At 37.3% G+C, this 108401-nt stretch overlaps 14 protein-coding genes and 1 long non-coding RNA gene across 28 annotated transcripts; 5 read left to right on the plus strand and 10 right to left on the minus strand.

The window, feature by feature from the left end:
* The first annotated feature begins 15496 nt into the window (after positions 1-15496).
* Positions 15497-21250, plus strand: LOC110607021. Of its 8 annotated transcripts, XR_006349453.1 has the most exons (10): positions 15497-15843; positions 15939-16006; positions 16101-16248; positions 17145-17288; positions 17606-17683; positions 18430-18603; positions 19291-19425; positions 19530-19641; positions 19772-21039; positions 21110-21250. It is a non-coding gene; the product is annotated as an uncharacterized LOC110607021 (long non-coding RNA). The 8 variants fall into 8 exon arrangements; XR_006349450.1 differs by having other exon boundaries at positions 15939-16248; XR_006349449.1 differs by having other exon boundaries at positions 15498-16006.
* On the minus strand, positions 20849-25185 carry LOC110607020 (cytokinin dehydrogenase 5). Its single transcript, XM_021746064.2, has 5 exons — positions 24075-25185; positions 23535-23662; positions 22714-22992; positions 21850-22112; positions 20849-21218 (listed from the first exon to the last, which is right to left on the minus strand). The coding sequence occupies exons 1-5, from the start codon at positions 24679-24681 to the stop codon at positions 20849-20851; spliced, it is 1647 nt and encodes a 548-aa protein (XP_021601756.2). The 5' UTR covers positions 24682-25185.
* A 14085-nt stretch (positions 25186-39270) lies between these two features.
* On the minus strand, positions 39271-42887 carry LOC110606892 (pentatricopeptide repeat-containing protein At1g19720). Of its 3 annotated transcripts, none has more exons than XM_021745884.2 (2): positions 42496-42887; positions 39271-42423 (listed from the first exon to the last, which is right to left on the minus strand). In XM_021745884.2, the coding sequence occupies exons 1-2, from the start codon at positions 42718-42720 to the stop codon at positions 40051-40053; spliced, it is 2598 nt and encodes an 865-aa protein (XP_021601576.2). In that variant the 5' UTR covers positions 42721-42887; the 3' UTR covers positions 39271-40050. The 3 variants fall into 3 exon arrangements, with proteins under 3 accessions (XP_021601576.2, XP_021601574.2, XP_021601575.2); XM_021745882.2 differs by having other exon boundaries at positions 39271-39713; positions 39825-42886; XM_021745883.2 differs by having other exon boundaries at positions 39271-39690; positions 39776-42886.
* Positions 42888-43201: 314 nt separating this feature from the next.
* Positions 43202-45651, minus strand: LOC110606353 (jacalin-related lectin 3). 2 transcript variants are annotated; one of them, XM_021745121.2, is made up of 7 exons: positions 45517-45651; positions 45227-45439; positions 44783-45127; positions 44436-44663; positions 44050-44358; positions 43700-43930; positions 43202-43604 (listed from the first exon to the last, which is right to left on the minus strand). In XM_021745121.2, the coding sequence occupies exons 1-7, from the start codon at positions 45517-45519 to the stop codon at positions 43272-43274; spliced, it is 1662 nt and encodes a 553-aa protein (XP_021600813.2). In that variant the 5' UTR covers positions 45520-45651; the 3' UTR covers positions 43202-43271. The 2 variants fall into 2 exon arrangements, with proteins under 2 accessions (XP_021600813.2, XP_021600814.2); XM_021745122.2 differs by having other exon boundaries at positions 45227-45429; positions 45517-45568.
* Positions 45652-48379: 2728 nt separating this feature from the next.
* Positions 48380-54234, plus strand: LOC110606993 (beta-galactosidase 5). The gene is made up of 19 exons (XM_043953428.1): positions 48380-48852; positions 48997-49092; positions 49217-49329; positions 49524-49590; positions 49717-49809; positions 50046-50189; positions 50295-50383; positions 50481-50586; positions 50676-50763; positions 50859-50977; positions 51070-51234; positions 51371-51549; positions 52075-52184; positions 52309-52418; positions 52594-52704; positions 52784-52897; positions 52983-53185; positions 53296-53632; positions 53711-54234. Exons 1-19 carry the CDS (start codon positions 48682-48684, stop codon positions 53837-53839), a joined length of 2544 nt encoding a protein of 847 aa, XP_043809363.1. The 5' UTR covers positions 48380-48681; the 3' UTR covers positions 53840-54234.
* A 5495-nt stretch (positions 54235-59729) lies between these two features.
* LOC110605877 (thioredoxin H-type) lies at positions 59730-61490 on the minus strand. The gene is made up of 3 exons (XM_021744547.2): positions 61322-61490; positions 60313-60435; positions 59730-60189 (listed from the first exon to the last, which is right to left on the minus strand). The coding sequence occupies exons 1-3, from the start codon at positions 61406-61408 to the stop codon at positions 60043-60045; spliced, it is 357 nt and encodes a 118-aa protein (XP_021600239.1). The 5' UTR covers positions 61409-61490; the 3' UTR covers positions 59730-60042.
* Positions 61491-63632: 2142 nt separating this feature from the next.
* LOC110606980 (lon protease 2) lies at positions 63633-65406 on the plus strand. Of its 2 annotated transcripts, none has more exons than XM_021746015.2 (2): positions 63633-64644; positions 65014-65406. In XM_021746015.2, the coding sequence occupies exon 1, from the start codon at positions 63734-63736 to the stop codon at positions 64580-64582; it is 849 nt and encodes a 282-aa protein (XP_021601707.2). In that variant the 5' UTR covers positions 63633-63733; the 3' UTR covers positions 64583-64644; positions 65014-65406. The 2 variants fall into 2 exon arrangements, with proteins under 2 accessions (XP_021601707.2, XP_021601708.2); XM_021746016.2 differs by having other exon boundaries at positions 65086-65406.
* A 3896-nt stretch (positions 65407-69302) lies between these two features.
* LOC110605890 (dihydroflavonol 4-reductase) lies at positions 69303-71015 on the minus strand. The gene is made up of 6 exons (XM_021744565.2): positions 70847-71015; positions 70572-70741; positions 70293-70487; positions 70049-70208; positions 69777-69969; positions 69303-69695 (listed from the first exon to the last, which is right to left on the minus strand). Exons 1-6 carry the CDS (start codon positions 70962-70964, stop codon positions 69467-69469), a joined length of 1065 nt encoding a protein of 354 aa, XP_021600257.2. The 5' UTR covers positions 70965-71015; the 3' UTR covers positions 69303-69466.
* A 1712-nt stretch (positions 71016-72727) lies between these two features.
* On the minus strand, positions 72728-80106 carry LOC110605834 (auxilin-like protein 1). Its single transcript, XM_021744489.2, has 8 exons — positions 79384-80106; positions 74695-78703; positions 74547-74613; positions 74319-74401; positions 74165-74230; positions 73983-74072; positions 73242-73418; positions 72728-73044 (listed from the first exon to the last, which is right to left on the minus strand). Exons 1-8 carry the CDS (start codon positions 79731-79733, stop codon positions 73009-73011), a joined length of 4878 nt encoding a protein of 1625 aa, XP_021600181.2. The 5' UTR covers positions 79734-80106; the 3' UTR covers positions 72728-73008.
* A 2491-nt stretch (positions 80107-82597) lies between these two features.
* Positions 82598-85600, plus strand: LOC110606813 (proteasome subunit alpha type-1-B). The gene is made up of 2 exons (XM_021745799.2): positions 82598-83151; positions 84869-85600. The coding sequence occupies exons 1-2, from the start codon at positions 82801-82803 to the stop codon at positions 85361-85363; spliced, it is 846 nt and encodes a 281-aa protein (XP_021601491.2). The 5' UTR covers positions 82598-82800; the 3' UTR covers positions 85364-85600.
* A 1170-nt stretch (positions 85601-86770) lies between these two features.
* On the minus strand, positions 86771-90067 carry LOC110605955 (uncharacterized sugar kinase slr0537). Its single transcript, XM_021744649.2, has 8 exons — positions 89618-90067; positions 88783-89046; positions 88603-88674; positions 88429-88467; positions 88052-88159; positions 87754-87851; positions 87505-87616; positions 86771-87151 (listed from the first exon to the last, which is right to left on the minus strand). Exons 1-8 carry the CDS (start codon positions 89777-89779, stop codon positions 86903-86905), a joined length of 1104 nt encoding a protein of 367 aa, XP_021600341.2. The 5' UTR covers positions 89780-90067; the 3' UTR covers positions 86771-86902.
* Positions 90068-92844: 2777 nt separating this feature from the next.
* Positions 92845-95775, minus strand: LOC110606666 (gamma carbonic anhydrase 1, mitochondrial). The gene is made up of 5 exons (XM_021745582.2): positions 95504-95775; positions 95111-95254; positions 94244-94369; positions 93995-94146; positions 92845-93273 (listed from the first exon to the last, which is right to left on the minus strand). Exons 1-5 carry the CDS (start codon positions 95616-95618, stop codon positions 92995-92997), a joined length of 816 nt encoding a protein of 271 aa, XP_021601274.1. The 5' UTR covers positions 95619-95775; the 3' UTR covers positions 92845-92994.
* A 28-nt stretch (positions 95776-95803) lies between these two features.
* On the plus strand, positions 95804-98231 carry LOC110606667 (protein RER1B). 3 transcript variants are annotated; one of them, XM_043953007.1, is made up of 4 exons: positions 95804-96076; positions 96529-96893; positions 97511-97691; positions 97858-98231. In XM_043953007.1, the coding sequence occupies exons 2-4, from the start codon at positions 96544-96546 to the stop codon at positions 97909-97911; spliced, it is 585 nt and encodes a 194-aa protein (XP_043808942.1). In that variant the 5' UTR covers positions 95804-96076; positions 96529-96543; the 3' UTR covers positions 97912-98231. The 3 variants fall into 3 exon arrangements, with proteins under 3 accessions (XP_043808942.1, XP_043808943.1, XP_043808941.1); XM_043953008.1 differs by having other exon boundaries at positions 96532-96893; positions 97821-98231; XM_043953006.1 differs by having other exon boundaries at positions 95874-96076; positions 96532-96893.
* Positions 98232-100006: 1775 nt separating this feature from the next.
* On the minus strand, positions 100007-101986 carry LOC110606814 (phenylcoumaran benzylic ether reductase Betv6-like). The gene is made up of 5 exons (XM_043953005.1): positions 101720-101986; positions 101488-101622; positions 100783-101005; positions 100487-100690; positions 100007-100395 (listed from the first exon to the last, which is right to left on the minus strand). The coding sequence occupies exons 1-5, from the start codon at positions 101984-101986 to the stop codon at positions 100229-100231; spliced, it is 996 nt and encodes a 331-aa protein (XP_043808940.1). The 3' UTR covers positions 100007-100228.
* Positions 101987-103836: 1850 nt separating this feature from the next.
* LOC110606054 lies at positions 103837-104965 on the minus strand. The gene is made up of 4 exons (XM_021744788.2): positions 104791-104965; positions 104581-104702; positions 104341-104477; positions 103837-104242 (listed from the first exon to the last, which is right to left on the minus strand). Exons 1-4 carry the CDS (start codon positions 104840-104842, stop codon positions 104110-104112), a joined length of 444 nt encoding a protein of 147 aa, XP_021600480.1. The 5' UTR covers positions 104843-104965; the 3' UTR covers positions 103837-104109.
* Between the last annotated feature and the right edge of the window lie 3436 nt (positions 104966-108401).

The raw sequence follows: 108401 nt of genomic DNA on the forward strand, positions 1-108401 counted from the left end.
AAGAAGCACAAAAAAGCAATTAGGTGGACCTTGGAGGACATAAAAGGCACCTCAAGACCATTCGGTGGAGGCTCATCTCACCAGAATCAGAGACAGGATACAGCACATGAAGCTATTGACATACGGAGTCCACAAACAAGCAAGGTTTTCAAGGTTAATGGGTATCGTTTGAAGAGATTCTATGAAGGTTTTATTGTCCATGTTGTGGAGGAGGTTCCCTTGGATCCCCCTTCCCAAGACTGCTGAGCAAGACACTGAAGTCCAGCCAAAGACAGAAAATAGGGCGCTACTGGGAGGCAGCCCAGATGTAGTGATTTGCCCAGTGATTTGCCCACTGCTTGCCCAAATCGCCGGGCAAATCGACTGAATATACCATAGTCACAAGTGATCGGGGCAGTGATTTGCCCAATTGCCCAGATAATTTGACCAAGATCACCGGTCCAATCGCAAAATCAAGCACATCATCAGAAAAGGGCGTGAACAATACCAGCCCAGCAACTGCAAAGGAGAAGCGGTCTGGCCAAGTGATTTGCCCACTGCTTATCCAAATCACTGGTCAAATCACCCTGTCAAGAATCCAGAGGGCCAGCATTAAATGATCAGGGCAGTTCACATACCCAAATCACTTTAAGTAGTTCTTTTCTTTTACTCTTTTACTTTTTACGCTATCTACTGTTTTTATCTCTTCTTCTTCAAGATTTCTCCTCTCCGACCCACCACTCACCCACCGGCAAACTCAAGACCACAATGGTAAGAATTAAGATGAAGGCCACCGGCGGACCGTTCATGTGGAAGAAACTAGGGCTGCCGAGACCCATCCCCTCCGACAGTGATGACGAAGCGCGGGACACCCCTCCACAGCAGCCCCTGCAGATGGGACAACACAGGAAACAGGGCAAGAACCAGCAAATACACTTCCAGCAGACCCCAGCAGGATGCTCCTCAGCCACCAGAAGACGAAGCCCCCAACCAGACAGTAGAGGCTCGTCTCAGTAGGATTGAGGACCGAATGCAAAGGATGGAGCACTTGTTGGACCTGCTGGTGGACCATTTTCTGCCCCAGCACCGTGACAGATAGCGATCTGCCCAGTGATTTGCCCAGTGCTTGCCCAAGTCACTGGTCAAATCACCCACAGGCCAGGAAGTCCCTTTCCCTTTTCTCCTTCATTTCTCTATATATATATATTCAAACATTGAGGACAATATTTGGGATAGGTGTGGGGGTACTGGAGAGTATTTATTCACTGATCACACCATCTTTTGATTTCTATTTGTTTCTTATTGTTTCTTTTTGTTTCTTTTTGCATTATTCTTACCCCTTTTTGCACACACCAGAATTTTTTCACACTTTTTGCACACATTTTTTCTTGCACACACACACAGAATTTTGTCTTAGCTTTTGCTCTACTCAACATAGATAACAAGGTTAAAAGAGTTTCCTTATCTCATGACCCCATTGATTTGCCACCCCTTTAAGCCTAAATTGAATCATTCACAGTATGTTACCTTCACTTAGAAAGTTCTTTACTTGAATTGAATCCTTAAATTTGTTGTGGTCAAGGGAAATAAAAATAAAAATACATGCAAATAAAAAGCTAGTGTAACTCCCTATGAGCTGATTTGCCCAAACTATCATGACAAACCAGCACAAAGCACAAATCACAAACTTGTTCCAATGGTCTAAGATTTTTGAACTGAGCCTAATAGCCACTTGGAGAAGTAACTGACTGAGTAACCGGGGGTGTATCACCCATGTACACAATCGCGTAAAAAGGTCAGTAACTTTTTCAAGCAAATAAGTTTCGATGGTCTAGACTATGAACAGAGCTAGTAGCCACTTGAACAAGTGACTAACTGAGTAACCGGGGGTGTATCACCCATGTACACAATCGCGTAAAAAGGTTAGTGACTTTTTCAGGCAAGGATAAGAATAAGTGCTACTAAAAATAAAGGAGAAAGAGAGAAGGTGGCAAGTCACTCCTAGGGGTTACATTAAACCTAACATAAAAGAATAAGCATGATTGAATCAAAAACCTTTCCCTTGACCATGGCAGGTGAAAGGAAACAAGGAAAGGAGAGGATGACCTTAGTGCATGTACTCTATACTGTGATAGTTCAGATTAGGAGTCTAGGGGGGCTGATTAAGTGGTACTTAGGCTCAAAAGAAAAAGGGGCTTGATTGGCTAAGTTATTTGTTGCTTGAGGACAAGCAAAAAGCTAGGTGTTGGGGTATTTGATCAAGCATAAATTAGCCACATTTTTATTATCTTTTTTATTGCTTATTTACACATTTTTTAGTTTAATTTATGGTTTTTATCTTGTTTTTACAGAAAAGGAAGAAATTGGAAAATTGGAGAAAAAGTGCAGAAAATTGACAGAAAAGTGATTGGGTCAGTGATTTGCCCAGTGATCCGCCCAGATCAAGCTGAAGCAGAAACCTGGAGGCAACAGGCAGAAGTGATAAGGTCAGTGATTTGCCCAGGACACTCGAAGACACTGGCCAAATCACTTGCAGAAGACAGAGAGAACTGACTCACAGAAACGTGATCGGGTCTGTGATTTGCCCAATCACTTGAAGAAACTGGTCAAATCACCGGACAAATCACTTTCACAACAGAAACTGACAGCAGAGCGGGAATTTGGGTAGAAAACAGAAATCCGAATTTTCAGAAGTCCAAATCCAACCCAATCACTACCAACATAAAATCAAGAGCCACGAAAGAGCTTCTCATCCAAGGAATTCCAATTGCAATTAAATTCAACATCAAAAGAGGAGTCAAACACCAAATCAAAAAGGGATTTCAAAACCCTAGATAGATAGAATTCTTCAGCTATAAAAGGAGAGCCTCCAAACCAGCAAAGACACCTTCTGATCAGGAACTCAGCACCCTCTCCCTCGCCAGAAACTCTGCAACTACTCTTCTTTTCTTTCTTTTCATCTTTTTGTGTATTTAGTCCACCATGAGTGGCTAAATCCATTCTTTTCTAGTTGAAGTTGGTGAATTTCAGATTTGTGTGATGAATTGGGAGATTTAAATCTCCATTGTTAAACTTCTATTTCTTTTCAATATTTATGCAATTTGAGCTTTCCATAATTATTACTTTGCTTTTAGAATCAATAAGGGCCCATTGTTTTTAAATTGCTTAAGTAATATTATTTGAATGATTTAGGTCCGTAATTGCTTAGGTTGTTCAAATACACATTTAATCAAATTGCATGATCTAGACTTGACCACGCGGTTGGCAAGGTTAGAATTAGGTTTCTCTAAGTCTTAATGCAGTTAACAGTTGTTCGATGCTATAATGCCCCAAGGACGTTCCTTGGCAACTTGTTAACTAGTGTTTGATTAGCGAACGTTTCCTAATCAAACTAGAACTAAGGAGGAATTTGGATTGTGAGAAGCGTCTTCCACATCCAAAACTAATTTATTGAGATAAATAGGAGTATTAAAGAATCAATGATCAATTCTAAACAATCTGAAATAGAACCATACTTCAACTAGAAGCTTTTCTCTTATTGATTTACTCATCTTTAAATTATTGCTTTCTTTTGCTATTTAGTTTTAATTCATCAACTCAAACTCCCCTCTTTTAATTATTTGTTATTTACTTATCTTGGTTATTATTAGGAAGATCTTTAGTGTCAATTCCCTGTGGTTCGACCCTATTGCCACTATCTACAAATTTATTTTGTTGGTTGATAATAGGTTTATTTTTGACGGCTTCGACAACCGCCTATCAGGGTCCGTGGACCCAAGTGTGACCCATCAGTGGCAGTGTCAGTCTGTCATTTCAGTCCAGTGTTCATAGAGGGTAGATGCCTTCCAGCTGACCTTGTGGTTCTAGACTTGACAGATTTTGATGTCATTCTAGGGATGGATTGGTTATCTACATATGGTGCGACCTTGGACTGTAGAGAGAAGGTAGTTAGTCTCAGAGACTAGGATGGGTCAGAGTGTGTCTTCAGAGGAGACAGGAGGGGTACACCCAGAGGTTTGATTTCAGCCCTTCAGGCTCATCGTTTGCTTAGGAGGGGTTGTCAGGGGTTTCTAGCTCATGTGAGGGAGCTAGAGAGTCAGGTTAGGGAACCAGCCACAGTACCAGTAGTCCGAGAGTTTCTCGATGTTTTCCCAGCCGAACTTCCAGGACTACCACCTGGTAGGGAGATAGAGTTTGAAATTGAATTACTGCCTGAGACCAGACCTATCTCTATTCCTCCCTACAGGATGGCACCAGCAGAGTTAAAAGAGTTGAAAGAACAGTTGCAGGATTTGGTAGATAAGGGTTTCATCCGCCCTAGTACCTCACCTTGGGGTGCTCCAGTGCTCTTTGTCAGAAAGAAGGATGGATCCCTCAGACTTTGTATTGACTACAGACAGTTGAACAAGGTCACTACCAAGAATAGGTATCCCCTACCTAGGATTGATGATCTATTCGACCAGCTAGCTGGAGCGGGTTGTTTCTCTAAAATAGATCTGAGATCCGGGTATCATCAGTTGAGAGTTAGAGAGGCAAATGTGCCAAAGACAGCTTTCAGGACCAGATATGGGCATTATGAGTTCTTGGTGATGCCGTTCGGGTTGACTAACGCCCCTGCAGCATTCATGGATCTCATGAACAGAGTTTTCAGCGAGTATCTGGATCACTTTGTTATTGTTTTTATCGATGACATCTTAGTGTATTCCAGAGATGCAGAGGAGCATGCCCAGCATCTGAGGATAGTTCTGCAGACACTAAGAGAGCATGGTTTATATGCCAAGTTCTCTAAGTGTGAGTTTTGGTTGAGGAGCATTTCCTTCTTGGGATATGTGGTATCCGCAGAAGGGATTGAGGTAGACCCCAAGAAGATAGAGACTGTAGTTAACTGGCCCAGACCCACGACAGTGACTGAGATTAAAAGCTTTTTGGGACTGGCAGGTTACTACAGGAGGTTCGTTCAGAACTTCTCGAAGATAGCTGCTCCTATGACCAAACTGACTCAGAAGAACCAGAAGTTTATCTGGTCGGACCAGTGCGAAGAGAGCTTTGAGGAGCTCAAGAGGAGATTGACTTCAGCACCAGTGTTAGCTCTGCCTGTTAGTAACGAGGATTTCACAGTGTTCTGTGATGCATCTCGAGTGGGATTGGGTTGTGTTTTTATGCAGAGTGATAGGGTGATTGCTTATGCTTCTAGACAGTTGAAGAAGCACGAGTTAAATTACCCCACCCATGACCTGGAGATGGCAGCAGTTATCTTTGCACTCAAGATGTGGAGGCATTACCTCTATGGGGTTAAATGCGAGGTCTTCACTGATCACAAGAGTTTACAGTACATCTTGAGCCAGAGAGAGCTACATTTGAGGCAGAGAAGATGGGTAGAATTGCTCAGTGATTATGATTGTAAGATCCAGTATCATCCGGGTAAGGCGAATGTTGTGGCAGACGCCCTAAGCCGGAAGTCACTAGGCAGTTTATCCCATATAGCAGCAGAGCGGAGACCAGTAGTGATGGAGCTTTACAAGCTCATCGAGGAGGGGTTACAGCTAGAATTGTCTGGTATAGGTGCGTTGATAGCACATATGAGAGTGACACCTGTGTTTCTAGAGCAGATAGCTCAGAAACAGCACGAGGACCCAAAGTTGATGAAAATTGCCAGGACTGTTCAGTCAGGCAACAGTGCAGAGTTCAGATTTAATAGCAAAGGGATCCTTCGCTATGGGAGTCACCTTTGTGTACCAGATGTTAGCAGTCTGAAGGAAGCCATTATGAGGGAAGCTCATAATGCGAGGTATAGTGTTCACCCAGGAGCCACCAAGATGTATCAGGATCTAAAGAGGGTATATTGGTGGCCAGCCATGAAGAAAGAAGTAGCGCAGTTCGTGACAGCCTGTGAGGTTTGTCAGAGGGTGAAACTAGAACATCAGAAGCCGGCTGGAATGCTTAACCCACTGCCGATTCTAGAATGGAAATGGGAGAACATAGCGATGGATTTTGTAGTGGGCTTACCGGCAGCGTCTAACAGGATAGACTCCATATGGGTGATTGTAGACAGACTCACGAAATCTGCTCATTTCATTCCAGTTAGGAGTAACTATTCTGTGGATAAGTTGGCACAGGTATATCTGGATGAGATAGTAAGATTACATGGAGTTCCAGTGTCTATAGTGTCAGACAGAGGACCTCAGTTCACCTCCAGATTTTGGCGAAGTCTGCAGAGTGCGATGGGCACGAGATTAGATTTTAGCACTGCTTTCCACCCACAGATTGATGGGCAGTCAGAAAGGACCATCCAGACCATAGAGGATATGCTCCGAATGTGTGTGTTAGACTTCGGCGGTTCTTGGAGGCAACATCTACCTTTGGTGGAGTTTGCCTACAATGACAGCCATCATGCTAGCATAAGGATGGCTCCTTATGAAGCATTATATGGGAGGAAGTGCAGATCACCTATTTGCTGGAAAGAGGTAGGAAAGAAGGCTCTTACAGGGCCAGAGTTAGTAGAGATTACCAGTAGAGTGGTGCCTGTGATCAGAGAGAGGATTCGAACTGCTCAGAGCAGACAGAAAAGCTATGCGGACGTTCGTAGGAAACTGTTAGAATTCCAGGAGGGTAATTGGGTATTGCTCAAGGTGTCTCCAATAAAAGGAGTGGTTCGTTTTGGAAAGAAGGGTAAGTTAGCTCCACGGTACATTGGACCCTTTGAGATTGTACAGAGGATCGAAAATGTGTCGTATAAGCTGGATTTACCCACTTCTATGGAGAGAATTCACCCGGTATTTCATGTTTCTATGCTACGGTAGTTTGTGTCAGATCCGAATCAGGTTCTAAGTACGCCTGATGTGGAGGTCCTTGGAGATCTCACGTATATAGAGCAGCCAGTGCGGATTCTTGACACACAGATCAGACAGCTAAGAAATAAGGAGATTCCGATGGTGAAAGTTCTGTGGAACCACCATAATCTCGAAGAGTGCACGTGGGAGACGCGGGAGTCATGCTTCAGCAGTATCCATATCTGTTTTGAGGTTAGTTTCCTCCTTTTTATATGTTTATATGTTTATTTCAGAACATTCGAGGACGAATGTTCTTAAGGGGGGGAGAATGTAATACCCGGCGAGAGTCCGGCATCGGAATTCCTGTCGTCCGGTGGAATCCAAGATGTCGGAATTCTCTAGATGGGTAGGATTTATGTGTTTTTTTAGAATCAAGAAGTATGTTTTCAGGTTTTCAAGTTAATGGGAACTAAGTTTTTGAAAGAAAAGAACCAAGGCAGAAAAGCCAGGTTCGGCCGCTGAAGTTGAGGTTCGGCCGCCGAACATGCATGGCTTTCGGTTTCACGATAGGCTGCCGAAGGTGGTCTGGCCAGCCACCTATAAAAGGCCCTCAGTCGGTTGAAAGGATAAGCTTTGCCGTTTCTTTCACTTTCTGAGGTGAGACCCTGTCCTTCTGAAGGTTTCTTCATGTTTTCATCAAATCATGCAAAGGTTTGATTGATTTTTATGTTATTTTGAAGGTTTTGAGCTAAAACCACAAGTTGTGAAGTTTGGAGAGTTTGAAGAAGAGTTGCTTCAAAACTCCACGTTAGGATCGTTCATCTTCTTGGTTTCAAGAGGTAAGTGAAGATCCTAACCTTGTTTTTATGTTTTCTGACGGTTTTATGAGGTTTTGGGAGAGAGTTGCATGAATAGGGTTAAAGGAGAGTTTTTGATATATTTGTGAGAAAAGCTTGTTTGTGTGTTATGTGTTTGTGTTGTTGGGGTTCTTAGGTAGTTTTTGACCCCTTTGAGCATATACTTGGGTGTATGCCTGTTGAGGAATTGAGGTGTTTAAGATTGGGAGAGTTTTGGTGTGTTTTGGCGTGAGGCAGAGCAGGTTCTGCCTTTTTGATGAACCCAGCTTCGGCCGCCGAAGAAAGGTTCGGCCGCCGAATGTGCTGAGGAGGTGGCTTCGGCTGCCCAAGTTTGCCCCCGAGCTTTTGGACTTTCGGCTCTGGAGGGGAGGTTCGGCCGCCGAAGGTTAGAGACTTTCGTCTCTGGAGTGCCTTTCAGCCCCCGAAACTTGCCCCCGAAAGGGTTCGGCTGCCGAAAGTTGAGATTCGGCCGCCGAAGGTGCATGAGTTTCGTCTCTGGAGAGGACTTTCGGCCGCCGAACCTGCCGCCGAAAGTGTCCTGTCCAGCAGTCCTTTGCATGCTTTGCATGGATGTTTGAGTGAGTTTAATGGGATTCTTGGGGAAGTTAATAGAGTTGTTCTTGAGTTAGTTTGGTCCCTCATTTGAGTTTATCTGTGCCTACACAGACCAGAGGAACCAGAGAGAGCAGCAGTGAGTACTGCTTCAGAGTTTACAGAGCCTGCAGAGTCAATCCAGCTAGCCAGAGGTGAGTGGAACTAAACTTAATACTTTTACTTAAGAACTGGAATGTTTTTAGCATATGTCATGCATCATGGTTATGCAGTAGGTTGATTGCATTAGAATCCACAAATATGTTGCATTGCATAGTTATTTGTTGATGTGGGTGAATGCTGAGTGATCCAATAGTCACGGAGATAAGCCCAGGAGCCTTTGACTACGCCCTGGCAGGTATAGAAGTCCAGGAGCCTTTGACTACACCCTGGCAGGTACAGTAAAGTCCAGGAGCCTTTGACTACGCCCTGGCAATGGTAAGTAAAGGTGTTATATACACATATACATATATGAGACAGAAAATCCAGGTGCCTTTGACTACGCCCTGGTATGAGATACTGGGACTATTTGGTGACAGGTTTACCCTTGATGTGGATTGTCTGTGTTATGATGCATTCCATCGGATCATGTTTTATTGATATGTTTTACTATTCTACTCACTGGGCTATAGAGCTCATCCCACTCCCTTAACCCCAGTCTTGCAGGTTCAGTGTACAGGGGAAGTCCAGTAGAGTTCAGGAAGAGAGAAGAGCTTTGTAATAGCTTAGGGTGGACATGTAATATTAAAGAGATGTACTAGTTGTGTTTAAAGTTATGCTTGACTTAGTTATTTTGTGTTGTAAATCTTGTCGTAGGTACATGATCTGTATATGTATATATTTGACAGAGTATGTGAAAAACCAGGCTTCACAGGTATGAGTTAACCCATCTAGAGCAAGCTCTAGTCAGGGGTACAGAGTACAAGGTACAGAGTACAGAGTACTGAGTACATAGTACAGAGATAGTGCATGCACAAGTTAAGCCTTGTTTCAGAAACGAGTTTTTATTTTCACGGAAAATGTATGATCATGTATGAGATTTACAGGTACACAGAGAGTATAGCAGGCTTGCTACGAGTTCTGGCGGCCTAAGCCGACCTGAATCCTAGCACCGGTGACGGTCCATTTTGGGGTCGTTACATAAGTATTATGAAGTGTTCTCTATGAAGAAAGCCACGTTATTCTACAAATTACTTGCGCGAAAATGCTTCGAAGGTCTTGAAGGATCTATGAGGAAAATTGAGTAAGGAAGGAGGGAACATAAAGTATAAATCATTGAGTTGTCAACTTTAGGTTGTTTATGCTTTCTTATTCCTCCCCGCCTAAGGTAGTGTTGTTCACGTGAAGGGATTAAGCATGATAGAAATATTTTTGGGAGTTTTGTGTCAAATAAAGGATATGGGATGGAGGAGGAGAGCTTTAAAATCTTCTTGTGGACTCTAAGAGAAGAAACAAGAATCGAAGCTAGTATAGAATAACATATCATTGCACATTGTTTTGGATATTAGAGTTGATGCCATAAAGCAGGCACAAATACAAGATTCATGGATTGTTTACACAATTGTTAGAATCACGACTAAAACGAAAGTGGATGATATGAGGAAATAGAGATAGAATAGACAACTTTAGTGCACGGATTAATGTGAGCATGTCCTTTGACGAACTCGCTCAATCAAAGACATCGAAAGGCAAGATGGATTTCATAATTTCTTCTTTTAGTGAACCCGAGACGTCAATAGATGTGGCATCTCCCATAACTACACGAGTTATCTCTATTTCGACCAATAATTGTTCCTTGATAAAGAAGAGGTAGTCGAGAGTAGTGAAGAAGAAACTAATGGCTATCCAACATGAGATGGTGCAAGAGTAAACTCAACAAAAGTGGCATTCGATGGAGTATTGTCTATCGGAGCGTAAGTGAAAAAATAATTGTAATACCCGGCTAGACTCCAGTATCGGAATTCCTACCGTCCGGTGGAATCTCGATTGTCGAAAACCTCTAGAAGGGTAAAATCATGTTTTCATAAAATGTTTTAATGTATTTTAAGGTTTTAAGTAAGAAAGAAATTGAGTTTTGAATGAAAAAGACCATGGAGGCATTTCTAGGTTCGGCCGCCGAACGTGGGATAGTTTAGGGGGGCACGTTAGGCTTTCGAATGTGGCTCATGTTCGGCCGCCGAACATGCATGCATTTTGGAGTCACCTTCGGCTTCCGAAGGTGGCCTGGCTAGCCACCTATAAAAGGACCCATGGCCGAAAATGGGCGAGCTTTCTCCCCTATTTTCGGCCAACGGTGAGTCCATGCCCTCCCATGGTTGGTTTTGGTGATTTTCCTCAAATCTTTCAAGTTTTAACAAGTGGTTGCTTGGTTTTTGAAGTTTTTGAAGCTAAGAACAAGTTTTTGGAGCTTGGAGACCCAAGGAGCTAGATCTCTCACATCTCCGAGTTGGATCGCCTCTCCTCTCGATCTTCAAGAGGTAAGAGTAGATCCTCACCTCTTTTCATGTTTTGATCAAGTTTTATGAAAGTTTATGGGGTAGAAATGCATGTTTAAGTTAGTTGTTTGTTGTTAGGGTAAATGTTGAGTTTATGAGTAATGTATGTTGTTTGAGTTGTTTTTTATGTTTGTGTTGGGGTTTAGGATAGTTTGAGGCCCCTATATGCTTATTTGCTTGTGAATGCATGTTGTAGAATAGCTAAATGCATGTTGGAATGGTTTGGGAGGCAAATGTGCATAGAATGACTGAGTTCTGCCACTTTGGAAGAACTCAGGTTCGGCAGCCGAAGGGACTTTCGGCCACCGAACCTGCCTGTGGAGGCAAGCTTTCGGCTGCCGAACCCTGCCCCCGAAAGTGGACTTTCTGCTCTGGAAGGGAGTTTCTGCCGCCGAACATGCATGAGTTTCGGCTCTGGAACCACTTTCGGCCGCCGAAGGTGCCGCCAAAAGTGGCTGAGTTTCGGCTCTGGAGGGACTTTCGACCGCCGAACCTGCCGCCGAAAGTGCCCTGTTCAGCCTTCCTTTGCATGTTTTCTATGATTGTTTTAAGGTGTTTTAGGGGGGATTTTTGGGGGAGTTGTTTAGAGTCATGTTCATGAATGTTTGGTCCCTCATCTGAGTCCACCTGTGTAGGTTCGGACCCGAGGAACCGAGGACCCCAGCAGGGAGATAGCTGCTTCAGTGTCTTTTCAGAGCTAGCCTGAGGTGAGTAGAATAACTCTTTATGTTTCAAAGTAAATAAACCAATCTTTTGAGCATGTCCATGCATCACGAATGCCATGAGATATATTAGGTTGTTTGCATTAGAATTCACGAATATGTTACATTGCATAATACGATGATGATGTGGATGGATATTGGATGATCCTTTAGTCCTCGTATGATATGATGCGATATGATATGATATGGTATGGTATGGAAGTCCAGATCGAGACCCATTCTACGCCCCTGGCACTATGTTAAGAGAAAGACCAGGTCGAGGCCCATTCTACGCCCCTGGCATTATTGGAATGTAATGTTATGCTATGTTATGTTAAGAGAAAGACCAGGTCGAGGCCCATTCTACGCCCCTGGCACTAATGGATATGTAGAGGACTATTGGTGACAAAACCATCCTTGATGTGATTTGTATGTGATGTGATGCATTCCATGAAATCATATGTTTTAAATATAATGTTTTATTATTCTGCTCACTGGGCTCTAGTAGCTCACCCCGTTCCCATCACCCCCAAGTTTGCAGGTTCGGGATAGACCAGGAAGTCTGCAAGAGTAAAGTTATGTTTTATGTAATAGCTAGATGTGGACATGAAAATGATGTAATGTAAAGTATAGTATAGTAATGTAATGTAATGATGTTTATTGAGGTTTAGAGTTGTGCTTGACCCTAGTATGTTGTTAATCCCTTTTTCACATGATCTTTTTAATGAAAAGTTTTAATAATGTTTATGTAAACCAGGCTTAATGTATGAGATGTTGCCCCATTAGAGCATTTGATGAGGGCTCCAGTATGGGGTTTTATGTTTATGAGTTGTGCATGCACAGGTTGAGCTTGGTAAATGAAAGAATAAGTTTAAAGTTTTATGTATATGTTTGATCATGTATGGGATTTAACAGGTATACAGGATGTATGTTAGGCTTGCTACGGGTCCCGACGGCTTTATACCGATCTGGATCCTAGCGCCGGTAGCGGTCCGGTTTTCGGGTCGTTACAATAATAATAATAAGACATGTGGTAATTATGAGAAATGAGTAAAGTAGTTATCAACTATTATGATTTTCTTTTATGAATTACTTGACCCTGATGTGTAAATAGTAAGCAAGCTATTGCTTTTATAATTCTTGTTATGCTGTGTAGCGTTGTTAGTAGGGGTGAGCAGTATTCGGTTCAAACCGAAAAAACCGACCGAACCGAACCGATTTAAAATTTTGGTTCGGTTTTTTATATATTTCGGTTTGGTTCGGTTTTTAATTTTAAAAATTTCGGTGATTTCAGTTCGGTTCGATTTTGAACAGAAAAAAATTGAAAAAATCGAACCGAACCGATTAGTAATAATAATATGTTTTTTCAATAATATAGAGAAATTAAATCATATTAAAATTAAAATATTTTAATTAAATTTTAAAATACTAAAAATAAAGTGTAAAAAATAAAAAAAAAATTATTAAAATTCGAAACCGATCAAACCGAACCGAATCGAACCGAATCAGACCGGTTCGGTTCGATTCAGTTTCTGACCAAAATTGGTTCGGTTCGGTTTTTATAAACACTAAAATTTCGGTTTTCGGTTTATTCGGTTCGGTTCAGTTTTGAACCGAACCGACCGAATGCTCACCTCTAGTTGTTAGTGCAGAAGAAAAGTTTTTGAGAGACTCATATTAAATATTGTTATGGATGAGGTGGTGATAGATCAAAGGTGGTAATTGCTTCATCTCTCAAAACATATCCTTTACAAGAATATAGAGAATGAGTACCTGAATAGGAAGGGTGTATCCTAAAGAAAAAAAAAATCAAGACTAAGTTTTGCAATGGTGAAAATGAGTCAAAAGTGGAATAGATGAAAGTCCAGAGGGGATAAAAAGAAAACAACCATTACAAGAGTATCAAACAGTGTATAATAGTGCCAACCAACCATGATTGCCGAGCACATGTTCATTCTCTTTGAGGTAAGTAAATATTTTGACAAAGCAACCAAAAGAAATGTAGGGTAACATTGGCGCAAGAGTTATATCAAATGTCATTGGGAGTAATAGCATTGTGAAAGCAAATAATTCATTTATCCTACGACAAAAGGAAGAAGGAAGATAAGGGAAAAACTGACAAAAGTGAGGACTATTGAACCAGTCAGAAGAGTGCGATACTCAAGGTAGTGATGAGAGATTGAGATCCTCAATGATAATTCAGTACTAGAGAGAGAAGGGAATTTAATAAGAGGGAACCCTCTCGCATCGAATGAATATGTTATTTCTTGTGTTTTCTAATATCATTCTTTATCTTAATTTATTTATTTATTCATTTATTCCGAGATATTTTGTGTATTATTGAGTTAGGTTCCTCGTGATGTAGGACTTGTTAGGTTCCTCGTTATGTATGACTTGACAAGTTTGTGCTAACAAATATTATGAACATATAGTGTATAGCTTCCTTTAGAAGGGATTGGAAAATAATGTGTATTATTAAAAGGATGAGATTAGTCCTACCTTTGTGGTTGAACAGGAAAGAGACCTCATGGCCAAACAAAAGTTCTCACAAGTGGATCAATGTGGAGGAGGACCGAGATAGGTCAAGAAGCACATGTTGTTTGAGGCAAGTTGATGTTGTGAGTTATGATGAAAGCGGTATAATAAAGGAAGTATCTTCTAATAATTTCTTAGTGTTGAGTCATAATGATGGTATTAATTGCTTCACATATAGTCAATCTTAATAGTTGTTTTAAGTAGATTTCTGTTGCTCATAGGGTTCAACAAGAAATGCCACTTTTCAGTCGTCATGGATATTTTGTGTGTAATGTGCATCTTTTTGTAGGCATTTGGGTAAACATATTCTTAAGTAGAGAAAAAAGAGATAAGGTGTGCAAAATATCAGAGCTTACGAAGGGAAGAACCGTAAGACGTACAAAAGAGGAAGAGAGTGCTGAGTGAGTTCTTTTGAAAGTGGGGACATCGATTTGGATTCGCCGAGTTTCACTACAAGTGGAATAAGGTTGTGTTGTGTCAATGAGATGGGTAAAGGCAGTTCATGTCTTAATGGTCTAGTGTTGTTATCACACCTGTTGATTTATAGTGTGTTGTATTCTAGATGACTTGCTATATTACTTCGTATTTGAATCTAACGTGATTAGTACTAACCTTTCTTATGAGACTATTACAAGTTAATCACAATGCCGTGTGGCATGAGTTTATGCAGGTTGATTGAGGCAAAAAGTAAGGTCGATAGTTAAAGACAAGTAATGGCGAGACAGGTTAAGGAGAAAAGAACCATCGAACGAATTTAGGCAATAAGTTTATGCAGAGGAGTAAAGTAACAACTTCTCGCAACATTTAAAGTAGACTAAGGAATCAAGGGTAGAATATTTACCAATCGAAGATAGAACTTTCGTAGTTTCATCATCATTAAGAGCTAGCAGCTCACAGAGATCAATTGAGGGGAGAAATCAACAACTGAATGATTTTATACCAAGAATTAAGACTGTCCAATAATTTAATCAAGCAGGACTGAAATCAGATTACATTGCAAGCAAGCCTAAAAGCGTTGAACGCAAAGATAAGAATTCCAACAATCTCAGTCGACGAGGATGTCGATCACTTAAGTGGAGGAGTGTTAAGGTCATAAAGTTTTCAGGGATCAAAATCGTAATTTTTCAACATTGGAATTCCCAAAAAACTATATTGGAACAAATTAATAAGAAAATAAGAGTCGAGAAAATTTGTTGTAATTCATTTTCATTTATTTATTTTGGGGTGTCATGTGAGACATGTTGATATCTCCTCCTGCGATAAGCCTAGTTGTTTTTAAGACTCTACAAAAGGAGAGAGAATGACTAGTTGGCCACCAACGAGGACCGGATACCATAGACTTATAGAATTCTTGAATCAAGGCCCAATTGCCTTCTATCGTTCCTGTCTATAAAGAGTTGAGAATTATTATAATAATCCGATATAATAATCGGATGAATGATAATGTATTTTGTTATTTTAAGTGGCTTATTAGTTCTTATCTATGGAATATATGGTGAGACTTCTGGTCTATTGACTGTATTGTTTCCATATACAACCTTGACTTATTAAATTGTTTATATTCAAGTATCTAATGGTAAAGGTTGAGTTGGCTTAAAGATCAAGTGCTGCACAGTTTTATACGAGTGCTAAAAATCCTGACACTAAGCACCCTAATGCTCGGGTTCTTCCTGTTTCCTATTCCCCCATACAATCCGTATAAATGCTGCTACGGTGGTTACCTGTGATGATGATAACGCTTGCTACGCCTCTTTCATGGCGGCAACTGCCTTCCTGCTTCTCCCGGACTCAAACAGACCTTATACCCTTGAAATTAATCTCCGGTTACCCTAGAATTGCTCAGCTTTCCTTCTGTTCTAGCTCGCAAATTTCTTCCGATATTACAGATTCAATTCCCGAGCAGTCATCAAAACGTGTTAGATTATAACTTTCTCCTGATTTTGTTTTGGGCATTTAGAGGTATCTTACCTCTTCTACCATCAACCCTGTGGCGTATGGTTATTATTGCAGGATCCTCTGAAACCTGGTCTATAATTAGTGGGAACTCCAATAGGAAACCTTGAAGATATCACATTGAGGTGCTTGCTCAAACTTCATAAATAATTTTATTGCTGGTTTTGATCTTGTAATTGCGGAAATTTTTTACATCTGCTCATGTGATACTTGCGGAAGATATAAGGCATTCGGAGTGAGATTGATTGACCGTGTTAAAGAGTCTCAAAGAGAATTGACTGTGTTAAAGAGGTTGAAACGGGGTGAGATTGTAGGCCTGATCAGTGATGCAGGGATGCTGGGCATTAGTGATCCAGTTGCAGAATTTGTGAGCACATTCTATATCTTAATTACGTGCGTATTCTTAACCGTGAAAAAGTTAAGGATTGAATCTGGAATGTGTTCATCCAATCCTTTAATGTCCCGTGAGATTGGATGTAAGTCTATTGATTGTTTCCCCTCATGTTTCTAACTGAGGGCAATGGAATTGTTCCAAATGTTGATCGGAACTTTTGTTATCTTGGACACTGTATATGTTGAGAAATAGTTACTCCCTGGGAAATTGTTCATTCAAATGACTGAAATTAAGTACACTGTATGTGTTGACAAATGGTCTCTTATCAATTCTTATAGTGATTGTAGAAATTCTATGATTATTTGTTTTAACATCATAAATCCTACTTTGTAGTTAACAACCATTTGATGAATTAATAATTGTTCATCTAATTATAAAAACAACCAAGTATAAACAAAGTTGAAAAAAAAAAAAAAGAAAAATTAATGATAGAAGACACCATTCTTGTGTTTCATTTTGTGTAATTCCTAGCAGTTACGTAGTGAATCAGGATGTTCTGGTGCTATCTGTCAAAGTTTTGAATAAACTTTAGAATTTGTGTTTTAGTTTATCATGATCATGCAAGATCATGCAAGTTAGAACCTCCTTTTTAGTTACCAACACTTTGGAATCTTGCCACAGGTGAAGTTATGTGTGAATGAAAATATTACTGATATTCCTATTCCTGGACCTTCAGCTTTAATAGCTGCTCTTTCTGCCTCAGGCTTGGCCGCAGATGAGTTTACATTTGGCGATGTTTTTCCTTTTATATTCAGATTTGATGCCTGATATGCTTATGTTTGTGCATGCTTGTACATATGCATCGCATCATAGACATTGTTAATGGCATTAAGATTACCAGGGACTTGATATTTTAAATACTGCTGCAGTTGGATTTCTTTCCAAGCATGCCAGATCCAGGAGAGTCCGGCTGATAGCCTCTGCAGATGAGAAAGAACGCAAATATTCTATGTTCCTCCTCGTAAACTTTATCAATTTCTCGAAGGGACGTCATTACTCTTTGGTGACTCAAGGTGAATGTTTCTTATTTTACACATTCACTTGTGCTGACTGCAATCTCTAGAGTCTATCAATGTGCTATATAATCCAGATTCTCTAAGTTCTACATTTTAGATTTTACCTTTTAATACAAATTCTTAGAGTAGCTCTAGAATAGCATATTGGCTACTTTCTGGTGGCTATTTCACTGGTGGATAGGATTTACATTTTTAAATTGCTTGTAATTTATGGATCACTGTATCATTAGTTGGATTCAACTAGTTTTACTATAATAAAATTTTCTTTCTATCCCTTGTCTTTCTCATGTTAACTAATATAGATAACTTCTCAGGGGTGGTTGTGACAGTTCATTTGATTGGTCTTCAGACAGTGTGTCATACCACGGGAGATGATCAAAATACATGAGGAGGTGGGTTTTGTGTTTAGCTGCAATAGTGATGCTACCCAGGAGACCTGAGCTAAGTTGCTCTTCATTTTGTCTATTGTATTTGTCATGAATCAATAAATTCTAAGTTTTGAAAGAGCCATCAGCCCCCCACCCCCTCACCCACCTCCAAGAGAAAAAGAAAACCATCTGCAACTTCCTTTAGTCTGTTAGACCACTAGTAAATGTGAAGCTTGAGATAATCTACTTGATTTTAGGAATTATAATCAACTATTGAAATCAGAGTACAACTAGAATTGATAAGGACATCAGGTATGAATTCTGTCCTCCAGGCCTTCCACATCTTTTCTTTTGTTATGATAGAAGAAGAAAATCTTCATGAGATGCTTAGTAAGTTTACAACTCAGTTAATCATACCTGAACTAGTTGGGTAAGCGACAAGAATGTCACTCTTTACTGCATCTGCCTTGTCTAAAGATAATTGCTGTGACTTATGGAGGCAGGAAAAATGCCATAGCAGGCATATTTAGTGGAAGCTGAACTTGATGCCTGATTATTGCAATCAGTATGTAAATTGCCATGTTATATTGGTACTTGTATGAATTCAATAATATGGAGTAAACACTAAGCACACTTGCAATGTCTTCCAGAAATATATAGCATATCAAGTGAAACAGAATTCTTAATATCAATTTACTCTGTCAGTGGCCTACCCAAGATCCTTGTATGCCAATGGTAATATTGATAATATTTTTTTTTTTTGCAATCAGTTTTGGCGGGGTACTCTGGGAAAGGCAAAAGAAGTGTTTTCAGGTCACTAACCTAAGGGAGAGATCACACTGTTGATTAAAGGCAAGTTGAATTAGTCGGTTGAAACTCCATCAGATAGTCAGCTTGAGAATGAATTGGGAGACCTGATCTCCTGTGGGCACAGTCTTTCTATGGTACTGACTAATTAAGTTGAATCAAGTTTTTACATGTTAAAGGGAAATATAAGTTCATTTTACTTCTGCCCGACATTTCAGAAGATTAATGATTAAAAATTTGGGTTAGCTGGTCAATTTCAAATTCAATACTCTTTATGGAATATATAAGTTGAGAGGGGATGGATTTGACACCGGAATATATTAAGACCATAAGCTCTTCCAAGAAAAGGACTTATAAACCAATTGATAAACAAGGAAATATAGGAAAAAATTGAAAACAACATGCAAACCGTGTGATATAGCAAGTCATTAACCCTTCTTTGAAAGTTCTTTTTCTCCCTTTTCTGGAAATATATATGTCGTGTCATTAATGTGACAAGGAGATAGCAGCAAGACATATTTACAGTAATATAGTCCTTTAGTTTCCATTGGCATGCCCTTTTCACATGGCATGCGACCATTGAACAGAGTTCTGATACACATGTATTCTCTTAAGATTAAGCTCAAGCAAATAATGTGTGGATCCCTGCTGAACATTACTCATGCATATCAGTAAATGTGGATGGTAGTGATATTTAGCTTAAACCTGTTTATAATTGAAGTGGTGGTGCCTTACTGCCTTTATATGACCACCTTTCTGTTTTGTTTATTTGTGAGAAGTTTCTGAGGCGAATTGTGATTATGATTGCATTGATGTGCCTTTAGGCAGTCAAGTTGGTGTCTGAAAAAACATCAGTGAGGAGGAATACTATATATTCGTCAGCATTGACAAAATTGGGGAAGCAACCTGAAGTGGAAGATACTTGAAAATAACCCATATCATATTGAGTGGAGTAAAAGGTACATCACTTGGAATTTGCTGAGTTTGCTTCATTTTTCTTGATATGGTCTAAATTCTGAAGTGTACTGTCAACTTATTTACAGAGCTAATGGCAATCTTGCAGTTCTTATTGCTTTAGGTGTAATGGTAAGGGATGCAACTGTGGAGCAAATGCAAACAAGATGAGATTATCTTAGCTGAAGAGGAAGGAGATGAGAAGAGAAAACGCAGTGCAAGTAAGAGCAATAACATGAATACACTTTAGATTGACTGTGCAATATTTATGTTAACTTGCTACAGCTGTTCTGGGTTTTGCCTCATAGCTGCTTAATCGTGTTTGTTTGTTGATGGGTGAACTGGTGCCAGGTGCAGCCCCAGTTCGATTTTGTGCATTAATACTGCCCAAGTTTTAAGAATGAACTCCACTTTAGAGCATCATTATGGACAGTGATTAACCTCAAAAGGGAGAAGTTATATGGCAGTTAAAAGAGCGTTGTAGTAATAACGATTGTTGATTCCTTGAGATGGCAAAATGATATTTGAAGTGTAAGCAAATTACACGGCGATTGAAGGAGCTTGTGAGCCAATAGGGTTAAAAAACAGTGACCTCAGAATTACCGCTGGAACCGGTACATTAGAAGCTGCACCTTCAGAATCAAGACGCCTCTGAACCCTCTCCGAACCCTCTTCTCTCTGGCACTGACCTAGGGGGGGTTGGTAGGTTATCCTGCCCTTTTGAAATTTTAATCTTTAAATGAGAATAGATTAAATGAATTTCTTTTTAATAGACTATAGATTAAATGAATTTGTTTTTAATAGATTATTACATTGAATCCCTTTAGGTTTGTAGTAAAAATTTAAAAATTATTTTACATTTTAAGTATATACTTTTGGCTCCCTCTAAATATAAATGAAGTGTCAATTATTGTCTCTCCGTCCCAACTTTAGCCACTAATACACAAACGCCCCCTCCCCTCTATTTTTTTTTTTTTTGAAAACAAAGTTGCTCCTAATGCATTCTTAAAATCTAAATTATTATTTTTTGTTTCTTTATATTTAAAAATAAATCTGTTCATTTGTTTTTATCAATTTAATCATTAATAATAGACAAATATTGATGAGATATTAAAATACTGATAATGATAAAATCTACTAATAAAATAACATGTTTATTATATCAAGTGTTGAAATATCAAAATTTATGTACTTTTATATTTTTTTAAAATACATAAACTCAAAGTGTTAGACAGAAGTAGATTATCCTAAATTATTATTAATATTAGTGCTTCAAAGCATCAAGTAATTCGAATTCCTATTTTGGCATTATGTACAAGAATTTCCTAAGTCAGTATATGCGATTATGTGGTGTAATATAAGTTTCAAAAAGAAAGAAAGAAAGAAAAAAGAAAAAAAAAAAAGAAGAAAATCTGCGTGTGTCGTCGCTTATCGCCACAGGGCCACGGTACTAAAAGAAGAAGAAGAATAAGATGATGACGCAGCAACAAAGGACGGCGTGAATATACGTTGGCCAGTTGCTAAAATGCGCCGGGGATCAAATTCCATCTTGTTCTGGTAGAACTGGGACCACTTATCCCCAAAGTGGTCCATCCACTCTTCCTGAGTGGTGTAGTGAGGTAGATATTGCTTCACCTTGATTCCTGCATCATCACAGAATCTGAGAATCTGACGGTTCTGATTGTTCAGGTACTCCAATGTCTGGGTCTCCTCACCATTGTCCAAAGCCGATCTTAGAAACGCCACCAAATAAAACACTTCCTCAACGGGTGTCACTACGGAGCTCCTTTGGTCCCACCTGCACAGGATCACGAGGATCAACGAATGAGGATTTTCATTTGAAAGGTAAAATCTTCTGTAACAATTATTAAATTAAACATTTACAATTAACTTTACGTATTCTTTATATAAATTTTAATTAAATAAAAAAAGAACTCTGATGATAGAAGATTTTGATTTGATGGTTATGAAGGAAATGGGTGGTTACCCATGAGTACTAAAACTACCCAAGTAACAACAAGACTTGGATAGGCATAGCATCCCCATCAGAGAAGATCTCCCTGACACCAGAATCTTCCCATTTGTTTCATCATTACCGTCGATTTGTTGGGTTCCAGTCAACAAAAGAGAAAAGTGTTTGTCAATCCTAGCTGTCCCTTTTTTTTATTACAATAACAGGAATCCTTTTGCCAGAAAAATCTATCTCCTTTTGGTTTAAAATTTCAACGTGCGGTTATGGTAAAAACAGACAACTCATCATCCAATAACTATATAGGACATACTCCCATATATTTTTATTAATTTTTATTTAGCTAATTAATTAAAAGGTATAGTTGCATGTTTCATGTTGCATGTTGCATGTTGCATGCATTGGTAGTAGCTATAGTGTGGTATACAAATTAATTAAAAGAAAAAAAAAAAGAGCTTACTTGTCTGTGTTCATGGGGTAAATGAGAATGGGTCCACTTGTTTTATTGCCCAAAATGCCCTTGAAAACGCCCTTATCGAAATCAGCAATCCTTGATTTGGGGACAAAGAGGTTGAGCCAAGGATGTGGCACGTCCCACAACCCTTTAGCCCTTAGCTTCAACTCCGCCTTATGGACTCTGTCCAAGAAATCCACGTAAGGCAAATCCGTCGTGAACACTGATGATGGAATAAAATTCAGCTTCTTCAACAGACTCTCTACTTCCTGCATACACAATTATTTAATAATTACAATTAATTAAATTAATCTCTTTTCTTATTAGAATATGCAATCAAAGTACACAACAACCGCATAAAAAATAGCTGCTACAAGACGGTTGCTTTTGTCAGGATAAGTTTGACGCCAATCAGTTTATTTAATCAACTCTGAGAAGAGAGAGATCACTTGATTAGAGGAGAATAATTTGGTGAGTTTGGTCGGCTTAGATTTTACTTACAATTATAATTTAATTAATGCAAATATAAAATTCAAATACTTAGGATCGGATGGAAGCCATAGATTACACAAGATCTTCCATGTTTTCTTGCAAATGTATTCTAGCATTTTTATAATACCATGATTTTCCTATAAACTATTTACTCGGTCTATAATCTCAATCATGTAATCTAGGAGGCCAAGAAATTTTGTCCAAAGCCTAATTAAATTAACACTTATGTCTTTTTAATATGCCAGTAGTAGAAGCTTCTAACTCGTTCCAACACAAGTCATTTTACATTCTTCAATTTCTTATAAATTTTATTAATTAATCACCCCCATGCTATTAATTAATTACGTAAAGGGAAACAAAAAATAATTAATAAGATACCTGATCAATGGTGTCCACAGTGGATTGGTGGTAGTTCTTGGTGATTTCTAAACAGTAAAGAACACCAGTACCATTAGCACCAATTGAGCTAATCTTAACTGGGTTTCGAGGGGAAAAGAAAGAGGATCTCCAGTTGTTAATAAGACCTTCATCTACAATAACAAAGCCTTCAACGTAATCAAATTTTTGCGTAGCTGGTTTTCCGTGCAGGGAAATTAGATACTCTTGGTCTCTTGTAAAGGACGAAAAGCTGGAGTACAGTACTCTAATCCACCTTACCTACATTAACAATAACAAATAAAAACCCACCAGAAAATTCTACGTTAGAGAACAGAAACTGCAAATTGGAAGCATATATGACTTTATCTTTTTACAGTTAGTTTGGATTAGAATTTAATACTGATGAGCTCAACAATATAACTGGCTTTTTTTCAATATAGCTTTACTGATTTAGAATAGCCGTTTGAATATGTGGGTTAGAAACTTAGAAAAGCTCTAGTGGTCCTTGGAAATGGACCCACCCTGAATAATGATACTAGGCTTTTCAGTTTTGTCATTAACTATACTAGGAAATTTTTGTAAAGGTGTCATCATGTCCCACCAAACTATTCATTTAAGTGATATAAATATATGCAATGAAAACCTTATTTTTATTTTTATTTTTTTAAATCAGGATTTCTGAAGTAAACATATTAGGCATCCACTTCTGCTTAATCAATATATAGTGTGATCTAATGCTATTGTATACGCTTTCAATAGGGCATTAAATTATTTCGTCCAACTTGCTAAATTATTGTAGGAAGACAGAGAAAGAAGAGTACCCTATGGGGAGCTGGTTCAAGGGAAATTCTTGCCCTAGTGATGATGCCAAACTGACCCAAACCACCAAGAACGGCATGGAACAGCTCTGAGTTTTCTTCTTCTGAACATGTCAAGATCTCACCCTTCCCTGACATCACACAACCAGGTGCATGCATGGTTACGCTTACAAGTACACCAAAAACTTCCAATTTCAAGTACCCATCCATCTTCCCATATCAGACAAATTAAGGGTTATAATTAGTATATCCAAAAAAGCGAAAAATATATATATGCGAATATTAAATTCAATAATCATGAAAGGATTTTTGGATGGTAACTTTAAAGGAGAACAACACTCATAAACCCTGTAGCTAACACTCAAGAATCAAGACAAAAACACTCTAATCACCCAATGTCAACAGAATCCCCCACGTCTGATTGAAAATTTTAACAATTTAAAACAAAACCCACACATATTAAAATACAAAACCTGCAAGAAAAATTAACGCAGCCAAACAATTAAATAATGCTGCATGTATGGAAAGAGAAAATAATTAAACCTGTAACAACGTCGAGTTCATGAACATTGCTAATCTGTGGCCCGTGGTTAAAAGCTTGCCCACTTATCCCTGCATTTGATAAGGTACCACCCACTGAAAGGTACAAGTAATCGGTCCATGATTTTGGTGCGAGCCCATACTCTAGCGTGCTCCTCAGCACATCTATCCATAGCTCTCCTCCCCACACGTCTACATGCATATCCTTCACTGAAACATGCGGAGGAGCCGGATTATTATTCGCCGACCCCAGCTGATGATTTCCTCCAGAGCGACGGCTCATCTCAATCACTACTCCATTACTTGTCTGTGCCTGACCGTTTATGGAATGCCCATGACCCCTAGCAGACACCGTAAACCCACCAACCGAATTATAAGCGGCGCGAACAAGCAGGGCTATGTCCTCTGCAGAAGCCGGACGCAATACTGCCATCGGCTTGGCACGGTTGAGCAAGCCGAAATCAAGCGAAGCGATGTCCACGTCTGAAGGGTCAACGCTGAGTTGACCGTCGACGCCAAGCCGGAGAAGCTCAGCTGGGTCCACGGTCAACCCTACGGTTACAATCAACCGACAGATAGCAAATGTCAAAAGAAGCTTATTAATAGCCATTTTTATTTTTTTTTTCCTTGTTTTCCTCCTCCTACTTATTTAGTTTCCAAATAAGAGAAGAAAAGACGATAGCGAAGTAGAAGAAAAATGCGTCCACCGGCGGAGAGAAGGAGGAGGCGATGGCGGTGGGTACTTTGTAGTTGCAGATGTATTAAGTACAGAAGAAGAAGAGAACAAAATCTCTTGTGAGCTAACGTAAGCCAGATTGCGCTTTAAAGATTTGGCACGCCATGCACACAGATTCGATGCTACTTGATCACACTCCCTCTTGGCCTTTTCTTACGTTGCAGTTGCACAACGTACACACTTGCCTCTAAGAAGATTGGAAGCTGCAGAGTAATTATATAAAGAAATCCAAGAAAATCAAGAAACAGCACTAGAATTTTATTTTTCTTTGTTTCTTGATCTGTAAAGAAAATGATTTGTTTGTGTCTCTGAGAAATTATACAGAGTGTGTGTGTGTGTGTGTCTGACAAATGCGTTGGGTTCTTTCATGTCTAGGATACGAGATGCAAGTTCTGAATTTATAGGACAAAACGAGGGGAGAGAGAAGAACACGTGGATCTCACATGCGTGAGCAGGGTGAGGAGACACGTGAGGAAGAGGAGGGATGATGAAACGGCGAAGGCGGGGGCCATCGTGCGCTGAGAGAGAGAGAGAAAGAAAATGAAAAAGGGGCCCACTTAAGGATACGGAAGATCTGTGTGGGGTGTAGTGGGAGAGAAGCTTCACGTGGGTGCAGAGACTGGACGATGTTGTTGTATGTAGCCAATAAAAAGATTCTGAAAGTGTCGACTGTTACCTCTCTCCTTTGCTACCATTCAATGACCATAGCCCATCCACAAGAATATTAACTCATCTTTTAGCATATTCATACTAATGTAATTTTTAAAACTGAAACATTTGGAATTTAAATTTTAATTAAAATTGACTGAACTGGTCGATTCTTATAATAAGTTTATGTTCCAGAAATATAAGAAATTGTCCAGAGACAATGGAAAATAATGGGATCGATTAGGAAATGATTAGATTGTAACAATAAACATGTAGGACCAACATTAGATTAGGCCAAAATTAAGGTTGATTCAATGAAGACTCAGCCTGAGACACACACATTGACTGTAATATAGTAAGACCTGGCCACTGATGTGAAAACCTGCGCGTAAATTTTCCAGCAAAGAAAGCCCACATTGGTGTGAACAGTTGAAATCTTCAGCAACTTCAAGTCTAATTTCTTGTCTGCTTGGTTGCCTAGACAGCCAACTCCATGTTTTATAATTAATCACTCAAATAATCAATATATATGTTTTTGTTTTATTCATTAATAATGACAAAGAAATTCTATAATCTCTAAACACACTAGATCTTTGAATTATGCTTGTCTATCAGTTTCTTATAAAGAAACAATGGGAAATCTCTCTCTTACAAGTGGTATATATTTCTTTTAATATGCAATATATTTTATATTTAAAGATGAAATCTTTTTTGAAGGACTAAAAGAATTTCATCTAATTAGTCATTTTTATCAAGTGGGCTGCAGTCTCAGTTCGCTTTGGTGGCTAGTCTTTTTCCTGAAGACTATGATTCCAACCCCACATCAACACCATGTTGCGCTTCTCATTTTTTTTCGGCTGAATATATAATTTGTATATTAAGATTTTCATTGTCAACTTTTTAAATCCAATATTATATTATATTTTTAAAGTGATGAAAAATTGGTTTTTGGATGAAATTATGATGAATGGTGACTCACCAGGATTATCCGATCTTCCATCAGCCATCTTGTAAATTAACGGCTAAGTTATAAAACAAAAAAGAAAGGCGGAAGGGTATAGTGTGATTTTTAGTAATTGTTTGATGGTAATGAAAGCTGATGATAACCGGGCTAGGACGCTCCATTAAATCAACTCCCTATATTGTTTAGCCCTTCGTCGAGCTTAGACGGAACCATATCTCGGATCACCTTATGTAACTAAGAGCTGCAAAGTATGACTCTCCAGTTACAAAACACTGCCTAATGGGTAGACTAGATATCGCAAAAGAGAGAGCTTAACATCCCGTTGAGTATACCACCTGCCGTTGAGGGGTTCAACGTCAATGAACCCCAACCCATATTAAACTATCAAGCCCCTTAGCAAAATAATAAGAGAACAGATGACGGAGATGGAGATGCCAGTCAGAGAAACGAGCTAATAGCCATAGCAAGAGGCAAAGTAGTGAGAGAGCCCATTGAGAATGATGGGACTGAGAGCTACTCCTCTGAGCCAGCAGGAAGGTCGAAGAGTGAAAAGTTAGAAAGAAACTACCACTTGGAGAAGAGGCCCAGAAAGGAAGACGAGGATGTAGATGAAAAGCCAGAAAGATTGAAAGAGTAACTACTGACAGAGTTGCGGGCACGAGATAACAACAGTCCCCTGTTGTCAATCTCATCACCATTTGTGAGACGGGTTCAACAAGAAACCATTTCAAAGAAGTTCATGATGCCAACCATGGCAGGGTATGACGGGACAGGAAACACCCGGGAATATGTCTTGAACTATACGACTTTCATAGAGTTACAGACCCACTCGGATGCCTTGATGCGCAAGGTCTTTCCTACCACCTTAGCAGGACCGACCCAAGCCTGGTTTAACAGCTTAGAGGCAGGAAGCATTAAGAGCTTCATAGATATGGCCAGTGTATTTATTAGCAGATTCATCATCGGAGTTTCCGCAGAAAGAAAGATGAGCTACTTAAAGACCATTCAGCAAAGGAAAAATGAATCCCTGAAGGAGTATGTAGCTAGGTTCAACTCTGAGGCTTTACAGATATCTGAGCTAGATGAAGGAGAAGTAGTAGAAGCCATGCAAAAGGGCACAACTTCCCCAGAGTTCTTTGGGTCAGTATGCAGAAAGCCCTGCACTTCCTTGTTAGAGCTGATGAGGAGGGCTGAGAAATACATAAGGCATGATGACGCCTTAACCACCAACCAATTTGCCAGGGACGACAGAGACAAAAGAAGGGTTGGGGAGGACAAGAGGCAAGACAGGCCGGAGAGGAGACAAGATCGAGGACTGGAGGCATTGAACAAGCATTGATGGGAGATAAAGGAGCAGAGACCTTATCAACCCTGGCTCCCCGTCGAGATTACTCCCCTGAACGTGTTCAGAGTTGAAGTGCTCATGGCAGTCCAAGACAAAAATTTCATAAAGTGGCCCAAGCTCATGAAAGCAGAAGCGAATAGAAGGGACCCAGATAAGTACTGCCAATACCACAGAACTCATGGCCATGACACAAACGACTGCTACTAGTTAATAAAGGAGATAAAAAGGCTACTCAAGAGAGGCCACCTTTGAAATTTCGTGAAGAAGCCAAAAGGCTAGATGTAATAGCAAAATGCAGCTGGGGAAAGGCCCAAGAGACAGATCGGAGCTCCAATAAATGACGGCTCCAGCAGAACAATCAACATGATTGTGGGAGGGACTGGAGGCTGTATGAGTCAAAGAGGTAGAAATGAAGATGAAAGTAGCGCATAAGTGATGTAGGTTATTGAACACTCTTCCGTAACCATCTTTTTTTCCCCGGAGAATGCACAGGGAATACAGATGCCCCATGACAATGCCTTGATTATCGAGGCCGTCATCCATAACTTCAGGGTTTGGAAGCTCCTAGTAAACGATATCAGCAAAGTGAATCTACTACTTTACAGGGTTTTCCAACAGATGAAGATACCTGAGAAGCAGCTGGTCAAGGATCAAGCCCCGGTCAAGGGGATAAGGGGGGCCCGGTAGTAGTAGAAGGAAAAGTAAAGGTAGTCCTCACCTTAGGGGAGCCGCCCTTGTCACGGACTCACTATGCAGTATTTCTGGTGGTGAAGTTACTCCTGAGCTACAACGCTATCCTAGGAAGACCAATGCTATATGATTTTAAAGTAGTGACCAATATTCGGTATTTGACCATGAGGTTTCCAATAGAGGCAGGGGTCGGAATCATTTGAGGAAGGCAGGAGGAGTCTAGAGCTGTATACTTGGCCACAATGGAGGAACAATGTCAGAAGAAATAAATCTTGAAGTCATGGAGGTCTGAGATGAAAAGAAGGAGGTCAGGACTGAACCCGTGGACAAGTTGGAGACCTTCTCATTATCCAGAGAAGAAATCGATAAGGTTTTTAGTATCAATGCGAGCCTAGAAGAGAGTCAGAGGGAAGCTGCAATGGCTTTGATCCGGGGGCATATCTCAAGCTTTGCCTGAAATCCCTTGAATATGCTAGGGATTGATCCTGAAGTGATGACCCACAAGCTGAACATCCTCCCTGAAGCCAGACCAGTGAAGCAGAAGAAGAGAGTCTTCAGGAAGGAGAAATAATAGGCTACGAGAAAAGAGGTGGAGAAATTAGAAAAGGCAAGGTTTATTAGGAAAGTAATGTACACACAATGGTTAGCTAATCTTATGTTAGTGAAAAAGCCAATGGGAAGTATAAAATGTGTATAGATTTCATTGATCTAAACCAGGTCTGTCCAAAAGATTATTATCCCTTCCCAGATATTAATAAAATGGTTGATTCTACAGCCGTCTTTGGTTACTTATTGTCCTTAGATGCTATGTCAGGATACCATCAAATCTCCATGGACAGGTCGGATGAAGAAAAGACCTCCTTCATAACTGAAGATGGAACATATTGCTACAAGGCTATGCCTTTTGGGTTGAAAAATGCTGGAACAACGTACCAGCGGCTGATGAATAAAATCTTCAAAGATCAAATAAAGAGAAATGTGGAGGTATACGTCGATGATATGGTAGTTAAAAGCTAGAATTTCCAGCAACGTCTAACTGACTTGAAAGAAGTCTTTCAGGTACTGCAGCGATACAGAATGAGGTTGAACATCACGAAATGCGCATTCTTCATCAGAGGAGGAAAATTTTTTTGCTACATGGTCAGCGGAAAAGGCATAGAGCCGAACCCAAAAAAGTAAAAGCCATATTGAGTATGCCTGAGTCGACTTGTGTAAGGGATGTATAGAGGCTCACGGGAAGGGTAGTAGCACTTAATAGATTCCTATCCAAGTCAGCAGAGAGATACCTACTTTTCTTCAAGAAGCTAAGGAAAGTCCCAGACTTTAAATGGATAGAAGATTGTCGAGAGGCCTTCAAAAGTCTCAAAGAATATCTCAGCTCTCTGCATGTGCTCAGCAGTCCCCTGGCCAGAGAAGAGCTATTGATCTACTTGGCTGCATCAGAATAGGCGGTGAGCGTAGTGCTAGAAAGAGAAGAGGTAGGGATCTAGAAAGCCATCTTCTATGTCAGCAAGTTACTTAAAGACGCCGAGGTCAGGTATATGAATATAGAGAAATTGGTATTTGCTTTGTTGTTGGCAGTGAGGAAGTTCAGGATGTATCTGGAGGACCACCAAGGAGTAGTGATGACAGATCAGCCTTTGAAAAAGATCTTACACAAGCCTGAAACTTCAGAACGAATGCTAGCATGGTCGTTATAAATCAACCCATACTACCTCATTTACTGACCTCGGACAGCAATCAAAGCCCAAGCCTTGGCTAACTTTATAGCTGAATGCTCTTTTAGCTCGGGTGAGAAAGAGCATAATGATGCATCGCCGAGTTCAGTGGAAGAAGGGGTGGGGAGTCAACATCGAGACGGAGCATCGAGCTCCATAGGTAGTGGAGCAAAAATTATTCTGAAAGGGCTTGATGAGTTCAAAGTATGTTATGCCCTGTACTTCGGGTTTTCAGCGTCTAATAACATGGCAGAGTACGAATCTCTTCTGAATGGAATGAAAATAGCCTTAGGAGTGTGGGCAACCGACCTTAGAACAAACAACGACTCGCAGCTAGTAGTGAACCAAATAATAGGAGTATACCAGGCAAAGGACCCCGTCATGTAAAGGTACTTAGCTAAAGTGCGAGCTCTAGAAGCCGAGCTCGGAGAGCAAGGAATCATTATCAAGTACCAAAGAATACCTCAACAAGAGAATGAAGAGGTAGACCTGCTCAGCAAGTTGTTCGTGGAAGAGCTAGAGCAACTCCCGGATGAAGTGTATGTGCAGCAAATTGACGTCCCTACCTTCGAGAAGTCAACCTCCATCATGCAAGTTGATGAAGAATGAAGCTGGAAGACCTCATACCTAGAATACATCGAGATCAGGAAATTTCCTGAAGACAAAGTAGAAGCTCAAAAAATTGCAGCTAACGCTACCAATTATCAAGTAGTAAGAGGAACCCTATATCGGAGGGAGAAGTCCAGCCCCTGGTTGAGATGTGTAGGACCGGAAGAGGCATTGAGTGTAATGCAGGAGATATACTAGGGGGTCTGTGGAGTTCACAAAGGAGAAACCATATTGGCAAACAAGATTTTTCAACAGGAATATTACAAGCCTACAATGAAGAAAGAACACGGGTAATTTGTCAAGAGATGTGACATTTGCCAAAGGTTTGCCAATGCCATCAATAGCCCCGCTATGCCACAATCAAGTATACCAAGCCTGTAGTTGTTCTCATAGTGGGGATAGACATTCTGGGGCCATTCCCTAAAATGGTGGGGCAGAAGAGATTTGTAATCGTAGTTGTAGAGTACTTCTCTAAGTGGCCCGAAGCAGAGGTTGTACCCGCCATCACAGCCCGGAAGGTGATAGATTTTGTGTGGGGCAACATCATTTGCCGGTTCGAGATACTAGGATGCTCATATCAGATAATGAAAAGTAGTTCGACTGACACTCTTTTCAAGATTTCACAAGGATCATGGATATATGACGCAATTTTTTCTCAGTAGCTCATCCACAGACGAATGGCTAAACCGAGGTGACAAACCGAACTATCCTACAAGAGCTGAAAAAATGGTTAGATGGTGCTAAAAAAAATTGGATAGCCAAACTGCATAGCATCTTATGGGCATTCTGAATCACACCTCGGACACCAATAGGGGAGACACCATTCGCACTAACATTTGGGACAAAAGCTGTAGTCCCCATAGAGCTACAGATTCCTACTCATTGGGTCCAATTCAATGATAAAAGCACTAATGGTGAGAAATTGAGAAGTAACCTGGATGCCCTAAAAGAGATCAGAGATGAAGCACAGATACAAATAGCCGCCTATCAGCAGAAGGCAGCTTAGTATTACAATCAGAAAGTCCATGAGAGGAACTTTAAGGTTGAGGACCTAGCTAGACTTGAGAAGATTAAAAGTCACGGAAAAGAGAGCTGCTATTGGAAAATTAATATCGACCTGGGAAGGACCATTCAGAATCTCGAAAGTCATCAAACCGAGAGTATACAGAATCAAAGATCTGTAGGAAAACCCAGAACCGCATGCTTGGAACATTCAATACTTTAAAAGGTATTTTCCACAGAGATGTACAATGTAACTGTTGTATCGAAAATATAAATAAAATTATTTTTTCTACTCTCAAAATACTTTTGAGCAAATGATGAAGACCTCAATGAGGTGGATGACCGATCTCAGAAATAAGACCGCTGGCACCACAAAACTGATTGAGAAGATGAGTCCTCAATTATGTAGGTAACCAGTCTTAGAAATAAGACCGCCAGCACCACAAAACTAGTTGAGAAGACGAAGCTCTCAATAAGGTGGGTGACCGGTCTCAGAAATAAGACTATCGATACTACAAAATCGGTTAAGAAGACGAATCCCTCAATGAGGTATGTGACCGGTCTCAAAAATAAGACCACCAGCACCATAAAATCGATTGAGAAGACGAAACCCTCAACAAGGTGGGTGACCGATCTCAAAAATAAGACTACCGGCACCACAAAATCGGTTGAGGAGATGAAGACCTCAATGAGGTGAGTGACCGGTCTCGAAAATAAGACCGTCGGCACTACAAAACTGGTTGAGGTGATGAAGATCTCAATGAAGTGGGTGACTGGTCTTGGAAATAAGACTGCCGGCACCATAAAACTGGTTGAGGAAATGAAGACCACATTAAAGGCCCATATTGGTAAAGCTACAGGCTAAAACAAATGAGTTAGGAGGCGCGATGCCAACCTCAAAAAATGACCTCGGCATCCGCAAAGCCTAAAGAAAAAGGAAAATGAAACTAAGGTTTATTGTTGACTTCATCAAAGAGCTCAGCTCACCGAAAAATAAGGCCAAGGTTTGACATCGATCTCACCAAAGAACTTGACTCACTAAAAAATAAAGTTAAGACTTGGTGCTGACCTCAAAAAAAAGCTTGGCACCCCTAAAATATAAAGGGAAATAAAGCTAAGGCATAGTCCCATCCTTGAAAAAAGGGGAATTGGCATCCCTAAAGTTTGAAAAAAGGGGCTTGGCATCCCTAAAGTTTAAAAAAAGTTAGAACCAAGGTAAAATAACTGTATAAAAATCAGAGACAATAACAAACAAAAGCCTGGCCAACTAAAGACTCCGGGAAAACACTAAGGCATTCGATAAACAAAGTATAAAACATAATAAGTTGGATGCTTCACAAGCAAAACATCAAACGAGTAACCAGTCCAGCACAACTCATGGGCAACATGCATAAAAACAGTCTAAGTATGAGAATACAAATAAAATTTAAATAGACCAGAAAAATAAAAATGAGCATATGAAAAATAACATAAAAACTTAAAATTTTATTAATATAATTAACCATTGGAATGGGTTACAGAAGTAGCAGAGGAAGGGGGAGCAGAACTGACTAGATCGTTTACAGGATTATTATTTATCGAATTCTCCCCTGCAGTCTAGATGGCAAAAGAGGAGGATTCTTAGATAAAGGGTTGTCATCCTCTCTGTAGCAGACCTCCTCACCGTCAGAATCGAGTTTGGAGGCTCGCAGGTCAGGCAACGGAGCGGAGGGAGCATCCCGAGCTGCTTTAAGGCCCTGGTTGAAGCCTGAAGCGAGCATACGGAAAGCCTCTTTGTATAGCCTCTCCTTTAGCTCTATCGAGGCTTATATTCCTCCAGTCGCGCTTCACAGGCCTACTGAATTTTCTCCTTCAACTCTGCAGAGTCCCAATACTCCTACAACCGCTCCTCACTGGCCTGCTGGACCATGTCTTCTGTAGCCCGGGCATCCCTCAACAATGAAGTGCACCTCTCATATAGGGCAGAAACCTCTTGGCGGAGTTATTGCTGCTGAAGTCGGGACTCCTCTACTACTGAAGTCATGCCCCTTAGCTCCTCAATATATTTGTTGAGCTCTTGCTGGAGGATAGCAACATGAGCCAAAGCCTCACTGTGCTGGGTCTCGATCTCATCGCGCTGATGGTGGGTCTCCTCTAAGGCAGACAATTGTGCAAAATCTTCATCTCGCTGAGACTCCATCGCAGAAGCTTGTTGGGAAGCCCTGGTGACCTCCTCCCTCATCTTCCCCAGCTACTTGGTGAGGTCCTCGATTTTCCCTTAGAACTCGATAATGTGCCTGTGGGCCTCACTAGTGGCAATTATATTCTTGTTTTGGTGTTCCTTAGCAATACATTGTTTCTTAGCAATACGTTGTTTCACCGAACTCTAGGAGGACCGATTCCGAGTGTCAATTTCTATGAACACGCCAAAAGACTGCCACATAAATGCAAAAGCGAGGTTAAGAAATCTAAAAGATTAAAAATACTCTTAAGAGGGCAGATAACTTAACATGAGGAACATCTCCCTCAAACTGTCCCCAAGGTCCTGCATGGAGCGCGAGCTGAAGACCATCTGTTGCTTGGCGGAGTAGGCCAGATGGTTGACGAGGGTCAGGAAGCAGGGATCAGAAGCATCTGGGACCCCCCTGAACATCCTCTCACACAATATCCTGGCCGCAGAGGCCGGCATGGACTCAGTAGTCACCTCGGCGGCATTCAATAACTTGTTGTCTAGAGTAGATAATAGGTGCTCCACCGCCTTTTTCATTTTATTGACAGAGGGAGAAGGGGCTGCCCTGGTAAGTCCCAAGGTTTGGGCGCACTTAGCAGCCCTACACTCGGTCGCAGGTTCTGAAGTCCATGCATGCTTGACAGCGTCACCTCTAACCACGACAACTCCCACAGCCTGGATAGGTGGAACATCCAAAGGAGCAGTCCCAACACCCTCTTCTGAGCTGCTCTCAACTGACTCGCTAAGCATGATGGGCTCCTTAGCAGTTTCCTTAAGACAAGGAGGAGTCTTGGCAGGAGTCAATGTGTAATGGTGACCTGCTTGCTTGCGGATTTGCGGCGCAAATCTGTCCCACATCGGGAGACGATAAGGAATTGAAATTGAAACTACTAAATAACTTGGGTTAACCATTTTGGGCCAAGTGGAAAATGGGTCCAAAAGTTATTTGGGCCAGTTCGGGCCCGGCTGTTTCAATTGGTATCAGAGCCACCCTGGGTCAGACAAATTGTGTGGAGCTAGTGGGCCTACGAGAAAAGGGCTACCCGTGAGAGACGAGGTGGAGCCGTCCGAGGTACTAGCGAACCACAATACCCAAGGGTTCGGTCCTGGTTAGTAATTGTAATCGATTCAGTTGCAACGAGGACGTTGCAAAGTTAGCGGGACCGAGTGTAATGGTGACCTGCTTGCTTGCGGATTTGCGGCGCAAATCTGTCCCACATCGGGAGACGATAAGGAATTGAAATTGAATATAATAGCTAGCACAAAACTACTAAATAACTTGGGTTAACCATTTTGGGCCAAGTGGAAAATGGGTCTAAAAGTTATTTGGGCCAGTTCGGGCCCGGCTGTTTCACAATGCTTTAGCAGGAACCAAAGTCCTAGATGCTGCAAAGCGAGAGTCCCCTGTCGCAGGCACCAAAGCCAGGGAAAGCGCAGGGATAGGGGTAGAGCAACAAGCTGCAAATGCAAGGTCCGTGGCCTGAAAAACCTCCTGGATTACATCAGCTATGGATTTGTTGACCTTGAAAGCAGCCAGAGTTGCCTTCATACTCTTTTGGGATAAAGTGAAATTCTTGCGAAGCTTGATGGTGCTCATTGATACAATAGAAGTTGAAAAAAAAATATCAATCTAGTTAGAGCTCAAAACAATGAAAGGAAAACATAAAAGAAAGAAAACCATAAAAGAATATCAGCTTCTTGACAGTCTCGCAGGTTAGACATAAACATGCACTTCTCGATGTTATATTTCTTCTTTACAGAGGCCAGTCGAAGAAGGTAAATTTCGTCCACTAGGCTTAACCTAAGGAGGTCGTTACAGTCCTAAGGGACCTCTCCCCAGAAGAGGTTGATATTCAATTGATCCCTGAGCTCTCTTTTAGCTCAACAACTATAAAATTCTCTGCCCAACCTTTTATCGAATCCTTATATCTAGCAAAGATGGATAGCTTGACCTGGGGACTAAAGTAATAGAACCCGTAGGTAGACCTAACAAGGTAAAAGAAGATGCAGGACAACTCAATAGAAGGGGCAAAACCCCAGCACAGGCAAACATACTTGAAATAGCATATGAATAAGATAAAATTGGGGGACAACATCCGAGGAGACACCCTAAAATGACAGAAGACCTCAATAAAGAAAGGGTAAAAGGGAAAGTCAGCCCGAAATTGCGTTGCTTGATGAAAAAGATCAAGTTACGCCCTTGCTGGGCTTCTATCAGACCCGCTGGTGGTGGGTAGGGGAGAATGATCCGCTCATTAGGTAAGGGAGCCCTAATTCTATAGATGGTAGTGTCAGAATAGTCACTAGAAAAATGGTGAGAAAAGGAGGAAGAGGTGATAGAAGACACCAGACCCACTATATTGGGCATCCTAGTAGAAGCCATGAGAAGAGTAAGACATACCTCGGATTGGAAACACAGGAATTATAGAGAAGAGAAAGGGCAAGACAGCAAAAGCAACGCAAGAGGCAGAGCAACAAGTGAAAGTAAGAGCGTAAGTTTAAAACGGATAAAGGCGAAGAGGAGACATTTTGACAAGAACTCTTCTAGAGTCGCGCAACAATAATTGGAGCTTCGAGATAATTAATGAGTAGGTAAAAGGGCACTTGATGATAATCGAGACTAAAACACCCCTATCTTGGTTGAGCCCGTACTGGAAATGTCAGACCTTAACTGTATTAAGGCTTAATACATAGGTTTGCTTTACATGCAAGCCGAAGTTTTACTTTAATGAGTCGGACTAGGACTCGAGCCTATGCATGGAAGACCTGATCATGTTTATCTCTTTGGTCCCGTGAGACAACGAACCCGTGACACTCGAGATCGTGTCCACATAGTGTTGGATGTAATTGAATGGTCCCTTGATAATGGGAAAGGACATAATAAATCCGTATGTATAACTAACGTGACTATGACAGGAGAGTACAAATATAGAACGACGATTACACTTTACTGAAGCATAAAAAATATATATATATATAAAAAAAAGGAATAATCCAGATTAAACCCACCAAAATATATTTTGGACCTACATTTTACTGAGGACATCAAAACCCTAAATAGGTGACAATGGCACGAGCATATTTATTTTAATTTGTACTGCCCTGTTGACAAAATAATGAACTCTGAAATCTAATCAAGTTACTTCAGTTAATAATGACGATGAAATGTAGGACCAAAACTAAAATAACTCTAACTTTTATAATTAATAAAATTTATAAAATTCATGTTTTATTAAATTTAAATTATTACAATTTAATAAAAAAATTTATATATAAAAAAATTACTCCATCCATTTTATAATTTTTATTTATATTATTTATTTATACGTATGAAAAGTTAATTTTTTATTAATTTTTTAATTATATTTATATTAAAAATATTAAATATTAAAAAATATTTTAAAAGACCTATTAAAAATAAAATAAAATTATAATAATCAATTTATATATTAGCTTTATATATAATGCACGTTTGCAAGAAATTAAAGCTAACAAGATTTAGCTTTCTAAATAAAAAATTTTAGGATTAAGAGATTTTAAATTCTAGTTATAGTCAATTATATTTTTTGAAAAAAATAGATATGAAAACTACAAGAAAAAGATAAGAGGAAGCCAGCCTAACTTTATAAAAAATAAATCAATTAAGAAACCTAGATTTTAAATAAGCATTATGATTTACAAAGATCAAATTAATTCCATTGGCAATAAAAAGAATCCATCTTTTCTAACCCCATTCAGAACTCACTGATGATTTGGAGAACAAATTAACTCCAAAATGGATAAGAATTGATAGTTTTTGTTTTGCTGGTTAATTATGATGGACATGTTTACGACATGTTTTCTCATAAAACAAAAAACAAACTGCAAATTCATGTCTCTTCCTAATTAACTAATTTGAAAACCACTGAATTATACATGTAAATGAATTTATTTTAATTACTTTTTCTTTTTGTTCTGTGATAAAGTTTTCAATTTCCTATAAAAAACTGTTTTTTTCTCTCTAATGGGTTCCTGAATTTACACAGATCATGATATACCAGCTGGGTTGTGGTCGTTTACACAAACAATTATTGATTTGAAAGGTGGTTTGAACTTATTTAGACACATAGATTTGTTTATAATAATGATAGCAAACCAATATCTTCATTTCTTTTCATGTTTCAATTTGATTCAACCTTATATCTTACGTGTTTTAACATTGTTTTTAAAAAACTATTATCGAAAAATATCTCCTTAAACATATTAATTAATTTAATATATTTCGTTAGCTTGTTATTAGTTAATATAGCCAGTGATTAGTGTAATATAAAAAAAAATTAAATAACGCCGCTATGTCTATTGTAAATCATATGATTAAGGTTATGAGTCATGATGTAGGAAAATGACATTATATTGTAAAAAAGAAAGAACTATCATTCAAGATGTTGTATTATCAAATTATTTAATTAATCAAATCTCTATTAAGTAAACAAATATTCCATTATCCATCCATGTGTGGTATCCTATACTACCCCTATCAACCTATAAATGGATATAGCAATTGTCTTATTGTTCAACTTGCTTCAAACTTAATAATTATAATAATGGGTCACTTGTATCCGAGTATTAATTTATTATTTCAGTTCAACGTTAAGAATTCAAACAGTAAATGAATGATATTTTTTAATTTCATTTTATATCTATGTGATAATTGACGGTAATGGAAGAGAACCAGAAATTCTAATATTAATAAATACATTGGATACTTGGGGTTGTAAGAAAGGTCGAGAATTATGTGGGCCATGCCCACGAATAATTCTAACCATGATTAGAACCTTTTGGGTTGCCTCTACCTGGCCCTGGGTGAAGCCTTGACCCAACTGGATTTGATCTGTTATTCTTTTTATTCACATGAAGCAGAGCAGTGTTGTTGAATTTCCATTATACATGAGCCTGGCAGTGTTGTTCATCAATACTGATTAAAGTTTTCAGAATTGGATCAAGTGGAAATCCTGACAAAGAGGTTTTGTTATTTCTTAGAAAACGCGACACCAATGGCCTCCAAGTAATCAGTGTCTATTTGGTACCTGACTTCCAACATTTGCAGTCAATTCTTGTCCCATTGGTTCCAGTTTTAGGCACCTTGATGGAAAACAAAAGAACTGCGACTAAGCCTTGTCTGTACTGGTGCCTCCATTTCCACCGTGCTTATCTGATCGTATTTTTGAAAATTAGTAGAGAATGAATCAGATCCATTTAACCATCAATCTGAGCAAGTTCCATACATTGGAGACGGTCATTTTTGGGTTTCCGAAATCATTATTTATCTTGCAACATCAGCCACAGGTTCAGGTTGCATCTGATTTACATATAAACTGCTGAATGCAAATACAACAGAAATTTCTAGCTCTTCAAACGTTTTTCTTTCTCAGAATATATTATCCTTAAGAATTCACTATAAACATATAAAGAGCTTGTGAAAAAACTTTTATACATACTGGGAACTAGAAGAATCTTTTTGCCAACGTTTCACTTCTCCATTACTGGTTTGCCTCCTCATGCGGTCCCCCAGTTTCGAGGCCGCTTAAGAACGTAATATTCTCGCCTGTGTTTCCGAAAGCACATATTTCTTTGTGCTGCTTAAAGTAATGTGCTTGGTGACCATAGACAGTAGAAACACCGAAAATTCTTGATATGGTTGTCAACTAGTTCGAGTGCGCTGTGACATTATCAAAAGCTTATCTGCTCAAAAACATTCAGAATCAGTAACACAACTTCCATTTCAAAAACATCAATAATTGTACCTGTCAACACAATGGACTGGGCATGAAAGAAGCGACTCTGCCAACAGACCTGCTCAAGGGCTCCTAGATTCTTCAATGGCATTTGAAGTTCCAAATGAGTTGATTTAGTACAAAATGCATGAAAATAGAAGGACCCCAGATTATGTGAACCTTCTGCAACAGAAAGCAGCACCAAGATCCATGGCAGCTTGCACAATATCCAGAGCAAATGTGTTATCATTGGAACTGATCCGTCACGCAAATCCCAATTCACAGATTTGTCAACATTTTTCACCCTACCAATAATCGCCACAGGAACAACGCCCAGATTTGAAATGGTGGAAGCACTTTGAGTCACTCAGATATATTTCACATCCATATTTCATAGAAATATATTTAGCCATCCAATGGCAGTCCCCACACATTCTCAGGTTTTTCACAATTCTTATACTTTGAGGTGCAGAAGGCCCACAAACAAAGGCAAAAGCTAATGCAAGTTTTTCACTATGCACACCAATAATTTCTTCACTCTCTTCTTCCTCAATGTAAAACCCGCGATGTAGATCAAATGCCTTCACTTCTTTTGACACACTTTCAATCCAAGAAAATAGGTGGTCTGAGCATGATTTAGACCCATCACCAGCAACAAAAGAATGCACAACGTTTTTTACTTCAATCCAGCTATGTCCAATGAGTTTTGGTACTTTGAAATCCTTCTCAAATCTTTTCACTTCTGAAGAATCTCCAGGTTTTCCACATAAACTGTGTGCCTGCAAAACTAACTGCTGGATCAAAGAATCCGCTGGTTCCAAGTCAAGTAAACTTTCCCCTGCATGGATTGCCAGGCCGAAATTGCCATGAATGAAGCAAGCAGTTAGCAAGGCAGACCAAACAGAGGAGTCAGGTTTCATTGGCATATCCTCAATAAATTTCAATGCCTCTTTGAGCTTACCAGAACGACCATACAAGTGTACCATAGCTAAATAATGTTCTAAAGAAGGTATAATTTGATGGTCTTCAATCATGCTAGAGAAAGCTCGCTCCCCCTCATCCACCATTCCAACAAGACTGTGTGCAAGAATAATACTCACAAAAGTACTTCTGTTTGGCTTAATTCCCAGCTTTCTCATCTGGTCAACAAGATTAAGGGCAGCATCTGAACAACCATATAAAACATAACCCCCAATCAGTGTGTTCCAGGTAATGAAATCTTTCCATAACATTCTACCAAATATGGTTCTTGAATATCCTATGTTCCCTGATTTTGCATAAGTGTCAATCAGTGAGTTTGAAACTGCAAGTACAGATACTAGATTTCTGCGCAACACACAACCGTGGATCTCTTTTACTTTTTTTAGAGCAATTAAACTTGCACAAGCAGGTAAGACACTCAAAATGGTAACAGTATTGGGACTAACACTACAATACTGCATTTGTCGAAATATGCTCATTGCCTTGTCCTTTTGTCCAATTTGCAAATAACCAGAAATAAGAGAGTTCCATGATGCAGTATCCCGCTTCATTTTCCCATCTTTCTCCATCCTTCGAAAGAGATCCATGGCTCGATCCTCATCTCCATTTTGTATATATCCAGATATCATATTATTCCACGTGATGACATTAGGTTGTATTTCAGATTTTTGCATTTGCATAAAGAGCACATAGGCTTTACCACAATATCCAGCTTGACAATATCCTCCAATCATCGAGTTCCAACTATAAATATCCTTCTCTGACATCATATCAAAGACCTCCGAAGCAGCTTCAGGTTCACCACACTTTGAATACATTTCAATAAGTGAATTTCCAACTAGCACATCATCAGTAAAACCCATCTTAACAGCGAGTGCATGAATTTCTAACCCTTGATTTAATACTTTCAGAGATGCACATGCTGAAAGTGCACTGGAAATGGTAACTCCATTGGGTACAACCTCCGCCAAAATCATCTCATTCAACAAATCGAGTGCCTTATCTGTCCTATTGTTTTGAGCAAACCCTGAGATCATTGATGTCCAGGTGACAACATCAGGATTTATCCCCAAATTCTCCATTTTCTTCATCAATTCCATTGCAACATCACAACAACCTATCTGATTATAACCAGATATCATTATATTCCAAGTTACTAAACATGGCTTGATCCCTTCTTCATACATTTCATCAAACAATCTTTGAGCTTCCTCAATCTCACCAATTTGGCAATACCCAGATATCATAGTATTCCAAGCCACTTTATCTCTTTTTTCCATGCTCTCAAAACACCTCCTTGCCAAACTCAATTTCGCGCACTTTGCATACACAGCCAAAATCGAATTATTAATAAATGGGAAGCTATCCACTCCACATTTGACCGCCAAAGAATGTACCAATTCACCGGTCTTAATATCCCTACAATTTCCACACGCCTGCAATATCTTAGGCAACAAAAATCCATCAGGTAGACAATCGTATTCCATCATCATATAAAAAAGCCCCACAACTTCCTTCCACCTGTGCTCTCTGGAATACGCACCAATGATCGCCGACCATGTATACAAGTTTTTATCCCGAGTTTCATCAAACAGTTTACGTGCATCCCTTAAAGATCCACATTTAGCATACATACTAACCAACTTGGTATCGAGAAATGGGGTTTTTTCTTCGACCAAATCAATATGCGCATGAACCTGCCGGCCCAGAGTAACAGAATTGGAGTCAATGCAGGACTGAAGCAAATTGATGAACGTTTTAGGTCTTACCTTGGATCCATGTTGACCTATGGATTCAAGAGCCATTACGGCCTCACTCAAGCGACCCATTTTGCACAGGTAATTCAAATGTGAGTCTGTGATTCTTGGGTGGAGCTTTACTGGTGAGGGAATTGAGGATGTGGCGTTTCTCGGTGAGAATTTTGATAGTGTGTCACGGGCGTTCACGATCGGTGGTAGGGTTGTAGAAATCATGGACGCCATCAAGTTCTCCATTTTTTTTCTGGGTTTCTGGGATAAGAAGCTTAATGTTAGGTCAGATACGCAGCAGTGGATTCTCAGCTCTAACGTCTACAAGCGAAGGTACACACTCACTACGCCGCAATAGCGGGATGATCCTATGTGATGTCGCCTACTACTGTCCATGCTCTCCAACGAAATTGACCATCCAAATGTGGATAAGCATTTACAATATTGTAATTTTCAGGAAATGGTACATTTAAATTATTTAAAAATAAAATTAAAATGACTTTAAAATCTCAATTAGGTGGCGCAAATTTTTTTTATAACATTTTAAAATTAATTTAAATTTAAAAAAAAATGATTTAAGCTTATATAACAATGGAGTGTTATGAAATCCATATTATTTTATATTAAGATTATAAAATTATTTTTTAAATTATTTTTTAATAATTTAAATCTATAAAATTTTTGTTTTAATAAAATTTAAGAATACAAATATATATATAAACTTCCTCTCGTATGTCCATTGAAGCTTGTAATTAAACAACATAGGAATAGATTGGTATATATGAAACTAATTAAATTTAATTAAACAACTTATTGAAAATAGTTTTGACAGTACCACCTCGTTCTCCTGGAGGCCCTTGCGGAGCCGATTCTCGATCACTTGACCATTGTTGCGTATGAACTCCAATTGAATTCAAGTAACATCCACTCCTCCCATGGAACCCAACAATCTTTCCTTCTGTCTTAGTGGTAGTGAAAAAAGTTCCTGTTTCCACTCCATATGGTCCATATTTCCCCTTATTAGTATAGAATGTGAGGGATTTTATTACATTATGGCTTTCATCTCCAGTGAGAGATCCATGGTAACCGCAAACACTGGTAAGAATCTCGTATGGATACTCAAATTTGATCTGCTTGGATTTTAAGCACAACAACACAAAACCCATTACTAGTATTAACTGAAAACAACGTTCATTCTACTATAGTCGTTGAATTAGTAAATTACCAAGTGAGAGCTTCCTTCACTGCCACCTCCATGCCTAACCGACCAAGCAGATTGGCCATTTCTATCATACTTGATTTGGATACTATATATGGCTTCTCCTTTTGCCAGGAAAATCTTCTTAACCCCAGAGAATACTCCATCGTCCCAGGGCTTGCCTCCATCGCCACCCCATGGTCCTGATGACCATGCAGCAGCTGCAGCAGGTTCTTTCACCATTCCAGGGACCGTAACCTAACAAGAAACCATTAATACAATGTTATAGTGTGGTATTTTAATATTTTAGCATCAGAAGAAGGAGAACCCAATATTCATCACCATTTCAAAGCTTTAGAGGGCGTAGTTTCACGTACCTCGTATGCTTGAATGTTGGTGGAAACGGGGGGATCATGAGAAGGCCGAGATTGTCTTGATAAGTTAACTTGTGCGACATGGACTCCAATACTGTCTATGAACCATCCCTTTCTTCCATGGAATCCAACAACAAACCCATTGTTAGAACCAGAGGAGAAAAAGATCCCTTGTTCATCCCCAAAGGGTCCATATTTCATCTTGTTGGTGTGAAACGTCAGGGACTTGACGACGATAGGCCCTCTTAGGATAGTTGATCCATAATATCCAGTTACGTGAGTCAAGATTTCAGATGGATAATCGAAAATTATCTGTGCAGACATAGAAGAAGAGAAACGTTTCTTAGCATTAAATTGACCATAAATTAACAAGATTTATAAGGCATCACCTTGTCTAATCTAATTCCTCCGCTTCCACCATTTTTGTTACCCCATATTGCTTGGCCATTCAGATCATAGCAAACTCTTATGGAAACAACGCCTCCATATCGTGTCAAATGAATTTCTCGGACGCCTGTATAAACTCCATCATCAAATAGCATTCCACCATTGCCACCCCACGGTCCATGTGACACTGCCTTCATGGTTCTACCGATGACTGCGTTAGAAGTAACCACCTGGAAGTAATTATAAACATCAACTTCTGTATCCATTTAGCTTAATTAATTAATCCAGAAAATTTAGTTGCATGAGCTCTATCGGATAAAAAAGATCATTTTATTATGTTCACCAATACCTTCAGGTTGTTTTCCACTTCAGAGTCGCTGGGGTCTTTCTCTTTGTTGCCTGTAATTCGGCCAGTAGCAGTAGCAAGATTCTTGGATGGATTTCGTTGCAGGAGAGGCATTAAGTAAACTCCGATGGAATCAAGGTACCAACTGCAACGACCATGGAAACCCACTAATTTGCCGCCTGTCAATGGAAACGAGAAATGAGTTCCTTGCTGAATTCCAAAAGGTCCGTACTTCCTTTTGTTGCTCTCGAACGTAAGAGAACGAATAAGTATTGGACCACAGTCAACCACGTTTCCATAATGGCCACTTACAGATACAAGATATTCATCAGGATAATCAAGCTTCACCTGCATAAAAATCACCAGAATTTGAATAAACGTTCTTTTTTTACTTGCAAGAAGCTTGACAGTTCCGATCAACTTATTAGAGTACAAGAGAGTACTGACCTTATTTGTCCTGAAACCACCAGTTCCACCGTGCTTGTCAGACCAAACTGAAGTCCCCATCTTGTCATACTCAAACTGGATGGAATCAACCTGAGCCCCATAGAAGATCACCACTTGTCTTACGGAGTTGAAAACTCCATCATCCCACCGTACTCCATTTTGGCTTCCCCATGGACCAACAGACATATAGTTGTTCTCGCCTCCTTCATAACTCTATGAAAATAATTAATTTTTTTTTTAAATACAGTAATCAAATAAAATTAATTAAGTATTTTCTTAGAGCTACATACCATTAGGTTCCAAGGATGAGCAGAAACACTCTTGGATATGAAGGATTGATTAAGAGATGGGAATAGTTATTCAAGGCATATGGATGCAGTAGAATTTATAGAGAAAATTATGACGAAAGTTAGTGTTGAAATCGTATGGTTAGTGAAAGTAAGAATATATCTTAAAGTTATAAAATCGAATTTTCTGCTGATTGATTTGAATCTGTAACAGTAATAACATTGCAACATTGACCGAGAAGAGGGAATCTAATTCATGATGGAAAAGTTACCTTATTTTTTCAGGAACAACGCATACATGGTCCCAGCAATTTCGTGACACGAATTTTATCTCATATTCTTATTGCAGAATTTGCAATCTTAGTCGTTAATCAATTGTTCAAGTTACTTTGCATCAATTTTATAATTGTCCAGCTCTAATAGATTCATTCACTTTTACAACAAAATTAATTAAAATCAAACTGAAAATGAAATTAATAACTTCAATAATATTTGTTAAAAGAAGAAATTCTATGATTTTAATTTCTGATACTCAAAACTTCAAAATGAAATTATTGTAGTCCTGTTCAGTGGAATAAAGCGCAAGCAAGTACATTTTCTGCCGGTGTTATTATGTTGCTGGATTAATGCAACTCCGATGAAACTGTACTATCAGACCCGTGCTGATCTGGGCCCAGGCCTGACATGCAGAAACCTGAAGCCCGTATCCCACTCTTTATCCAATCAATTGTCTCCTATGTCAAATTGTTATTTAATGTACTGGAAATTAATTATTTAATTTATCCATTGTAAACATTTTAATAAACATTTTCATCTATAAAATAAAAATATTTAATCACTATAATTTACAAATCGCTTAAAATTACAAATTTTTTTTTTTAAAAAGAAGGTTTTTTCACTATTTTAAAGTTTATCGTTTCTAATTATAAAATCCAAACAAAGAGTAATGCAATTAACATCAACGGCGGATGTCAACTGAACTGAGGAGAAAATCCAAGTGGCAAGAAAAGGGAGATCTACACCGTTCATTCCACGTGATGCACGGATCCTATGCGTATGCGCATAATTGAATAACAAAATATCCATCTATCTAGGATTAGGACTGCTGAACCGACCCGCACCGACGTAAACGGAACGGAGATCTAGCGGCACACAATTTCATTCAATTTTGAATTTTTTTTTTCGTTAACTACGACAATGGAGAAACAAACGCCAGCTTTAACGGAGTTCCCTTTCTTATTTTTGTTTGACTCATTAAAATTGAGTGCGTATTCTAACAACTTCAGATTAAAAGTGATGTGATTCTCCAACAGATGACGATGGATTAGAAGCATATCAGAGAAAATAGGAATTGGCTGCTTTAATAATTTCTTCTTATTCTTAGGTGAAAAGACCTGCAAAAACAAATATTTGAATGACCCAGTCAGGTAGAAATGACAAACCCTATCCATAACCCATTTCACAAACTAGGGTTTCTTTCTTTCTTTCTTTATAATTATTGTTAAAAAAAAAATTAATAGAAGAATACCCATTAAAGTAATATAAAGAATAGTTGATTTGAGGAGCAAGATCCGGAGATTGCTCTAATTAAGTGGTGGAATAGTGGTAATTAATAGCAGCAAGAATGGGGTGGGTGGTCTGATGGTTGGGGCATTGAAGCTGAAGCCAAACCTTCCTTGCTTGTTTTTGAATTTACAGCGCAAAGATACACCAACTCATTAAAAATTTCTCCATGCTCGGCGGTGTTTCACGTGACCTTTTGTGGATATATGCCCCTGGTCGTCAACATCTGTACACTACTTTTCTGAACTTGTGAACTTCATTTGGCTTTATTCAAATCAGTGTGTGTGGTGTTTCCCAGTGCAGGAATTGTGTTGGCTATTTCTTCTGTTATCTTCCTGTTCTATGTTCTGACCCAAAATCAACAAAAAGCCTTTGACAGACTGCCTGCTTTCTATTTACCATGCATGCTTCCATCTGCTAATTTTGCAATATTTCTACGAAAATAATTATATATTTTCCATTCTGTACGCAGAGAAAGAACAAAATCAACAATGCAAAGAATTAATAATAATAATAATAATAATTCTAATGAAAACACACCACGTGGTTGGAAACAACCAAACATGTGATAGAAGATGGCGATAAAGACAATGTAAAAATACAGATAAGATTATGTAGTCATAATAATAATAATTTCAAAACGAAAAATACATATTTTCTTTACAAATATATTACAGACTAAATTTTGTTTAAAAAGAAAATGCAGTATTATTACAAGGGATAATCATAGAATACAAGAAATTATTACACGCGGCGAGAGGAAGAGGAGCGGCGACAGCTAGAATGTGGAATCAGATAAGCACTTTAAGAAGAAAACTCACTGTTTTGAGTGTGAATGGGGACAGGGAAATGCACATGGTGACATGCAAGAGATAAAAGAGCAAAGACAGGACAAGAGAGTACAAGATTTGGAGAAATATAATAGCCAGTGATGAGCTTTAGCCAGCTTGTTCTCACGAGACCACTCCCACTACTCATCCTTTGCCTAAAGCATCAACTATTGTCGTGGTGGGTCAGGTTTCCATGGTGAAATTTCTCATTGGCTTTATTCTTTTGGCAATGTCTGTGAAGTCAGTGGTTGCTTAGATGTTCAACCTAAACCTCCTAATACCCTCACTAATTACATTATCTTTTTAATTAAATACCGATAACATATTTTTATATAATATTTGATATCTCTTACCACATGGGTTAATCCACAACGTAGTCGAATGTTTATTTTGTCATCAGTTTCAAACTAAAGAAATTTAATGTAAAGGAGATAAATTTCCTCATTTTCCCCTGAAATAAAAGTGCATAATTTTTATAATTAGAAATGAAAATAATAATAGTAATAATAATAATAAAATTGGAGTGCATAAAGCAGAATCATTGATCATTATATAAAGCTAGTCAGCTGGTCGGTTGTGTGGTGGTGTGGCCACTGGGCACTGGCCAAAGAGTTCAAGCTCAGTGGTGGATGGCATAGCAGAGCAGAGTAGTAGATCAGACTTCCCAGAAGCTCATTAACTTTCCTCTTTGTATCAGTCATTCTCTGCGCATTTTGCTTCTCTTTTCAAATTTTCCCTCCGCCCCAGTTGTCGACAGAGACAGAGAGAGAGAGAGATGGGAACCAACTCAGTTTCCAAGCTTTTAACCATCATCTTGATGGCCTTGTTTATGGGTTCTGAGATGATCCAGTGCAGTGTCACCTACGACAAGAAGTCCATTATCATCAATGGTCAAAGAAGAATCCTCATCTCCGGCTCCATTCACTATCCCAGAAGCACCCCTGAAGTATTTTCCTTTTTCCCTTTCTTTTGAATATGTATTCCACTTTTGAAACCCATCTAAATAGTATTGTGTGATCCTATATCTGTGTTTTATGGCATTTCGGTTGTTTTTTTTTTGTTGTTGTTGAAATGGTTTTCTTGGCTGTAGATGTGGGAAGATCTTATACAGAAGGCAAAAGATGGAGGATTAGATGCTATTGACACTTACGTTTTTTGGGATGTTCATGAGCCTTCTCCTGGCAATGTACCGTCTTGGATCTCCACTCAAGCTTTACTTCTATTAACACTGCTTTCTGCAGCTTCAAATTTGAATAATCTATATGTTCTGAGCTTACTTTGTTGTGTTTCTTTTTTCTTTTATTTGGTAGTATAATTTTGAGGGAAGATATGACCTGGTACGGTTTATGAAGACAATCCAGAAAGTGGGGCTATATGCTCATCTCCGCATTGGACCTTATGTTTGTGCAGAATGGAACTTTGGGTACCCGCAATACTTTTCCTTTTTGTTTCTCCCCAATTTTGCCTTTTCTTCTAGATGGCAGGGTAAAATGCTTTTCAAGTGGTGGGATTTTTCCCCCTTAAATTTGTTGGTCGTGGGGCCTGAGGTTAACACTTGTTTTTAACCTGCTTAAAATGTAATGTTTTGATTAATGTTGTTTCTGTTAAACTGTGTAGGGGATTTCCTGTTTGGTTGAAGTATGTTCCTGGTATCAGCTTCAGAACAGATAATGAGCCTTTCAAGGTTCATATTGTTCTATTTCTGCTTTTACATTTCTCTTAATTTGCTGAAAAAGTATAAGGAGAACTTCTAAGAAAATAACTGGAGAGTTAAATAAGACAAGAAGTAATTTCTGTTTTGTTTTTGAAGGTAGCAATGCAAGGGTTCACCCAAAAAATTGTGCAGATGATGAAAAATGAGAAGCTATTCGCATCTCAAGGTGGCCCTATCATCCTCTCTCAGGTATCAGATCTTTATATTTGAGTTGGTGTAGATTTTCTTCTGCTGGACTTGGTGTTGTCTTCTTGGCAACCTTTACTTAAAATGTATTTTTGTGATTTGTGGATTTACATGCATCCAGAAAAGAAATATTTGGAGCTTTTGAAATCCGAATAGAGCACCTGTGATGGTTTTATTGTGAAGCCACTACGTTGCATTTTGTTTTGTTTTTCATTCTTTCTTAATGCTAATTCGTGCAGATTGAAAATGAGTATGGTCCAGAGGACAAGGCTCTTGGATCTGCTGGTCATGCATATATAAATTGGGCTGCAAAAATGGCTGTTGGACTGAATACTGGAGTTCCATGGGTGATGTGCAAGGAAGATGATGCCCCGGACCCTGTGGTTAGATAACTCATCCTTTCCACTTGTACCACATTTCTCCATTAAAATTGAGAAACCCTTCTCAAATGGTAGGTCTCAATTTGCTTTCTTTCAATATTGGAACAGATTAATGCATGCAATGGCTTTTACTGTGATGCTTTCTCTCCCAACAAACCCTACAAACCTACATTGTGGACTGAGGCTTGGAGTGGCTGGTAAATAGTACTTAGATCAAAATGATTGAAGTTTATCATCTGAATGCTTTCAATTTTCTGATTCCCCTGTGATTGTTTTTCCATTGCTCTAATAAAGGTTTACAGAATTTGGTGGCCCCATTCACCAGAGGCCAGTTCAAGATTTGGCATTTGCAGTTGCACGATTCATTCAGAAGGGTGGCTCATATCTTAATTACTACATGGTTAGTTTCTTTGCATGACAAAATTCGTGGTAAGAGTGAAAAAAATTATTTTTCCCAGCATATTGCTTATGCATTGTGTATTTTGACAGTACCATGGAGGAACCAATTTCGGGCGCTCTGCTGGAGGCCCATTTATTACTACCAGCTATGACTATGATGCCCCATTAGATGAATATGGTAAGAACACTCATCTTATTTCCATTATGATGAAAATCTCAAACATTCAAGATACTCGAAAAAGTATATTTTGGCTAACCATTTTACTCGTCTAGGTTTGATCAGGGAACCTAAATATGGCCATCTAAAGGAGCTTCACAGAGCTATTAAGTTATGTGAACATGCTTTAATTTCTTCAGATCCCAGAGTAACTTCATTAGGAACCTACCAACAGGTCTGCCTTATCTAATATGAATTTCATTTCATTTCCAGTAATTTCATGGTTTGTGTGTTATCTTTCCAATGCTGATTCTCAATGATTTGCAGGCTCATATATTCTCTTCAGGGAAGGGCAGCTGTGCAGCTTTTCTTTCCAATTACCATGCAAACTCTGCTGCTAGGGTGATGTTCAATAACATGCACTATGATTTGCCTCCCTGGTCCATCAGCATTCTTCCGGATTGCAGGCGTGTTGTATTTAACACTGCAAGGGTAAGATTGATTTAGTTATTAGGATCTATTTCAAGTGTGGAATACACACATTGAAGAGAAGAATATGCCTTTCATTTAATTGCTTAATTGGTTATTTAGCGTCAAGTTATTGATAGGTTGGTCTGTGATTGTCTAGGTTGGAGCTCAAACTTCACATATGCAGATGTTACCGACTGGTTCTGAGTTGTTATCTTGGGAGTCTTATGATGAAGATATCTCTTCTCTAGCGTATAGTACAAGGATAACATCTCAAGGACTTTTGGAGCAGATAAATGTCACTAGAGATTCCAGTGACTATCTGTGGTACTTGACCAGGTGAGCTCATTACAATATTGTACGCATAGATATCTACTACCTGATATCTATAATAAAATTTCACAGGAACTAATTAAGCACTTCATTTTATCCATCTGTTTGCTAGGTTAAGGAGACATAATAAAAGAACATCATGAAATCAAATAAATTATAATTTTACTTTTCGTTGACAATGTAGCCTATTATTCTGTCATGGTATTGTTATGGCACGAGGTATGATTACCACCTACGATATCTCACATAAAGTACTGTATTTAAAAATTTCAAGAGATGAAGAGATGACCTACTTCCCTCTGCTACATTGGGTTTGGATTATGAAGGATTTGCAATGAGTTAGTGACTTGATAACAAGTGGGTTTGGAGGACAGGGAGAAAAAAGCCCCGTCAATGGTGCTTCTGTACTCTTTATTCCCACTGAGTCTAGCTCTAGCACAAATTTTGCCTGCAATACGATTGATTACTTATCAGTAAGTCTTACATATGGCATCATGAGGTTAACCCTTTCAGTTTCCAATTTCATCCCAGTGTTGACATTAGCCCATCAGAAGCATTTCTGCAAAACGGACAAAAGCCTAGTCTTACTGTGCAATCAGCTGGCCATGGTCTTCATGTCTTCATCAATGGGCAGTATTCAGGTATTTTTCAAATTTATTTTCTTTCTATTAACTAAACTGGATTTTCTCGTTGATAAGTATCATAGATTAGGTATTTCCATTGTATTGGAAAAAACTTGAAGTTAAACAATGCTGCTCATAACAGGATCAGCTTTTGGGACCAGAGAGGACAGGCAAATTACCTTTACAGGACCAGTCAACCTACGTGCTGGAACAAATAGAATTTCACTGCTTAGCATAGCTGTTGGGTTACCGGTTGGTTCCCTTCTCAGTTCTCATCTCTCTTATCTTAATGCAAGTGTAGCTTCTATAAATCAAATGAGAAGCTCAACTTGACATGTTCTTTCTTTGATCTGAACTATAAAATATTTGGTGGATAGTAGTCCCTGAAAAGTATTTCAAGTACTGACTAATTTCTTTGTTGTTCAAGAATGTCGGGTTGCATTATGAAACATGGAAAACAGGTATACAAGGTCCAGTTATTCTGAACGGCCTTAACCAAGGAAAGAAAGACTTAACATGGCAGAAGTGGTCCTACCAGGTATGCCAATGTCCTGCTTATGTTGCTGTATTTCTGTGTTTCGTGCTGGTAGAAGTCTCAAGGTATCATTTATAAACAGGTTGGTCTAAAAGGAGAGGAGATGAATCTGGTCTCTCCAAATGGAGCCTCATCTGTTGATTGGATCCAAGGATCCGTGGCTTCTAATCAAGGGCAGCTCTTGAAGTGGCATAAGGTAAGAAAGTGCAGCGTAATGGAAACTGTAGTTACAAAGCTTAGTTAACATATAAAAAGGGTGCTTTTTTGTGTGAGAATTTCAGGCTTATTTTGATGCACCTAGAGGAAATGAGCCATTGGCTTTGGACATGCGCAGCATGGGTAAAGGCCAAGTTTGGATTAATGGACAGAGCATTGGAAGATACTGGATGGCTTATGCAAAGGGAGATTGCAGTGGTTGCAGTTACGCTGGGACATACCGGCCGCCGAAGTGCCAACTTGGTTGTGGCCAACCAACACAGCGATGGTACATTGATTAAAGAGCTTCTTTTCCCCCCTTGCTCTAGCATTTGCTTTTGGATATTTTTTTATATATACATCTTACAGCTACTTACATTTGTATGTGATTTTTTTAAGGTATCATGTTCCAAGGTCCTGGTTGAAGCCAACGAAAAATCTGTTGGTACTTTTTGAAGAGCTTGGTGGGGATGCATCAAAGATATCTCTTGTTAAGAGATCAATCACAAGTGTTTGTGCCGATGCCAATGAGCACCACCCAGCCATTGAGGATTATCATACAGAGAGCAATGGTGAATCAGCCAGGCTTCACCACGCCAAGGTTCACCTGCGGTGTGCACCTGGGCAATCCATATCAGCTATAAAATTTGCAAGCTTTGGTACTCCATCTGGAACTTGTGGAAGTTTTCAGCAAGGAACTTGTCATGCACCAAACACTCATTCCGTCATTGAAAAGGTAATTTCCTGACTAGCGTCTAATTTGCTAATCCTCATATCATCGTGAAGTTAGTTTATTAAGTAATGTTCTCTGCAGAAATGCGTCGGACAGGAGAGCTGCATGGTTACCATTTCCAGCAGTAATTTTGGTCCCGACCCATGTCCAAATGTATTGAAGAAGCTATCAGTTGAAGCTGTATGTTCTACAATGAGTACAGCTGATTAAAGTAATGCAAAGAAATAGAACTCTGATGGAAAGCATTGTCAAATTTCCATGAGAGAATGGAAGATAAATAAAGGAGTAAGAAGCCAAGAAACAAAGCGAAGATAAGAAGCAAAGCCACAAAGAGCAGATCCTCAAATGCTATGTCATTTTATCTACAATGTCCAGCTACGTGTTTTAGATCTCAGTCTGGTTGGATGGATTATGTGTTTCTGCAGAGTAATTGGTGCTGGGTAGGCAACAGTTAAAGTCGGGTAATGATTTAATTCTTATGGTTGAATCATGGTGAATGTAATGTAGATCTCAATGTAATTAATGGTGGGGAGTGAGAAGAGGGATTCTTGTGAGATTAAAAGTTCATTATTCGATGGAATAAGAATTATTCAATTGCAAAAGAACCACCAAAGTTGAGCATTATTTGGAATAGATTCAGAGACATTATTCATTGCATTGCCTACGCAGTAGTTTATTCGCAACCTTTCTTTGATAAGGATTTCATTTTAGACGTGTTTAACGTCACAAGCTCATTTTTTTAACAGGAATTACTAGATTTCTCGGTTATAATCAAATAACTGAATCTATAAAATTTGGTTATTTTTGTAACTGAATTTTTATTAATTAATAAATATTATTTATAATTATTGTTTTATTAAAATAAATTACATTTATTATTTTATAATTAATTAATCATATAGAAGATAATTTTTTATTTAATTTCAATTATAACTCAGATTATTTTTATTTCATTTTAATTAAATTTAATTTCAATTTAATTAATATTTTAGAAATTATTAAAAGTTAATTCGGTTAGTTAGAATTTCAGTTCAGATGTGATAAATCTAGGACCATTCTGGCAGGTCTTCGAGAGTTGGTAGAATTTATGGGCCTTAGGGGCCGAGTCCGACTGTAGTGGTCTGGCTGTAGAATCGTAACGTTTTCTTCTTCGAACCAGAAGACCCACCGAGTTAAAAGGGTTTAGAGTTTTGAGTATTAAAATATAATTTTTTTTAACGATATAATTTTTGAAAAATAATATTGAAAAAAATAAATATAAAATAGTAGTATTAAAAAAGTCGCCACAGATTTTTATAATTTTTTTTATTTATTTATTAAAGGGGTGTCACTTCAGATATATTGATGTTTCATCCTACCACATAATTATTTTTTGGTGCAGAAAAATTTTAGGAAGCTGAAGGCAGTTAACTCCAAGGCTTTGGACATGGTGGTAATGACATTTGGTGTATCTTGTCAGCTGAGCATATGGAAGGGAATAATGGATTTCACAGTAACTCCCCTCAACGACTTTCCCCTCAACGACTTTAAAGTGGTAATTGGAATACAATTTCTTCGAACTACATGAGTGATTCCTATTCCTACTGCAAATTGGCTTGTGATGTTGGGCGAGGAAACATGTTGTATTCCTACGAGGAGAAGTCCAAGATTCTGAAGTGAGATTATCTAAAGTGTCGTCCACAAAATAACAAACTCCCAAAGTTGTGTACAGGGTATTAACAGGAATAAGTAGATGGATAAGTTAGTTGTTAACTATTTATTGTTATAATTTACTTTTGAGAACCACTTAGTAGTAGAATTTAAATTATGAATTTTATGCTCTATTTCTATTTATTTGTTTGGCATAAAAAGCATTTTTCTTTCTTTCTGGTATTAGAAAATATATGCAGTGAACTGATTGAATAACTAATAGAATGTTATTATTTACTTTATTTTTATATAATTTGTTTATTAGTTATTTGAGTATAACCTTGCTATTGATGAGTTTATTTTGAGATTAATCATTTTCAACATCTTAAGCACAATGAGAGTTTGTGATAATTAGGGATGGCAACGGGTAGGGTACCCGCGAAATTGGGAGTACCCAAATCCGAACCCGATTATATATAAAATTTCCAAATCCGTCCCAAATCCGTTTAGTGTTTTAATTTTACTACCCGTACCCATTTCAAATCCGTTTAGTAATACCCGCACACTACCCGAACCCGAACCCGACCGACTTGTAAAACCATTCTTCTCAGCAGTAGGGTCAACCAGATTCAATTTTTTATGAGAATGACGCAATCTGATATTAGTGGAGTCACCACCTGATGGAACGATCAAGGGTGCCAAAAGATGTGTTACTTTACTACTAAACTAGCAGTTCCGAAAATAGATAGCTACTGACTACAACAAGCATGTCAGCCAGAACCCCCAGTTTGCAGTATAATATTCAAAATAATATTGACAAATGCCAAGCATCCAAAAAAACCACAAGAGAAGATGACAACAACAAAAAGAAAGGTTAGGAAAACCCCTGACAAAAGATGCTCAAAAAATCAATCCATGAGACTAAATATATCAATGTGCCAAAAGATGTAAAGTTTATCTGCATAACATTTAAACTGGAAAATACATTAACCTGGTAAGTGAAGAGTTGTCTCCGACTGGGAAGTGGGAGATGTCGCCACACTGGAGAGAGAGAAGGAGATATCGCTGACCGGAGAGAGAGAAGATTTATCGTCAACTGGGGAGAGAAAGGAGACGTTGCCGGTGCCGACTGAGCTGCCGGCACTCGTCAAGTGAAGTGGGGAAGAGATGTGTTGACTGGGAAGTGGGAGATATCGCCGATTGGAGAGAGAGAAGGAGATATCGCTGACTGGAGAGAGGAAGCAGATGTCACCGGTGCCGACTGGGCTGCCGGCAGTCGTCAGTGAAATGGGAGAGAGGCGTCGATTGGAAATTATGGGAAGGGAAGGGGGGAGAGAGACGCCGACAGAGAGAGAAGCTCGAGTAAAATGAGAAAATGAATTAGGGATAAGGAATTAGGGTTAGTATAGCTAAACGGGTTCGGGTAACGGGTATCCGATCACCTAATCCCGAACCCTACCCGAATCCAAGACGGGTAAAATTTTTCAAACCCGAATCCGCCCAAATCCGTTTTGTAAATACCCAAATCCGTCCTAATAGGGTTTGGGCGGATCGGGTACCCGTGAAAACCCGCCCGCCTGCCATCCCTAGTGATAATGTCTGAAGGCTAGAAAAATATAGGTAAAAGAGTAAAAGAAAACCCGAACTTGGAGAGATGGAAGGAGGAAATATATGAAGGAGGTGGCGAGGTGATAGCGGTTGTTGAAGCCGTAAAAAATAAATCTATTAACAATCAACAATTAAAAACTGTAGATAATAACGATAGGGTCGAATACATGGATTTGACGCTAAGGATTTTTCTAACAATGATTTGGGCAAATCAATAATAAAAGTAAAATAAAAAGGGGGGTTTATTTTGATAATAGTGAACTAAAATTAAAACTGAGTAAAAGAAAGCAATAATTAAAAAGATGAGTAAATCAATGGTAAAAGGACTCTAGTTGAAACTTAAGATCCATTTCAATTTTTAGAATTGATCATTGATTCTTCGAACCTTCTATTTATTTCAATAAATTAGTTTAGGTTGTGGAAGACGCTTTTCACAACCAAATTTCTCTTTAATTTTAGTTTGATTAGGAAACGTTCGCTAATCAAACACCAGTTAACAAGTTGCCAAGGAACGTCCTTGAGTTTTTTACTTTTCAACTGTTAACTGCATTAAGATATAGAGAAACCTAATTCTAACATTGCCAACCACGTAGTCAAATTTAGATTATGCAACCAATTGTGCTTGTGTTCAGATAATCTAAGCAATTACGGACCCAAATCATTCAAACTAACAATATATTACTCATGCAATTAAAAGCAACTGGCCTTAATTGATTCTAAAAGTAAGGCAATAATAACATGAAGATCAAGTTGCATAAATATTGAAAAATAGAAGTTTAACAATGGAGTCAGATTTCCCAATTCATAATAAAACTGAAATTTCTCAAACTTTAACTAGAGACAAAAGTGTTTAGCCACTCATGGTGGACAAAGAATACAAAAAGAAAGAAGAAAAGGGGAGGAAGAGTTGCTGCCGAAATTCTGAATAAATTCTGAAGATATCTTGCTAGTTGGTGTTGTCCCCTTTTATAGGTGAGAAGTCCTAATCCTTCTTGAAATTAGAATCCTATTTTGACTTGATCTCTTGATGGTCTTTTAATCTCTCCTTTGCCTTTGTATTTTATCATGAGTAAAACTCCTTTGGTGAAGGACTTTCTTTGGTGTGGCTCTTGGAGTTGTCATAGGATTGGTCTTGTAGTATTTGAAGTAGGATTGGACTCTAGCATTTTTAGAATTCTGAACTTCTGCAATTTCCCGCGCTTCTGGATTTTGCTGGAGTCAAGTTTATTTGGGCAAATCGCTTGCCCAGATTGTTTCCGTGAGTCACTTTCAGGTTTCTGCTTCAGCTTTCTGTAAGTGATTTGATCAAATCACTTCGGCCAAATCGATTTTTCAGCTTTTTCTATAAATTTTCTCCAAATTTCCATTTTCTTCATTTTCTGCAAAAATGTCATAAAAACATAAATTAAACTAGAAAAATGCATATTTAAATAATAATAATAATAATAATAATAATAATAATAAAAATGTGATTAAAGTTCGAAGTCGTGGGGTTGGTGCTGCGCATAGGTGCTTACCAATTGTCAAGGGAGATATTGCATAATCATCAATCACCGAGAAATAGTCAACAACAGCGACAGCAAAAGAATTCACAATCTTAGTAAGTTTGTATCGAAGGTTGAATACCAACCTCCAGTCACTTTTGCAAAAAACTGAAGTTTCAAAAACCTAATCAACGAGATAAATTTCGATAAGAATAAAACTTTTGAGATCAAATATTCTATTAAACAACAACCATGGTGCCAAGAATCATCCTTATAGAACTCAATCAAAGTGGAAAGACAGAATCAAATATTCGAGCGAAGATTAAAGACTTTTGTCACACTCAGTCGGTGAGGACGTCGATCGTTTATGTGGGAGAGTGTCAAGAGCCTAGAATTTTAAGTATTAAAATGTAATTTTTTTCAACAATATAATTTCTGAAAAGTAATATTGGAGAAAATAAGTGTAAAATAGTAATATAAAAAAATCACGACACGTCTCTGTAATTCCTTTTTATTTATTTATTAAGAGGGTGTCACTTCAAATATATTGATATCTCCTCCTATTCAAACATATTGATGTCTCCTTCTACTCAGACATATTGATGTCTCATCCTATTGCAGTATTATTTGTTACTAAGACTTTTTAGGGGAGTGACTAATTGACACCGGTGACTAATTGGCACCAGTGAAAACTGAGCCCAGCTGACCATCGTAGACTTGTCAAGTCTCTAAACATACCATCCCCTATCTATAAATTATGAGAGAATTGTTGTTATAATTGTGTAATGACTGTTTTACCCTTGAAATAAAATAAGTAGCTTATTCATAAAATCTGTGTTTAATTGTTTTAATTGCCATGTTTCGGCTGATATTGTTGTGATTATTGAGCGATGATATTTGATTAAATATTTGTGACTTATTCATTTTTATGAAAATTATTCATTTTTATGAAAATAGAACGGAAGATTCTACTCCAAATGTTCCATTGTCCAGGTGTACACCTAAACTTAGATGACTTGGATTGAAAGAAATTCAAACCAAATACAGTGCAGTCACCAGCGGGTGTTAAGATCTGAGCCCGTGACACACTGGGTCAATTTCAACTCACAGACCCCCTAATCCTCAATAAGAACCTGATTGAGACATTTAAGAAAATGAATCACCTTACAGCTAGTCTACATTTTTTCAACAGAAATGAGTGCTCGTATAGATTAGCTGAGTTCCTACAAGGGAAACCCGCTATTCATACAGCTGCTTGTCGTAAGGAACCTGGATATTGTATATGACTGAGCCGAGATGCTTTGCCATACATCCCTGAGCGGCAAACTACCACTGGAGTTTGTATCCAGGTCATTGGTCAATCAGGAATGGCTAAGCAATGATAAAAGAATATCAGTTTCTCTAAGTTTTGAAAAGAACATCATAAGGGACTGGCCTGGTTGCCACAACTATGCAACCAACACAGGTCTAATACATATAAAGCTTGCTTCTACAGTAAGCATTCTAATGCCACAGAAAAGATTAAAAATCCGAAGGAATAGCCTCTATGACCACGTAACAAGCACTAATATGAAGATTGATGTTCGTCACATACATAAACACACTACTTGTAGATATCTATAAGACCACAGCTAGACTGCCATGAGAATGCATTATTTAAATACCCCTAAAAGACTCGGTATGCTCCATCTACTATGCTGCTGCCACCTCAGTGGCATGCTTCGCAATGGTCTGCTGCAGTTCCTCTTTCTTGGCACCCACAACCTTGTCAATTATTTTTCCTTCTTTCAAGAACATAAAAGTTGGCATTGCCTCAACAGCCCAATCTTCAGCAACAGTCTGCAGAAAACAAATAAACGTAACATAAGTTTCCCTCAAGTAAGGTAAGAGGGAGGATTTCAGAGTTTGGAAGAACTTCAATAATAAAGTATAGAAGAGTAGGTGATTGTTTAGATTGATTACCCTCAATTCATCCACATCCACCTTCAAGAATGTGACATGGGGCAACTTCTTTGCCAACTCCGCCAGAACTGGACTGATGAAACGACAAGGCCCACACCAGGAAGCAGTAAAATCCACCACAATCTGTTTACACAAGTCAGCCTAGTAAAAAATACTAATCCACCAGCAATAATACAGCAGACACATCATATTGTGTAGATAAAGATTCTGGTGAAGAATTTCTACAGCAGCAAGATCATACACGTGGGGAAGAAAAGGAAGAGAACTCCCCCTAAACGACAGATGGGATAGAAACACTATTCTGGAAATTTACGAAATGCCTAAAGCAGTACAGAACAAATTGCAAAGACTAAGACAGCTAGTACAATGAAACTACAAAGTAGAGACTGGGGTACCATATTCGAGTCAACAATATTATAAAAGTCGTGTCTTGGTCCTTTAGAAATTGGAAGGATACATCATACAAGACAATACATATTTCCCTTTTTCTAGATACTATGCATAAAGGCCCGATAAACAAAAAATTGCAACGGCAATTTATAACAACAAAAAATTTCTGCTACTAAACCAACAAATCAAGAATTAATATACAGAGAATTAGAATATATACACGATTTGATACGACCCCAGACAATTTCATGCAAACCCAAACCGCATAAGCAGGAGCGCATCAGGATCCTACCACCCTGCCAGTCCCCTCCGATGAGAAGGAAAAAGAAAATTTGCAGCCCGCCAGCCCCATATTTTTAATTTTAATTGAGAATATCACAAGTGCAATCATGAAAAATTATGGCTGTAATATAGATCTAGCGTAGAAACCTTGCAGAAGTGCAGAAACCCCTCTGAAATAGTATCAACCATATGGCATTTTCAAATATATAACCTAAAAGCGTCTCAAATTTCCCAAAAACCTAAAGCGTGGATTAACAAGTTGAAAAATAAGGCAACACAATATCCCAGAATTTGAGAAATGCACTCAAAATTACAGAAGGGAAGCTAGATTAAATACCAATTTCTTGCTCTGCTGTCCCTTCTCGAGCTGCTCGGTCCAGGCCTCAACGGTGTGGCAAGCAATCACTTGTCCCTCTTCAGCCATTTTCTATATTTGAGAGCAAAGGAGTTGTCTTTCCTCCTTTCTGCGTATTTCTTAATGATTCTACTGAAATTGATATCCTGAGACCCAGCCACTATTTATTGGCGCTTCGGCGATTTTTATTTACCAAAAGGTCCCTGCTAAATCTCATATTATTACGAATTTACCATCTATTGGATTGTGGACGCGATTGAGCGTTCTAGGGGATTTCCTGTGACGTATGCCTACACGTCAGATTCAAACAAATTAAAATGTATATATAATATAAATATTTAATACCATTAAAAAAATATAAATATTTAATACAATTCAAAAAAATGTCAATATTTAATTAAAAATATTATACTCATTTTTATATAAAATTAATATTTAAGAAAAAAATAAGTTAATATATAGCGAATTAATAAAAAAAATTATCACACAAATAAAAGGACATTTAGTCTTTATTTATTTCGTAAAAAAATATTTTTTATATTTTTTAATTTTTAAAATATGTAAAATTTTTAATTAATGATAAATATTTTTTTAAATTAAAAAGAAAATTAAATTATTTTTTAAAAAAATAATTTTTTTAAATAAAAAATCATTTTATGCATTTTGATTATTTTATTAAATTTTATATATATAAATTTATTAATATGGAAAATATTTTTTTACAAATAATATTTTTACAACGGGATTTTGGAATCAAAATTAACTTAATATATGCCAGGTGCTTTTCAAGTTTTCAATGCTCTGAATGGTAACATGGACATGGTCCCTCCGGAGGTTGCAAGTGTTTTGCAGGACGTGCGTAAGCCAGCAATCTCTCGATCTCACATGGATGAGGCCTTTTCCTCATCCTTAGCAGTAAGTTCTCTTTGTCTCTGCTTTGTAGCTCTCTTGCCTTTATCTTTGTTAATATATAAAAAGATTAGAACACCGCTAAAAGTTCGAATTCTACCTCTGTATTAATCAAGGATGTTCAATTGAGCTCATGTTTAATTTTCAGTGATACTAATTTATAATTTATAATCATACTCCATCAAATTCTCAAACATTAAATTCAGTAAAATTAGATTATTAAAAATGAAATTCAAATCTCAAAATAAAAAAAATATTTATCTTTCAATTGACACTAATCTTAACAAGAGAGAGAAAACTTATTAATACCCTCATTTCATATCGAGCAGCAAATAACATTATAAAAAAAAAAAGTGTATAAGCTTTAGAATTTTCAATTAAATTTTTAATAACTTTATTTAATCTGATTTCATTTAGTGCTTAAATGTATATCATTCACTATTAAAATAATACCTAGAATATGAAAATAAAAATATTCTCTTGAAAGAGATATATATTGAGCAATTGAGAAATTATTTAGGAGAATTTCTAATTTATCACAACTGATTTTAACTCAATATAGAAATGAGAAATTATTCAAAATTAGTAATTCTTTTAGTTCTCTCTTGTTTATTTTTTTGCTCAAATATCATTACATATAAAGTTGTTAAAGTTAGTTGGCAACATATATTTACTAATGTATATTATATAGTATTTATTTTTTGGGAGCTATATTGCCTTAATTATGCAACAGTACGATGGGGCAATTAATGCATGCTTTGATAATAATTCTCACATCTGAAAGTCAATAATTCTACCCACTTTCACAGTATTACCACTCACTTTTAAAATTCGATTAGTACTAGGATGCCGTAAGGAAGTTGGCACTTGCCACAATGGTATCGACAAGGAATGTGGCCGAATCTTCTAGACTTCAATTCTCACAAATGGTTGAGATGAAGGATTTTTATTATTATTTATAAAATATATTTTTATCGGAATTAAATTGTTGCATCTTCAACTCTTAAGTAATATGATAATTTGCTTTTTTTTTATCTAAAAATTAAAATTAACCCTCTTCATAAAGTTAATTAGATTTTTTTTACATCAAGTGAAATTAAAAAATGAAATTGTTTGATATTAAAGTCGAGATAAAGAAGCTTTTAACTTGCATATATTAAGAGTTTCCAAATTGAAGAAAGACGATGATATTCGTTTGAAATGAGGAGGCACGTTGCAATTAAATTTGTCCAATGAGAGCACACGATGCACGTGAGCTCCAGATAACCCAAATTCCCCAAGTCCCAGCACAGGTGGGAAATTTTAAACCACGACTCGCCTGATTTCCACTATTTTATTTTCCATATTATCCACATCCTCTTTTTAATTAAAACCACCAGATAAATGCAGATCTTCCAAACAAATCATTCCAACCATTAACCTAAAAATGGATTCTTTTTCATTTTCTGCCTCCAGCTGATCAGAACTCTCTCCCTTATTCTCTCCATGGCTCTGTTTCAGCTCATTTCTACTCCCAAACCCTCTTTAAACCCCATTTCCAATTCTCCTCCTCCTTTAAACCCTACCTTCAATTTACTCTCTACTTCGCCTGCTCACACTCGACACCTCATACGCCGCCGTAGCCGTAGGCGACACTCCGACTCTCTTAGATGCTCCGCTTCCTCCTTCTCTGAAAAGCATCATACCAACCATCCTAATTCAGACGATGTTGTTGAATTGCCTCTCTTTCCTCTCCCGCTCGTCCTATTCCCTGGAGCTATCCTTCCTCTCCAGATCTTCGAGTTCCGTTACCGCATTATGATGCATACTCTCCTTCACACTGACCTGCGCTTCGGCGTCATCTACTCTGACGCTGCCTCCGGCACCGCTGAAGTTGGATGCGTTGGCGAGATCGTCAAGCATGAGCGTCTTGTCGATGATCGTTTCTTCTTAATCTGCAAGGGCCAGGAGCGTTTCCGTATCACCAATCTCGTCCGCACAAAACCTTATCTTGTGGCTGAGGTCACGTGGTTGGAGGACCGGCCCTCAGGGGATGAGGACGTCGAGGCTTTAGCGACGGAGGTGGAAACGTATATGAAAGACGTGATTCGACTGTCGAATCGATTGAACGGGAAGCCCGAAAAGGAAGCTCAGGATTTGCGGAGGAATCTGTTTCCGACGCCGTTTTCGTTTTTCGTGGGGAGTACTTTCGAGGGCGCGCCAAGGGAGCAGCAGGCGTTGCTGGAATTGGAGGATACAGCAGCTAGGTTGAAGAGAGAGAAGGAGACTTTGAGAAACACTCTTAACTACTTGACCGCAGCCTCTGCCGTTAAAGATGTGTTTCCGTCTTCATGATAAGAGTAAAAGAAGATCAATTGGGGGTTGAATCACACGAAGAGCAAAGAGGATGTGGAAATGTATGTAAGCCCACTCGTTTGCTTTATAGTATTTTATGCACAAATGGATTGACGAAGTTGTAAATTTTGATGTGTAATTTGTTGTGTTATTGACATTCATGAACTAATTAAGATTTGAACATAATGCACACCTGTTAATTGTTAATATCATATGCAATTATATATCTTGCCTCATCCCCTGAATAGAATCTCACCTAGCTTTTGAGAAGTCGACTGAGAGGAAATTATTTGATTATATTGAAGATGGATTTTCCTTAATTCGTGATTGATAAACGAATTAATCTCATACATATGGATATCAATTTGCTTTTGGAAAGATTACTGAGTGATGATTCTCAGCTCGCCATCATATTTGCCTTTGTTTTTCAGTTATTCATACTCAAGCATAACTTTGTTGCCTCAAACTAGTAGTGAAATGGAGGTGTTAACTTTATTCCGTAGTGCCTCAAATGTCTCAGCAAGGAAATTTTATCTGCCTCATGGATGAATATTCAATTTAAGATTTGTGGCAGCTTTCTGTTGTCAAGAAGGATGTGAAACAGCGTGCCACTGTGAACGAGGTTGGTTATTTACATATCTGATTGTATGCGTTGAAAACTTTGCCGTCATGGTAGGCTGTCTGGTTATATTATTCATGATACAAGTTAAACCGTATAATATGATCTCTTTTTTTTTTTTTTTAAATCTAAGAACTGGTTCCTCACTTTTAATTTTATATTGCTCTCTAAATATATCTGAAAATGTTAATTTTCTATTACAAGCATGACACAGATTCTTTCTTCTTCCACCTCAATACTGTTCAATGGATTCATTTGTCATGAAATAAACGAAAAAGTTCAGTGATGGATTTTACAGAGGCAACATATTGGCATACGTAGCTTGCTGGAGACATCCAGTAATCTATTTGACGAACTTCATCAATGGCTTTTGATGTCTGAATCATGTCATTTAAGCATGAATCATGTGGTTTAGATTTGTTCTGATAATCAATCATGTCGTAAATTTGATAGTTGATAATGCCTGAAAATTTTGGGTGCTTGTTAGATTCTTTGTTGTTGGAAAGGATATGAAAAATATTTGTCCTAATTGGCCAGAAAGTAGTATTCATCCCTTGGAGCTATTGGGAACAAGCTTAAATTGGAAGGATTGATAATTAATACGGTACACTGTTATTGTTAAGTGATTTTGTTTCGGGTTCTCCAGGGTTTTTTGTCCATGTTATATTATTAGTGTTTCACGAAATTAGTCCCCTCAAAACAGCTATAGTAAACCAGGCAGTTGATTTTCCCATTCGTTTCAGGTGTTATTGACTTATTGTATGCGTTTTGATTTGGGCTTATGACATTGGTGTATTATGAGTTTTTGCACTCTATTCCTCCATCAAAATATTACAGCTTTTTGTGGTAGCTGTAGCAGTTGAAGATAATGGATATAGAACCATTCCTAATGCTTTCCTGGTCACATACCATAAATGCTTTATCTGTAGATTCAGTTTGTGGAAAACAAGGTCGACTTGTGGTGTCGTTGTCCGGACATGAAGCTAGCATGTTATTTTCTTTGAGTCCTTCAAATTCCGATAAACGACCCCATTTTCTGAACCACATTCTACAATCAATACGGAAGTTGAACTAGGAACTCAAAACTCACGTGGCATTCTTCGAAAGAAAAATTACGTCCTCTTTTCCTGGTTACCACAGTTTCTAGGCTTTCCTTGTATAGTGATTGATTCACTTGGAGATGCGTAACTTAATTGATTATTTATAGAGAGATTGTACAGAGGGCGTTTTTAGTTATAGGGAGATTTTATACAAAGAATTAATAATACGCCCCTTGAAACTATAAGTACAGAAATTTTCTTGCATTAAAGAGGTTACGCCAGAAAAAAGAATTGAAGATCGAGGTGAATGTTTGAATATGAGAAGCCAAACCCAACACGATAATCTGATCTGATTGCCTGGAGTCTAGATGAAGGACCCGCGGACCAGTTTTTGGTCCGAGTTTATAAGCAATGGTTTTCTGCCTATGTTGCCCTTGAGATCTCACATCTCAGGGCCCGACTCTAATAAAATGGATGCAGAAGGCAATTAGGACGCATTCTTGCATGAAGAATGTGAAAGGGGTAGTGCAAGCCCCTCCCAATTGCCCGATTCCCCAGTTAAAGTTTTCACATATGATTTCTAAAGGAGTTTCACATTAAAAAATCACTTAGTAGTACAAATGAATTTGGGTTTACAGCATCCAACCTTCAAGAAGTGAACTCCCAACTGCTAAACCTCAGATTTTGTTTACCCGGTAATTATAACTCAAATAAACAAAATGGAGTCTGAGAATTTTGCCAATTTAAGGTTAAAAATAAAAAAAAAATATTAATTTAGGATTAAAAATAAAATATTTCCAAATTTGGAGGTGATAAAAAATAGTGGGCACTAAATGTCACGGCATCAGATACTATTTATTTCTTTTAAAAAAAAATTGTCACCAGACCATAATTTAAATTTTTTTTATTTTTTAATTATTAATATATTATAATAAAATTGTAACAGCCCGGTCCCGTACGACCGGCCCTGTTACCGCTCACAGCCCGTGACCTTCCTCTGGGCCCAGCCACTGTGAGTGGCTCTTAACATCCCTTCACCCTCACGGGTTCCATGCAGGATTTGTCCCCTTGGGTTCTCGTCAAACGCATCCTTCCCCAAGTGGATTTTGGCCGGGAAATTTAGGCCAAAATCCACTTGGGGAAGGATGCGTTTGACGAGAATCCAAGGGGACAAATCCTGCTTAATTTATTATTAAAAAATATAACATAAATAAATTTATTAAATTAATATAATATAAAAATAATACATTAATTAATTTATATTATTATAAAAAAATTAAATCATAGGCTGCGCCATCGTGAATTACGCCATGCTATTCTTAAAAATAAAAAATAAAAAAAATCATAGGCTACCCCTAAATTAAGAAAAAGCCTGATCAGCATAAAAATCCAGAATTGGTATCAATGAAGTCAAATAATATGTAAGAAATTTCAGAGAATGACAATCTATAATTACTGATATGAAAAAGTTTCTAAACTAACTGACTAAAACATTGAAGTCAGTATAAGTTTGATTCAGTCAGAATCAAAGGTCAAAAGCAGAGAAGATAATCCTGATGCTTGATTTATATTGGGAAATTATTAAGTGTATTTGGAACGCTAAATTTTAATATGACTTGAATAATTATGGGATATCCACCCACTCATTCTCTGCTTATATTTTATTTTTTAAAATTAAATACACACAAGACTCACAAACATGATTATCCATTGTTAAAATCATAACTAATGTGAAATCAGTAAGAACCCTCCCATCCTATGGAGTGTTATTATTTTTAACTAAACTATGATTACATGATCGGGAACAAAGGGCAGTGGGCAGCTACAACTACCATTCACGCACGTTACAGGATGGGCAGGCCGTCAGCTGACCTCATGGGGGAAACAAGTTAGATGAAGCATAATAACCAGAAATCATTACAGGGATTTGACAAGGACTACAAAAATGATGTGAAGTTTGAGATTCTTTTAACAATTCTTTCCTGGTGAGGTGAAAATTAATAAAAGCTCCGACTCATATAAATATTAATTTTGTAATTATTGATTATACATAAAATAAATAAAAATATTTTTTAATCAAATATACACATTTATATATATATAATTAATTGCTAGAAAACTAATGCTTATCACGCATTTTTATTATTTTTTCTTTATTAATCATAGTTCTAATAAAACGTAACATTCATCTAAATACAATAAAATCCGCATTATTCATATCAAACATCCTTAAAACTATGAATTCCATTCTAGTCGATTCAAACAGAGATGCATTTCTACAAATAATAATTACAATAAACTATAGCTTTCACTTAATCAAATGAGAAAATTCATAGAGTTTAAAATATGCTGATAGACTTTTGCATTGACGGAAAAGGAAGGCAAAGAAGAGACAGAGGAGGAGGCACATGTGATTCTTACATGAATTGCCTGAGAAGATGCCGATACACTGGAGAAATGTGGGAAAGAAGATTATTGGAGAAAGCAGAAAAAGACTTCGTTAGATGAAAGAGCAAAGCGACAAGAAATCGTCGCTATCGTTTTTGCTCTCCTTGATTTAAGTTTGGTACTTGAGACTGACAGTTCCGTGATGCAGAGACTACAAGTCACCGACTAGTTAGATTTGAGTTCTATAGGTATCAAAATTATGTAAATGCCCCCAACGATGTTGAGCGTAGAAAGTAAACGACGAGTCGTTAAGTTCTTTTCTTGAACAACATTAGTCTCTCAAGAAGTCTTAAAATATAAAAGCTAGGGACTAAAATGGCGTATCTGTCCAAAAAAAATCCAATATTCAGATTTTTTTTTATTTTTAGTAAATTAAGATTTATTTATAGGGTGTCGTGGCAATCTCGAGAAATTTTATAATAGAGATCAAAATTTAAAAAATCAGAAAAGAGGCACGTATGGAAACAACAAACAATGGTTGAAATGAAAATCACCATATAGAAATTGCATTAGTAATAGAAAAACGAAGGTTTGTAATGATTATTCAATTTTTTATGTTAGATAATATCTTTATGCACGAAGAAAATTAACTTAACCTTTGCAATTATTCAAATTTTAAAATTAAAGTAAATATTTCATAACGTCACCATTAAAATAGACACAGCCGATTACAAACCTTCAGGTCCGATCTTATTCCATGAATTACTTAACTCGCGTTTTATATAGATAGATAGATAGATTATGCTGAGAAGCATATTTCCACTCATCGGTGCATTTCTAGTTAGACACTGGAACCTCATTACAAGTAATCACTCCTCTCCCTTCAACCTTCTTGTCTGCAACTTCACCATTAGAGGCTGCCGGAGGAAGCAATCCCTTTGCGCGGCAGGTTTCCACAGCTTCTTCGAACATATCTTCCAAGCTGTATTGGAACTCAAAACCCATGTCCGTAAGCTTCTTGGAGGAGAAAGCTGTAGGCTTTATATCTTCCTCCATGCCTTTAAGCCTAATCAAGAACAATGACTAATTAATTAATTTTCTTGTTCATTAACAAGGGAAACTACTAATCAATGGCAAAAAGGCTTACTTGACAGGAATGTTATATTCAGGGTATTTTTCTCTGAGCAATTTTGCAAGCTCATGAACGTTGGCATTGTGCGAGGAGCAAATGTATCTCCCCTTGGCTTGTGGATGCTCAAACAGGAAAATGTGAGAATTGCAGAGATCATCCAAGTGTACATAATGCCCTTGCTTTATAATCGAATAATGGGCTTCATTTCCTGAGGCAATGGAAAATTGCATCAGAAACTAGATTTCAGAATTGGATTCAAGAATTAATAGCAGATTTTATATATATACCAGTGATCAGGGAAAGTGCAGTGATAAGGCTTGGTGGCATAGATGGCATTAGAAATGGACCAACAACTAGAGTTGGGATTATACTGATAAAATCAAGTTTGTTCTCTTCAGCGAACTTCCATGCAGCTTTCTCTGCCAGAGTCTTGGACACGAAATACATCTGCAAACAAGAATCCAGCAACGTAATATATAAAACTCTAGAAAATGAAATGTGGAATTATCAGAGGCTTTTATATATACAAACCCATCCTGTCATCTTCACGGCCTGAACGAATTCCAAATCACTCCAGCAATTTTCATCATACACTGGTTTTTTGTGTTCCTCGACGTCCACAGTTCCTGCAGATGAAGTGAATACTATTCTTCGAACAGTTTTTGCCTTTGCACATGCCTTCATGATGTCCAAAACTCCATTGATCGTTGGTTTTATTACTTCATTCTAGCATCAGAAAATACATTTTATTATCCTCTGCAACCCTTTCTCTCCAAGAAAGGAAGAGAAACATGTAAATAGGAGTGGTACCTCAGGGTCCTTGGACTCGAAATCCATAGGTGTAGCAACATGGAAAACGCCAGAGCAACCTTGAATCGCATCATCAAAACTTCCCTCTATGGAGAGATCAGCCTTCCACAGCGTCAAGTGGGTCTCAGCCTTAGGCAACTCTAACAAATGTTTCACTTTTTTCACATTATCTGTGACCAAGAAACACGAAACAAGCAGAGGAAAGATTACCCATTAGAATAATACAAAAAAAGAGAAAAAGAAATTAATGTGGAGTCGAAAAGCAGGGGGCCAACCAGGGTCGCGCACGGTGGCTCGAACCGTGTAGCCACGCTCGAGGAGTCTCATGATGAGCCATGAGCCAATGAACCCAGAAGCACCTGTCACACAAACGGTTTGGCTTTCTGTCCCCATGAGAATATTTCTTGAACTCAACAAGTATCTTGGTTCAATTTATACATTAATAACAAGAACAACTCTTGCTTACTTCAATTTCATCTAAATTCTCAGCTAAACTTGTTAGAACGTGATCACCTACCAGTTCTTCCTGGTTGACTGGTGGATTACGCTTCTCACCTGCCCTCCTATCTTTGTCTTCTGCATACGAACGCAGTCAAAATCCCAAGGAGATGAGACGTTAGGGTGGAGAATAATTAAATTATATTCTTTCCTAGTCAGTTCATTTTGAATAATTATTTTTTTAAAATTATAATACGTATCCAACTTGCATTACTTATTAAAATAATAAATTTCAGATGCCAACCAATCAAACATGTCGTAAAGAGAAATAGTAGTAACGGAGAAAGTGACAGCTCACAATTTAATTAAGTGAAATTTGGAAAGATATTTACGTATTAAATTTTCACATTAATCGTAAATAATTTTCCTATCTTAGATTGTAATACACATTTTTATAGAATGATTTACGTGAGAAGAAATTAAAAGCTTTTACTTACAAATTTTCCATAGTTTTCTCGTACATGATTTTGCTTCTTCAAAATTTCAATCATCTTCTCCTACACAATTCTGATATATGCTTAATTAGATTTGAGAGATGTATTAATTTTTTTTAAATGTCAAATTTAGTTTTGATTTGATTAGTTTATTTTTTATTTAATTCAGTTATTAAAAATTTTAAAATAAAAAAAATTAAACTCAAAATTAAAATTATTAATTTATATTCTATCTAAAATCAATTTAATTTCAATTTTAAATTGCACAAAAGTTGATTATACCATTGATATCTCTACATTTCAATTTCTGAAAAAAGAAAAGTGTTCTCTTTGTTACTGTATTCAATTATAAGTTATTTAATTTTTATTACCTGTATAAATTTGTTATTTGACTTGGTGAAATTGATTTTATGACATCAAATGATTTATAGAAATTGATATAAGTTATTAGTTATAATCCTTTTGACATAATTGAATTTTTAGAACTGAAGTTTGTTTTTTAGTTAAATTAAACAAATAACCCTAAATTCAATTCAATTCCTTGAAATTTAAAGAGATGAAATTGAAACAAATAACAATCAGCCAGCTTTTTATGATTTTGATTTAGATACAACAAAGATAAATTTCCCTGATTTGAGCAAAATAAGATAATAATTGGATACTGAAAAGTTGTATCTTAAATTTTGTATTACTCTCGTCACATATTTTTTATTTATTTTATTTTTTTCACACATTAAATATAATTTTTTATTAACTTTTTAATTAGATCTGTATTAAATATATTAAATTTTATTAAATATTTTTAAAAAATTATAATAAATAAAATAAAATAAAATAAAATTATAATAGTATATTTATTTGTTATTATAATTTTTTTAAAAAAAGTGAATAATAATTTAAAAAAAAATAAAAAATTATAAGACTAAAGAAGTATTTTTAAATATAAATTCTTTCTTTATTCCGCATAAGCTCCATTTAAAATTAAAAATTTTACAAAAATTTGATTAATGTTTTCTATTAATTTTTTTTGTTTTAAGTCGGAAAATTCAATTTTTTTGAAGTTTATTCAAAATTTTCTCCATACATAATAAATTCGTGCAAACCAAAAGAAACCGAGAGAAATTATAGATGTTTTGTATTCTAAGGAATGAGTACTTTAATGAATTTGTTTAATGGTATTTACTGATCCATCCAGTCATGTTTTTGGGCTGCACAATGTCCAAATTGCTCCAGCAAGTTTCATCGTACTTAGTATTTCATTCTCGTATATATTCAAGTTCAACATTATGTTTCCATTGAATTTCAGCAGCACGCTAATACATTATTGAAATGTTCCACCCATCACCGCCATCCCATCTGTCTTTCTGAAGCTGCATAATGAGAAAAAGAATCCCTAGATAATTTTCTTATTTGTACACCAGAGGCTTCAAATGTGGAAATGTGTTCTGCTGCAATTTATAATAAAAACATGGTGTATGCTACTTTTGAGGAGATGAACGGATAATCTAACGTTCTTCTGCATTAAATTTGTTCCAAGCATCCTGGGAGTAACAGATGGGTTAGCAGGATGACTCAGATTAGGAAAAAGATAATATTAAGATTCATCAGTTTGGGGTTATCGATCTAATGCAGAATGTCATTTTGGAAAATTAATACCCTCCCTGATACCTACAAACCTCTAGATTTCCTTCCCTGATACTCCAGTTATTCAAGGAAGTGGAGGGAAAAAAAAACATACCTTTAGAAGGTCAAAAACTTTCTCACATGTGTATTTCTGTTGTATGCTTGCACCCCTTTGCTGCAACTTATCAGGATGAACAAAAAGAGTGGCTTTGCGGTAAGCCTTTTTCACTGCAGCAGTTGATATAAGATCTGTGAGAGGAATTGGCTGCCAACCACTATCAGGGCCCAGGATCTGCAAGTAATATTAAAAAAAAATATGATAATTCCTGATTCATTAGGAAACTAGATAGAATAATGAAACCAATAAAAATGGATAAGCCAACAGTCAGCTCGTCAAAAAGAGACCAACACACCGCAATAAAATACTGATTTTTTTATTCACCCTAGAGCGGATTCCGTAGAAGCACAAAGGTTGTGATTGATAGGATTAGTTATGCAGTTAAACGAAAAAAAGGGTAATAAGGCGCCCAATTCATGTTCTGGTTTAGCATCTGAAGTATCCCAAGTTGGAAAGGTATACTGCCAATTACGCAAGGTTCAAAACTGAGTTTTCTATATGGAAAGTGGTGTTCTCATAATAAAAGCAATCAAAATTCAAGGAGTTTCAAACTAAAAGACATACTCCAGTGGAGGAAAAAGACTTTTTATAAAGTGCACAATTGGATACAAAATAAAAAGAACCCTAAGTTTATCTATCGTCCTGACTTTACAAGGCATGCTGTCCAGAACACTGTCTCGCACGTAGAAGCAGAGTTATGAAGAGATAAAGTGAAAGTGTGAAAAAGTTTCTACGTACATATTGTAGTGTTGAGAGCAAGGCACGCAAATTCCTTTCCTTCCCGCTTGACCACCGTTTGACATCAGCATCCAGAGTTTCTGCTAATCTCTGTCATTAAAGTTCAACAAATGACAGTATGAGACATCCATACATAGTCATAATGGAAAGGGTATTGTATTATTAGTTGAATAAATCATTACATTTCTCTCAGCTTGTTCTTTCTGAGCAAGAAGATCCCGCATATTCTTCTCTGCAAGAGCTTTTGCCTGAAAGTATCCCCAACAAAACAATACCAGTTAAAATTTACAAAATTTGGTTCCCCATATTTAATCATAGGCAAGAAGAATCGCATACCGCACGTTCGGCTGTCCTTTGATTCCTTTCTAATGTAGCTTTACACCTTTCGGCTAATTCACCATTACCACCGTTAAATCTCCCTGTTGAGCAGGTATGAAGCAAAATATTTTTTGTTCAGAAAATGGCATAACCTTGAGCATATTCTAATATGCCTGTAAACATGATAGAGCCTTTTTTTTCTTCCTTTTACTATGTTCGATAGGGCAGTTTTTATCTATTGCATACCATCATGATTTGAAGTGCTTGGATATTTGGAACTGTTGGAAGGACATGGATCTTTATATTGTTGATCCTGCAGGAAAATCTTGAAGTCTTAATTTTTCTGTACCACCAAATCACCAAAAAAAAAGAAAAAAAAAAAAAGGAAGCTCACGCTGGATTTTATTCCATCTCTTGAAGCACCAGAGAACGTCTCCGCTTGATTTCTTGCCTTAAAAGAAGCTTTCTCAGACAATGCCTTTTCCAGGGCACGCTCCCTGGCCTCTGCAGTTGCTCTCTCAACTGCAGCCCTCTCTGCCTTTAGTTTGGCTTCCATAGATGCCTTCTCTGCTGCTGACTTACCATTAGCCTCAGCACCTGCCTTCTCTAACCTTTCTCGAGCATCTGCCATTACCCTTTGATGAGCTCCTGCAGCTGCTCTTTCTGCGGCTGCCCTTTCTCGAGCTTCAGCAAAAGCCCTTTCACGAGCTTCTCGGATTGCTCTTTCCACAGCTATTCTTTCCTTTTCCATTTCCCTAGCTTTTTCTTCTTCCTTTCTTCCATGATGTTTCTTTTCCGACTCCACTTCCTTTTGCAAACCTTCAACTTTCTTCTTCACCATCAGATTCTCAAGATACTTCACCTCCTTTTTATCAGTGCTTTTGTTTGTTCTGTCCTCTTGCGATATTCCCATGTTTATTCCTTCCCCCTCAAGAATATGTGGCTGCTGAATTGCTTGCTTGTCAATCCTATTATTTATCCATCTTTCCTCGGAAGAAGATTCAAAATAAGTCTCAACTTCTTCGTGATTAGAAGGAACTTCAGATTCCTCCATGTCCTTGTTATTCTCTCCCAGTTCACAAGCTGCTTCTTCAACATGCATTACCGAGTCAGACAGTGTCTTAGACTCTATGCCATTAACTAACCATCTTTCCTCCTGAGAAGATGCAGAATTACTCTCATTTTCTTCATAACTGGGGCCAAATTCAGACTCACTGTCATCCTTCTCATTTTCATCCAAATGAGAGGTTTCTTCTTCAGTAAGCTTTTCCCCTTCATGGATTTTCTCATACTCTGCCACATGAAATTCATTTAGTTTGTGATCGAGGGTGACAACTGTTTCACCTAAACACACATCAGTTGTTTGCTTCTTAATCCCATCAAAACCAGGGAGATCTCGTTCTGGGACACCAGTTTCAAAGTTCTCTTCTTCCACCAGATCATTTGCCTCTTCAGTTGCTTCTGAACCTTTTCCAGTCTCCTCAGGAAAGGAATCTTCACTTGCGTCCATCATCTTCCCATTCTCTTCAAATGCAAATATCTCGGCAGTTAATTTTACATGTTCCAATCTTTCTTTATCTCCATAGCCACCAGCATCGTCAGCTTTGCCTGCATTTCCATTTTCATCTACTTTGTAAACATCATTATTTGTTTCAAGATTGTTCTCCTGGTATCTCAAAGCCTGTTGAGTTGCTTCTAAATTGCTCTCGTCCTCCGCCCTCAGATGAATCTGTTGTTGTTTGCGCTCAGTTTCTAACACTTCACAAGTCATGACTTCCTCTGTTTCATCCATCTGATTATCCTCTTTGAGCATCTTCTCATTCTGTTTGGTCTCTTCCCAGTTATCATTGCCTTTTGTTCCACAATCCTCTCCAAGCATCTTCTCATTTTGTTTGGTCTCTTCCAGTTTCTCATTTCCTTTTGTTCCACAATCCCCTGCATGTGTCTTCTCATTCTGTTTGGTCTCTTCCAGTTGCTCATTTCCTTTTGTTCCACAATCCTCTCCATGTGTCTTCTCATTCTGTTTGGTCTCTTCCAGTTTCTTATTTCCTTTAGTTACACAATCCTCTCCAAGCATCCCCTCACTTCCTTCCATGTCCGGATTATATCTCACCTTAATTACTTCCTGTTCATGAACTTGAAAAAACTTCTCAGAATCATCTGAATTGGCATCACCGAGTTTCTTCTCATTCTCTTGCTGATATGGACCCTCTTGTTGTTTCATTTCACTTCCCAACCCCTCCAAATCTTCCTTCTGTCCGTTCTCATTTCCTTTATAGCTACAAGTTTCTTCTAATCTACTCTTACTCTCCCGTCCCACTGGAACTGCATTAAATCTATTCTCCATTTCCTCTTGATTGTGTGCCTCTCTCTGTTTCTTCTCAATTTTCACCAAATTCTGAGATTCTTTTAGTTCCTCTTTGTCTTTGTTTTCTTCTAAATCTTGGATTTCAAGTTCTTTATTTTCTTCTGATTCATGCAACCATTTCTCTGTGCTCTCACATTCTTCCTGTTCACTGGGCACTTTAGAAGTTAGACCAGCTTCTTCACGCTCATAAGCAACTCTATTTTTCTTTTCATTTTCAATTTGAAGATGAAGCTCTTCAGCTGGCTTGATATTGTTTCTGTACACATCCCACTCAAATCCTACTTCCACTGAATTTAGTTCCCTCTTCACCTTCTCCAGCTTCTCAAATGATTTTAATTTCTCATTATCACACTCCAGTTGCTTCTTGATGTTTTCCTCTCTAGTCATCTTCTCCTTGCATTTGTTCTCACTAGCTGATAGTTTCATTCTCTCAGCATTTTTTTCTTGCTCAACCTCCATTGTCATTGCTCTATGTGCACTGGTATCAACAGGTTCAGAAAACTCATCTTTTGCTTTTATGCTTTCTGATTCCATCCTATTATCCACTTCAGCCAATTTGTAACCTGTGGTGTTTGTATCTCCCATAGCATTTTCCATAAGAGATGATTTCTTTGCATTTCTGAATTCAGGGGTTACATGGCTTGCTTGTGTTGCAATGTGCTCTGGTAAGCTGGAAAAATCTTGCTGTGGAGTACAAGGTTTCCAAAGCATTTCTTTGGGCTTCTCTTTGGATCTATTTGCTTTTTCTGCAGCGTCAACCTCCCTTCTCTCATCTTTCAAGCGATTACTAAATTTTGATCTCGAGCGATTTGGAAGTCCTTCCTTCTTTCTTTCCATTAATTCTTTGGCTATTTTAATCTTTGCTTGAGCCTCTTCTATTGCCTTCCTTACAGCAGCGGCAGAGGCAGCTGCAGCTGAATTAGTATCTATTTCATCATCCAATGAAGGTGGTGAATAACTACCAGCAGCGCCTTCAGAAGCAGCATCACTAAAAAACCTAAACTTCGAATTCATAGACCTCATAGTGCCATCCCTATTATTACCTAAATTAGGCATTGAGCTTAGAGGTGACAATGTCGATTGCTGCATGCCAAAGCCATTTTCAAATGCATCAAATGATATATCATTTGAAAAGGATTTATTCCTGCTGGATTTTTTCTGAAAGTTGGCATGATCTCTAGAACTGTTTTTAGCAGATTCTCTAGGTTGTGGACCTGACACAACTTTCCGGAGTGGTTTGCTTTGCTTTATGCCCTCACTGACATTAACATTCAGATGACCATCATTTGCTACTGTGTGTACTGGCTTGCCACCTTCGGTCATCTGTAAAGGAGTGATTTCATCAGTCGAAGTATAACCAGGAACAGCATGGAGCTGACCAGTATTTGTCATTCCATTTGTGCAACTTTTGCTTTCTACGTTGTTCTTATTATATGAGAGGTTGATCGGAACTGACACAACTTTCCGCAGCTGTTTGCTTTGCTTTACCCCTTCACTGACATTAACATTCAGAGGAGCATCATTTGATACTGTGTGTACTCGCTTGTCACCTTCAGTCATCTGCAACGGAGTGATTTCATCAATCGAACAAGTATAACCAGGTATGTCTTGGAGCTGACCAATATTAGTGATTCCACCACTTTTGGTTTCTGGGTTGGCCTTATTACATGACAGGTTAATTGGACCTGACACAATTTTCCTGAAAGGTTTGCTTTGCTTTATGCCCTCACTGACATGGACATTCAGATTAGCATCATTTGATACTGAGTATACTACCTTGTCACCTTCAGTCATCTGCGAGGGAGTGATTTCATCAATCAAACAAGTAGAACCAGGAGTGGCGTGGAGCTGACCAACATTGGTCATTCCATGTGTCCCACTTTTGCTTTCCGGGTTGCTCTTGTTATATGATAGGTTAATTTGTTTCCCACCATCAAGCGTCTGGGAAGATACTTCAGGTAATGGTGCATGTTTCTGTTCTGAACTATTAAAGTGTTCTGGCCCTGCAGAGCAGAACTTGGCTTTATCTGTAGCCCTACGAACACACAACACTTATGATGGTCAATTTTCTATCTCTATAATCAATACAGCATAATAAAAGGCTAACAAATGCCTCGACATGGTTATAGACGACAAAAAGAAAATTATAGCTAAGAAAGATGAAGGAGGGAAGAAGGGGAAGAAATTACGTTGATTAAACAGGATAAACTATAAAGCCATGACATTTTTTTTTCACTCAAATTAATCTTAAATACTCTATATTGCCAAAATAAACAAAGGCGATAAAAAAAAAATCTAAGGTTTGATCCTTCTCAAGCAGGCATCAATTCAGAGCAGTAACAAAAATTAATTGATCAGCCAGTTCAGAAGTGAGGCTGCACTTGATTATCGAAATTAGTTCGTCCTTCTCGAGGAAACCCATAAGCATAACAGGGCTTTTCGAAATATCAAAAATAAAACAAAATTTTACAATTTTCAGTTCACTGAAAGGTGAAAAAGAAAATGTAGTTGCTGGTTAACTAACCAGCACACCTATAATTTGAGCATTTAAATCCAAAATCGACCTTCCTGTCATTATCAAAGATCCTACTTTGGCTGCTAAATATACAATCTTAACATTTTAAATGCAGTTCTCCCTCAACTAACTAGACAAAAATAAATAGAGAGAGAGAGAGAGAGGATATTATGCATATTCAAATAACTAGCCATTCATACCGAGCTTCCTGAGACGAATTCTTCACTTTCTTTGGTTTTGAAAACAATTCCTCATATGGCACAGCAAAATCCGTCTCTGCAAAACCACCAAAAATCTTCGAGTAGTCTGGCCTCGAGCTTCGTGCGTCCATCGAAGCCTTTCTGTCCTTCAGCTCAGGGAAATCGAGAATCGGAATCGAACAAGCACCAGCGCCACCAAATATCTCTCTGTAATCCTCCATTCGAGACCCAGGCTTAGGTACACAACCAAAAATACCGTCGTACGCGTGCTTTCCAGCTAAGACTCCACCGTTAGCGACCTTATTGGAGAAAGCTGTAGCAGAGGAAGCTTGGTGATGGTGATACTCCATTGATGAGAGAACAAAGAGAAACTATTTAGGGATCACGCCTTTGGTTTTTGTTTCTCTTCTTTCTCTTTCCCTGCGTCTGGACCTTCTCTGTTAGAAACAAAAAAAACTTTTGCAGAGTCGGACACGGAAGAGAGAAAGGAAGAAGAGAAACAAGTCGAAAATAGTACCGAGGACGAGAAATTGAAATTAAAAATATCAGGTGGACAGACTAGTGTTGAATCGGCGATTTTTAAGTTGACGATAAATGGAGGCAAAAAGATCGGCCGTTGGCTGCGATTGGCGGGTCACTGGCAGAGCCAGTGAGTGACGAAATGGTTTGCTGTTTGTCGCTTACCCAGGAGTTTCTAAATGTGCCAAGCTGTCACCAATCAGCGATACCGACGTAAGGGTATTTTCGGTATAATGCCAGCTGGTATCGGGGTTTCCGGGAAGTAGCGGCTTTGTGCAGAGTCCGCTGTGCAACTCTCACTTGGGTTAACTGAATGGAAAGGAATTTCATTTACGCCAAATTGAGTAATATTATTCCGATATTTTTGAGCTCTCTCCCTTCTATAATTATATATTTGTAATTATTTTTATAATGAATTAAGATATATAGTTTATATAATTAAAATAAGACAATTTATGTTATTTTTTACATATTCTCTACTTATATTGCTTTACTAAATTACCTTAAAATTAATGAATTTAATAAATTAATAATAGAGAAAAAAGGTGGGGGCTACATTGCTCTCTGCACCTCCAGTTGCGACAATTTTATCTTAATCCATTGGACCGACCATATTCAGCATTTTCAAAAATTCAAAATTCTAATCATTTTAAATGTCGAGTTTGTTTATTAATAATTCAATTTCATTAATTGTCAATTTTTATATGATTGAAAAGGTTATAGATGTATTTCATTATGAAAAACATAATAATTAAACAAAACAACATTATGTTCAAAAATAATATTTATTAATTTGTTTGTAGTTTCATACTTTTATTAATTCAGCATAATAAAATGTCTAATTATTTACTTAATAAATAACAAGTTGTGTATTATTTGACAAAATCGAAAAAACTTTAATTGAAATAATAAGGATAAAGGTTTATAAAAACTACAACTTAATTAGAATAGGCGAACGTATTTTATATTAAACACAAAAATCGACGCAAGGGCCAGCCTTGTTAATCCATTGTGTCTACCAAAAAAAAAAAAAAAAGACGCAAAGGCCAGGGCGCGATGGGACGGAAAGGCTTAATTCCGTCTTTTCCGTTACTCTTTGATTCCGGATAAATCAGTGTCTTTTTATCGGACGTATCGAATTTAATGATTTGGTGAAATTAATTTTTTAAATTTTATGTTAAAAAGTAAATTTCAATATTAACCCTATGAAAAAAACAATTTTAGAAACGCTGCAGAATCGCCAAGAAATTTATATCGCTGTGCGATCTGAAAACTCCCAATCATCACGAACTCAGCCGCTTCCTTCACATGGGGAGTGGCCAGCACCAATACCAATCTTCCACTCAATAGCTTGGACCCCACCCCAGCACTGGCATTCTCCGCGGTCCAATCCAAGCAATTCTGAATCAGAAGAAAGCTTGGATCTTTCGAATTTGGGTCAATATAAGAGATGTTGATAATTATCAGATTAGCTGTCCTGACTGTGTGGAGTGAATCTGTATGAAATTATTGTTTTCCTTATCATTTTACCAATTAGGATGGGGAGAAATAAGCTTACTTTTCTTTATCATTTAACTAAAGCATTCAATTATGAATAACTTTTTCCCCCTTTCATGCCTATTTTTTTCAAAAAAATCTTTCGCTAGTTACTGCTGCAATGATAGCTCGACCAACCAGCATTTGTATGCCGTGACCCACAAAATAATGGAGTTATCTTCTTAATTTACGTAGCTACCTAGATTTGATTTTGCTTTTTAATATACTTTATAATTAATTAAAATACTACTATGAAAGATTCCCTCAAAAGAAAAGTAAACTTGTCTGGGTTTTATGCATCTCTTTCCATGCTGATGACCTAGCCTAGATTCTTTACTCGATTTTCATGTTTAATTAATCCGTTCGAACTCACTGGTCCCTGTTGAAGCATTTTCATGCCTGTCAAAGAGGGGGAAAAAAAATTTGTGGGTCGTGGCCCCTCCCTATGTCGAGCAAAACTGTACAGTAGAAGGACGTTGATATTGATATTTTTGTCATCTCAATTGTCTACTAGCTACAACATTATTCATGGTTCACGTAAAAAGGCAAATGCTGCTTAATTTATATTAACTAAAAGTTATCACTGTGTGGTTCTGGGAGCTAGAGAGACATGAGGCCATGTGCAAGCAAGCCAATTAGTATCTTCATGCTTCAACTTTTTCACCTATTAACGGTAACATGAAGCTCCACCTTTTTACCCACACCAACTGATATTCCATATACGATTTATGAAGACTACCTTTTGGTGGTAGATCTCAGGAGTATCTCAAGCAATGATAGCAAAAACAATTCAATATCCAAATTATCAAAAGCAAAGCTTATATCCATCTGCCTTTTCTTCACTTCCTTTTATGTTTGTGTGCTGCTTTAACTGGCTGACCAACTCAGCTCTTTCAGCCTTTGTGCCTCTTTTAATTAACAATTTAAACTCTGTCAAAAAGAAAATTAAGCAAGAATATTCTTAAAGTTGAGTACCTGTTAAAACTCTACATGTTACAGGGAACTGCAAGCAGAATGTTGAAGCCCAAGATGAAGAGCCCAATCTTAGCTGAGACAATGGTCGTCTTGTAGGCTAAAACCCATTTAAGTTAATGGGCTGAACGAACCCAAGCCTTGAGAGTCCACATAATCGCTTCCCCATTACAGAGCGGTAAGGTCTATTGGGTTTGTGTTTCTCGCTCAGCAAGCCACCGTAGTCCTAACTTGAGCAGAAAGAAAGCAAATCCTGCAGATGCTTTTTCTAAACACTCGCCATCTCTTCCTCCATACTGTATAGCACCAATTAGAGAAGGGACAGGCACATTGGTGGAGTGTAAAACGGCAGCGTAGTATCTGAAGAAGAGACGTACACAGCGCAAAATAATGTTTAGGAACCAGTACGATACCGACGTCACCACTTGGAGCCCCGCCGGAAGGCTCTTCCAGGTTGAGTATGCCATGGAAGCCGTCAAGCAGGGTTCTGCCGCAATCGGACTCCGATCTAAGACACACGTTGTTCTCGCTTGTGTCAATAAGGCTAACTCCGAGCTCTCATCTCATCAGAAGAAGATCTTCAATGTGGATGATCACATCGGCGTCGCCATCGCGGGACTCACTGCCGATGGTCGCGTTCTTTCACGGTACATGCGATCCGAATGCATTAACTACAGTTTCACGTACGAGTCCCCACTCCCGGTTGGTCGACTCGTCGTTCAACTCGCTGATAAGGCTCAGGTTCTGAACTGTTGCACTTTTAATTTACTCAAAATTTCTATTGATTTTAGTATGTGGTGAATTTTCTTTGTGAAGTATTAATTGCTTAATTTATTCAGATCATGGAATTTGAGAATTGTGGTTTTAATTTTAAGAGTTAGGGTTGCCGTTGGCTATTTGTGCTGTCTGATAGTTAAATGCAATAGACATCTTTTGAGGTTCATGCCTTTGTTTTTTGCCCCCTCATTTGGCCTTACAGCTGCAATTTTGTTAAATGTAGGGCATTTGTGAAGAGTGTTTTGCACTCTAATTCTCTTGAGTTGCTTTTTAGTTGCACGGATGTTTGCTTTAGATCTTGTTTATTTCAAATAATTAATGCATTTTAGCTTTAAGGACGCAAAATACAAGTGCTAAAAAAAGCAACCGTTCTCGTATTTATACAGCCTTCACGGCCATAGTGATGCTTGATGACCCTTATGATGTAGCTTTCGGCAATAGATTCGGTTTTTGAACCATTGTGATAAACGAGATTATTGTACTTTCAGTACATATGGCCTTATGCTCAGATGGCAATCGACTTCTACAGTTTATGGATTTCAATACTACCAGCATTCGACAGAATGTATGGGGATCAACTCAGCAAACCTGTCTCTTTATGATCAGTGTTTTGGATAATAGGAATATATGGGTGCTAAGTACTTTTAGTTTCTACAAACAAATTCCATGTGTTTTGTATTTGTAACGTATTAGGTTTCAGGACACATTCAAATTTGATTTAAATAGTATGATGCAACCTTTAAAAATTAAGTTGATAAAGGTCTGTAATAAACCTGGGAGATATCATTATCATTTGTGAAAAGGTGATTTGGGATAACTGGTGCTTGGAACTGTTAGCTGCTTGGGACGGTTGATGCTCATTGTTTAACTGATACTGCCACATTTCCTCTAGCTAGCATTCGCTTGCCATAATGCAATATTTTCCTCTGGAATCACTTCCTTGTGAGTTCCCAGGCGAGCGATTCCAAGAGATTTTCATCTCCTTATTTGTTTAGAGATAAAAGATTCCTGAGCACAAATGAAATCACAATATTGAAATAGTGTCTCATTAAATTATTTTTCATAACTTTCATTTCAATGGGAATGTAAAATTTCTACTCGTTACAATGAGAAAATATATTCCAATGTGCATGAGAAAGTGATGATAGGATTTGCAAATCTTTTAATGTAGCTTTCCTGGCAAGCTAGATTCCCATGCAAACCAAACATGGGAAAGTTACTATCCCAGTTGGCAATCACTCTAGCTACAAATGGTGGCTTATTTATGGAAGCTCTTCTTTTTATATATAAATATTTACCTTTATATCATCTTTCTTTTATTTGCTCTTAGTGTTGGCTTGATTGTGTTAGTTATTTTACCTTTAAACTTGTTCTCGTATGGCTTTAAGGTCTGTTGTTGTGCAGCAAAATAAAATGAATGAATGACCATAATAATGAATTATCACCATCTGTTGCGTTGAAATGCCTATATGCTTGTAGTGTTGGTCTCTATTTATTCAATATTTTTTCTAGTGGAAATTTTCTCTCTCATATCTGTAAGACCGAATCTGTGACACTTGTTAGTTTGTCAGTGTCATGGTTGGGCTAATTTTGCTTTTTGGTCAAATTTTAGTTTTACACTGGTGAACATGAGAACATCCATCAGGAGCTGATGTAGGTGTAACCATTATTTGAGTGGCAGGTATGCACCCAACGCTCTTGGAAACGACCTTACGGTGTTGGGCTGCTGGTGGGTGGTTTGGATGAATCTGGAGCTCACCTCTACTACAATTGCCCTAGTGGGAACTACTTTGAATATCAGGCATTTGCCATTGGATCTCGCTCTCAAGCTGCAAAAACATACTTGGAACGCAGGTTTGACAACTTTACAGAGTCTTCACGGGAAGATCTGATTAAAGATGCTCTCATTGCAGTTAGGGAGACCTTACAAGGAGAAACGCTCAAGAGTTCCATCTGCACAGTTGCTGTAGTTGGAGTTGGGGAGGCATTCCATATACTGGATCAGGATACTGTACAGCAGTTAATTGATGCATTTGAAATCGTTGGAGAGCCAGAGGGTCCTGCTGCTGAACCTGAACCTGAACCTGAACCTGAACCTGAACCTGATGCTGCTGCTGCTGCTGATCATGGTGCAGGTGCTGCAGCTGACCAGGGTGTGGCTCCAATGGACATATGAGGATGCAATAAATGACTGCTGCATCACTGTCTGAGTTTTAGTTGATATTTTCAAACATGGTTACAGAATTTAGTTGAAAATGAATGGCACCGTGGAAGACGTATTTTGGTTGTATTATTTTATGCAATTTATCTTTGCCTTGTTGGTGCAAACATTTTTATGCTAGCTTCTGGTGGACATTTTCTGCAATTTACAGGAATATCCAATAGACAATCACTGAACTAGGTGTTTTTCCAATATGATGCTGTTTTTTGACATTGAATTAATGCAACATCGATCAGGATTGGCAGCATAGGCGAATTATCAGAATAATGACACAGCTCGTGGTTAGAGTATGTTTGTGTGGGAGCAGCATAGTACTGCCTTAAAAGGAAAGCAACTACGACACATTTGCATCTCAAAGTACTGATCCCTTGAAGCGCTTGTTAAAGAGTGAAATTTCTTGTGTTTCTGAAGTTCCTTCGCATAAGCAAATTCTACTTGTACTTAGAAAATAGAGAAGATTTGGAGGCATGTTTGTGGGAATGAGGGTTGTTCCTTGTTGCATTCCTTTGCCATGCCTGAGTCAATGAAGTTGATGAGAAATTAGTCCTCTCGAATCCATTCAGACGGATAATCGGTGTTCTACTCATTATTCACCACCTCGAATAGCACTTCCCTGAGAATTATGTATGAAAATTCGGTAGAGGAAAAAAGAATTATCAGTCATAAGGCTTACAAGCTGACTTGCTTCAAGGTTGCTATCGACAATACAAACTAGCTTAACGCTTTATTTTCTAAGCCTTACAAATGTTTGTCAAATACATTTTTATATCTCAATAGTATTTCATATTAGTTTATTAAATACTCAACTTAAAATTTTAATCTATTAAACATTTAAATTTATAAAAATCGTAATAATTAAATACAAATTAATTATATTATTGATAACTTGTTAAAATAAATCATAAATAGTTCAACTTGTTGCTAATTGTGCTTAAAGTTTTATCCATTAAACTTTAAATTTTTATTAAATGATAAAATTACACTCACATAATTTTATCGATTAATAAAAATTTCAAGTATAATAAGTAAAATTTAGAATATAGTCAACAATATATAAGATTAATTTTTATTTTTATTCAAGTAATTGTAACAATTTTATTTTCTTTGAATCTATCGATAATAGATATTTGATTTAGATTGGATGAAGAGACTAAAGAGTATATAGAACTAAAATATACCTATTTCACAAACAGTGTTAAAGAGTTAGTTGGAAAAATAAAGGGACCAAATGATAATTTGTCCAATTATCAAATATCATCCGATCGATCCTATTTCAGCTTGTTCTGTTACGCTTAGTGCAATTCAATGGAAACTGCAATCTGTCATGTCAAGCAGAAAAGAATGCGGATAACAACTTTGAACTCACTAGAGAATAAATAGCTTTCTTGTATTCATGAAATTGGCACCAAAATGCAACTACAGCTGCCTCCATTCTCATTGGAGTAACTAAATTGTAGCAACTGACCCAAAACAACTTCTATGCAAGTTGTGTAATCAATTGCGGACGTCAGGATTAGGGAGACCCTTCATCTGCATCTGTTTGTACATCCACTGCCGGTTCTCTGGGGTCACCTCACCCCCAAGGGACTGAACCACGGCTCCGCCACTACATGCGCCAAGTTTGCAGCATTCCTCCAAAGATAATCCCTTTACCAGTCCATACAAAAAGCCACTGGCAAATAGGTCTCCTGCTCCAGTGGCATCGGTTGCCTTTGCTTCCCCAACGGCTGGAACCCGAACAGTCTGTAAGTTGGTAAATTTTAATATAATCCAACGATAAAGAGAAGATGAGCACATGAAAATAGAATGGCATAAAATGGAAAACAAAGGACAAGTTTCATACACTGGAAACTGAGAACAGAAAACATAAATTTTTTCTACTGTCCTGGATATAGTAATAACAATAAAGGAAGGCTGCCATTTGAGGAAGGTATAGATGCAACTGGTACCATGTTCATATATTTCTAGAGGTAAAAGATGGAGAGTAAAGCAACAATTTAAGGCAAGGCACCTTGCCGCAATGAGAAATTATGAGAAATTGACAACACTAGTTCATTGAGCTTATCTGAAAATGTGCAAATACAAAGAGATCTGACCTCTTTTCCATGCTTTGCAATGCATCCGTTGGGACCTAAAGTCACTACAGCCCACTTGCAATATTTGGCCAAGAATTCTAGCGCAGCCTCAGGATCAGCATTTTGTTCATCTCTATGAACATTTCAAGATAAATCAACCACCACTACTAGAATCCATCCAAGAAAAGACTATTAAGTGAAATTTGAAACTCTAGAATAATAACTTGTCTCAGCATGTTAGATCAAGAGCATAACTGAAGTAATAAATACCTTAGAAGTTCCATTGCTTCATCCTCATTAGCAAAGCAAAGGTCGATGTCCCCAGACTCTAGCAATTGAAGGAGAGGTGATCTAAAGTTTCGAATCATCTAGCCAAAGTTAAAGCATGTAAGTTAATATATTGATAAAGCAAACTTGGGGCTTGATTACTGCAGAGTAAAGAACGAAATAGTGATTGATGATTCCATTGCTGACTTGAATGTTCAAAATCAGACTATGTTTGATAACCAAGATGGGCCATCCGTTTCATTTAAACTAAAAGACATGCACAAAATCAATAAAATTATACCTCAAAACTGGCCAAATCCAACGAGACATAAACACCCTCTTGCTTTGCAATCTTGATCGCTGCTTGAGTAACTTCTATATTGAATATTCCATATCTCATCACCACCCACTGTAGCAAAAACCATACTATTAATTGCTAATGTAACATTATTAGTCTCAGACAATCACTAACGGAGCAGTTGATGTCAAAATCATTAATGTGTATATCTTCACACTATAGAATATTTGTCCATTTTTAATGGACTTTCATTTTAGCCCAACTAGTTTGTAGTTTGTCTCCCACAAAAGATGAGAAAACAAAGAAACATATAAAAGCAACAGATGGATAGAATTTATCCACAAATATAATAAATATAATCCTAAAGCTAGCTGCCTAACCTTAGAGCCCTTAAAATCTTCCTTGGTCAATTCATCAGCCTGAAAAGAACGAAGGTAATAGATAAGTTGGCAATGACTCATCTAGATAAAGAAGGCTACACCAAAATCCTTGATGTTGGTAAAGATCAGAAGCATATAAGATAAGCAAAAATAAAGAAAGACAGAAATATGCACCTGAACTTTGACAGCATTTGAGAGACAAGGTCGCATTGTACGATTGCCCAACGCATCAACCAAACACACACACTGTAACAAACCAATTACTGACAAAGCTTCAGATTTTGAGAATAGAAGCTCAATAAAAAGACATCCAACATTTTTCCAAGTTTACAGAATCTGCAAAACGAAAATCACCTGACCAGTGGGTCCCTTCTTTCTCCTCAATCTGGAGAGGTTCACCCCATTAAAGCCCATATTACTAACAAACAACTTGCCTTCCTCATCATCCCCATAAGCCCCAATAATCCCACAAGAGACTCCAAAGTTTGCACTAAGACCCCGAATTGTATTGGCTACACTGCCCCCAGCAATTGTCCGCATAGGAGATGTATCATCAGGGGATGCGAGCATATGCGTTTTCACCTCTCCTAAAATGTGCTGAAGTTCTTCGATTGCAACCTACACAACCCCAACAAATTTACAAATTTTGTTCAAAACATATAATAGTGACATGTAAAATCAAGAATAAAAAGTCATCCGTGTATGTGGGGAAGATCAATAACAGAGACCATTTTGCATAGTTTGAAAAACAACCACTAAAATATTATAAAGAAGAAAAAGACAACCGTAATAACTGGAATTTTGAAGTCCAGATAAAATTGAGATTCGAATCAAAACTCATTGAAACTACAAGCAGAAACTAAATGCTAAGACACCTTAGTTACTTAAAGTGATACCAGCTGAGCAAGAACGCTACATTCCCTCATTAAAGCTTGGTTATTCGAGCTCACATGTGCCCATTGATTAAAAAACATAGCAGAAGACACAAACGGGTAAACAAAACATATAAAAAAAGTCCAAAAAGAATATACACAGATGAGAAAACGGTCAAAATGATGAAATTATAATACCCATTTTCTAAAAAGCAGAAATCTCTACGTAACAAGAAAATTAAGCAAAGCCAATCCAAGATCAAGCAAAACATTACGAAATTGAATCAAGAGAAGTGCTTTAACAAGAGGGTAATTACGGGTATGGAGCCACCGCGGTCACCGGGGACTTGATCCAGCAAGGACCAATCGACACGGACAACGTGGTCTATAAGAGCGACAGGCTGGAGACCCAATATAAGAGGATGAGGAGCAGAAGCAGGAGCAACATCACCGTTTCTGGGCGAGGCTTCTACTCCCATATTCAAAGGGTATGGTTTCTTATATCTTCTTCCGAGTTGTTAGGAATTCTCTGACGCCTTCTTCCTTTGCATTGTCCTCTGCGTTTAACCTCTTCGCTTTGTATTTATAGAAAGAAGCTTCAAGTCCCGCCAGGAGCCCAGTTCATTTTGTTATTCCATACCCATTTGTACCATAATGCCCCCTAACTTGAAGGAAAATTACACTAATACCACACAGCATTAGATTTTTTAATTTTTATTTTTTGTCAAACTCAGCTTGAGATCTTTGATCAGTAATGTTTAGGAAGTTTACTTAAGCAAAACTACATTTTCCATAATAATAATAATTGTATTTATATGGAATTAATTTCCTAAATGTAAATGTATTCTTAAATTAAAAAGACAATAATACATATTGTATTTGTATTCACTCAATTTCATAAAAATAATTATACTTATTTTTCACATATATTAAAAATATAATTAATGCAGTTAAAACAATGAATTTTATATTGTATTTTCAAATACATTTCCCACTTATATTATATTATTCAAATTGATTTAATAAATAAAAATTAAACAAAAGATATTTTTTTCCCCCTTCTCTACATTCTAGAAGTAGAGTGGAGCAATTCACTGAAAGTTGATTTAATCTACATACCCCAATTAAAGAATGCCTTAAAAATTCACTTTCTTGTGGTAAAAAGAAAGAAAGAAAGAAAAGAGAGATGGACGTAATTTGAAGAAGGAAGAAAGTAGTTTTCAAAATGTTTGATTCTTTAAATTTTCGGCCAAATCGAAAAGCATCGGGGTTGGTGGATGGATAGAGTTAGCTTTTGGATTTTGAGGGAATCCTAAATGCCAATGACCAATCATCAATCTCACTTTGGTCTAACAATGTTGAATTTGAACCTATGCCTTCTTCTTCTTCCTGTGTAAAAAAAAAAGAAGAAAGAACATTCAACGCTCCTTGAGGTTCTTGAAATAATCTTTATCTACAAATTACAATGAGTACGACTACGAAATTGAAAAAAGTAATGTAATTGTGGTTTTTGATTTTGTAACGGATACCCATTTATTTGTTAATAGAGCTCCTTTATAGTTATTACTCTCTATAATATTAAATAGCGCATGATTTCTTTAACTTTTTTCGATTGGAAATGTCTAAATTTTAGACAGATATCAAACCGAAAGAAGAAAAGCATGCCCCCACTTGGCACAGCGCCACAGCCGGATACTCCCCCCACAAAAAAGCAGACACGCAGTAAATAAAGCGAAAAGAGATAGGATTTTCTATATAAGGGGAGTGGGGGTTTACTTTGGACTTGCTTTTGCTTTCTCGCAATTATTTTCTATATACAATTCCTAAAAAGTTATATTCTGCTCAATGCATGAGTGTGTTTTACCACAGTACCTGCCCTGCCCTGCCCTTCACTTTTCTATGGCAGCTTCTGCTCGAAACATCATTAGCTCCCCCCTATGTGTCTCTATTCAATTTGATTGTGTTTACCAGTAACATATTTTTCCAATTTTCTATTTGCCCTATGAAAGTTTATATTATCCAAATAATAATAATAATTAAAAGCAAAGTATAGGCTACCTACCCCCATTAGCCACAACTGCAATTGGAAAGCCTCAACCACTCCCAGTATCCCTTGTAGCTTCATCGAATAAGAGACGGAGGACAAAACAGTAGAAATGGGTTAGTAGAAGAACCAAACAACAAATGAGGTAAACGAATCATACGGGAGTTTTGGATTTGATTAGAAGATACGTTAGCTTAAATCAAGGGGAATTGCATCTGCTTTTTCAGATTCCAAGCAACCCGTAATAATTGCTAAACGAATCTAATCACCATTCACCAGAAATATAAAATTAAAATTATTGTCTCTCTCCCATTTTGTAGGGTTAGAATTCATCATCCAGGGTTTAGGCACATGAATTAGCAATTTAGAATCCCATAACCTAAATACATTTCTATTTTCTCAAGTTACGCACCCAAGCTTGCATTGTCATTCCCAAAAGATAATTCAAATCGGAAAACTGTTAGAAGCAGCCATCATCAAGTTGTCAACATTGTTTTAGAGCGAGAAGCGGGCAATCTACACCTTAAGGAAGAGAAAAATACAAAACTGAAGCAGGAAATTCCCTTACCATGCTCATATGCTATTGATTTAGTTTCCCCGAGGAAAAAAGACGCCACTTGACCTAATCATTCGACACTCGAATTAGAATCCTATCCATTTTCACTACCATAAGGTGGTATATCAGCTACATTGGAATATGGTTTACACGCAGTAAAACACCAAATACCACTCCCGCCACCAACACCATTGACCTGTATCAGTCACAGGTAACACAAACACAAACGAAAAAGTGCTCATGATGATCAAATAACTAGAATAAAAAGAAGAGATGACCGGAGGAGGAGGAGGACAAGACGCATTAAGTAATGCCAGGAAATTTAAGTTAGCGGTTGCTTGCATCTGATCCCTCGATACCATGGTAAACTCACGCTACAAAACTTCTCTTGATTAATCTTTTTTACAGCTAAAAATAAGCACCCATTGATACATGCACTCAAGGTTTCAAACGTTGTTCATGTGGATACCAGCCAGATACGTTCCTTTAGTCAGAGTCTCGCAAAAGCAACCACTCATGCTCACCTGCGCAGCATTATGGCCTTGCATGCATACACATACAAATGATGCAGCCCCTTCCAAGATCCTGTCAGCAATTAAACAGGTACTATTCCATTACATTCAAACAAACAATATACCCCTGCTTTGTTGTTACTCCCTAGATTTCGCGTTTAATTGCAAATTTTTTTTGAAAAAAAAAGAAAAAAGAAAAGGCTTCCAAAAGTTCATAGGAGAAGACTGCACTATCGGAATGGACTAATTTAGTCATGAATTTCTGAAATGAGTTGATATCAGAAATGCAGATCAAAATCACGCCAAGAAACAAACAAGGACCAGGTGACATCAAAATAAGTCCTCCTTCATGGCATTAACTTCTCCCATGGAAGAAATATAGTCCAAATGATCACAAGTTAAACAGAGACAAAGTAAAATGGGCCATTACTCTGCCACAAACGTGTTTGGTATTATTATGAAAGAATGTGGTCCCTTCATGAATTAGCAAAAACAACAAAGATCTTTGAACTCAACTCTCAATCTTTGAACTTTTAAGAAACAACACCTCGTTATAATTTATATATTTTTTTTTAAAGTCCCTTAAGTTGCCTTGGGTGCTTTATCTGGTAGGATATTCTGTGGAAGAGTAAGTTCAAGGGGAATTTCACGAACAACACCCAGCATTGAGTCATACTCTTCATCCCGACGAGCAAACTTCTTGCGAAGCACCTTCTCAAATTCAATCTCATCAAAAGGCTTAGCATTCTCAGTAGCGTGAACCTGTGCTAGATTGGAATAATTGGTTGCTGATTGAGAAATAAAGGCTATCTCTTCAGCAGTTAGCTTCCTCAGAAACTTTGCTGGATTGCCTCCCCAGACCTGCATATATTTAAGCTGGTTTTTAAGGCAATTGTCTCATGTGTAGTAATTAAGTGATCCAATAAACAATGCCCATGCCTTGTGTGCGAGTGTGTGTGTAAAATGGAGACAATCTAACTTGGGAACAAAAATGAGGTAGCTTTTCCTCCCTTTTTATCATAAACAATTTAAACAGATAAATTAGAAACATTACCGAAGTAAGATAACCAAAATATTGTGCAAGAAAACGAAGATGGGTAGGTAAAACCAAAAGGAAAAAAGGACAAAAATAATGGAAAGGGTATGATTCTATCAAATACTCTTTCTACCAAATTAAGACAATTCAGAATCCTTGCAATTTCAATTAGTTCCATAATGTGGATGAAACTCCACGAATAATTCATATGAATTATTACAGTGGATCAAGTTCAGGTGTGAACAATACCATGCTTCAGGCACAAAAATTTCAAGACTAGTATAAAAGTTACCAAACCGGCTATTCTTTTGCATCATCAAGAAGTTCAATATTACTAAGTCATACATGCTAAATTGGTTCATCATAACATTGTGCATCCAACATTCACAAGCAAGGGCATTGCTCACACACCATCCTAATACCTTTATGCTTTAAATATCTTAATATTTTTTCTTTTTATTTCTAATTCATCAGCTAAATAACTACATGTGCGTGCAGAAAGAAATTTATGTTAATAAGCAGAGAGACAGTGTGCGGCAGAACAACCTCTCCCGCAGGGATCTTTGTGTTCTGTCTTACAAGGGCTCCAGCAGCAACCATGGCATGTTTCTGTACAACAACACCATCAAGAAGTGTTGCTCCCATACCAACAAAAGCCTCATCCTCAACAGTGCAGCCATGTAGAACAGCACTATGGCCTGCCCAGTTCAAACTTTAAATCATAACACATAAGATAGTTAAAGCCTATATCAGGTTGGTTAACATCCAATACATGACCACTGCCATATTGCTCACCTACAGTAACATTGTCCCCAACTATAGTTGGTAGAGCCTTCCCACTTAGGTTAGATTTTGCCACATGCACAAGGGAGTTATCTTGTATGTTAGTTCCACATCCAATGCTAATGCTGTTCACATCACCTATTCACCAAGAAAATTTACACAACTGTAAACAGAATCAACAAAGACAACCATGTGATTTTCATTCTAAAACTCACAACTCGCATCAAGCTGAAAACACAAAACTTACAATGGAATTTCTTTCTCATACTACACATAGAGCCCTAGCAAAGGACAACCCTAATATAAAACCAAAGACTCAAAACGAAATGCTGAGATTAATATGATTTAGAATCTTTTAAGACTTATCACGCAATAAAAATGATCCAAAGGCAGGTATCCTAGTTACTCTGTAGTCTTGACAAGAAAAAAAATTCATGAGCACAATATAAGAAAAAGGAAACATAGCCTCAATGTCTTCAAGATAGGTTATAGTTACTTGTTTTCATCAAGTCAATTCAACTTAACTAAACTTCAATCCTGGTCTAGCCGCACCATTTTTGACAGTTTAGCCAAACACTCTTATTTTTGTTAGTATAATTTAGTAGAGAAGAAGAAGAATAATAAGGAGACCTTTAATGGAGGCAAGAGAATAATCTGCATATACTCAGACGTGCAAGTGAGAGACCATTATTGATGTACTTGATTTTGGATAAGAGCGTTTATGTTGAAAAGCTTAACAAGAAAGCTTCTTCACATATTGATTACAATTCAAGGAATGGAAGTGATAAACAATATTTGAGATTAAAACCATTTCTAATAATAAACAAAAAATTAAATGAATGATATAATGTATGAAAGAACGAGTCAAACAAACCTTACCTCTCAAAACACATCCATACCAAATAGATGATCCTCTTCCAATTTGAACATCACCAATGACAGAGGCACTAGGAGCCACAAATGCATCCTTATCAACTACAGGAGCTTTATCAAATACGTTCATGAGAGTTCGATGTCTCGACACTAAAGCAGAGAAGAAGTTACCCATTTAGTAAATAATTTAATCAAACCATAACAGCCTAACCTAAATTAAGCTCTTCCATCTTTAAAAAAAAAGTAGCAATATGATAAGGAATCTAAATCATGCAGTACCACCAAAAGCATTAGTATCACAAGCAATCGCAGATAACAATATAGGTAATGTACACCTAAGACACATGAATCACGGAAGGAATTTGGATGGGATCTAGGGTTTTGATATTAGAAGCTTACATTGTTCTTGGAAGTAATAGTTGCCCTGGAGGCGACAGCCGAGACGATCAAGGGCCTGGCCCGTCTCGCGAATCCAGAATCCGACGGAGTATATGGCTCTGCCAAGAGTTCCCATCCTATTCTATGATCGGTTTGTACTGCGAGATTTCACTAATCACTATACTCTAATGGGAATAAGAACGAAGCTTTGCAGGTGAAAATAGATGAATTTTGGGGAAGTAGACTAGTAGAAGGGCAAAATGGGGTTTTCGTGCATATTGAATTACCAAAGATTCCCTGATAGCCCGAATGGAGTTTTGGAACTTTGACGGGTAAAAAGGGAAATGCGTCACTATTCATGCGTCAGCAGAGGCAACGGAAAAACTAAAATACACTGATGAGGCAAAATTTTCGTTTACAATAACCTGCAAACTTTCCTTCTCCAAAAAGAAAAAAAAAAGCTGCAAAATTTGCTTGTTCTGAACAAAGAATCCAGAAGAAGGAGAGGATACCTGTTGATTCCTTTACCACTTATATACCTTTATTGGATCTGTGTTTTGCTGGGACCTGCCCTGACTGCGACGTTTCTTAAAGGTTGGCCTTTTTTTTTCTTCTGGCGTAGCTTCGTTTATTCAGCATCCTTTTCTCGATACCATATTAGCATACTCACAGCTTAATTAAGAAAAATAGAAACTAAATCTAGCTTTTTGATGCATTTTATTTCATATTATATTAATTTTATGTTCTGGGTAGAGCAAATGTGGGTTTGTGAAAATTAATTCATATAGTGGGTAAAGCAAAGTGGGTTTGTTCATGTTTTATTTGGTTTATGGCAGAAGAAAATAAAATAAAGGAAACGATAAGATGCTAGCAATTTGGATTTTTCTATGTAATTTATTCTAGAAATGAAGCCATGGTTAAACCTTGTGCTCGTGTGAGATCTTTGCTTTGTGGAGAAGATAATAGGCAGTGTAATATGGACAATATAAAATCAGCTTTTTAATTGACATCCCTTAGTTACTTATTTGATTTTGGTTCCTTATTAGAAGATATAATAATTCATGGAAGCAGCCGGGGGTGGTGCTGCCTCCAATGTGGCATCTCTTGTCAAGTGGAGAAATGATTTCTCAAGGGCTTTCCAGTACTATCTGGATCGATCAACACCTCATTCGGTGCAAAGATGGCTGGGCACTCTTGCAGCTACAGCAATTTATATGTTGCGAGTTTACTACGTTCAAGGTTTTTACGTTGTGTCATATGCCCTCGGAATTTATATCTTGAATTTGTTAATTGGGTTTCTCTCGCCAAAGGTTGATCCTGAACTTGAAGTTTTGGATGGAGCTTCTTTGCCAACAAAAGAATCGGATGAGTTCAAGCCTTTTATTCGCCGCCTTCCCGAGTTTAAGTTCTGGTAATTGATAGATTCCTCGTGCAAACTCTTAGCTTGAAGAATTTTTCGTCATTGACTTATCTTTGAGCATTATCCTCAACTAGGTCCTAAAGTTGACCTTCTAATTGGTTGTACTTTTTGGGGGCTCCAGCCTCCAGTCCAACAGTATCACTTGTTAAAAGCAGTACCTGAAATTTGGCGTCTTGAGTTATTTTTCATGTTTTGGAGAACATTTATCTAACTCTTATCAGGATATGTTTGTCTTTGGGCTTCATTTCTGGGAAATTTTTCTTTAATAAGGATTGGCTTGCTTTGTCATTTAGCCCAACATTTGCCTATCCTGGCTCTTGAACCTTACGACGAAGCATTACCTATTGAAACCATGTATAGCGTGATGGATTATGTAACAAAAGGTACTGCTGTAGTTAGGTTTCAGTAGCATGTCGGAATTTATCTAGCCATGTTTTTGCCTGGTTAGCCATGGCCATGGCAGGTTCAGAGTGCTTATTGGAATTTATGTTGTAGTTCAGTGCTGTGTATGCTTTTAGCATCCGTCTTGACACTGTTTTTATTTTCCTGCATAGGCTTTCTGTGAATTCTGGACTCAAAATGAATTGTTTTCTCTGTTGTGTTTTCAGGTATTCCATCACCAAGGCTTTCTGTATTGCCTTTCTAATGACCTTTTTTTCTATGTTTGATGTCCCCGTCTTCTGGCCCATATTACTCTGCTATTGGATTGTTCTGTTTATCCTCACAATGAAGCGCCAAATCATGCACATGATCAAGTATAAATATGTTCCATTTAGTGTCGGAAAGCAGGTGAGAGCTTTGCAAAATTTTAGCCATTACCATCCCTTTTCTCTCCGTCTTGTATCTATTCTCAAATCTTTTTGAAAATTTGGCGCCAATTGGCAACTAGTTACCTGTTGGTTTTCCTTCTTTCTTCAGTTAAAACATAATCACTTGCCTCCTTGATTGTTGACAGAGGTATTCTGGGAAGAATTCTGCTGCAAGTAGCAGTGGCATAACGAAGGACTGAACTTTTCTTACATCCAGATCCAGTGCAGCCTTTTCAAACGTTTAGTTTATAGGTTTTGGATAAATTAAATACATGTCAACTTATAGAACACATGCAAAATTCAAGCTGGTTGCCTCTTTTGATTTTGTATTTTATTAGCAGATGTTACTGGCATGCCTTCGCATACACACCTTTCTGAATTGGCTCATTCTATTTCTTTGTACACCCTTTCTTTTCCCTCTTTCTGACTTCATCTTTTTCCATTTTTTTAAGGGAATCAAATCTTGTATATGATCAGCCACCACATTTTGTTTAGTGTATGAGGTTGTTTGAGCTGTCAATTTGTGTAAATTGAAAAAGAAAAAATTCTGTTGTATGATTTGAGAGCCAGTGTCATGGCCCCCACCTTTATATATATATATTTTTTTTTCAATTTACTATCTCACTTCTCCCCTCCTCCCATTTTGACTCATTTGCTTCTCCAGCTGTTACTTTTTCCTGCAAATGAAAATAATCTGAGAGTTTCCTGGGAAAATTGAATAGTTAATGTAATAGAGAACAATTTAATTTAATTTTTGCTAATTTGCTTAGAGAATTCTCTTCCATGGCATAATTAACACAGTTGAAGATGACTGCAGCAAATTTTCTTAGCTTCACTTTACGGAAAAATGAAGACCAATTGGATCACCCCAGTAGCCGCCTCGCAGAAAAACTTTTACTTTCTATGTAACCAAGTACAAGTCGATAATGGAATATTGAATTTACAGCCATTCTCAGGCAAAGCAAACTTCAACTTGGCCTTCATTAGAATAGGAACAAAGGCAGCCCTCACCACATATGACTTGGGCCATCGGAATGCCAGATGGAAATGTCTTGTCAAATACCAACTGGTATAACAACTCTCCAACAACTGAACAACAAACATCTTATATTTATTTTTTATTTTTTGTTTTAACTTGACTTCATTCTAGAAAGACAAAAATAAAACAAGTTGAGTACTACTTAAGGGATTTTCTAATCATAGCGTTTCTTAAACATGGCCAGCTAATGTCTGCAAGTTCTCCTTCTCCTCCTACTACTCTTCTCTCCCTCTTTCAGATACAGAGACCCACCTACATTAAATTTCTCAAACATTGCCATATTGTGTTAATTTCCTCCGACAAATGAGTGAGAGAACTTTTGTAGTCATATTCTTCTTCTGGGCCGTCCTCACAATCATCACCCCTACGCTTATTCTCCTGTCAGAGTCTTCAAAACCTGACTTGTATTCCAATGGTGAGTAGAGGAGGAACAACTATTTACTTGTCTTTTTCAGATTGGCCTTTACTTCATGAGACTCATAAAACTTTTGGATATGTTATTTTGCTTGCAGTTGATAAAAGTGGAATGCTGAATACCAGAAGAATGACAGGATACGCAGAGAAGAAACTGAGAACAAAACTTATACCGTCACCACCATTGGAGGCACCAGCACCCGCTCCTGGGCAAGAACTGGTTTGGGGGACTAGATGGTCTAATTTGACAAGGATTTTTATGAAGAAATAAGACAGATGCTTGCTATTTGAGGCTGCATATCCGGGCTATGCAGGTTTTTGCTTCGTTCATGATTTAAACAGCCCTTTTGATATCTTCTTGTCGCCAATGGAAGTGGAAGACAGAGCTGTAGATGTATTTGTATATATGGAGCTTTGTAGCCAAAAGCACACACGGAAAAGAGAGAGATATCTTTTCTCCCCCTTCAACAAGTAATATGAATTTGGTCAGCAACAGCTTCTCTACAGAACAGAGTAGAAACTATAAAAAAAAAAAATTTATAACAAAGAACTTGTCGAGATTGTATAGCTTCTTAAGCGTACATGCTTTCGTCCTGATGTTATTGTTCTAAAGACAGGCTCTCCTTCCACTCCTCTTATCCATTTGAATAGATACTAATAAGATTAAATCCAGTGAATGGAATATCATTAGTTCATTTTATCTTCAGGGAATTGCCAATACAAACGCTTTCTGCACATTTATCTGAAAGCCTGTGTTTGAGCCTTGTGTTATATGTATAAACCAGTTTTGATTTGAGCCATAAATTAAAAAGGGGGAAGTGTTGAAAATTGTGAGCAGGAAATTGCAAGAACTTATCATCAGCAGAACACTCTGCAGTTTTATTCATAAGAAGATGACAATTAATAAAACTCCGAACTTTCCTCTAAATCCATACTGATCACTGCTGCTGTAGATATAAATCAGAACAATTCAGCACGGAAGGAGAAAAAGCATAAACACTATTTTGCAGAAACATCCACTTGCAAGTTGCAACCATTTGAATGGTTATTTCGCTGTAAAGTCCTCAAACTAACTGATCAAGCATTTCATCCACGGTGCTGTATTTGACATCTGGATATAGCTCAGAAGCCTCAACCCCCCATGAGGGATCAATCTCAAAGTTGGTCTGATCACCCTTAATGAAGATAGAGTGATTGATTGCAAGACCAACATTAAATGGAATTGGAGCATCTGCAAGAATGGTAAAAAAAACAAATATAAAATTCACCAACTGCAAGCAAATCTTTCCTATAGGAAAACAAATTCTCATACGTCAAAGTACCTTGGATGTCCTTGAGCAGCTGTTCTTCTGGGACATAAATTTTCTCCAGGGTCTTGCCCACCTTCTTCTCCCACAGAGCAACAAGCTCATTGAAAGTGTAAATATTGTTAGGAGGCATAATGAGGAGGGTCTTGTTCAAGGTTCTTGGATCATCTACAGCTTTTACAGTGTAGGTTGCAATGTCATCTTCCTTGTTGAAAATCGCTGTCAACAAACATATGCACAAACTTTGAGAAATGCCAGACACATTGTATTAAATGTATTCATTTGAATGATTTTGTAAGCAGATACCGAACCTTTGACATTGCCATCTCCTAGGATAGTGACTTTGTCGCCTCCTGATTTTAGCAATATGGGGAGGATGAAGGAGGCAAAGAAGTTGGCAGGCACATAAGTGTAGGGAATTCCTGCAGCTTCAGTGGCTCGGCGAATTTGAGCCTTTGTCTCAAATACAGATTTTGCTGGCTCAACAGCATGAACATGGTCCACATCATTCCCAAACTCTGAAGGCAAGAACCTCTGAACAATTCCAACTTATTATATTAAATTCCATTCCTTAGTAAGATTCATTGAGGGACTGCACCATCAAGTTTAAGTTTCCTATATAAGATCATCATTTGTTATTGATAGACAAAGACACCCCACCAGACCACCACACTTCATTGCTTGTAGATGCAGGCAATGTGGGCTAGTGAAGTGGGCCTCCTAGGAAGGATTGTTTGTAGGTTCATAAACCTATTAGGCCCACAAAATAATTTCTTGGAAAAAAATATCAAATTTTCACTGCAAGATTTTGCAATTATTCACTTTTTCATTTAAGGGCGATTTTCACCTAAACGTTCACATGAACCCTAGTATAAATATATGGAAAGGATTTTATGTTATATCCATATAAATCCGGGCTAAGCAAATTTTTGGGTTATATAAATAGTTATAGTCCTTGTTCCAGTGCATGCAAAACTGAAATCTGAAAATGGATACGAGAGAGAGAAAGTTCTAACCTTAACATTACCAGCTTCTTTAATGGCGGAAATAATCTTAGTCTGATCTGCTAGTTGCAGAGCACCAACAGTTGATATCACCGCATCAACCTGCTTAATGGCGTTCACCAAACTCTGATGATCGTAAAGATCCCCCTGCAAGTAAACCCACAAATCCATACATATACTATGCAACAAAAATCACATGTTTATAGAAGTAATATCAAGAGAAGCATCAGCAGAGAAATGTTACATGAAGTAAGGTGACCCCCAAGTTCTTGAAATTTTCAATAAGCTTTCCTTTAGCTGGATCAGAGAGAGTGGTCTCCCTAACCAATACGAAGGTTGGGTGGCCGGACTTGGCACTTGCTTCCACCACGAACTTCCCGAAATAACCAGTCCCTCCAATGATCAAGATCTTGCTTTTGTCAGCCATTGAACTGTTCTTTTCTAAAAACCACACCAAATGCTTAACAAACAACAACCATACAGAAAAGTGTGAACCTTCTTTTGGATCCATCAACTATTTATACACAAAAGCTTGGTTACTGAAAAACTTTTCCTTTTTCGCTACGCAGAAATAAATTTATTTTTATTTTTATTTTTATATAATTTTAAAAAATAATTCTCCAGTTATATTAATTAAATAATTAAAACTAATAAAAGCAAGCTACATTAACTAATACCTAGTGTAATTTTTATTTAGTTAAAATATTTAACTTTTTGGTAAACTTTCAAAATCATATACTAGATAAAGGAGTTTTTCAAAAATAAGTTATGATTTCTGAATAAATCCATTAATAAAAGAAATATAGAAAAAAGAAAAGAAAAGAAAAAACCCTGGGTCTAATTGCATAGGAAGATTTGATTGATTAATTAGGTAAAGGGTACACTTCCACCAATTTCAAGGAAGTGCCATCGCAATTCATAATGAGTTGTTGAAATAAAATTTTTGTAAAATTTTAATTTAATTAATTTTTTATTTAAAATTAAAAAAAATCTAATTCTTTTTAATTCAAAACTTTAAATTTTAAGAAAATAAAATTTATTTGATTTTTTTATTAAATAAATTGTTCCCACAAAACTTTTGTAAGCTTTGATAACTTAATGGGTGAACATGGACTGAATTTGGAAGAAGGTTCGACTTCCTACTTGGTGGTGTTAGTTCAGCCAGGCGCGTCTTTCAACCACAGAAAATATAGCACTTTATATGGTGGTTGTGTTGTCTTTTTTTCTATAACAGGGACACCATGAATTATAGAAATAAAATCATCCATATTTTTTTTTTAAATAGACACTGATATTAGAAAATTGAAATAGTAAAATTTAAAATTTTTTAAATTTATTTAAATATATAAATTTACAGAAATTAAAATATAAAGACTCCGAATTTAAATTAAATAATATATTTTTATTTATTAAATTAAATTAAAATAAATTATATAAATTTTTATTATTTTTTTTTGAAATAGAGGGTGGGGGAGTCGAACCTTTGATCTCACAAGAGTATAAGGATGCACTTTCACCAGACTAAGTCTCAGAGTGCTAAATTTTCATTGTTATTATTATTATTATTGGATACAAAAGAATATGATTATACATTAGAGCTAAAGAAAACATAATTACGTTTAATTATAACTTCTTAAGAAAGTAAAAATGTGAATGAATAAAATAGTTATAAAATCTACACTTAATAATCATTCGAAACTTTATTAAAATTCATTTAAATATTAATTTATATAAAACTATTTTTGTTACTATTTTTTATAGAAATTTATTGTTAATTATTTCATTTCATATTTTTGTCTATTTTTTTAATTATTTTAAAATTATTATAATAATATACGAAATAATTATTTTATTTTATTTTATTTTATTTTTAAAAAATATTTTTAAAAATTTCTTAATATTTCATAAAATTTAATATTTTTAATAATAAATATAATAGGTTGTGATATGATAAGGATGGAAGATTAATAACGTTAAATTGTTTCTTCGGAAAAACTCCGGCACGCGTGGCCGTTTGGGTCATAAAGCCCACGAACTTGCCTTGCAGACTACAGGAAAGAGAACAGAACGGACAGCACTGAATATAATTTCATTAATTTAAGTAATATTAAAATTATTTTTAAAGATGTGAAATTTGAATATCAAATTAAAATTAACCATATAAAATATAATTCAATTTAGAAAATGTTAGAAAAATAAGAATTAGGCCACAGAAAATAACCAATAAATTACTAATTTTTATGAGGGAGAAGCTTTCTAATTTTTAATTACTTGGGATTCTTTTGAAGTTAGAAAAATACACTGCCACTAATAGTAAATAGAACACAGCGTCTTAGAATTAAATTTTCAAATCAGGAAATATAACAAAAAGAAAAGAAGCTGCCGTGCAATCCTCATCAATAACACAATTTCAGGTAAGAGTTCTCAACCCAACATACTAATACAATTTCGGTAATTCTACAATCAACGGTCACATTTTGCACAGATCATCAGGACTGAGCACATAGAAAAATCCCACCCATTACACATCCATATATATATATTGTACCTTCAATCTAAATCTATACATGGTTCTTATAGTTGCAATTAAATCACACTTATGTACATAATAGCATAGAAATCAGAGGCACAGAGCTAAGCACTAATCCCAGTATTATTAGCTTTTGAAGTTGCAAGTTTCGCAATGTGGTACTGCGCAACGTAGGTGTTGGAAGCGCGGTCCAGCACAGGTGGTTCGTTTAGAAACGCCCAGTTGCTCCTCGTCCACCTGCACAACACAAAATCGCCCGGAGTTGACTAAATGTATCCAAAACTGAAATGGGCTAATAACTCAAAATCTGAGTATTTATATTGGCATCAGCTTACCATCCACTCTTCTTTATGAGTTCCTCCAAGTTTGTATCAGTTTCCATGTCCATCAGGCTCTGCTTTGTCTTGGCCTCCGGCAATGAACTTGATCTCTTAAGCTTTACTCCGTAGTCCTCGTCGTGTGACCCATCATCCTATCACATACACATCACGTATTTCATAATATAAACCAACTCTATATGCTCGGAATTTAATCCATATCAATCTTATGAAAAATGTTATTAAAAGAAATTAAACCTTATTAATAGTTTCTGATGGAGTAGCAATTGCTCTGAGATGTTCCTCCTCTATTTTCTTCTTTAATTTCCAGTAAGTATCAATTTCTTCCTTGGTGAATGACCAATTCTTCCTGTATTTCACTGCCCCCCAAAAAAAACAATTATATACCACCACTCTAGAAGAAAATTAAAAAGGGAAGAAAAAGCTGAAAATTGATTAGTAATTTACCTGATTTAGGATCCGGGACAGGAGAGTCCCAACCAGCCATTAAAGACCCCATTTAGCTTAAAACCTCTCTCTCAATTGCTTACCCACAAAATTATGAGTTGCTGTTGATGTGCAATCGTAGTGTGATGTTTTTATTCAAGTTGGCTGTCCTTATCCTTTTCGTGCTCTTATCCTCTGTACAGACATAGTGATCAAATTGTTATTATTATATAATTTTTTTAACAGGTTCTTGCGCTAAAATGGGTCCCTGATTGCGATAAACTCCACCAACTCTTGATCCTGAATATTCTAGCAGCCCACAGATTTGCGAGAAAGTCCAATTTGGGAAGATATTTAATAGGTCACCACCTGTGGAGGTTACATCTAATGTCAATCCCGTTTCAATTTTATCGATGAAATTGATGTGTATCTTTTTTTAATTAATAACGAAAAAAAATCAGGCTTTAATTTTAGTACAGACTTCTGGAATCATGTTTTTATCATTGGATTGTTCTGGAGAGAGCATGCGCCACGGCTTGTCCTTTCCGTCATTCAATAATTTCCGATTCATATTCTCGTTGAATTTTTTCTAATGATATAATGAGCTGGGCTTATTCGAGCAGTGAAAAGAAAATTTAGCCTTAGCCCATAATCGATTGAAATCCCGAGGCCGATGAGAATTGAAATTGGGCTCAATTAGCATAATCAACGGCTGACAACAATTAGTCAACAAAATCACGAGAGGGTATAGTGGGGCCACAGTTCACGAGCAATCGATTGCACATCTGCTTGAGCTTTACGTCACTACTCGGTGGAATATACACATCTGTCTGTAGTATATGATGAATAAAACCCACTGGAGAATTTGATCTCTGAAATTGAGATTAATGTTATAAGATACTTAATTTTTTTTTTCTGAGACGGATACTCCTGGATCTATACGCATAGTAGATACACCGATGTAAAAAAAGAAAATCCAAGCACTATTTGGCAAGTAGGGACAAGTGCGTGGAGGTGGGGCGGTTTTGCTCAACACGAGTAAGCTATTAGGTGGCGCATGGCAGGGACCGTATCTATCAAATCATCGAAAGCTAATAGAATGGCTGCCCAATCTTATCCATTAAGGAATATGCCAGCTCCTCCTGTCCTGCTCTTGTCCACTTCCAAATTATACCCACCCATTTTCACTAAAAAGCTTTCCAACTCTGTAACAGCTTGATGCAACCTTGCGTGATTTATAACCCACTACATCCTTCCTTTATGAATATTCGATTTAAATAATTTTTAAAATTTTTTATATTTAAATTAAAATAATTAATTTAAATTATTTAATAATTTATATTGACAAATATATACTTTATAATTTTCATGACGTGAGAGGTTACAATTTGACTGTACTTCTATTTTAATGAGCATCTATGCTCCCATGCACCAATCCTTTTGTTGCATAGAACCCACTTGGGTTTATTATTGCGTTATTGAATAATTCAAACAATGAGATTCCTAGGGAATATATCCATCATAGATTAAATCATATTGTATAATCTGTAACAGGCCAGGTTTTATTCTCCCTTCACTTGAAAGCAAATCTAGCTAGCACCTTAATTAATTTAATAATAATAAGAAAATGAATCCGATGTCCTTGGAAGTTTGGATAATACTCCATCTCCCGCAAAATCTGCACCACCCAAGGTTTGCCCTAATCTCAAGGTGCGCGCCCCAGTTGGTGGGTGTGGACCCTGGGGTTTAGGTGGCACAGTTTTGAAAGCCTTCCGATTACAAACAGTCCACCCATTGTATGATCATCATACTTACAATAATTCACCTCTCTATCAGATCAACCTACCCAATTTCAAATGTGGGACCTTTTTTTTTAAAAATTTCTTTTATCATCGTTCTTTAAATTTCTATTTTCATATTACTTTAAAAATAAACATGGCCAAAACTTAACTCGCCCAAAGTTTTACAAAAACACATCACATTTCAAATAAACGTGAAAATTTTAACTTGATTATTAAAATAATTAATATTTTTAGATAATATCTGGAATGTGATTACTATGTAAATAAAAAAAAACGAATAATAAAAAGATAAGCTGTTAGTCATCCCACATGGAGGCATGAGTTTGGGTTTAGTGAGAATGGGCTATTTCAAAGTCTTAAAATTGACATCGAGAAATGATTGAAGTAGAGTGGGTTGCACGTGTACGTGCGACTCTTGCTGGAAACCTCTCTGACACTGTCAAACAATTTGTGGGCTCCCCTACCTCACATCACATGCTCATCTACTGCTTAATTTCACTATTTTTTAAAGTTACACGCCGTATCCAATTAAAAATAATTACATTAAGATATACTACTCTTATTTTAAATTAAGATTAAACTATTTTCAAATTACTATTTTTTTAATTTAATTCATTAATGTTAAAATCTTGTTGTTAAATACATCAAAATGGGCTAAATAATTTTTCCTGAAAGATGTGATTGGTAATGGTGACCAATTAAATAGGGAGCTGGCCTTGGTGGCCCAGCGATTAAGGGATAAGAATTTGGTGGGTTCAGCGAGAGTGATTTAAGAGCCTTTCCCAAAAGGAAAAAGTTTGGGGATTTCCAATTATGTCAAAGACATGATTTATTCATATGCTCTAATTAACATGAAGATTGATATTACACTAGACATCCCAAATGCTCCAATAAAAAACGTGGGTCCAATTTATTATTAGAAAAAAAAAAACAGCACATTAATTCAATCTAGTCTAAATTGTATATTTTTGAATTTTAATTTATTTTTATTAAATTAAAAATAAAATCGAGTATTGGCAAGCAACAGACATGTTTGTTCGTTTTGTACGCAAACGTTTAGAGAAAGCAAAATCCATTAAGCATGCGTGTCTTTACTTTAAATTATTGATTTAGACAAAAGTAAAAGGAACAAAGTTAATTTGACTTGAAAATTAAGACTCAGATTAACCAACGGGGAAGGTAATTATCATCGGATCCTCTCAACAGGACAAGACAATTCAACCCATTTCCAACAAATTTCAACGCTGGAAAAATGCTAAAGATCCATGGAGGTTATTCTTTAATCTTTAATATTATTAAGCTGACATTTATTTTTATGATAATATTATGCTGACAATTGCTTTTAAGGAATCACTATGAATAAATTATTAAAAAAAAAAAATTAGGCTTAAATTTTAAGGGAAAAAAGTTGTAATATAAAATTAGACGAAATTAAATTGGTTAATTAATCAAAATAATTTTATTCAATTTTAATTTTAAATTCATTTGATTATAATTAAACTATGACTAGGTTAATGAATATTATATTCTCACTTTTTTATAACTTTTTTCCTAATTTTATATTAAATATTGTGTTTTTTTATCAGCAAGTAAACCAAATGCAATGAATTAAATGTTGTATTTCAACTCATGCATATGCACATTTGAAATATGACAACTAATTTTATATGATTTTTTATTTTTAATTTAAAGTGAAAAAATTAAAAATTTATCTATATTAATAAATTAATTTTTATATTTTTAAAATTTATTAAAATATTTTTTTTATTTTTGTTAACTAAATAGCCATTCGTTTATTATTAAAATATAAACAAAAATTTAATTATAATT

The sequence above is a fragment of the Manihot esculenta genome, chromosome 18 (assembly GCF_001659605.2).
Source record: "Manihot esculenta cultivar AM560-2 chromosome 18, M.esculenta_v8, whole genome shotgun sequence".
NCBI lineage: Eukaryota > Viridiplantae > Streptophyta > Magnoliopsida > Malpighiales > Euphorbiaceae > Manihot > Manihot esculenta.

What these genes read in the sequence shown, in the direction of transcription:
- LOC110606980 (XM_021746015.2), top strand. Translation starts at nt 63,734, where the DNA reads ATGGCTCTGTTTCAGCTCATTTCTACTCCCAAACCCTCTTTAAACCCC.
- LOC110607020 (XM_021746064.2), bottom strand. Translation starts at nt 24,681, where the DNA reads ATGGCTATTAATAAGCTTCTTTTGACATTTGCTATCTGTCGGTTGATT. An exon ending in TGAACTCGACGTTGTTACAG is followed by an intron (nt 23,663 to 24,074) that starts GTTTAATTATTT and finishes GTGTGATGTCAG; the next exon opens with GGAAGGGTGAGATCTTGACA. An exon ending in TACCCCATGAACACAGACAA is followed by an intron (nt 21,219 to 21,849) that starts GTAAGCTCTTTT and finishes GATCCTGTGCAG; the next exon opens with GTGGGACCAAAGGAGCTCCG.
- LOC110606813 (XM_021745799.2), top strand. Translation starts at nt 82,801, where the DNA reads ATGTTTAGGAACCAGTACGATACCGACGTCACCACTTGGAGCCCCGCC. An exon ending in AACTCGCTGATAAGGCTCAG is followed by an intron (nt 83,152 to 84,868) that starts GTTCTGAACTGT and finishes TTTGAGTGGCAG; the next exon opens with GTATGCACCCAACGCTCTTG.
- LOC110606054 (XM_021744788.2), bottom strand. Translation starts at nt 104,842, where the DNA reads ATGGGGTCTTTAATGGCTGGTTGGGACTCTCCTGTCCCGGATCCTAAA. An exon ending in CATCAGAAACTATTAATAAG is followed by an intron (nt 104,478 to 104,580) that starts GTTTAATTTCTT and finishes TGTATGTGATAG; the next exon opens with GATGATGGGTCACACGACGA. An exon ending in CTCATAAAGAAGAGTGGATG is followed by an intron (nt 104,243 to 104,340) that starts GTAAGCTGATGC and finishes TGTGTTGTGCAG; the next exon opens with GTGGACGAGGAGCAACTGGG.
- LOC110605955 (XM_021744649.2), bottom strand. Translation starts at nt 89,779, where the DNA reads ATGGGAGTAGAAGCCTCGCCCAGAAACGGTGATGTTGCTCCTGCTTCT. An exon ending in ACCGCGGTGGCTCCATACCC is followed by an intron (nt 89,047 to 89,617) that starts GTAATTACCCTC and finishes GGGGTTGTGTAG; the next exon opens with GTTGCAATCGAAGAACTTCA. An exon ending in TTGCAAAGCATGGAAAAGAG is followed by an intron (nt 87,152 to 87,504) that starts GTCAGATCTCTT and finishes ACCAACTTACAG; the next exon opens with ACTGTTCGGGTTCCAGCCGT.
- LOC110606666 (XM_021745582.2), bottom strand. Translation starts at nt 95,618, where the DNA reads ATGGGAACTCTTGGCAGAGCCATATACTCCGTCGGATTCTGGATTCGC. An exon ending in CTATTACTTCCAAGAACAAT is followed by an intron (nt 95,255 to 95,503) that starts GTAAGCTTCTAA and finishes TCTCTGCTTTAG; the next exon opens with TGTCGAGACATCGAACTCTC. An exon ending in TGGGGACAATGTTACTGTAG is followed by an intron (nt 94,147 to 94,243) that starts GTGAGCAATATG and finishes TGAACTGGGCAG; the next exon opens with GCCATAGTGCTGTTCTACAT.
- LOC110606667 (XM_043953007.1), top strand. Translation starts at nt 96,544, where the DNA reads ATGGAAGCAGCCGGGGGTGGTGCTGCCTCCAATGTGGCATCTCTTGTC. An exon ending in CTTCCCGAGTTTAAGTTCTG is followed by an intron (nt 96,894 to 97,510) that starts GTAATTGATAGA and finishes TTGTGTTTTCAG; the next exon opens with GTATTCCATCACCAAGGCTT. An exon ending in CATTTAGTGTCGGAAAGCAG is followed by an intron (nt 97,692 to 97,857) that starts GTGAGAGCTTTG and finishes GATTGTTGACAG; the next exon opens with AGGTATTCTGGGAAGAATTC.
- LOC110606814 (XM_043953005.1), bottom strand. Translation starts at nt 101,986, where the DNA reads ATGGATCCAAAAGAAGGTTCACACTTTTCTGTATGGTTGTTGTTTGTT. An exon ending in TGGGGGTCACCTTACTTCAT is followed by an intron (nt 101,623 to 101,719) that starts GTAACATTTCTC and finishes GTTTACTTGCAG; the next exon opens with GGGGATCTTTACGATCATCA. An exon ending in AAGAAGCTGGTAATGTTAAG is followed by an intron (nt 101,006 to 101,487) that starts GTTAGAACTTTC and finishes GGAATTGTTCAG; the next exon opens with AGGTTCTTGCCTTCAGAGTT.
- LOC110606993 (XM_043953428.1), top strand. Translation starts at nt 48,682, where the DNA reads ATGGGAACCAACTCAGTTTCCAAGCTTTTAACCATCATCTTGATGGCC. An exon ending in ATCCCAGAAGCACCCCTGAA is followed by an intron (nt 48,853 to 48,996) that starts GTATTTTCCTTT and finishes TCTTGGCTGTAG; the next exon opens with ATGTGGGAAGATCTTATACA. An exon ending in TTGTATTTAACACTGCAAGG is followed by an intron (nt 51,235 to 51,370) that starts GTAAGATTGATT and finishes GTGATTGTCTAG; the next exon opens with GTTGGAGCTCAAACTTCACA.
- LOC110606892 (XM_021745882.2), bottom strand. Translation starts at nt 42,720, where the DNA reads ATGGAGAACTTGATGGCGTCCATGATTTCTACAACCCTACCACCGATC.
- LOC110605890 (XM_021744565.2), bottom strand. Translation starts at nt 70,964, where the DNA reads ATGGGGACAGAAAGCCAAACCGTTTGTGTGACAGGTGCTTCTGGGTTC. An exon ending in TGCACTTTCCCTGATCACTG is followed by an intron (nt 69,970 to 70,048) that starts GTATATATATAA and finishes CCATTGCCTCAG; the next exon opens with GAAATGAAGCCCATTATTCG. An exon ending in GAATATAACATTCCTGTCAA is followed by an intron (nt 69,696 to 69,776) that starts GTAAGCCTTTTT and finishes GTTCTTGATTAG; the next exon opens with GCTTAAAGGCATGGAGGAAG.
- LOC110606353 (XM_021745121.2), bottom strand. An exon ending in GTGGTTTCAGGACAAATAAG is followed by an intron (nt 45,128 to 45,226) that starts GTCAGTACTCTC and finishes ATTTTTATGCAG; the next exon opens with GTGAAGCTTGATTATCCTGA. An exon ending in GTGAAGGAAGCTCTCACTTG is followed by an intron (nt 43,605 to 43,699) that starts GTAATTTACTAA and finishes AAATCCAAGCAG; the next exon opens with ATCAAATTTGAGTATCCATA.
- LOC110605834 (XM_021744489.2), bottom strand. Translation starts at nt 79,733, where the DNA reads ATGGAGTATCACCATCACCAAGCTTCCTCTGCTACAGCTTTCTCCAAT. An exon ending in TGCTCTCAACACTACAATAT is followed by an intron (nt 73,419 to 73,982) that starts GTACGTAGAAAC and finishes TATTACTTGCAG; the next exon opens with ATCCTGGGCCCTGATAGTGG. An exon ending in AAGTTTTTGACCTTCTAAAG is followed by an intron (nt 73,045 to 73,241) that starts GTATGTTTTTTT and finishes TGTTACTCCCAG; the next exon opens with GATGCTTGGAACAAATTTAA.
- LOC110605877 (XM_021744547.2), bottom strand. Translation starts at nt 61,408, where the DNA reads ATGGCTGAAGAGGGACAAGTGATTGCTTGCCACACCGTTGAGGCCTGG. An exon ending in GACAGCAGAGCAAGAAATTG is followed by an intron (nt 60,436 to 61,321) that starts GTATTTAATCTA and finishes TTGTGTAAACAG; the next exon opens with ATTGTGGTGGATTTTACTGC. An exon ending in TGGATGTGGATGAATTGAGG is followed by an intron (nt 60,190 to 60,312) that starts GTAATCAATCTA and finishes TGTTTTCTGCAG; the next exon opens with ACTGTTGCTGAAGATTGGGC.